We start from the raw sequence: 144,179 nt of genomic DNA, 5'->3' as shown, positions 1-144,179 counted from the left end.
TGAGAATTGGTGATTGACAGGATATGATAATCCTGACCGTCTGGGGGTTTTGAAACTTCAATAATGTTCAAGGATTTTGCGCCTGAATGGGAATGCCAAAAGAGGGGCGGAGGGAATAGTAAATATCACTTAATCAGCTAATATTGATGGGGAATAAGGCTTGACTGACTAAACACATGCACACAAGTGAGAGGAGATGTCGTAACATTAAGGCACAAACTGTTGATCTTAACCCCTCCACATGATAATGTAGACACAGTATATGTTCTACTGGTGGGCTCTGTGTTGAGATTTGCAGTTCTATTGGTTCCTGGTGCCAAACCAACCCATGCACTAATAAGTCCCTTCAACCTTACGGTTGTAACCTGGCTGACCCACGTGACACACTTCTCTGGAGAGGAGGCTGTTTGTCAAATGCAATATTCGCTCAGAAATTGTGCGAAGGGTTTGATTGGCTCACTCAAATGTATTTTCTTCCTTGTTTTTTCCCCCGGTGTAATAGAAGGGGGCGGTGCTCGGGGGCTGTATGTGGCTGTGGGTGTTTGAGTGAGAAAGACAGAGGAGAGCCAACCAGTAAAAGCACATCCCCCTTCATCGACTTTGAGAGTTAGGGGTGTACAGTGTTTCCTCTGACACATTGGTGCGGCTGGCTTCCAAATTAAGCGGGAATTGTGTCAAGAAGCAGTGTGGCTTGGTTGGGTCGTGTTTCAGAAGATGCTTGCCTCTCGACCTTCACCTCTCCTGAGTCCGTACAGGAGTTGCAGCGATGAGACAAGACTAACTACCAATAGGGGAGAAAAAGGGGTAATATATATGATAATCTATTGAGCTCACAAGCAACGAATGAATCTATTATGGTGGGAGATAATACGGTTTTAAGTACCTCAATGGATCGTAAAGGAAATCACACTACAGACTATCACCCTCAAGCATTTAAGGAGATCATAAATATCATGGATACATTAGAACTAGTGGATATATGGAGGCTGAAAATGTTAAGAGGAGAGACACAGGGGAACCCAAGAGCAGACTCAAATGAGGAAACAGGGATGTATGAACCAAAATATTTATTGTTACACAGGGAGATATGAAGTGCAGATCCAGGGAAGCTCAGATGAGTTGCAGAAAAACCAGATGTGGAGACTGAGGTTGGAGTTAGCTTAGTAGAACAGGGTAAACAGGTCCTGAGACTGAGGTTGGAGTTAGCTTAGTAGAACAGGGTAAACAGGTCCTGAGACTGAGGTTGGAGTTAGCTTAGTAGAACAGGGTAAACAGGTCCTGAGACTGAGGTTGGAGTTAGCTTAGTAGAACAGGGTAAACAGGTCCTGAGACTGAGGTTGGAGTTGGCTGAGTAGAACAGGGTAAACAGGTCCTGAGACTGAGGTTGGAGTTAGCTGAGTAGAACAGGGTAAACAGGTCCTGAGACTGAGGTTGGAGTTAGCTGAGTAGAACAGGGTAAACAGGTCCTGAGACTGAGGTTGGAGTTAGCTGAGTAGAACAGGGTAAACAGGTCCTGAGACTGAGGTTGGAGTTAGCTGAGTAGAACAGGGTAAACAGGTCCTGAGACTGAGGTTGGAGTTAGCTGAGTAGAACAGGGTAAACAGGTCCTGAGACTGAGGTTGGAGTTAGCTGAGTAGAACAGGGTAAACAGGTCCTGAGACTGAGTTTGGAGTTAGCTGAGTAGAACAGGGTTAACAGGTCCTGAGACTGAGGTTGTAGTTAGCTGAGTAGAACAGGGTAAACAGGTCCTGAGACTGAGGTTGGAGTTGGCTGAGTAGAACAGGGTAAACAGGTCCTGAGGGGAATCCACAGTAGTGAGTAAAATCCAGAGCAAGGTAGTTGGGTGGTGAGATGTGGAACAGGAGACAGGAGCCAGAGACAGAATGGTAACTGCAATGAGAGGATAAATGGTGTCAGGCAGGGAACCAGGCATAGCAGATTAACAGGATTTTGAATAATCATAAATGGTTAGAATCATGATCTGACTGAGCAGAGATTACGATCTGGTAGAGTGGAAGTGGCAGGGTTGAGTATTTGTAGAGGTCTTGATTATGGAACGAGTTGCAGCTGGTAGGGATCTGCTCTGACTCCACCACACCTGTCTCCAACCACACAATCACAGAGAGAGAGAGAGAGAGAGAGAGAGAGAGAGAGAGTGTACAGGGAGAGTAACTGTAGGTCAAGAAGACACTGGATGAACACCAGAGGGTGTAGCAGGAGCAGATGTGAAAGAAAAACCCTGGCCTAGTAATATGTACATGGAGGAGGCTTAATCAAGCTAGCCGTCTTGATTACTTCCTGGTCTCATTCCTGCTGGCATCAAAAGTATTTTAAAGTATTAATAGGAGACTGAATGCAACTGGAACCACCATCTAATTGGCCTCAATATAACTCTTACAGAATTTGGACGGGGATATTGGACATTTTTATCAAAGCCTATTGTATGGCAATTTGTTTTTAACTAAGACAAAATAAATAATAATTTATTTTTTTCTGCACAAAATAGGTACAGCAGATCCCCTAAATGTATTTTTAGGGGCCATTCAATACAATACTCATCATTAAAACAAAAGCGGTTTAGGAAATAGAGGAAGTAACAGTGTAGGTAGATGGTAATGAAACTACTATAGAGGCACAACATAGATTAGAGGAAAAACAAAAAGAATTGGAGGTACTTAATCAAGAAGGATCAAGTGTAATGTATTACAAAAATAAAGTGAATTGGATGGAAAATCTTGAAAAATTCACAAAACTTTTCTTAAATCTTCAACATGGAATTGTGATAAGTGAAATAATCTGTTTGTAAACAATTGTTTGAAAAAATACTTGTGTCATGCACAAAGTAGATGTCCTAACCAACTTGCCAAAAATATAGTTTGTTAACATGAAACATGTGGAGTGGTTGAAACACGAGTTTTAATGACTCCAACCTAAGTGTATGTAAACTTCCGACTTCAACTGTAATTCACTGTATCACAATTCCAGTGGGTCAGAAGTTAACATACACTAAGTTGACTGTGCCTTTAAACAGCTTGGAAATTTCCAGAAAATTATGTTAACTTCTGACTTCAACTCTATATGACAATTTCTTTAAACAATTTAACATGATGAAAAATCAAAGATACCAGGCCTGGTCTTCATAGCAGATTTTGAAAAGACGTTTGATAAAGTACGACTACAATTTCTATGTAAATGCCTGGATTACTTTAGTTTCGGTGAATCTCTTATACAATGGGTTAAAGTTATGTACAGCAACCCCAGATATAAAATAGTAAATAATGGTGACTTCTCTGAAAGTACCAAGCTTTTAAGTGATGTAAAACAAGGCTGTCCGTTGTCTCCATATTTATTTATTATGGCCATTGAGATGCTCGCTATTAAAATTAGATCAAACAAGAACATTAAAGGGTTAAAAATCCAGGGAAATAAAACAAAATTGTCAATGTATGCCGATGACTCAAGTTTTTTATTAAGTCCGTAATCTGGATCCCTGCACAGTCTCAATCTGGATCCCTGCACAGTCTCAATCTGGATCCATGCACAGTCTCAATCTGGATCCCTGCACAGTCTCAATCTGGATCCCTGCACAGTCTCAATCTGGATCCCTGCACAGTCTCAATCTGGATCCCTGCACAGTCTCAATCTGGATCCCTGCACAGTCTCAATCTGGATCCATGCACAGTCTCAATCTGGATCCATGCACAGTCTCAATCTGGATCCATGCACAGTCTCAATCTGGATCCATGCACAGTCTCAATCTGGATCCATGCACAGTCTCAATCTGGATCCATGCACAGTCTCAATCTGGATCCATGCACAGTCTCAATCTGGATCCCTGCACAGTCTCAATCTGGATCCCTGCACAGTCTCAATCTGGATCCATGCACAGTCTCAATCTGGATCCATGCACAGTCTCAATCTGGATCCATGCACAGTCTCAATCTGGATCCCTGCACAGTCTCAATCTGGATCCCTGCACAGTCTCAATCTGGATCCCTGCACAGTCTCAATCTGGATCCCTGCACAGTCTCAATCTGATCCCTGAAGTAGACATGGATCCCTGCACAGTCTCAATCTGGATCCATGCACAGTCTCAATCTGGATCCATGCACAGTCTCAATCTGGATCCCTGCACAGTCTCAATCTGGATCCCCAGTCCAATCTGGATCCCTGCACAGTCTCAATCTGGATCCATGCACAGTCTCAATCTGGATCCCTGCACAGTCTCAATCTGGATCCATGCACAGTCTCAATCTGGATCCCTGCACAGTCTCAATCTGGATCCCTGCACAGTCTCATTGAAGATCTTGATCAATTTTCTAGCCTGGCTGTTCCACTGGATGTCAAGTGAATTCACGTATTTGATCGTTGGAAAAGACACAGTGTTTCTACCTTAAGTTTACTTAAATGTAAATGTAAATGTAGACATACATGGTATTCACATCTCAAAAAATATAAATTAACGTACCACAATCAATTTCAATGGAAAGATTGGAAACTAGATGCGATTCTGCAACCATGGAGAGCTAAATACATGTCTATTTGTGGAAAACCACATTGATTAACTCTTTGGTCACATCACAGTTTACATACTTACTAATGGCATTGCCTACTCCAGACAAATTGTTTTTTAAATCCTATGAGTGTTACGGTAAATGAGTGAGGAGGTGTGGAGTCAGGCGCAGAGAGCAAAAGATGTGGGAAAAAACACGCTTTAATGTCCCGGAAAAATAACATGAACAAAAGTAGGAAAACAAATGATCAGAAATATTAACGGACAGCGCGAAACCCAAAATACAAACAAAATACACTCAAACATAGAACAGACGAACAAGCCCGCACGAAACAGAAGCGGGCTGAACAAACTATATATAACCCTACCCTAACAACCAAACAAGAAACAGGTGATACCAATCAGACAAAACCAAAGGAACACAGAACAACGGATCGGCGACGACGACCGCCGAGCGCCACCCGAACAAGAAGGGGAGTCACCTTCGGTAATATTTGTGACAATGAGCAAAAATATTTCACTTTATTTGGAATGCTAAGCCAGACAAAATTAAACGTGCCTATTCATATAATGATTATGAGTTTGGGGGGCTAAAATTAATAAATATTAAAGCTTTAAAACTCTCACTAAAAGCTTCACTCATACATAAGTTATACTTAAACCCAAAATGGTTCTCCAGTAGATTATTAAGAAATGTTCATCCTTTGTTGAAAAGTTTCCTTTTTGCCTTTAGACAGATTACAACTGCTCATTTCCGACTAGATGAAAATGTTATTTTATTTAAAGTATTGCCCTTTCTTAAACAAGCCATACAAAGCTGGTTACAATTTCTGTTTTATCCTCCAGAAAATACATTTTTTTATGGTTGAACTCAAATATACTGATTGTTATAAAAACATTCCTTACGGATGCAAAAACACGCTACTATATGTATTAATGATATTATGAATAGAAATGGAGGAGTTATGTCACAAGTGCAGCTATGGAAAATATATGAGAATGTCTGCTCAATCCAAATTTACAACCAACTGATTGCAGCGTTACCACAAAAATGGAGGAGGCAAGTGGAAAAGGGAGAAGGTAGAGAACTTGTTTGTCTGCCATATTTTAAAGATATAAATTAGCTAAACAAAATTGGCATAAATAGAAAAATATACCAGTTTCATTTGAGAACAAAAATGTTGATAGCAGCCCCATACAGGTTGCAAAATAAATGGGAAGAGATTTTCGATGCACCGATTCCATGGCACATGGTTTATGAACTGGTACAAAAAACAACACTTGACTCAACAGTTTGAGTTTTCTGAATTTAAATGATTATACAAAATGAGCACCAACAGAGTGCTATATGGGGCATACAGCTCAGTAGATTTTGCTGCGAATAGACCGAATCACTTGATCATGTATTCTAGTATTGCCCCTATGTAGCTTGTTTCTGATCACAGGTTCATGAATGGTTCAAAAATCAAAACATTAACTTAAAATGAAATGAACAAATAGCAGTTTTGGGTGATTTGGAAAGTCATAGTCAGCCAATAAATAATGTAATAATAGTTGTAGGAAAGGTTTTCATCTTAAGCTCACAATCTGTGGATTCTATAGTATAAGAAAGGTTCATGTGTGTAAAACATCACAGCACAATTGAAAAATATATGGCACATGGAAACCAAATGAGGGTGTTCTATGGTGATAGGTGGGATGGGCTGAGAGGGGCTGAGGGTTGGGATTAAAGAGCTGAGGTCTATGGTGATAGGTGGGATGGGCTGAGAGTGGCTGAGGGTTGGGATTAAAGAGCTGAGGTCTATGGTGATAGGTGGGATGGGCTGAGAGTGGCTGTGGGGTGGGATTAAAGAGCTGAGGTCTATGGTGATAGGTAGGATGGGCTGAGAGGGGCTGAGGGTTGGGATTAAAGGGCTGAGGTCTATGGTGATAGGTGGGATGGGCTGAGAGTGGCTGAGGGGTGGGATTAAAGAGCTGAGGTCTATGGTGATAGGTGGGATGGGCTGAGAGTGGCTGAGGGGTGGGATTAAAGAGCTGAGGTCTATGGTGATAGGTGGGAGGGGCTGAGAGTGGCCGTGGGGTGGGATTAAAGAGCTGAGGTCTATGGTGATAGGTGGGAAGGGCTGAGAGTAGCCGTGGGGTGGGATTAAAGAGTTTATGTTTGGTAATGTATTAGTGTTATGTGACTGCTTTATATAAAACTACCATGTATGTAAAATGTATATGTAAAATGTACATGTAAAATGTATGTAGCAGAAAAGCTGTAAAAAAAACAAAAAAATACATTTGTCATCTGAAGAGGGGTGGTGGTGGATGGGTTAATACAATATATATATATATAAAATAAATAAAAACTCAACTCCCACACAACCAACTCAATTTGCCTCTATGGGAGCCACAGATAATAGAAAACTGGAAAGGCAGAACGTTTTCTATTGGATTATCAAATTAATCTAAACGGCTCACATGATGTGCAGCGGCGTGCAATCCAGGAATCTTCCTAATTGAATTACTGTTTCTTTTTTTGTTTTTGTCATTTCTGTGTTTGTGTTTATCAGTCACCATCTGTTTGCTTGGACTGTTAATACACCAGATTCTGATCGGGCCTTCATTTTTCATGCATTTTTTTCTCCTTCTCATCCACCAGCATTTCTCACCTTCTCTCTCTCCCTCAATTGTCATGGAAATCATTAGAGGCTCCAAAACAAGAAAATAAATAACAAGCGGTTGTTCGTAGACCTGAGCCAAAACCCCCAGATCTGTAGCCTAATTATGAAGGAACAATTACGGACTATGAATATGATATTTATTGGGACATTGCAAATTAACATATGCTCATGAATTCCAACAAAATAATGATGTTTTAAAATCATGAATGTCTATCTGATGTTGGTGTTATCAAACACCCCTGGTTTTCATATGCCCTCACCCCATTTCTACACTCCATGGTTGACGGTCATATTCTCCTTTTTTAGAGCCTGAGTAACAAGAATTTCCAATCTCGGTAATACTCACAATTCAGATCATAACCCTCTCTCCTCCAGTAGTACGGGTCTACTTTAAAATTCATAACTACATTCTGAAGAATAAAAGGACTTTGATGAAATATTTCCAAGAAGCTTACTTGAGCAAAAATACAATTCGATCTGGCATATTTAATAACCCTAACCTGGCTCTTTAGTATATACTGTAATAATAACAATAATAAAATTGAAGAAAAAAAACTCCCAGCCATGCCTTAGCATGAAATGACTACCCATAATTCCTGCCTCTGGGAAAGGGGGGGTGAGTGAAAGAAGTCTTGTTAAAGTTAGCCGAGTCAGCTTGCTCTCTGTGATTCGCTCTGTCCTCCTTTTTCATTTGCCAGGAGCCAGTTTGAATGAGATCAAACAAACATGGTTGATTAAGCTCTGCTGAGTTGTGCTGCACGGGGCTGTTTTAGTCACTCTTCACCATGTAAATGTTTGACGTTGTTATTGAAAGTGGCGTTGATTTGATAGTGAGTCCTTTATGCCGGGATAATGTAATGCATTGTGTGGTACTAGAATCCTGTTTTTTAATATTTACCGAACTGCCATCTTCTATTGGTTCTCAAAAGTCCTGTTTGGATTTGACAACACCTCTGAGGAACAACAGCACAATAAAAGAGTGTGAGGAAAAAAAGATAACATGCTTTCCAGTAGGAAACTGGCAGTATTATTCTCACACCCTCGGTCTCTCCTTTCTCCTATTGTGTTAGTTGCTATCTCTCTCTCTCATGTACACTACCGTTCAAAAGTTTGGGGTCACTTAGAAATGTCCTTGTTTTTGAAAGAAAAGCACATTTTTTGTCCATTAAAATAGCATCAAATTGATCAGAAAGACAGTGTAGACATAGTTAATGTTGTAAATTACTATTGTAGCTGGAAACAGCTTATTTTTAATGGAATATCTACATAGGCGTACAGAGGCCCATTATCAGCAACCATCACTCCTGTGTTCCAATGGCACGTTGTATTAGCTAATCCAAGTTTATCATTTTAAAAGGCTAATTGATCATTAGAAAACCCTTTTGCAATTATGTTAGCACAGTTGAAAATTATTGTCCTAATTAAAGAAGCAATAAAACTGGCTTTTTTAGCCTTCTTTAGTTGAGTATCTGGAGCATCAGCATTTGTGGGTTCAATGACAGGCTCAAAAGGCTGAAACTCATCAGTCTATTCTTGTTTTGAGAAATGAAGGCTATTCCATGTGAGAAATTGCCAAGAAACTGAAGATCTTGTACTCCTCGTAGAACAGCGCAAACTGGCTCTAACCAGAATAGAAAGAGGAGTGGGAGGCCCCGGTGCACAACTGAGCAAGAGGACAAGTGCATTACAGTGTCTAGTTTGAGAAACAGACGCCTCACAAGTCCTCAACTGGAAGCTTCATTAAATGGTACCCGCAGAACACCAGTCTCAACGTCAACAGTGAAGAGGCGACTCTGGGATGCTGGCCTTCTAGGCAGAGTTGCAAAGAAAAAGCCATATCTCAGACTGGCCAATAACAATAAAAGATTAAGATGGGCAAAAGAACACAGACACTGGACAGAGGAACTCTGCCTAGAAGGCCAACATCCCGGAATCGCCTCTTCACTGTTGACGTTGAGACTGATGTTTTATGGGTAATTTCCCACATGGAATAGCCTTCATTTCTCAGAACAAGAATAGACTGATGAGTTTCAGAAGAAAGGCCTTTTTTCTGGACATTTTGAGCCTGTAATCGAACCCACAAATGCTGATGCTCCAGATACTAAACTAGTCTAAAGAAGGCCCGTTTTATTGCTTCTTTAATCAGAACAAAAGTTTTCAGCTGTGCTAACATAATTGCAAAGCCTTTTTCTAATGATCAATTATCCATGAAAACGAGTCCTATATCGACATAATCTAAAAGGCAAGGAAGAAGCCACTGCTCCAAAACCGTGATAAAAAAGCCAGACTACGGTTTGCAACTGCACATGGGGACAAAGATCATACTTTTTGGAGAAATGTCCTCTGGTCTGATGAAACAAGAATAGAACTGTTTGGCCATAATGACCATTGGGGAAAAAGGGGAGGCTTGCAAGCCGAAGAATACCATCCCAACCTCGAAGCCTGGGGGTGATAGCATCATGTTGTGGGGATGCTTTGCAGCAGGAGGGACTGGTGCACTTCACAAAATAGATTACATCATGAGGGAGGAAAATTATGTGGATATATTGAAGCTGGAAGTTAAAGCTTGGTCGCAAATGGGTCTTCCAAATGGACAATGACCCCAAGCATACTTCCAAAGTTGTGGAAAATATCTTAAGGACAACAAAGTCAAGGTATTGGAGTGGCCATCACAAAGTCCTGACCTCTTCCTATAGAAAATGTATGGGCAGAATTGAAAAAGCGTGTGCGAGCAAGGAGGCCTGCAAACCTGACTCAGTTACAACAGCTATGTCAGGAGGAATTGGTCAAAATTCACCCAACTTATTGTGGGAGCTTGTGGAAGGCTACCTGAAACGTTTGACCCAAGTTAAACAATTCAAAGGCAATGCTACCAAATACTAATTGAGTGTATGTAAACTTCTGACCCACTGGGAATGTGGTGAAAGAAATAAAAGCTGAAATAAATCATTCTCTCTACTATTATTCTGACATTTCACATTCTTAGAATAACTGACCTAAAACAGGGAATTTGTACTAGGATTAAATGTCAGGAATTGTGAAAAACTGAGTTTAAATATGTTTGGCCAAAGTGTATGTAAACTACCAACTTCAACTGTATATATACATACACTACTATATATATGTATCCTTGTGTGTGTGTATGTGCGTGTGTGTCCGTGTCTGAGAGAGAGAGAGAGAGAGAGAGAGAGAGAGAGAGAGAGAGAGAGAGAGAGAGAGAGAGAGAGGGAGAGAGGGAGAGAGAGAGAGAGAGAGAGAGAGAGAGAGAGAGAGAGAGAGAGAGAGAGAGAGAGAGAGAGAGAGAGAGAGAGAGAGAGAGAGAGAGAGAGAGAGAGAGAGAGAGAGAGAGAGAGAGAGAGAGAGAGAGAGAGAGAGAGAGAGAGAGAGAGAGAGAGAGAGAGAGAGAGAGAGAGAGAGAGAGAGAGAGAGAGAGAGAGAGAGAGAGAGAGAGAGAGAGAGAGAGAGAGAGAGAGAGAGAGAGAGAGAGAGAGAGAGAGAGAGAGAGAGAGAGAGAGAGAGAGAGAGAGAGAGAGAGAGAGAGAGAGAGAGAGAGAGAGAGAGAGAGAGAGAGAGAGAGAGAGAGAGAGAGAGAGAGAGAGAGAGAGAGAGAGAGAGAGAGAGGGAGAGAGAGAGAGAGAGAGAGAGAGAGAGAGAGAGAGAGAGAGAGAGAGAGAGAGAGAGAGAGAGAGAGAGAGAGAGAGAGAGAGAGAGAGAGAGAGAGAGAGAGAGAGAGAGAGAGAGAGAGAGAGAGAGAGAGAGAGAGAGAGAGAGAGAGAGAGAGAGAGAGAGAGAGAGAGAGAGAGAGAGAGAGAGAGAGAGAGAGAGAGAGAGAGAGAGAGAGAGAGAGAGAGAGAGAGAGAGAGAGAGAGAGAGAGAGAGAGAGAGAGAGAGAGAGAGAGAGAGAGAGAGAGAGAGAGAGAGAGAGAGAGAGAGAGAGAGAGAGAGAGAGAGAGAGAGAGAGAGAGAGAGAGAGAGAGAGAGAGAGAGAGAGAGAGAGAGAGAGAGAGAGAGAGAGAGAGAGAGAGAGAGAGAGAGAGAGAGAGAGAGAGAGAGAGAGAGAGAGAGAGAGAGAGAGAGAGAGCACATTGTGGGACGCAGAGAGAGAGAGAGAGAGAGAGAGAGAGAGAGAGAGAGAGAGAGAGAGGGAGAGAGAGAGAGAGAGAGAGAGAGAGAGAGAGAGAGAGAGAGAGAGAGAGAGAGAGAGAGAGAGAGAGAGAGAGAGAGAGAGAGAGAGAGAGAGAGAGAGAGAGATAGCACATTGTGGGACGCCCTGAGCAGAATCAGAGATCCAATTCTCTTTCTCAGTTCAATTCCTTGTAAGGGTTTTACTTGTATGGGGAACATATGTTTAAATAGCCAAACAAAATAAATAGATAATAAACAAAGGTGAAATAAACAATTAAAATGTTCAGTAACTGTAGATATTTTTTATATTATGTCTATATACAGTGTTGTAATGTTGTGGAAATCGTTAATGTTCAAAAGGGAAAATAAATAAACAAATATAGGTGGTATTCCCTTTATTTACAATGGTGTTTGTTCTTCACCGGTTGCCCTTCTCTCGTGGCAACAGGTCACAAGTCTTGCTGCTGTGATGGCACACTGTGATATTTCACCCAGTAGATATGGGAGTTTATCAAAATTGGATTTGTTTTTCAAATTCATTATGCGTCTGTATAATCTGAGGGAAATATGTGTCTCTAATATGGTCATACATTGGGCAGGAGGTTAGGAAGTCCAGCTCAGTTTCCACCTCATTTTGTGGGCAGTGAGCACATAGCCTGTCTTCTCTTGAGAGCCATGTCTGCCTACGGCGGCCTTTCTCAATAGCAAGGCTATGCTCACTGAGTCTGTACATAGTCAAAGCTTTCCTTAATTTTGGGTCAGTCACAGTGGTCGGGTATTCTGCCGCTGTGTACTCTCTGTGTAGGGCCAAATAGCATTCGAGTTTGCTCAGTTTTTTTGTTAATTCTTTCCAATGTGTCAAGTAATTCTCTTTTTGCTTTTCATGATTTGATTGGGTCTAATTGTGTTGCTGCCCTGTGGCTCTGTGAGGTGTGTTTGTGTTTGTGAACAGAGCCCCAGGACCAGGTTGCTTAGAGGACTCTTCTCCATGTTCATCTCTCTGTAGGTGATGGCTTTGTTATGGAAGGTTTGGGAATCACATCCTTTAAGGTGGTTGTTTTATTTAACTGCTCTTTTCTGGATTTCTAATCATTAGCAGGTATCGTCCTAATTCTGCTCAGCATGCATTATTTGGTGTTTTACATTGTACACAGAGGATATTTTTGCACATGGCTTCTTGCGGTCAATTTGCAGTCTACGCAGCTGAATCTAGTTGATACACAGAGACCCATAGTGGTACATTTCATAAACCAAAAGGGGGCATTACTAGCATTGAAGTTCTCTCTCCCTCTCTCTCATCAAACGCTAATACCCTCTTTGTGTGGCAACATGAATAGACACAGAGACACCTAGTGGTTCTGATCAGCAGAGACACAGAGACCCCTAGTGGTTCTGATCAGTAGAGACACAGAGACCCCTAGTGGTTCTGATCAGTAGAGACACAAAGATGCCTAGTGCAGGGCTCCCCAACTGGTGGCCGGGTCCGAATTTGACCCGAAGACCCCCCCCCCCAAGGTTTTATGAGCAAAAAAAAAAAAATATATATATATATTTATACATTTCTTCATTGTTGGACATAAACGACTGTAAAAACACCAGTAAATCAGAAAGGATTGAAGAAATCTGTTCCCAACTATTTCTACACATAGTAGAGAGACACGTGATCGTATACAAATGTAAGCAAGGTTTGAGATGATTGTGTTTTAGTCAAACAATGTATCTGTTTTGGCTTCTGCTGGCAATTTGCAGTCTACGCAACTGAATCTAGTTGATGATTCCTGCCTTAGTGGTTCTGATCAGTAGAGACGCAGAGACCCACAGTGGTACATTTCATAAACCAAAAGGGGGCATTACTAGCATTGAAGTTTTCTCACTTTATATAGTGTCGTACGTGATCATACTGTATCAATCCAATCATGAACAAATATGTCCATAGAGGTCATTGTATCTCTAATGCACCTGTTGCAGCTGGTCAGCACTACAGTCGTAAAGATTACCAAAATAGATTCCACTGTCGGTATCACTCGTCCCTTGGTAAACATTGCCAATATTCCATCTACTCTCCATTTTCCACTTGAATCCCAAAATGATTAACCTCAGAGCACATTCACCATTGAACCAACGTTACTGAATCATGACACCTTCAGGAGGTCAACAAAGTGGCTAAACGTAAACAAAGAGAGAGTGTGAGAAAACTGTCACTGACTCTGCCTCCTGGGCTTCAGACTGACCCAGTTCTGTCTAAGGTCAGCAAGACTCTCTTAGAACGACATACAATAAATTGATCAAAAGTATGTGGACACTCGATGAACATCTCTTTCCAAAATCATGGGCATTAATATAGAGTTGGTACCCCTTTGCTGCTACAGTATAAAAGGCGAGACAAGATCTTCCACCCCTATCTCAAAAAAAAATCTGTATGGACCACTCTTTAGACAGGCTATTATAGACCGATAGAGAGGTTAGTATAGACAGGATGAGAGGTTAGTATAGACAGGTAGAGAGGTTAGAATAGACAGGATGAGAGGTTAGTATTGACAGGTAGAGAGGTTAGTATAGACAGGTAGAGAGTTAGTATAGGCAGGTAGAGAGGTTCGTATTTAGTATTGACAGGTACAGAGGTTAGTATAGACAGGTAGAGAGGTTAGTATTGACAGGTAGAGAGGTTAGTATTGACAGGTAGAGAGGTTGTATTGACAGGTAGAGAGGTTAGTATTTAGTATTGACAGGTAGAGAGGTTAGTATAGACAGGTAGAGAGGTTAGTATAGACAGGTAGAGAGGTTAGTATTGACAGGTAGAGAGGTTAGTATAGACAGGTAGAGAGGTTAGTATAGACAGGTAGAGAGGTTAGTATAGACAGGTAGAGTGGTTAGTATAGGTAGGTAGACAGATTAGTATAGGCAGGTAGAGAGGTTAGTATAGACAGGTAGAGAGGTTAGTATTGACAGGTAGAGAGGTTAGTATTGACAGGTAGAGAGGTTTGTATTGACAGGTAGAGAGGGCAGGTAGAGAGATGTATTTAGTATTGACAGGTAGAGAGGTTAGTATAGACAGATAGAGAGGTTAGTATTGACAGGTAGAGAGGTTAGTATAGACAGGTAGAGAGGTTAGTATTGACAGGTAGAGAGGTTAGTATAGACAGGTAGAGAGGTTAGTATAGACAGGTAGAGAGGTTAGTATAGACAGGTAGAGTGGTTAGTATAGGTAGGTAGACAGATTAGTATAGGCAGGTAGAGAGGTTAGTATAGACAGGTAGAGAGGTTAGTATTGACAGGTAGAGAGGTTAGTATTGACAGGTAGAGATGTTTGTATTGACAGGTAGAGAGGTTAGTATTTAGTATTGACAGGTAGAGAGGTTAGTATAGACAGATAGAGAGGTTAGTATTGACAGGTAGAGAGGTTAGTATAGACAGGTAGAGAGGTTAGTATTGACAGGTAGAGAGGTTAGTATAGACAGGTAGAGAGGTTAGTATAGACAGGTAGAGAGGTTAGTATAGACAGGTAGAGTGGTTAGTATAGGTAGGTAGACAGATTAGTATAGGCAGGTAGAGAGGTTAGTATAGACAGGTAGAGAGGTTAGTATTGATAGGTAGAGAGGTTAGTATTGACAGGTAGAGAGGTTTGTATTGACAGGTAGAGAGGTTAGTATTTAGTATTGACAGGTACAGAGGTTAGTATAGACAGGTAGAGAGGTTAGTATTGACAGGTAGAGAGGTAAGTATAGACAGGTAGAGAGGTTAGTATAGACAGGTAGAGAGGTTAGTATAGACAGGTAGAGTGGTTAGTATAGGTAGGTAGACAGATTAGTATAGGCAGGTAGAGAGGTTAGTATAGACAGGTAGAGAGGTTAGTATTGACAGGTAGAGAGGTTAGTATAGACAGGTAGAGAGGTTAGTATTTAGTATTGACAGGTAGAGAGGTTAGTATAGACAGGTAGAGAGGTTAGTATTGACAGGTAGAGAGGTTAGAATTGACAGGTAGAGAGGTTTGTATTGACAGGTAGAGAGGTTAGTATTTAGTATTGACAGGTAGAGAGGTTAGTATTGACAGGTAGAGAGGTTGTATTGACAGGTAGAGAGGTTAGTATTTAGTATTGACAGGTAGAGAGGTTAGTATAGACAGGTAGAGAGGTTAGTATAGACAGGTAGAGAGGTTAGTATTGACAGGTAGAGAGGTTAGTATAGACAGGTAGAGAGGTTAGTATAGACAGGTAGAGAGGTTAGTATAGACAGGTAGAGTGGTTAGTATAGGTAGGTAGACAGATTAGTATAGGCAGGTAGAGAGGTTAGTATAGACAGGTAGAGAGGTTAGTATTGACAGGTAGAGAGGTTAGTATTGACAGGTAGAGAGGTTTGTATTGACAGGTAGAGAGGTTAGTATTTAGTATTGACAGGTACAGAGGTTAGTATAGACAGGTAGAGAGGTTAGTATTGACAGGTAGAGAGGTAAGTATAGACAGGTAGAGAGGTTAGTATAGACAGGTAGAGAGGTTAGTATAGACAGGTAGAGTGGTAGTTAGTATAGGTAGGTAGACAGATTAGTATAGGCAGGTAGAGAGGTTAGTATAGACAGGTAGAGAGGTTAGTATTGACAGGTAGAGAGGTTAGTATAGACAGGTAGAGAGGTTAGTATTTAGTATTGACAGGTAGAGAGGTTAGTATAGACAGGTAGAGAGGTTAGTATTGACAGGTAGAGAGGTTAGAATTGACAGGTAGAGAGGTTTGTATTGACAGGTAGAGAGGTTAGTATTTAGTATTGACAGGTAGAGAGGTTAGTATGACAGGTAGAGAGGTTGTATTGACAGGTAGAGAGGTTAGTATTTAGTATTGACAGGTAGAGAGGTTAGTATAGACAGGTAGAGAGGTTAGTATAGACAGGTAGAGAGGTTAGTATTGACAGGTAGAGAGGTTAGTATAGACAGGTAGAGAGGTTAGTATAGACAGGTAGAGAGGTTAGTATAGACAGGTAGAGTGGTTAGTATAGGTAGGTAGACAGATTAGTATAGGCAGGTAGAGAGGTTAGTATAGACAGGTAGAGAGGTTAGTATTGACAGGTAGAGAGGTTAGTATTGACAGGTAGAGAGGTTTGTATTGACAGGTAGAGAGGTTAGTATTTAGTATTGACAGGTACAGAGGTTAGTATAGACAGGTAGAGAGGTTAGTATTGACAGGTAGAGAGGTAAGTATAGACAGGTAGAGAGGTTAGTATAGACAGGTAGAGAGGTTAGTATAGACAGGTAGAGTGGTTAGTATAGGTAGGTAGAGAGGTTAGTATAGACAGGTAGAGAGGTTAGTATTGACAGGTAGAGAGGTTAGTATAGACAGGTAGAGAGGTTCGTATTTAGTATTGACAGGTAGAGAGGTTAGTATAGACAGGTAGAGAGGTTAGTATTGACAGGTAGAGAGGTTAGAATTGACAGGTAGAGAGGTTTGTATTGACAGGTAGAGAGGTTAGTATTTAGTATTGACAGGTAGAGAGGTTAGTATAGACAGGTAGAGAGGTTAGTATAGACAGGTAGAGAGGTTAGTATTGACAGGTAGAGAGGTTTGTATTGACAGGTAGAGAGGTTAGTATAGGCAGGTAGAGATATTAGTATAGGCAGGTAGAGAGGTTAGTATAGACAGGTAGAGAGGTTAGTATTGACAGGTAGAGAGGTTAGTATAGACAGGTAGAGAGGTTAGTATAGACAGGTAGAGAGGTTAGTATAGACAGGTAGAGAGGTTAGTATTGACAGGTAGAGAGGTTAGTATAGACAGGTAGAGAGGTTAGTATAGACAGGTAGAGAGGTTAGTATAGACAGGTAGAGTGGTTAGTATAGGTAGGTAGACAGATTAGTATAGGCAGGTAGAGAGGTTAGTATAGACAGGTAGAGAGGTTAGTATTGACAGGTAGAGAGGTTTGTATTGACAGGTAGAGAGGTTAGTATTTAGTATTGACAGGTACAGAGGTTAGTATAGACAGGTAGAGAGGTTAGTATTGACAGGTAGAGAGGTAAGTATAGACAGGTAGAGAGGTTAGTATAGACAGGTAGAGAGGTTAGTATAGACAGGTAGAGTGGTTAGTATAGGTAGGTAGACAGATTAGTATAGGCAGGTAGAGAGGTTAGTATAGACAGGTAGAGAGGTTAGTATTGACAGGTAGAGAGGTTAGTATAGACAGGTAGAGAGGTTAGTATTTAGTATTGACAGGTAGAGAGGTTAGTATAGACAGGTAGAGAGGTTAGTATAGGCAGGTAGAGAGGTTAGTATAGGCAGGTAGAGAGGTTAGTATAGACAGGTAGAGAGGTTAGTATAGGCAGGTAGAGAGGTTAGTATTTAGTATTGACAGGTAGAGAGGTTAGTATAGACAGATAGAGAGGTTAGTATTGACAGGTAGAGAGGTTTGTATTGACAGGTAGAGAGGTTAGTATTTAGTATTGACAGGTAGAGAGGTTAGTATAGACAGGTAGAGAGGTTAGTATAGACAGGTAGAGAGGTTAGTATTGACAGGTAGAGAGGTTTGTATTGACAGGTAGAGAGGTTAGTATAGGCAGGTAGAGATATTAGTATAGGCAGGTAGAGAGGTTAGTATAGACAGGTAGAGAGGTTAGTATTGACAGGTAAAGAGGTTAGTATAGACAGGTAGAGAGGTTAGTATAGACAGGTAGAGAGGTTAGTATTGACAGGTAGAGAGGTTAGTATAGACAGGTAGAGAGGTTAGTATAGACAGGTAGAGAGGTTAGTATAGACAGGTAGAGAGGTTAGTATAGACAGGTAGAGAGGTTAGTATTGACAGGAAGAGAGGTTAGTATAGACAGGTAGAGAGGTTAGTATAGACAGGTAGAGAGGTTAGTATAGACAGGTAGAGAGGTTAGTATAGACAGGTAGAGTGGTTAGTATAGGTAGGTAGACAGATTAGTATAGGCAGGTAGAGAGGTTAGTATAGACAGGTAGAGAGGTTAGTATTGACAGGTAGAGAGGTTTGTATTGACAGGTAGAGAGGTTAGTATTTAGTATTGACAGGTACAGAGGTTAGTATAGACAGGTAGAGAGGTTAGTATTGACAGGTAGAGAGGTAAGTATAGACAGGTAGAGAGGTTAGTATAGACAGGTAGAGAGGTTAGTATAGACAGGTAGAGTGGTTAGTATAGGTAGGTAGACAGATTAGTATAGGCAGGTAGAGAGGTTAGTATAGACAGGTAGAGAGGTTAGTATTGACAGGTAGAGAGGTTAGTATAGACAGGTAGAGAGGTTCGTATTTAGTATTGACAGGTAGAGAGGTTAGTATAGACAGGTAGAGAGGTTAGTATAGGCAGGTAGAGAGGTTAGTATAGGCAGGTAGAGAGGTTAGTATAGACAGGTAGAGAGGTTAGTATAGGCAGGTAGAGAGGTTAGTATTTAGTATTGACAGGTAGAGAGGTTAGTATAGACAGATAGAGAGGTTAGTATTGACAGGTAGAGAGGTTAGTATAGACAGGTAGAGAGGTTAGTATTGACAGGTAGAGAGGTTAGTATAGACAGGTAGAGAGGTTAGTATAGACAGGTAGAGAGGTTAGTATAGACAGGTAGAGTGGTTAGTATAGGTAGGTAGACAGATTAGTATAGGCAGGTAGAGAGGTTAGTATAGACAGGTAGAGAGGTTAGTATTGACAGGTAGAGAGGTTAGTATTGACAGGTAGAGAGGTTTGTATTGACAGGTAGAGAGGTTAGTATTTAGTATTGACAGGTACAGAGGTTAGTATAGACAGGTAGAGAGGTTAGTATTGACAGGTAGAGAGGTAAGTATAGACAGGTAGAGAGGTTAGTATAGACAGGTAGAGAGGTTAGTATAGACAGGTAGAGTGGTTAGTATAGGTAGGTAGACAGATTAGTATAGGCAGGTAGAGAGGTTAGTATAGACAGGTAGAGAGGTTAGTATTGACAGGTAGAGAGGTTAGTATAGACAGGTAGAGAGGTTAGTATTTAGTATTGACAGGTAGAGAGGTTAGTATAGACAGGTAGAGAGGTTAGTATTGACAGGTAGAGAGGTTAGAATTGACAGGTAGAGAGGTTTGTATTGACAGGTAGAGAGGTTAGAATTGACAGGTAGAGAGGTTTGTATTGACAGGTAGAGAGGTTAGTATTTAGTATTGACAGGTAGAGAGGTTAGTATTGACAGGTAGAGAGGTTGTATTGACAGGTAGAGAGGTTAGTATTTAGTATTGACAGGTAGAGAGGTTAGTATAGACAGGTAGAGAGGTTAGTATAGACAGGTAGAGAGGTTAGTATTGACAGGTAGAGAGGTTAGTATAGACAGGTAGAGAGGTTAGTATAGACAGGTAGAGAGGTTAGTATAGACAGGTAGAGTGGTTAGTATAGGTAGGTAGACAGATTAGTATAGGCAGGTAGAGAGGTTAGTATAGACAGGTAGAGAGGTTAGTATTGACAGGTAGAGAGGTTAGTATTGACAGGTAGAGAGGTTTGTATTGACAGGTAGAGAGGTTAGTATTTAGTATTGACAGGTACAGAGGTTAGTATAGACAGGTAGAGAGGTTAGTATTGACAGGTAGAGAGGTAAGTATAGACAGGTAGAGAGGTTAGTATAGACAGGTTGTTACGGATACAGTTATCCTGTGTGTGTGTGTGTATCCTGTGTGTGTGTTTCTTTTCTCTCCTTCTCCCCTCACAGGTGAAAATCATCACTCCCCAATCAGTCAACAACCAATCATCAATCAGAAGACACACCTCCTCCAATTTCCTGACCTATCACAGTTCCTTCCCCATGGTTTAAAACCCCATTTGTTTGTTCTAGAGCCCAGCTCAGCTCAGCTCAATCTCTCTGTAAATGCCATGTCTGTAGGTCTCTGTGTTTCACTCTCGCTTTGTGTCGTAACCTCTCTTTTGTTTAAGCACCTCATAGCACTTTGTCATCACCTGTGAGTATTGTTTTTGGTTATGGTGTTTGTGTTTGATTGCTGGTGGAAAAGGGGAAACCAAGACAAGTCGCCCATGGGCATACACTACCCGTAGGTGAACTTTGTTAAATACACTAGTTAGAACTGGGCGGACCACCCACTGTATTTTTGGTTAGTTAGTTAGCTGTTGTTAAAGTAGGCTAGTCTAGCTTAGGGGTGTTTTTGAATACTTATTGTTTCTTTCCTTGGGTCCAGCTCAGCCCCTTTTCCTGCTCCCCCCATTACCGTGTGTTTATAAATAAACCTAGAGTTTGACGGTAGATTTCAGTTGTCGTGCTTATTTCGTTCACACTTTTCCTTTGTCACATTAATAATTTGCATGAGTTATGTTACGAGTCTCATTACCATCCCCCCTAGACTGTCGGGCCAAAAGGGATTCGTAACATAAGTGGAGCCTCGTCCGGGATATGTCATAACTGACATCCATGCCGCTCATGTAGATTGTTGTAGTGGTATAGTTCAGTGTTGAGCGTCATAGCTGAAGTAGCATTAGTGTTTGCTATTTCCTTTGGAACTTGTGAAGTAGTGTAAAAATGACTACTTTTGATTTGAAATCTTTTTTGGATAACCCTTCGTGGGAGGTTTTGGACAAATGTCGTAGAGTTGATTTAATGACCTTGGCTGACCATTATTCAGTATCGATTCCGCAGAGTTTAGTTAAGGCGGAGGTGAAACGGATAGTATTAAATGTATTGTTGGAAGAGCAGGTGCTTGTGTTACCGCTGCCTGAGCCTACTACCCCTGTAGCGGATGTTGCTGCTCCTGTAAGACCATTGGTGTCTGATAATGAGGGAGAGGCTAAAACACCAGCCACATTGTCCCATTTTGATCCACTCTCCCCACTGTCAAATGGTGATGCCAGGAGGGATGTCCGTTTAGCACAGTTCCAACTGGAGGTGGAAGAGAGCCCAAATTAGGCGAGACTCTCCAGTTGGAGATGTGTAAAATAGAGGCAGAAAAAGAACGAGAACAACGGCATTTGGAGATGTGTAAAATTGAGGCAGACAGAGAACAAAGGCAGTTGGAGTTCAAAATGCGCCAGATGGAACTTGAGGCAGAGACAGCGAGGCTAGCCTCCGGTCCTACTATGCCTGTTTGTGAGCCGTCCTCACCTGCTGTGTCCTCAAACACGTTTGACATTAGTAGGCAGATTGCCTTAGTACCTTTGTTCAGAGAGTCAGAGGTTGACTCCTATTTTTGTGTATTTGAGCGTATAGCCGTAGCATTGAAATGGCCTGAAGAGGTTTGGTGCCTATTACTTCAGTGTAAATTAACTGGTAAAGCCCAAGAGGTTTTGTCAGCGCTACCTCTGGAGGACAGTTTGAATTATGAAGTGGTCAAAGCTACTGTTCTTCGTGCCTATGAGCTTGTGCCTGAGGCATACCGACAGAGATTTAGGTCTCATAGAAAGTCTTCTAGTAAGACTTATGTGGAATTTGCTAGAGATAAGGGAAATCTGTTTGATAAATGGCATGCTGCTAGTAAGGTAACTGATTTCAACTCTCTCCGGGAGTTAATCTTGTTGGAAGAGTTTAAAAATTGCTTACCCGAACGCATTGTAGTTTACCTAAACGAACAGAAAGTATCCTCCCTGGCAGAAGCGTCTGTGTTGGCAGACGAGTTTGTGTTGACGCACAAGAGTGTGTTTTCGGCTCAAACTGAGAGTAGAGCCACTGAGTTTCCTACCTTTAGTCCTAGTCGGCCAGCAGTAGTATGTCAAGCACGCCAGAAGAATGAGCGTCCATGTTTCTATTGTCATAAAGTAGGACATATGATTAATGATTGCTTCCTGCTTAAACGCAAACAAGGGATGCCTCTTCGTGCCAAGCCACCAACAGGTGTTGCTCTAATTCGTACGGTTGTGAGGTCTGCAACAAAACAGGTGCCTCAGGGTAACTGTAGTTTGAAAGTCTCAGTCCCCGACCGCAGTTATGAACCATTCATTTTCGAGGGTTTGTGTCCCTAACGAATGACGAAGCGTCTCAGCGTCCGGTTAAAATCCTTAGAGATACTGGTGCGGCGCAGTCGTTTATATTGTCTGATGTGTTGCCCTTATCTGATGATACATACTGTGGTTCCAGTGTGTTAGTGCAGGGTATTGAAATGGGTTTTGTCCCAGTGCCATTGCACTTTGTGAAAGTACACTCTGAGTTAATCAGTGGAATATTCAGAGTGGGGTACGCCCTATGTTGCCAGTGAAAGGTGTGACCTTCATAATGGGTAACGATATTGCCGGAGGAAAGGTGGTACCCGTATTGGAAGTATTGGATAAAAGTGACCACTCTCTCTCGAATGAGTTGGCACAGAATTATCCACATGTGTTCCCCGCTTGTGCTGTCACTCATGCTCAGGCACGACAAGAGGGTGATGAGAGAGATTTGTCGAACACTGTTCTGTTCAAAGAGGTTGATCAAGAGGATGGATTGTGTGATACCTCTGAGAAGCATGGACAGGTGCGCCCTGTTAATGCCAAGGTCTTGGCTATAACTGCATTCCCTGCACCTACCACCAGACGAGAGCTACGCCGCTTTTTAGGGATGGTTGGCTACTACCGTAGCTTCTGTAAAAATTTCTCTGCGGTAGTTGCTCCATTGACCGATTTGCTTAGTCCGGCTAGATCATTTGAGTGGTCCCCTGATTGTAAGAGCGCTTTTGAATCAGCGAAAGCACTCTTATGTAGTACACCTGTACTTGCTGCTCCTGATTTTGAACAACCGTTCAAACTTGAGGTAGATGCTAGTGCCAGAGGTGCTGGTGCTGTTCTACTGCAGCAGGACAAGAGTGGAGTGGATCATCCCGTTTGTTATTTTTCACGTAAATTTAATAAATGTCAAACAAACTATGCGACAATAGAACAAGAAGCTCTTGCTTTGTTGTTGGCTCTGCAATACTTTGAAGTATATATTGGTTCCAGTGCCCTACCCGTGATTGTATATACTGACCATAACCCCTTAGTTTTTCTCCACCGAATGTACAACCAGAACCAGCGCCTTATGCGTTGGGCGCTGATTGTACAAAATTATAATTTGGAGATCCGCCACAAAAAGGGTTCTGATAATGTGTTGGCAGATGCTTTGTCTCGTGTGTGAAAATGATTTCTGCATGTTTTGCAAGGTTGTTGCTTTGTTGGGAGTATTAATTGAAATACTGTAGTCGCAACCCCTAGGGTTGCTCTTTTAAGGGTGGGGAGTGTTACGGATACAGTTATCCTGTGTGTGTGTGTATCCTGTGTGTGTGTTTCTTTTCTCTCCTTCTCCCCTCACAGGTGAAAATCATCACTCCCCAATCAGTCAACAACCAATCATCAATCAGAAGACACACCTCCTCCAATTTCCTGACCTATCACAGTTCCTTCCCCATGGTTTAAAAACCCCATTTGTTTGTTCTAGAGCCCAGCTCAGCTCAGCTCAATCTCTCTGTAAATGCCATGTCTGTAGGTCTCTGTGTTTCACTCTCGCTTTGTGTCGTAACCTCTCTTTTGTTTAAGCACCTCATAGCACTTTGTCATCACCTGTGAGTATTGTTTTTGGTTATGGTGTTTGTGTTTGATTGCTGGTGGAAAAGGGGAAACCAAGACAAGTCGCCCATGGGCATACACTACCCGTAGGTGAACTTTGTTAAATACACTAGTTAGAACTGGGCGGACCACCCACTGTATTTTTGGTTAGTTAGTTAGCTGTTGTTAAAGTAGGCTAGTCTAGCTTAGGGGTGTTTTTGAATACTTATTGTTTCTTTCCTTGGGTCCAGCTCAGCCCCTTTTCCTGCTCCCCCCATTACCGTGTGTTTATAAATAAACCTAGAGTTTGACGGTAGATTTCAGTTGTCGTGCTTATTTCGTTCACACTTTTCCTTTGTCACATTAATAATTTGCATGAGTTATGTTACGAGTCTCATTACCATCCCCCCTAGACTGTCGGGCCAAAAGGGATTCGTAACACAGGTAGAGAGGTTAGTATAGACAGGTAGAGTGGTTAGTATAGGTAGGTAGACAGATTAGTATAGGCAGGTAGAGAGGTTAGTATAGACAGGTAGAGAGGTTAGTATTGACAGGTAGAGAGGTTAGTATAGACAGGTAGAGAGGTTAGTATTTAGTATAGACAGGTAGAGAGGTTAGTATAGACAGGTAGAGAGGTTAGTGTAGAGAGGTTAGTATAGACAGGTAGAGAGGTTAGTATAGACAGGTAGAGAGGTTAGTGTAGAGAGGTTAGTATAGACAGGTAGAGAGGTTAGTATAGACAGGTAGAGAGGTTAGTATAGACAGGTAGAGAGGTTAGTATAGACAGGTAGAGAGGTTAGTATTGACAGGTAGAGAGGTTAGTATAGACAGGTAGAGTGGTTAGTATAGGTAGGTAGACAGATTAGTGTAGGCAGGTAGAGAGGTTAGTATAGACAGGTAGAGAGGTTAGTATTGACAGGTAGAGAGGTTAGTATAGACAGGTAGAGAGGTTAGTATAGACAGGTAGAGAGGTTAGTATAGACAGGTAGAGAGGTTAGTATTGACAGGTAGAGAGGTTAGTATTGACAGGTAGAGAGGTTAGTATTGACAGGTAGAGAGGTTAGTATTGACAGGTAGAGAGGTTAGTATTGACAGGTAGAGAGGTTAGTATTGACAGGTAGAGAGGTTAGTATTGACAGGTAGAGAGGTTAGTATAGACAGGTAGAGAGGTTAGTGTAGAGAGGTTAGTATAGACAGGTAGAGTGGTTAGTATAGGTAGGTAGAGAGGTTAGTATAGGCAGGTAGAGAGGTTAGTATAGGCAGGTAGAGAGGTTAGTATAGACAGGTAGAGAGGTTAGTATAGACAGGTAGAGAGGTTAGTATTGACAGGTACAGAGGTTAGTATAGACAGGTAGAGAGGTTAGTATTTAGTATTGACAGGTACAGAGGTTAGTATAGACAGGTAGAGTGGTTAGTATAGGTAGGTAGACAGATTAGTATAGGCAGGTAGAGAGGTTAGTATAGACAGGTAGAGAGGTTAGTATTTAGTATTGACAGGTACAGAGGTTAGTATAGACAGGTAGATAGGTTAGTATAGACAGGTAGATAGGTTAGTATTGACAGGTAGATAGGTTAGTATTGACAGGTAGAGAGGTTAGTATTGACAGGTAGAGAGGTTAGTATAGACAGGTAGAGAGGTTAGTATAGACAGGTAGAGAGGTTAGTGTTGACAGGTAGAGAGGTTAGTGTTGACAGGTAGAGGTTAGTACAGACAGGTAGAGAGGTTAATATTGACAGGTAGAGAGGTTAGTATAGACAAGTAGAGAGTTTAGTATAGACAGGTAGAGAGGTTAGTATAGACAGGTAGAGTGGTTAGTATAGGTAGGTAGACAGATTAGTATAGGCAGGTAGATAGGTTAGTATTGACAGGTAGAGAGGTTAGTATTTAGTATAGACAGGTAGAGAGGTTAGTATAGACCGGTAGAGAGGTTAGTATAGACCGGTAGAGAGGTTAGTATAGACAGGTAGAGAGGTTAGTATAGACAGGTAGAGAGGTTAGTATAGACAGGTAGAGAGGTTAGTATAGACAGGTAGAGAGGTTAGTATAGACAGGTAGAGAGGTTAGTATAGACAGGTAGAGAGGTTAGTATAGACAGGTAGAGAGGTTAGTATAGACAGGTAGAGAGGTTAGTATAGACAGGTAGAGAGGTTAGTATAGACAGGTAGAGAGGTTAGTATAGACAGGTAGAGAGGTTTATATTGACAGGTAGAGAGGTTAGAATTTAGTATTGACAGGTAGAGAGGTTAGTATAGACAGGTAGAGAGGTTAGTATAGACAGGTAGAGAGGTTAGTATAGACAGGTAGAGAGGTTAGTATAGACAGGTAGAGAGGTTAGTATAGACAGGTAGAGAGGTTAGTATTGACAGGTAGAGAGGTTAGTATAGGCAGGTAGACAGATTAGTATAGGCAGGTAGAGAGGTTAGTATAGACAGGTAGAGGTTAGTATTTAGTATTGACAGGTACAGAGGTTAGTATAGACAGGTAGAGTGGTTAGTATAGGTAGGTAGACAGATTAGTATAGGCAGGTAGAGAGGTTAGTATAGACAGGTAGAGGTTAGTATTTAGTATTGACAGGTACAGAGGTTAGTATAGACAGGTAGATAGGTTAGTATTGACAGGTAGAGAGGTTAGTATTGACAGGTAGAGAGGTTAGTATTGACAGGTAGAGAGGTTTATATTGACAGGTAGAGAGGTTTGTATTGACAGGTAGAGAGGTTAGTATTGACAGGTAGAGAGGTTAGTATTGACAGGTAGAGAGGTTAGTATTGACAGGTAGAGAGGTTAGTATTGACAGGTAGAGAGGTTAGCATTGACAGGTAGAGAGGTTAGCATTGACAGGTAGAGAGGTTAGCATTGACAGGTAGAGAGGTTAGCATTGACAGGTAGAGAGGTTAGCATTGACAGGTAGAGAGGTTAGTATAGACAGGTAGAGAGGTTAGTATAGACAGGTAGACAGATTAGTATAGGCAGGTAGACAGGTTAGTATTGACAGGTAGAGAGGTTAGCATTGACAGGTAGAGAGGTTAGTATAGGCAGGTAGAGAGGTTAGTATAGGCAGGTAGAGAGGTTAGTATAGACAGGTAGAGAGGTTAGTATAGGCAGGTAGAGAGGTTAGTATTTAGTATTGACAGGTAGAGAGGTTAGTACAGACAAGTAGAGAGGTTAATATTGACAGGTAGAGAGGTTAGTATTGACAGGTAGAGAGTTTAGTATAGACAAGTAGAGAGTTTAGTATTGACAGGTAGAGAGGTTAGTATAGACAGGTAGAGAGGTTAGTATTGACAGGTAGAGAGGTTAGTATAGACAGGTAGAGAGGTTAGTATTGACAGGTAGAGAGGTTAGTATAGACAGGTAGAGAGGTTAGTATAGGCAGGTAGAGAGGTTAGTATAGACAGGTAGAGAGGTTAGTATAGACAGGTAGAGAGGTTAGTATAGACAGGTAGAGAGGTTAGTATAGACAGGTAGAGTGGTTAGTATAGGTAGGTAGAGAGGTTAGTATTGACAGGTAGAGAGGTTAGTATTGACAGGTAGAGGTTAGTATAGACAGGTAGAGAGGTTAGTATAGACAGGTAGAGAGGTTAGTATAGACAGGTAGAGAGGTTAGTATTTAGTATTGACAGGTAGAGAGGTTAGTACAGACAAGTAGAGAGGTTAATATTGACAGGTAGAGAGGTTAGTATTGACAGGTAGAGAGTTTAGTATAGACAAGTAGAGAGTTTAGTATTGACAGGTAGAGAGGTTAGTATAGACAGGTAGAGAGGTTAGTATTGACAGGTAGAGAGGTTAGTATAGACAGGTAGAGAGGTTAGTATTGACAGGTAGAGAGGTTAGTATAGACAGGTAGAGAGGTTAGTATAGGCAGGTAGAGAGGTTAGTATAGACAGGTAGAGAGGTTAGTATAGACAGGTAGAGAGGTTAGTATAGACAGGTAGAGAGGTTAGTATAGACAGGTAGAGTGGTTAGTATAGGTAGGTAGAGAGGTTAGTATTGACAGGTAGAGAGGTTAGTATTGACAGGTAGAGGTTAGTATAGACAGGTAGAGAGGTTAGTATAGACAGGTAGAGAGGTTAGTATAGACAGGTAGAGAGGTTAGTATAGACAGGTAGAGAGGTTAGTATAGACAGGTAGAGAGGTTAGTATAGACAGGTAGAGAGGTTAGTATAGACAGGTAGAGAGGTTAGTATAGACAGGTAGAGAGGTTAGTATAGACAGGTAGAGAGGTTTATATTGACAGGTAGAGAGGTTAGTATTTAGTATTGACAGGTAGAGAGGTTAGTATAGACAGGTAGAGAGGTTTATATTGACAGGTAGAGAGGTTAGAATTTAGTATTGACAGGTAGAGAGGTTAGTATAGACAGGTAGAGAGGTTAGTATAGACAGGTAGAGAGGTTAGTATAGACAGGTAGAGAGGTTAGTATAGACAGGTAGAGAGGTTAGTATAGACAGGTAGAGAGGTTAGTATAGACAGGTAGAGAGGTTAGTATAGACAGGTAGAGAGGTTTATATTGACAGGTAGAGAGGTTAGTATTTAGTATTGACAGGTAGAGAGGTTAGTATAGACAGGTAGAGAGGTTAGTATAGACAGGTAGAGAGGTTAGTATAGACAGGTAGAGAGGTTAGTATAGACAGGTGTAGAGATTACTATAGACAGGTAGAGGTTAATATTGACAGGTAGAGAGGTTAATATTGACAGGTAGAGAAGTTAGTATAGACAAGTAGAGAGGTTAGTATTGACAGGTAGAGAGGTTAGTATTTAGTATTGACAGATAGAGAGGTTAGTACAGACAGGTAGAGAGGTTAGTACAGACAGGTAGAGAGGTTAGTATTGACAGGAAGAGAGGTTAGTATTTAGTATAGACAGGTAGAGAGGTTAGTACAGACAGGTAGAGAGGTTAGTATTGACAGGTAGAGAGGTTAGTATTGACAGGTAGAGAGGTTAGTATAGACAGGTAGAGAGGTTAGTATAGACAGGTAGAGAGGTTAGTATAGACAAGTAGAGAGGTTAGTATAGACAGGTAGAGAGGTTAGTATAGACAGGTAGAGAGGTTAGTATAGACAGGTAGAGAGGTTAGTATAGACAGGTAGAGAGGTTAGTATAGGCAGGTAGAGAGGTTAGTATTGACAGGTAGAGAGGTTAGTATAGACAGGTAGAGAGGTTAGTATAGACAGGTAGAGAGGTTAGTATAGACAGGTAGAGAGGTTAGTATAGGCAGGTAGAGAGGTTAGTATTGACAGGTAGAGAGGTTAGTATTGACAGGTAGAGAGGTTAGTATTGACAGGTAGAGAGCTTAGTATAGACAAGTAGAGAGGTTAATATTGACAGGTAGAGAGGTTAGTATAGACAAGTAGAGAGGTTAGTATAGACAGGTAGAGAGGTTAATATTGACAGGTAGAGAGGTTAGTATTGACAGGTAGAGAGGTTAGTATTGACAGGTAGAGAGGTTAGTATTGACAAGTATAGCTTCTGCCTGGGCCTTTGAAGCCTAGCAGTGTTTGGCTGGTGGTGGACATTGCTGTACAACTATTAGCCTGACAAGGATAGTGCATGAGTCTGTCCAACTGTCTGTAGCGGCAACAGATTAAACTCTGTACATTATCCTCCCTTATTCAGTTTAAGGTATTTATTCCAATACATTTCTATATTCATCGCATGAAGAGTAGCTAATAAAATCTGCAAATTAAGTGACAAATACATTGGGAGAATCTCTATAGACATAGAAATATATTAATATCAATATATCAATATCCTAATCCTTTGTCTGACTGTATTTTTTTCAAGTACTCCAGACAACGTCTAGCTATAATTGTAAAAAGCCCGATGTGACCTTTGCTGAATACTGATGTGGATTCCACCGCTGCCACCAATTTTCCTCTTCTTCTCACTCTCTTGTAAGTGGCCCCCATTTTTTAATAAAAATATATTTACACAATCTTCCGCGGCCTTCCTTTCAGGTGGCGGATCTAACGGGATGATTGGCAATTTTTCCAGCTAACCGATAGAACACTGAGGCCGCTGCCAATCTCCTAGACTCCCAGTTGCCATGGCAACCTCTCAACCACAGCTAGGGGGGGGCTAATATGGATTCTCCATTCTGATTTAGTCTTATATACAGTATTATTATTCTCTCTCTTTGTTGTGCCATGGAGCTGGTGAAGCCACTGAGACTAGATTTACTGGCATGCGCAGCCTGTCCTTCACTGACATTGTGCCACTACTGTAAAAATCTAAAAGGAGGTGTTATTTGCAATACTGATTTACAATGGCAAGGGTTATTACACTTCATGGATATCCTACTGTTCCCTTAGCAGTAGACTGTAAAGCCATCATGTTCGTCCTAAATGGCAATACATATCTTTACAAATTGACTACTTTAGACCACAGGCCTATAGTGCACTACACATCCTTACATCGTGGACTACATTTGACCAATAGTGCACACTACAAATCCTTACATAGTGCACTACATATCCTTACATCGTGGACTACTTTTGGCCTATAGTACACACTACATATCCTGACATAGTGCACTACACATCCTTACATCGTTGACTACTTTTGGCCTATAGTGCACACTACATATCCTTACATAGTGCACTACATATCCTTACATAGTGCACTACATAGGGAATAGGGTGCCATTTGGAATGCAATCACCACCTTAGCTGTTGTGGCTGGGGCCAATTTGATTTGAGTTAATAAACTGTCAGACTACCCACTGGTTCTGAGACGGCACACGTCTGTTGTATAAGCAAAGCAATTTTGTGAATGTCTTTGACCGTGAAGCACAGTATTGAATTGGAAGAAGACTAAATGACTGGTGAGGAAAGGAATAGAAGAGCCTTGTCCATCCAATGAGAACTCAGTCGATCGGTACTTTGTTTGACGCCACGTCAAATTTTGCCTATGATTTTAAGAGGATTATCCCATACAGTAAAAAGCTCTCAGTTTTGGTGATTTTGAATCAGCATTTTCGCTGTTCGTTTTGGTAAACACACTAGTTTGTGGATTTGATCAGAAACGTGAGATGGCGCCGACAGAGATGGTCACCTCGCTTCTCTGGTCCTTAGGAAACTATGCAGTTATTTCTTTTTTTGTTGTTTCTTACATTGTTAGCCTAGAACATCTCAAGTGTTATTACATACAGCCAGGAAGAACTATTAAATATAAAAGCGATGTCAACTTACCAACATTACAACCAGGAATACGTCTTTCCCGAAGCGGATCCTTTGTTCGGACCTCCACCCTGGACATTGGATCTAATCCCAGAGCCCGACCCAAAACAACGCGGTCGCCGCAGGAGAGGCACACGGAGCAGTCTACTGGTCAGACTCTGAAGGCGAGCACACCATACACCGCTTCCGAGCATATTACTCGCCAATGTCAAATCTCTAGATAACAAGGTCGACGAAATTAGGGCACGGGTTGCCTTCCAGAGAGACATCAGAGATTGTAACATTCTCTGTTTCACGGAAACATGGCTCACTCGGGACATGTTGTCAGAGTCGGTACAGCCACCCGGTTTCTTCATGGATCGCACCGACAGAAACAAACATCTCTCTGGTAAGAAGGGCGGGGGTGTATGCCTCATGATTAACGACTCATGGTGTAATCATAACACCATACAGGAACTCAAGTCCTTTTGTTCACCTGACCTAGAATTCCTTACAAATGCTGACCGCATTATCTTCCAAGAGCAGATACCTTGTCGGCCCTGAAAGAGCTTCACTGGCCTCTATGTAAACCATACATCCTGAGGCCGCATTTATTGTAGCTGGGGATTTTAACAAAGCTAAACTGAGAATGAGACTCCCTAAATTCTATCAGCATATCGAATGCACTACACGAGCTGGTAGCATTCTGGTTCATTGCTACTCTAACTTCCACGATGCATACAAAGCCCTCTCCTGCACTGCCTTAGTAAATCTGACCATGACTCCATTTTGCTGCTCCCAGCCTATAGACAGAAAATAAAACAGGAAACGCCCATGCTCAGGTCTATCCAACGCTAGTCTGACCAATTAGATGTTCCGGATATACGCGGACTCGGTGAGAGAGTTTATTGTCAAGTGCATCGGAGATCTCGTACCCACTGTGACTATTAAAACCTTTTCTAACCAGAAACAGTGGATTGATGACAGTATTCGCACAAAACTGAAAGCACGAACCACCACTTTTAATCATGGCAAGGCGACTGGAAACATGACCGAATACAAACAGTGCAGATATTCCCTCCGCAAGGCAATCAAACAAGCAAAGTGTCAGTATAGTGACAAAGTAGAGTCGCAATTCAACAGCTCAAACACGAGAGGTATGTGGCAGGGTCTACAGTCAATCACTGATTACAAAAAGAAAACCAGCCCCGTCGCGCACATCGACGTCTTGCTCTCAGACAAAATAAACAAATTCTTTGCTCGCTTTGAGGACAATACTGCGCCACTGTCACGGCCCGCTACCAAAGCCTATGGGGTCTCCTTCTCCGTGGCCAACGTGAGTAAAACGTTTAAACGTATTAAACCTCGCAAGGCTGCCAGCCCAGACGGCATCCATAGCCGTGTACTCAGAGCATGCGCAGACCAGCTGGCTGGTGTGTTTACGGACATATTCAGTCAATCCTTATCCCAGTCTGCTGTCCCCACATACTTCAAGATGGCCATCATTATTCCAGTTCCCAAGAAAGCTAAGGTAACTGAACGAAATGACTACCGCCACATTGCACTCACTTCTGTGATCATGAAGTGCATTGAGAGACTAGTCAAGGATCATATCACCTCCACTCACATCGACGGGACAGTAGTGGAGAAAGTGTAAAGTTTTAAGTTCCTCGGCATACACATCACGAACAAACTGAAATGGTCCATCACACAGACAGCGTGGTGAAGGTGCAAGAGCGCCTCTTCAACCTCAGGAGGCTAACATTTTGGGGGGCTTGACACCTAAAACACTCACAAACTTTTACAGATACACAATCGAGAGCATCCTGTCGGGCTGTATCACCGCCTGGAACGGCAACTACACGCCTGGAATGGCAACTACACGCCTGGTAACACAACGTCCTCAACCACAAGGCTCTCCAGAGGGTAGTGCGGTCTGCACAGGGCATCCCGGGGGCAGGCTACCTCCAGGACACCTACAGCACATACAGCTTCTACCTCAACGCTCTCCAGAGGGTAGTGCGGTCTGCACAACGCATCCCGGGGGCAGACTACCTGCCCTCCAGGACACCTACAGCACCTACAGATCCTACCTCAAGGCTCTCCAGAGGGTAGTGCGGCCTGCACAGGGCATCCCGGGGGCAGGCTACCTCCAGGACACCTACAGCACCTACAGCTTCTACCTCAAGGCTCTCCAGAGGGTAGTGCAGCCTGCACAGGGCATCCCGGGGGCAGGCTACCTCCAGGACACCTACAGCACCTACAGCTTCTACCTCAAGGCTCTCCAGAGGGTAGTGCGGTCTGCACAGGGCATCCCGGGGGCAGGCTACCTCCAGGACACCTACAGCACCTACAGCTTCTACCTAAAGACTGTTTAACAGCCATCACTAACATAGAGAGGCTGCTGTAAAACACATACTCAAATATCTGGCCTCTTTAATAAGTGGACTTAATAAAGGTATCACTAGTCACTTTAAATAACGCCACTTCAATAATGTTTACAAATCCTACATTACTCATCTCATATGTATGTATATACTGTATTCTATCCCATCTACTGCATCATCACTCATACATATATTTATATTCTATTCTTATTCAACCCTTTAGATTTACATTTATGTGTATAAGGTAGTTGTTGTGAATTTGTTAGATTACTTGTTAGATATTACTGCATTGTCAGAAATGAAAGCCCAAGCATTTCGCTACACTTGCATTAACATCTGCTAATCATGTGTATGTGACCAATAAACTTAGATTTGATATAGTGTTGATGCGGACAACGGTTCGCATCCCTGATTGCCGCACGTCTCTTAGGAAAAAAGATTGCAGTTACAGTGCAGTGTAACTTGTACTGCAGTTACTGCGTCCAAAAAAACAGTACACTGCAATTACTGCACTTTTGGGGACGGGACCTTCATTACATATGTAGCTTGTCAATCATACTCATATGATTTCAAGGCCACGTTAATTAAGATATTGACTCAGAGACAGACCAAGCCCCGCTCAGGTAATACTTCCCATCCAAGCGTTATCGTTGTACTGTTGTCTATATTGTACTTGTCAGTTGTAATCTTGTTCCCATTCTTTTGAACTCCTCTTTAAGATCTGCTGTTGTAAAGCTCAAAAGAAAAGCCCACTGTGGGCTGCTCACCCAGTGCTTTTAGTTCAAATGTAAATTCCATAAACTTGAATACCCCCTCGGTTTTTAAATCTCGTAGAGGGCTTGGGATGTTGCTCGATAGCATCCAATGTCCATGTATGTAAGTCAGTTTATAACATCCCATCATTGGTTACTCTGAGAGTTTCATTGACATTGGCTGCGGCCTCAGGCCCTATGATGCTAACGGTGGAAAAGTAATTCACATGTCTACTCCTTCTAGTACTAATAGGGATAGACCAAATGGTGCAGTGCTATACAAGCAATATCAACCATCAGGTAGGGCCTGCAACCACCTATTGAACGTAGCTTGTTTGAGTTGGAGACTCCATATTAGAGGTTGACCGATTAATCGCAATGGCCGATAAATTAGGGGCGATTTCTTTTTTTCCCTTTATTTTACTAGGCAAGTCAGTTAATTAAGAACACATTCTTATTTTTATTGACAGCCTAGGAACAGTGGGTTAACTGCCTGTTCAGGGGCAGAACAACAGATGTTTACCTTGTCAGCTCGGGGATTCGATCTTGCAACCTTTCAGTTACTAGTCCAACGCTCTAACCACCTGCCTTACATTGCACTCCACGAGGAGCCTGAGTGGCAGGCTGACTACCTGTTACGCGAGGGCAGCAAGAAACCAAGGTAAGTTGCTAGTAGCATTAAACTTGTCTTATAAAAACCAATCAATCTTAACATAATCACTAGCTAACTACCTCACCAAATGGGTGTTGATTTAACAAGCGCATTTGCGAAAAAAGCAGTGACGTTGCACCAATGCACCAATTGCACCAATGTGTACCTAACCATAAACATCAATGCCTTTCTTTAAAATCAATACACAAGTATATATTTTGAATGCAAATCAATCAGGGTTTAGTCCTGGGCATAGTACAGTACTATTACAGTGCCCACTTTAGTTGTTAATGATCTTGTCAAAGGTTTAGACACTACAATGAAATGTTCTGCTTTGTTTGTGGACCTGTCAAAAGCTTTTGATACATGTTGTTTTATTGAATAAGTTGTCCTCGATAGGCCTGAGCTCTGACTCCTACTTGGTTTCACGATTATCTTAGTGACAGAACTCGGGCCATCATGATTGATGGGGTTAAGTGTACATTTCTTGAAGTACATAAAGGTGTACCAGAGGGGTTGATTTTGGGACCTGTTCTGTTCACTATTTACAACAACACCATTGGTAAATCTGTTAAGAATTGTAAACTTGATCTATACTCGGATGATAGTATTGTGTCTGCTATTGCCCGACTGTTGATCTGACTGTGTCAAAACTACAGTCAGATTTTATAGCAATGCAGGAATCCCTTGCTGATTTAAAACACGTTGTTTTTAAACTCTCGTAAAAAGGTTTCAGATGAACTACATGTTCACTCATTAGATGGTTCTCCAATCGAACGTGCTGTCATGTGTACTACCGCTCCCCTGCTCAACGTCGCTGGTCTACTATCCACCAGTCCTGGCAATCATCATTACCTTGATTACTCTCCCTTTATGTAGCCCTCAGTTATCAGGCAGTATTGGTTTTGTTCATGTTCAGTACGCTACTCCTGTTTTGTTTATCTGCCTTTTCTTATCATTAACCTCTATCGGTGTCCCTAAACCGGAACGGTTGTTGCTAACGTGTGCTAATGTGACTAGAATGTAAAAAAGTAACAGCAAACTTTCCAGGACATAGACATGTCTTATATGGGCAGAAAACTTAAATTATTGTTAATCAAACTGCTCTGTCCAATTTACAGTAGCTATTACAGTGTGAAAATACCATGCAACTGTTTGAGGAGACTGCACAACAACAAAATGCTTTTATCACAGCAACTGGTTAATTACCTTCAGAGGTGAATGTATCAATGTAAACTCAGCAAAAAAAGAAACATCCTCTCACTGTCAACTGCGTTTATTTTCAGCAAACTTAACATGTGTAAATATTTGTATGAACATAACAGGATTCAACAACTGAGACAAACTGAACAGGTTCCACAGACATGTGACTAGCAGAAATGGAATAATGTGTCCCTGAACAAAGGGGGGGTCAAAATCAAAAGTAACAGTATCTGGTGTGGCCACCAGCTGCATTAAGTACTGCAGTGCATCTCCTCCTCATGGACTGCAACAGATTTGCCAGTTCTTGCTATGAGATGTTACCCCACTCTTCCACCAAGGCACCTGCAAGTTCCCGGACATTTCTGAGGGGAATGGCCCTAGCACTCACCCTCCGATCCAACGGGTCCCAGACGTTCTCAATAGGATTGAGATCCGGGCTCTTCGCTGGCCATGGCAGTTCACTGACATTCCTGTCTTGCAGGAAATCACACACAGAACGAGCAGTATGGCTGGTGGCATTGTCATGCTGGAGGGTCATGTCAGGATGTGCCTGCAGGAAGGGTTCCACATGAAGGAGGAGGATGTCTTCCCTGTAACACAGAGCATTGAGATTGCCTGTGATGATAACAAGCTCAGTCTGATGATGCTGGTGACATACCGCCCCAGTTCATGACGGATGCTCCACCTCGATCCCGATCCCGCTGTAACGCTCATTCCTTCGATGATAAACTTGAATCCGACCATCACCCCTGGTGAGACAAAACCGCGACTCGTCAGCGAAGAGCCCTTTTTGCCAGTCCTGTCTGGTCCAGCGATGGTGGGTTTGTACCCATAGGTGACGTTGTTGCTGGTGATGTCTGGTAAGGACCTGCCTTATAACAGGCCTACAAACCCTCAGTTCAGCCTCTCTCAGCCTATTGAGGACAGTATGAGCACTGATGGAGGGATTGTGCATTCCTGGTGTAACTTAGGCAGTTGTTGCCATCCTGTACCTGTCCCGTAGGTGTGATGTTCGGATGTACCGGTCCTGTGCAGGTGTTGTGACACGTGGTCTGCCACTGTGAAGACGATCAGTTGTCCATCCTGTCTCCCTGTAGCGTTGTCTTAGGCGTCTCACAGTACAGACATTGCAATTTATTGCCCTGGCCACATCTGCAGTCCTCATGCCTTCTTGCAGCATGCCTAAGGCACGTTCATGCAGATGAGCAGGGACCCTGGGCATCTTTCCTTTGGTGTTTTTCAGAGTCAGTAGAAAGGACTCTTGCCCACCGTCTGTAAGCTGTTATTGTCTTATTGACTGTTCCACAAATACATGTTCATTAATTGTTTATGGTTCATTGAACAAGCATGGAAACAGTGTTTAAACCCTTTACAATGAAGATCTGTGAAGTTATTTGGATTTTTACAAATTATCTTTGAAAGACAGAATCCTGAAATGGGGCCGTTTCTTTTTTGCTCTTTACTTACATTCAAAAATCTTGCTCTGATTTGTCATCCTGAGGCTCCCGAAGATAAAAGGTAGCATAGTTTTGTTTGATAAAATCCATTTTTATATACAAATGTAGGAACTTGGTTCTACAGTTTGAAACCCTGCTGTCCCGTTGTCCTGTTGGAAGGTGAACCTTCATCCCAGTCTGAGGTCCTAAGTGCTTTGGAGCAGGTTTCCGTCAAGGAACTCTGTACTTTGCTCCGTTCATCTTTCCCCTCAATCCTGACTAATCTCCCATTCCCTGCCTCTGAAAAACATCCCCACAGCATGATGCTGCCACCACCATGCTTCACCATAGGCATTGTGCCAGGATTCCTCCAGACGTGACAGTTGGCATTCAGGCCAAAGTGTTCAATTTCGGTTTCATCAGACTAGAGAATCTTGTTTCTCATGGTCTGAGAGTCCTTTTTGAGCCTTTTGCTGAGGAGTGGCTTCCTGTCTGGCCACTCTACCATAAAGACCTGTTTGGTGGAGTGCTGCAGAGAGGGTTCTCCTTCTGGAAGGTTCTCCCATCTCCCCAGAGGAACTCTGGAGCTCTGTCAGAGCTCTTGGTCACCTCCTTGACCAAGGCCTTTCTCCCTCGGTTGCTCAGTTTGGCCAGGCGACCAGCTCTAGGAAGAGTCTTAGTGGTTCCAAACTTCTTCCATTTAAGAATGATGGAGGCCACTGTGTTCTCGGGGGCCTTGAATCCTATCTCGGAGCTCTACAGACAATTCCTTTGGCCTTATGGTTTGATTTTTGCTCTGACATGCACTGTCAACTGTGGGACCTTATATAGACAGTGTGTGCCTTTCCAAATCATGTCCCATCAATTAAATTTACCACAGGCAGGCCCCAAAGTTGTAGAAACATCAAGGATGATCAATGGAAACAGGATGCGCCTGAAGTCAATTTCCAGTCTCATATCAAAGGGTCTGAATACTTCTGTTAATAAGGTATTTGTGTGTTTTTTGCAAAAATGTTGGAACCGGTTTTCACGTTGTCACATTATGGGGTATTGTGTATAGATTGATGAGGAAATGATTTTATTTAATGCGTTTTAGAATAAGGCTGTAACGTAACAAGATGTGGATGACGTGAAGGGGTCTGAATATGTTCCAGATGCAAATAAATAAATAAATATAAATATATATATATAAATAAATATATAATATATAAATAAAATATATATATATAAATAAATAAATATATATATAAATAAATAAATAAATAAATAAATATATATATATATATGTGTGTGTGTGTGTGTGTATGTATGTATGTATATTTAGGTTTTATTAAACAGTGCTTATTTGAAGAGACCTAGTTCTCAATTTGTCTTCACTGTTAAAATAAAGGTTAAATAAAATAATAAAATCTAAAGATCTACCAATAAAGAACAGTAAAAGTTAACAAAGTTTATTACACTTTTATATACAAACAACCCTGCAAGGCACACCTTTTGTTTAAATAAGAATATACAATACATTTGTATTCGTGAAAGCAAAAAAGTTTTAGTTTTGAAATATATTAATATAAGTTTGTTTAGCATTGTAGAGAGAAGGCCACGAATTGTGGATATCCCATTGACACAAAAGAAATGGGGTCAATTGAACACATTGTCATGTAAAATATAGATGCCATTTTTGTTCATTTTCAGTTGGTTTGCGATGATTTCCGTAAATGCACACACTAACAAAAAGACTAAAGCTGTATGAAAACCGCACCATTACGCCACAACAAGCTGATATCTCTCAAATGCATAGTCGTTAAGACAAATTCAACTAGCTTTGTAAGGACGGTTTCAATATATCATCTCAGTACCTGCTGCATATATTCTGAGAACTCATTGCTGTTTCAATATGAAACACTATCAATGTATTAATTGATAATGTTATACCCAGACCTAAATATATACATACAGTTCCTTCAGAAAGTATTCACACTTTTTCCACATTTTGTTGTGTTACAGCCTGAATTTAAAATGGATTAAATTGAGATTTTGTGTCACTGACCTACATACAATACCCCATAATGTCAAAGCGGAATTGTTTTTAGAAATGTTCACAAATTTGTTGAAAATGAAAAGCTGAAATGTCTTGAGTCAATAAGTATTCAACCCCTTTGTTATGACAAGCCTAAATAAGTTCAGGAGTACAAATGTGCTTAATTAATAGTCACATAATAAGTTGCATGGACTCACTCTGTGTGCAATAATAATGTTTAACATGATTTTTGAATGATGACCTCGTCTCTGTACCCCACACATACAATGTATTATCTGTAAGGTCCCTCTGTCGAGCAGTGCATTTCAAAAACATATTCAACCACAAAGACCAGAGGTTTTCCAATGCTTCGCAAAGAAGGGCACCTATTGGTAGATGGGTAAAAATAAAAAAGCTGAAATTTTACATCCCTTTGAGCATAGTGAAGTTATTAATTACACTTAGGATGGTGTATTAATACACCCAGTCACTACAAAGATACAGGAGTCCTTCCTAACTCAGTTGCCGGAGAGGAAGGAAACCGCTCAGGGATTTTACCATGAGGCCAATGGTGACTTTAAAACAGTTACAGTTTAATGGCTGCTAGAGGATAAAACTGAGGATGGATCAACAACATTAGAGTTACTCCACAATACTAAACTAAATGACAGAGTGAAAAGAAGGAAGCCTGTACAGAATAAAGATATTCCAAAACATGCATCCTGTTCGCAACAAGGCACTAAAGTAATATGGGAAAACACGTGGAAAATACATTATTGTTATGTTCTACATACAAAGTGTTATGTTTGGGGCAAATACAACACCTCACTGAGTACCACTTTTCTTCAAGCATGGTGGTGGCTGAATCATATTATGGGTATGCTTGTCCTCTGCAATGGAGCTACTAAAGCACAGGCAAAATCCTAAAGGAAATCCTGGTTCAGTCTGCTTTCCAACAGACACGGGGAGACAAATTCATCTTTCAGCAGGACAACAACCTAAAAGGCCAAATATAAACTGGAGTTGCTTAACAAGACAACATGGAATGATCCTGAGTGGCCTGGTTAAAGTCAAGACTTGAAAATGGCTGTCTAGCAATGATCAACAACCAACTTGACAGAGCTTGTAGAAATGTAAAAATAATGATGTGCAAATATTGTGCAATCCAGGTGTGCACAGCTCTTAGAGACTTTACCCAGAAAGACTCTGTAATCACTGACAAAGGTGATTCTAACACATCTCATGGGTGTGAATACTTATGTAAATGAGATATTTCTGCATTTCAATACATTTGCAAAAATTTCTAAAAACATGTTTTCACTTTGTCATTACGGGGTTTTGTGTGTAGATGGATGAGAAAAAAAATATTTAATCCATTTTTCATGTAGGCAGGCTGTAACACAACACACTGTGGAACAAGTTAAAAAAAGTTATACTTTATGAAGGCACTGTAGGTTTCTAGGTCCAAACACCTACAGCTATAAGGCTTTGGTAATACCAACGTTAGAACTACTCCATCCCTCTTTCATCAAAATTCAAATGATCTAGAGGGTGAACTTCGTGTCAGAAGTTATATAGTGTCAAAATATGTATATATTGTATCGATACGAAGGCATAGTATTCTTATGCATAAGGTCATTCAAGTTAGTTGGAGAATGGGGTTTTTGTTTAGTAATTTCACTTAACAGTGGCAATAATCCATTTAGGGGTTAAGTTTAAATCAGCTTTATGACATATAGTTTATCTTCATGTTGATATTGGCTATGGGAAACATTTATGAATCTACTAAAGAAATGCAGGGAGACTCAAAAGGCTTTTTGCTGCACTCAAAATGTCTCTGAATCAGCACTTGGAAAACATCCTTAATAGCAGACATAAAATAATGTTTCTCAAAATGGCGGCCAAAACATAAAAGTAACATTTAGGATGATAAAACACAAACCTCTCTGAATAATTCAATCAGTAAACAGTGCAGGTAACATTTGAAAATTCTGTAACAAATTTAGAAGCCGTCATGATTTTTGTAACATCAATGCTGTCTGTTGTTGGCGGTTTAAAACAGAGTGGTGACATGTCCTCTGTAGTGATATCACATCCTCCTAATGTTAGAGTCATGGCTTCGTGTAAATACGCTTCGGTGGTTTGGTGGTTTTTCAGGGTGGGCAGAGGCGTTGCAGGTCAATCTGTTATCATGCTAACAGGCCTAGCCGCTTGACCTTAGCAGAGAGGAAGGAGTGGATGATGAACACCATGGTCTTGGGGCAGGAGTGGAGGTCCAGTTGCTGCAAGGGAGGAAGAGGAAATGAGGAAGAGGGAGGCAGGGGGAAGGAGGAAGGGGGAGGCAGAGGGGAAGGGGGAGGCAGGGGGAAGGAGGAAGAGAGATGAAGGAGGAAGGGAGAGGGAGAGAGGCAGGGGGAAGGAGGAAGAGGGAGGCAGAGGGAAGGAGGAAGAAAGAGGGAAGAGAGAGATGTTAATCACCTTTGACGTTGTTATTGTTGAGTATGTTAGCATAGCAAACAATAACTACTCTGTTAAAACACACAGACAGAGACAGAGAGAGACAGAGAGAGACAGAGACAGAGACAGAGAGAGACAGAGAGAGAGAGAATGTGAGTAAACAAAAGAGAAAGGAGAAAGAGAGACAAACCAACCAACCAACACCAAGCAAAACACTCAGTTAACAATCCAACTCACAATCTCCGCCTCTGGCCCTCCAAAGTCGAGGAAGATCATGTGTACACCGTCATCGGAGGACATGCGCAGACGCTCAAAGGGTTGCTGGAGGAGCACCGTTTTTCTGATGCCCATCTCCTCAGTGAACAGACTAAAGCCCTCGTCGATGTGCACTCCCAGGTTGCACTCCTTCCCGTTCCAGCTGCAGGCTGCCAGAGGCCACAGATATAGGCATTAGGAAGGTTGGTCACTAAGGGCCGGTTTTTCCAGACATAGACTAGGCCTAGTGCTCAGCCAATAAGCATTCTCAATGGAGATTCTCTTGCTTTTTAGTCAAGGACCAGGAGAACCAGGAAACTGCCCCTAAAGGTTCTGATTATAGGTTGCTCTGTGTTTCTGTAACACTCCATTTACAAAACTGAATACTGAAGGTACAGTAGTTGATTGACTGATCTGTTCTATCACAGTGAATATATGAATGCAGTCAGTTGGATTTAATTGATTTAGTAGGTTCAGGCAGTTTAGATGTGGCTGCTTCCCATGAATGCAATGAGTGGCTTTTTATTGTTTTTATGTTGCAACACACCCCAACGCCAGCAGAGGGCAGTACTACCCTATATAAAACAGCCAGACCTGCATACTTGCTGAAGGTCTTTGCTGCTGCTGTCTTGCAGCCATTCAGTTGGAGCTGTAAAATGTCACTTTTCAACAAAATGTCTTTTTTATTTTTATTTAATTTAACTAGGCAAGTCAGTTAAGAACAAATTCTTATTTACAATGACGGCCTAACGGGGAACAGTAGGTTAACTGCCTTGTTCAAGGGCAGAACAACATATATTTACCTGGTCAGCTCAGGGATTCGATCCAGCAACCGTTTCGTTACTGGCCCAACACTAACCACTAGGATACTTGCCGCCCCAAAAAGTACCTGTGCTGCAGCAACGATTCATTGCTATAGTGACACACTCTTGTAGGTGACACCATGCACTAACTTGATTATCAATCAATTCACAATGTTTTTGAAAGTACAGGTTGACTTTTGAATGCCCTGTATGTAGTATTTGTAGCTGATTGTTTTGATTAAGTGGGACCTGGCATATTATTTGACATTAGAGATGGGTTCAATTCCTGTATTGAAACCCTGTCAGAGACCTGAAGACTTATGTTAGAGGCTTCTCATTCCCCAACTGGAACCTTGTCTGAGATCTGAAGACTCGCGTTAACTCCCCCAGTGGGCTAACTGAATCTGCTACTCCTGTATCTATACCTGTGGTGACCTCCTGGATGAGCTCGGCGGCGTTGTGGCATCCGTCCACCAGCATGTGGGTCCAGGCCGAAAGCTCCTTGGCCGAGTCCACCCGGAACAAGTGGGTCTCCACGCCCTGTTTGGTGCCGGTGCGCAGCCCAAAGGAGAGCTCCGAGTCCAGCAGGGGAGAGCTTTTCCCCGGTCCTGAGTGGACCAGTCTGGAGGAGACAGGAAGGAATAGAGGGGAAAGGTGGTAAGAGTTTGGAAGAGAGAAGAGTGTGCAAAGAAGAATCTCAAATATAAAATATATTTAGTTTTAACACTTTATTGGTTAAAACATGATTCCATATGTGTTATTTCATAGTTTTGATGTCTTCACTATTATTCTACAATGTAGAAAACAGTAAATATATAGAAAAACCCTGGAATGAGAAGGTGTGTCTAAACTTTTGACTGGTGCTGTATATTTCTCTGGGCAAGTAAGTAAAGGCCAAATTCAATATTTTATGCCTAAAGGGGTCTTAAATTCTAAATCAAATAGCTATATGATCCATAGTAAGACCATCTTAAAACAATTCCATATGTCAGCTAAGAACCCCATCTGCCCAACGGCTTAAACTTAAAGTTATAGGTCTAAGCCGTGTCTTCTCGTTAATATTTTTATGAAGTATCTGCAAGTTCTGACTGCATTATTTTCACTGGCAAATCAATGGGCGGCAGGGTAGCCTAGTGGTTAGTGGTTAAGAGCATTGGACTAGTAACCGGAAGGTTGCAAGTTTAAATCCCTGAGCTGACAAGGTACAAATATGTCGTTCTGCCCCTGAACAGGCAGTTAACCCACTGTTCCTAGGCCGTCATTGAAAATAAGAATTTGCTCTTAACTGACTTGCCTAGTTAAATAAAGGTAAAATAAAAATATAGCCGCCATTTCCATTGCTCACCCCTTTAAGAGAGCATTAAAGAAGTGTTCACATTGGAAGTTTGAAGTGATTCGAATCTGTTTTCTTTTTCCTGCAGTCTGAACAACCAAATCTATGGAATCTGATATTTGAAGCCACATTTCAAACCATCTTCGTAGGTGGTTTGAAGTTAGAAACAAATCTGATTCCTGGCCGTGTGACTTGTGTCTGAACAGTCATATCTGATTGATTTGCCCTCTAGTGGTTTTTAGACTGATTTTTAACATACAGTATCTTGTTGCTTGCTAGCTACTCTGCTGACAGTTTTACAGGAATATGATTAGCTTGTTAATTGTTAACAAACTAATGAGTGAATGTGTAGAAATCTGAACAGCTACCTAGCTAGCTAGTTGCCTGCCTTGGCCAAAATGACTTGTTTTGAAAGTTGGATCATCTTATCCTTTGAGGCTTTAAACGTTTTCCTACACTATGATTTTGAACATTCAAAGAAACAGATATCCATGACAGGCGTTGTTAGCTTGCTACGTAACTTCTGAGTGATAGGAAGCAGGAGCACTACCACCAATCAGCCTACACCACTGCACACACCCGCTGTTACTATGACAACTAGCATAGCCATGTCAGCAAATGACTTGCTGTTTGGACAGTCAGTATTCCAAAACAGATTGGAAAAACAAAAGTGATTTGAGCATTAAGGCCTGCAGTGTGAACAAGGCTTAAGAGCTTTACGAAAAGGCTGCTTTTGGGGGACTGGGGGTGAAGTTGTATAGGCTAAAAAGCATTTAGTAGCCTAGAAATAGATAATATTAGATATACTGCTCCTTTTCATGGACTAAACTCAGCCATCAATGGAGACAGTTTTGTGAAAATGGCTATATGACTAAATGATTTTGAAAGATATTCAACCGCGTGGTCTAAGTGCCGTGCATCGTTTTTATTGTGTCGATCCTACCTAGTTGTGATGAGCGGGTGGCTCTTGGCTGGGCTGTTGATGCCGTCTTTACTGTCAGGAAGGGTGGGGTACAGCAACAGGTCTCTCTCAGTCAGCAGAGCCAGCACCGGTCTCTCTGGACCCTGGGTCGCCTTGAGGGAGAGGAGGACAAACACACACACACACACACACACTTTTCATGACTCATATCACAACATACAGTGCCTTGCGAAAGTATTCGGCCCCCTTGAACTTTGCGACCTTTTGCCACATTTCAGGCTTCAAACATAAAGACATAAAACTGTATTTTTTTGTGAAGAATCAACAACAAGTGGGACACAATCATGAAGTGGAACAACATTTATTGGATATTTCAAACTTTTTTAACAAATCAAAAACTGAAAAATTGGGCGTGCAAAATTATTCAGACCCCTTAAGTTAATACTTAATACAGCTGTAAGTCGCTTGGGGTATGTCTCTATCAGTTTTGCACATCGAGAGACTGAAATTTTTTCCCATTCCTCCTTGCAAAACAGCTCGAGCTCAGTGAGGTTGGATGGAGAGCATTTGTGAACAGCAGTTTTCAGTTCTTTCCACAGATTCTCGATTGGATTCAGATCTGGACTTTGACTTGGCCATTCTAACACCTGGATATGTTTATTTTTGAACCATTCCATTGTAGATTTTGCTTTATGTTTTGGATCATTGTCTTGTTGGAAGACAAATCTCCGTCCCAGTCTCAGGTCTTTTGCAGACTCCATCATGTTTTCTTCCAGAATGGTCCTGTATTTGGCTCCATCCATCTTCCCATCAATTTTAACCATCTTCCCTGTCCTTGCTGAAGAAAAGCAGGCCCAAACCATGATGCTGCCACCACCATGTTTGACAGTGGGGATGGTGTGTTCAAGGGGGTTGAGCTGTGTTGCTTTTACGCCAAACATAACGTTTTGCATTTTTGCCAAAAAGTTCAATTTTGGTTTCATCTGACCAGAGCACCTTCTTCCACATGTTTGGTGTGTCTCCCAGGTGGCTTGTGGCAAACTTTAAACAACACTTTTTATGGATATCTTTAAGAAATGGCTTTCTTCTTGCCACTCTTCCATAAAGGCCAGATTTGTGCAATATACGACTGATTGTTGTCCTATGGACAGAGTCTCCCACCTCAGCTGTAGATCTCTGCACTTCATCCAGAGTGATCATGGGCCTCTTGGCTGCATCTCTGATCAGTCTTCTCCTTGTATGAGCTGAAAGTTTAGAGGGACGGCCAGGTCTTGGTAGATTTGCAGTGGTCTGATACTCCTTCCATTTCAATATTATCGCTTGCACAGTGCTCCTTGGGATGTTGAAGGCTTGGGAAATCTTTTTGTATCCAAATCCGGCTTTAAACTTCTTCACAACAGTATCTCGGACCTGCCTGGTGTGTTCCTTGTTCTTCATGATGCTCTCTGCACTTTTAACGGACCTCTGAGACTATCACAGTGCAGGTGCATTTATACGGAGACTTGATTACACACAGGTGGATTGTATTTATCATCATTAGTCATTTAGTTCAACATTGGATCATTCAGAGATCCTCACTGAACTTCTGGAGAGTTTGCTGCAGTGAAAGTAAAGGGGCTGAATAATTTTGCACGCCCAATTTTTCAGTTATTGATTTGTTAAAAAAGTTTGAAATATCCAATAAATGTCGTTCCACTTCATGATTGTGTCCCACTTGTTGTTGATTCTTCAAAAAAAATACAGTTTTATATCTTTTATGTTTGAAGCCTGAAATGTGGCAAAAGGTCACAAAGTTCAAGGGGGCCGAATACTTTCTCAAGGCACTGTATGTACACATCCCTATGAATGTAATGCACACACTGTCACATATTTAAATACCTCCTTGACAAAAGGTTAACATCAAATATTAACATAAAATATTAATTTCAAGCGAGGAAAATGTGTAACAATTTCTCCTGAAGCATACCAATGGGTGTCTTGTTAGTGACTATTTGATCAGTAGGTTCACATTTGTCTCTTTTCATTCCAAAGCATGTCTATTTGTCAGAATTCACAGTGGGCAAGGACAATTAAAAACATGAACAGGAATATTTTCTTGGAAAATTCAATGTCTTGTAGGTCTATAATGATCCTGTTCCATCCATCAAAGGGTTTTAGACATTGTTGTCTTTGTTGTTGGGTTTTCAACAATATGCGTTGTACAGTTGAAGTCGGAAGTCTACATACACTTAGGTTGGAGTCATTAAAACTTATTTTTTAACCACTCCATACATTTCTTGTTAACAAACTATAGTTTTGGCAATTTACTTCAGGACATTTACTTTGTGCATGACACAAGTCATTTTTCAACAATTGTTTACAGACAGATTGTTTCACTTAAAATTCACTGTATCACAATTCCAGTTGTCAGAAGTGTACATACACTAAGTTGACTGTGCCTTTAAGCAGCTTGGAAAATTCCAGAAAATGACATCATGGCTTTAGAAGCTTCTGATAGGCTAATTGATATCATTTGAGTCAATTTGAGGTGTACCTGTAGATGTATTTAAGGCCTACCTTCAATCTCAGTGCCTCTTTGGTTGACATCATGGGAAAATCAAAAGAAATCAGCCAAGACCTCAGAAAGAAAATTGTAGACCTCCACAAGTCTGGTTCATCCTTGGGAGCAATATCCAAATGCCTGAAGGTACTATGCTCATCTGTACAAACAATAGTATGCAAGTATAAACACCATGGGACCACGCAGCCGTCATACCGCTCAGGAAGCAGACGTGTTCTGTCTCTGAGAGATGAACATACTTTGGTGCCCAAAAAGTGCAAATCAATCCCAGAACAACAACAAAGGACCTTGTGAAGATTCTGGAGGAAACAGGTACAAAAGTATCTATATCCACAGTAAAACAAGTCCTATATCGACTTAACCGAAAAGGCCGGTCAGCAAGGAAGAAGCCACTGCTCCAAAACCACCATAAAAAAGCCAGACTACGGTTTGCAACTGCACATGGGGACAAAGATCATACTTTTTGGAGAAATGTCCTCTAGTCTGATGAAACAAAAATATAACTGTTTGGCCATAATGACCATAGTTATGTTTGGAGGAAGACAGGGGAGGCTTGCAAGCCGAAGAACACCATACCAACCGTGAAGCACGAGGGTGGCAGCATCATGTTGTGGGGGTGCTTTGCTGCAGGAGGGACTGGTGCACTTCACAAAATAGATGGCATTATGAGGGAGGAAAATTATGTGGATATATTGAAGCAACATCTCAAGAATATTGCTCAAGAAAGTTGAAGCTTGGTCGCAAATGGGTCTTCCAAATGGACAATGGCCCCAAGCATACTTCCAAAGTGGTGGCAAAATGGCTTCAGGACAACAAAGTCAAGGTATTGGAGTGGCCATCACAAAGCCCTAACCTCAATCCCATAGAAAAAGTGTGTGCGAGCAAGGAGGTCTACAAACCTGACTCAGTTATACCAGCTCTGTCAGAAGGAATGGGCCAAAATTCACCCAACATATTGTGGGAAGCTTGTGGAAGGCTAACATAAATGTTTGACCCAAGTTAAACAATTCAAAGGCAATGCTACCAAATACTGATTGAGTGTATGTAAACTTCTGACCCACTTCAACTGTATATGTTTCATTCTTTCCCCTTTTCAAGGCACATACAACTTTCTAATTGGCAGCTCCTCAGCACAAGGCTAGCGCAAACAATCTCCTCAGAAAGTCACTTAACAGACTAAACAGACACTAGACTAGTCGCTAATGCACTTAAACAGAGCACAGTGTTTGAGTCAGACATTGCTCATCTGGCCTTCGCATCACTAAAATGCCAAGATATAAACCAGATTACATTTTCAGTCACAACAGCTGATGTTACAGACAATGTTTATTGGAACGCACTCAGGAGACACATTAGCTGACTAGCCAATAGAGAGGCCCGTCTTAGTTCGGTTTTTACCATTTGTCAAAACTAACAAGTAAAGAAATAATTGTGCCAAGACCTGGGATCAAATACTATTTCAAATAATTTCAAATACTTTATCAGTGCTTGATTGAGCTTGTCTGTTGCGAAAAGTCCTGAAAATACAAAGACCCGTGCACCTGGGACTCCAGGAAGTCTAAAGCAAATGTTCAAAGTTATTATTTGGACCCAGGGCAGGCTGCCATAAATAGAAATACATAAAGCCTAACACAAACTCACATTTGACCTTTGACTCTTTGTACCTGCTCAGTGATCCATCCCATGTGTTTGACCTCCAGGCCCGCCTGCATGGCCCTCAGCTCATCTCTGACTCGGGGCACCAGGGCCGAAACCCCGGCTTGGATGGCGTTATACCAGGACTGGGCCATGGCAGGGTCCTTGGCCCTCAGGAACACCGAGCTCTTTCTGCTGGACGAGATCACCTCAAAGTACCTGTGTGGAGGGGAGAGAGGGAGTGGGAAAGGGGGAGAGAGAGGGGACAGAAAGAGAGAGAGGGAAGGGGTGAAGTGAGAGACATGGAGAAAGAAAAGAGGTAAGGAGAGAAAGGGGAGAGACGCACACAAGAAAACAGTGTTAGCTGTGGTCAGGTCCCTGGAGAATGCACTAAAATCCATTTTGATGACCCTTGAAGTTGGAGGGTCAATTAGCTTGCCTCCTGTGACAAATAAATTTACATCCTATTAAAACTCTCCTCTCCTTTACCTCTGGACAAAGCTGGTTTTAGCAGTAAACCAGTTGGTTATGACATGGATTTTGACAATGTAAGCGCAGCCTATCCAGCTGCGATGCTTCTGTTGTTATTGAGGATGTATTTAAAAACCCTGCATGTTGGCTATATGCCCATCATGCAACGTGTTGTTATTGAGGATGTATGTCAAAACCCTGCATGTTGGCTATATGCCCATCATGCAACGTGTTGTTATTGAGGATGTATGTAACAACCCTGCATGTTGGCTATATGCCCATCATGCAACGTGTTGTTATTGAGGATGTATGTAAAAACCCTGCATGTTGGCTATATGCCCATCATGCAACGTGTTGTTATTGAGGATGTATGTCAAAACCCTGCATGTTGGCTATATGCCCATCATGCAACGTGTTGTTATTGAGGATGTATGTAACAACCCTGCATGTTGGCTATATGCCCATCATGCAACGTGTTGTTATTGAGGATGTATGTCAAAACCCTGCATGTTGGCTATATGCCCATCATGCAACATGTTGTTATTGAGGATGTATGTCAAAACCCTGCATGTTGGCTATATGCCCATCATGCAACGTGTTGTTATTGAGGATGTATGTAAAAACCCTGCATGTTGGCTATATGCCCATCATGCAACGTGTTGTTATTGAGGATGTATGTAAAAACCCTGCATGTTGGCTATATGCCCATCATGCAACATGTTGTTATTGAGGATGTATGTCAAAACCCTGCATGTCGGCTATATGCCCATAATGCAACGTGTTGTTATTGAGGATGTATGTAAAAACCCTGCATGTTGGCTATATGCCCATCATGCAACGTGTTGTTATTGAGGATGTATGTCAAAACCCTGCATGTTGGCTATATGCCCATCATGTAAGGAGAGATGAGATAATCCAGTGACTCATGTTACAAACATTTAAGTTATTTTCCTGTAACAATTTTTCTTCTCCGTTTTATTTGATGAATAAACTACCCTTACCCTACTATAATGAAGGCTGGTTCAACAGCAATGTGTTGTGTGTCTTCTTTATCCTGGCCATGCATTACCCAAGAAGCAAGTCCATAGAAGGATTCTAAATGATCTACCTGTGAAGCTTTTTCCCTCATGCTTTTGCATTATTCACAACTCACATAGGCCTACCTACAGTGCATTACTACATTATTCACAACTCACAGGCCTACCTGCAGTGCATTACTACATTATTCACATAGGCCTACCTACAGTACATTACTACATTATTCACAACTCACAGGCCTACCTGCAGTGCATTACTACATTATTCACATAGGCCTACCTACAGTACATTACTACATTAATCACATAGGCCTACCTACAGTGCATTACTACATTATTCACAACTCATAGGCCTACCTGCAGTGCATTACTACATTATTCACATAGGCCTACCTATAGTGCATTACTACATTATTCACAACTCACTGGCCTACCTGCAGTGCATTACTACATTATTCACATAGGCCTACCTACAGTACATTACTACATTAATCACATAGGCCTACCTACAGTGCATTACTACATTATTCACAACTCACATAGGCCTACCTGCAGTGCATTACTACATTATTCACATAGGCCTACCTACAGTGCATTACTACATTATTCACAACTCGCATAGGCCTACCTGCAGTGCATTACATTATTCACATAGGCCTACCTACAGTGCATATCATTATTCACATAGGCCTACCTACAGTGCATTACTACATTATTCACATAGGCCTACCTACAGTGCATTACTACATTATTCACATAGGCCTACCTACAGTGCATTACTACATTATTCACATAGGCCTACCTGCAGTGCATTACTACATTATTCACAACTCACATAGGCCTACCTGCAGTGCATTACTACATTATTCACATAGGCCTACCTACAGTGCATTACTACATTATTCACAACTCGCATAGGCCTACCTGCAGTGCATTACATTATTCACATAGGCCTACCTACAGTGCATTACATTATTCACATAGGCCTACCTACAGTGCATTACTACATTATTCACATAGGCCTACCTACAGTGCATTACTACATTATTCACATAGGCCTACCTACAGTGCATTACTACATTATTCACATAGGCCTACCTACAGTGCATTACTACATTATTCACATAGGCCTACCTACAGTGCATTACTACATTATTCACATAGGCCTACCTACAGTGCATTACTACATTATTCACATAGGCCTACCTACAGTGCATTACTACATTATTCACATAGGTCTACCTATAGTGCATTACTACATTATTCACATAGGCCTACCTGCAGTGCATTACTACATTATTCACAACTCACATAGGCCTACCTGCAGTGCATTACTACATTATTCACATAGGCCTACCTACAGTGCATTACTACATTATTCACATAGGCCTACCTACAGTGCATTACTACATTATTCACATAGGCCTACCTATAGTGCATTACTACATTATTCACATAGGCCTACCTACAGTGCATTACTACATTATTCACATAGGCCTACCTACAGTGCATTACTACATTATTCACATAGGCCTACCTACAGTGCATTACTACATTATTCACATAGGCCTACCTACAGTCTATTACTACATTATCCACATAGGCCTACCTGCAGTGCATTACTACATTATTCACATAGGCCTACCTGCAGTGCATTACTACATTATTCACATAGGCCTACCTACAGTGCATTACTACATTATTCACATAGGCCTACCTACAGTGCATTACTACATTATTCACATAGGCCTACCTACAGTGCATTACTACATTATTCACATAGGCCTACCTGCAGTGCATTACTACATTATTCACATAGGCCTACCTGCAGTGCATTACTACATTATTCACATAGGCCTACCTGCAGTGCATTACTACATTATTCACATAGGCCTACCTGCAGTGCATTACTACATTATTCACATAGGCCTACCTGCAGTGCATTACTACATTATTCACATAGGCCTACCTACAGTGCATTACTACATTATTCACATAGGCCTACCTACAGTGCATTACTACATTATTCATAGGCCTACCTACAGTGCATTACTACATACATAGGCCTACCTACAGTGCATTACTACATTATTCACATAGGCCTACCTACAGTCTATTACTACATTATCCACATAGGCCTACCTGCAGTGCATTACTACATTATTCACATAGGCCTACCTGCAGTGCATTACTACATTATTCACATAGGCCTACCTGCAGTGCATTACTACATTATTCACATAGGCCTACCTACAGTGCATTACTACATTATTCACATAGGCCTACCTGCAGTGCATTACTACATTATTCACATAGGCCTACCTGCAGTGCATTACTACATTATTCACAACTCACATAGGCCTACCTGCAGTGCATTACTACATTATTCACATAGGCCTACCTGCAGTGCATTACTACATTATTCACAACTCACATAGGCCTACCTGCAGTGCATTACTACATTATTCACATAGGCCTACCTACAGTGCATTACTACATTATTCACATAGGCCTACCTGCAGTGCATTACTACATTATTCACATAGGCCTACCTACAGTGCATTACTACATTATTCACATTGGCCTACCTACAGTGTATTACTACATTATCCACATAGGCCTACCTGCAGTGCATTACTACATTATTCACATAGGCCTACCTGCAGTGCATTACTACATTATTCACATAGGCCTACCTACAGTGCATTACTACATTATTCACATAGGCCTACCTACAGTGCATTACTACATTATTCACATAGGCCTACCTACAGTGCATTACTACATTATTCACATAGGCCTACCTACAGTGCATTACTACATTATTCACATAGGCCTACCTACAGTGCATTACTACATTATTCACATAGGCCTACCTGCAGTGCATTACTACATTATTCACATAGGCCTACCTGCAGTGCATTACTACATTATTCACATAGGCCTACCTGCAGTGCATTACTACATTATTCACATAGGCCTACCTGCAGTGCATTACTACATTATTCACATAGGCCTACCTGCAGTGCATTACTACATTATTCACATAGGCCTACCTGCAGTGCATTACTACATTATTCACAACTCACATAGGCCTACCTGCAGTGCATTACTACATTATTCACATAGGCCTACCTACAGTGCATTACTACATTATTCACATAGGCCTACCTGCAGTGCATTACTACATTATTCACAACTCACATAGGCCTACCTGCAGTGCATTACTACATTATTCACATAGGCCTACCTACAGTGCATTACTACATTATTCACATAGGCCTACCTACAGTGCATTACTACATTATTCACAACTCACATAGGCCTACCTGCAGTGCATTACTACATTATTCACATAGGCCTACCTACAGTGCATTACTACATTATTCACAACTCACATAGGCCTACCTGCAGTGCATTACTACATTATTCACATAGGCCTACCTACAGTGCATTACTACATTATTCACATAGGCCTACCTACAGTGCATTACTACATTATTCACAACTCACATAGGCCTACCTGCAGTGCATTACTACATTATTCACATAGGCCTACCTACAGTGCATTACTACATTATTCACATAGGCCTACCTGCAGTGCATTACTACATTATTCACATAGGCCTACCTACAGTGCATTACTACATTTTTCACATTGGCCTACCTACAGTGCATTACTACATTATTCACAACTCACATAGGCCTACCTGCAGTGCATTACTACATTATTCACAACTCACATAGGCCTACCTGCAGTGCATTACTACATTATTCACATAGGCCTACCTACAGTGCATTACTACATTATTCACATAGGCCTACCTACAGTGCATTACTACATTATTCACAACTCACATAGGCCTACCTGCAGTGCATTACTACATTATTCACATAGGCCTACCTACAGTGCATTACTACATTATTCACATAGGCCTACCTACAGTGCATTACTACATTATTCACATAGGCCTACCTGCAGTGCATTACTACATTATTCACATAGGCCTACCTACAGTGCATTACTACATTATTCACATTGGCCTACCTACAGTGCATTACTACATTATTCACATAGGCCTACCTACAGTGCATTACTACATTATTCACAACTCACATAGGCCTACCTACAGTGCATTACTACATTATTCACAACTCACATAGGCCTACCTACAGTGCATTACTACATTATTCACAACTCACATAGGCCTACCTATAGTGCATTACTACATTTGGCTTCTATCCCTCTCCATTTCCAAAAGAGCGCCAAAGACACACTCCTCCAAACATAGGCTTTTCAAAACGTTCAGTCCTATAACGCTATATTATAGGCCTAGGCTATATCTTGCTTGTTGAGAACGTGCACACATATGATACAATTTACAGGAGTGTAGTATTTTTTATTTGAGGAGAACTGCGATTATTTAAAGACCTATACTTATATACGGCAATTACAGAAAACTCTGGATTTAAAAACAAATGTTGCTATCACTTATTACTCTTACCTATGCTATTTAATAAACTGTCGTATGAATCCACAATGGCCTGTCGTATGAATCCACAATGGCCTGTCGTATGAATCCACAATGGCCTGTCGTATGAATCCACAATGGCCTGTCGTATGAATCCACAATGGACTGTCGTATGAATCCACAATGGACTGTCGTATGAATCCACAATGGACTGTCGTATGAATCCACAATGGTCTGTCGTATGAATCCACAATGGACTGTCGTATGAATCCACAATGGACTAGGACGAGGATATTCCGTGCTCCCAGACAAAATGGAATTGATGACAACGCAAAGACTGTCAATTATAGGGATGGGAATTGCCAGGGACCTCGCGATATGATATCACAATACTTTGGTGCCGATACGATATGTATTAAATTGCCATTTTAATCATTTAGCAGACGTTCTTATCCAGAGGGACTTACAGAAGCAATGAGGGTTAAGTGCCTTGCTCAAGGGCACATCAACAGATTTTTGGGGGGGAGCAAGGAACACAAGCATTTCACTACACCGGCAATAACATCTGCTATATATGGGGACGCAACCAATAAAATTAGATTAGATTTTGATTCGAACCAGCGACATTTCGGTTACTGGCCCAACGCTCTTAACTGATACAATATGTATTGCAAGTACAGCCAACTAGCGCAAAAATAATATTGTTTTATTGTCAAACCGATACAATATATTAGTCCAAAATAATATTGTTATATTGTCAAACTGATACAATATATTAGTCCAAAATAATATCCCGATATGTAACTGTATCAATTTTTCCCCCCATCACAAGTCAATAACCTACAGAACTTGAGACGAACGCATGCAGTATCACTCCTACAACTTGCCTACTCATCAAAACCCAGTCATTTCGCGCCAGCGATTGCGCTCATAATAACGGTTGTAAAAATAGCAAAAATATTTGACACACCCCCAGACCTATAGCACTACAGCCAGTGCTTAGGTTTACCATGGCGTTGGGTCTGTTCACATAGAGCGCTATTAAAGCTCATTGTGGAGTGTGCAAGGTAACCCAATACCAGTGTGCTGTAGATTCTCAAGTTTTCACCTGGAACAAGCCATAAGGGGAGAGATATGAAGAGAGATGAAGCAGGACCCATACACACTATTGCTCCTGTCGTGTCTTTGGCTATACCGGATTAAGTGACATGCTATTCTATAAAATCATTTATCCGTAATTAATATTACCTGATTGAGCTAATCATGTAAATGTAATTAACTAGAGATTCGGGGCACCACTAAATAATATTTATAGAGCTGTTATCTTCCGAATAAACTATTAAAGACCTAGTAATATTTTACATAAATAGCAGTCAATATTAATCGTCATCTTAATTCAGTCTCATCTGAAAGTTGTAAATTCTTGGTTATCTGCACGAACCCTGGCTAAACAAGTTGAATCAGCAATACAAAATTGGGTTTAATTATTTATTTACTAAATACCTAACTAATCACACAGAATTACACATAATTAAATCATAACTTAATTACAAATTACGTCATGAAGGAAAATGTCCCTAGTGGGCGGAACAGATATGACAGCTGGTTACACAAAAGAAAAGGGCTGAGTTTGAGTGAAAGAGCGGGAAGACTGAGGAACAAAGGGCAAAGCTGTGCTATCTTAAATACAGAATCTTATGCATTCTAAATTACCGCCCATTTGGAAAAGGAAAATGCAATAAATATTTACTCTGAGCTGCGCTTCGGTAGATTGGTGGTAGATGGAAGCCGTGTTGCCCAACCGAGTCCTTTGAAGAATGTCTCTGCTGGTAAATTGGATACGTTGTAGTAACGTCGTTGTCTGATAGACGGGATACTCTGTCTGTTCCTTCCTAACCTGCGTTTTCAGCTGCTGTTGCTAACTCAACGGCTAGGAGGTATCACTTCTGTAGTGAATAAGAGTTAAAAGTTCATACCATTCGCAACCAAAGCTCACGCTGATGTTGGCTTCGTTCTGTAGTTATTATCTGAACCCTTCTGACATCGGACCGTCGTCCTCACATCCTTGGAACAGGAGGCTATATTGTTGTCAATCCTTTATATAGGAAGGGAGAGGAGGGCGTGTTTGAAAAGTTTTAGAGCCCATGTCCCTTCACAGGGGCGGGCCACTGATTGAGCAGAGCCCTACCTTATGAAAACCCAAATCTCACATTTTAGAAGCTAAAATCACATTTCATCCCATCACAAATAATTTCATATTCAAACATTTAAATTGAACAACAATTCCATGTGAATACGATAACTCTGATGTGTAGACTTTCCACTGTAGAGTTTATGTCATCTTATCATTGATGAGAATGTCTCAGATGACAATCGAACTGACACCATATTCATTAAGTACCACCACATATGTTCAATTGGTCGGATTACCAGAATATAGTTCATTTCCCCCCCACCTTACATTTACATACATTTAACATTTAAGTCATTTAGCAGACGCTCTTATCCAGAGCGACTTCTGATGTTCCCAGAATCTCTATGTTAACCAAGGGTTTTTCAAATGTAATATCAGTAGGGTAGAGAGAGGAAAAAGGGGGGGAAAGAGGTATTTATGACTGTCATAAACCTACCCCCAGGCCAACGTCATGACACTCCACTACATGGCCTTACTTAGGATTAGCATAACAACGTTTGGATCCAAGAGAGGACTTTGTCTGGCCATAGGCTACGAAAAGTCTAACCAGAGGGACAGCTGGAGCTCAAAGAGCCTCAGAGTAGGAGTGCTGATTTAGGATCAGTTTTGTATTTTAGATCATGTTGATTAAGATTACATGGACAGACCATAGATCAGTTCTCCTACTTGAAGATGCTTTGTGGGTACAGGTCCAGACCTTTGTGGGTACAGGCCCAAACCTTTTGTGGGTACAGGCCCAAACCTTTTGTGGGTACAGGCCCAAACCTTTTGTGGGTACAGGCCCAAACCTTTTGTGGGTACAGGCCCAAACCTTTTGTGGGTACAGGCCCAAACCTTTTGTGGGTACAGGCCCAAACCTTTTGTGGGTACAGGCCCAAACCTTGGTGAGAAAAAGGAGTGTTACTTTGTATCATGTAAATATTCACATGTAGAGTGGTCGTTATATTCAAGGAGCATTGATTTAGATTCCAAAAGGAGTGCCTTGTGAGTCATCTGACTTCATGAACATCTTACTGAATTCAAGATACAAGCTATCGTACCCAGTTTTTCCCTCTCTCCGTCCGTCTCCCTCTCTCTGTCTCTGTCTCTCCGTCCGCCTCTCCGTCCGTCTCCCGCTCTCTCTCTCTCTTTTTTTCCTCTCTCTCTGTCTCGCTCTCCCTCTGACCATGTAACTCAGTTCCCCATTGAACTGGGCTCCACCCACAGTACCTGTTCTCTGTGTCCGGGGGGCACTGCTTCCTGGTCACCTGGCACATTTTCAGGGGGATGGTCCTGGCCTCCTTCAGCTCGGTAGGGGGGGCGTCTGCGCCCTTCTGTGGCGTGGCATGGGGGGAGTCCCAGGGTAGGGGTGCACCGGGCAAGGTGTTCTTAAAGAAGGCTGACATCTCCTTGATGTATTTCACTGAGATAGGAAACAAGAGATGGGGAGAGTTGTATTAAGGAGGATTCATATTGAGAGGGAGAAGGAAGGTATGTAAGGTATCATATCAGATGAATTGGAAGCAGTGAGAGTAAGAACAACTATTCCGACTTTGATACTATAAGGGTCGGGTTCCTAGACACAGATTAAGCCTGTAGACCAACACTAAAAATCTCCATTGAGAATCATTTTTAATTCAGAACTATGCCTGATTCGTGTCCGGCAAACCACCCCTCAATGTTTAGCGAATGGAGTGTGCATTAGAAGGTTAATTAGTCAAATGAACTTGGAGTTTGGAGTTTAGCCTGGGATCTTATCAATGTTGTGAACTTCATAAGTATTCTCTTTCACTGCTGTGACTAATGAAGTCACTGAGTCAAATCCGGATCCTCTGCTCACCACGGATTCCTTCTCTCTTACCTGGCCCCCTATTCCTACACCTGGCCCCCTATTCCTACACCTGGCCCCCTATTCCTACACCTGGCCCCCTATTCCTACACCTGGCCCCCTATTCCTACACCTGGCCCCCTATTCCTACACATGGCCCCCTATTCCTACACATGGCCCCCTATACACATGGCCCCCTATTCCTACACATGGCCCCCTATTCCTACACATGGCCCCCTATTCCTACACATGGCCCCCTATTCCTACACATGGCCTCCTATTCCTACACATGGCCTCCTATTCCTACACATGGCCTCCTATTCCTACACATGGCCTCCTATTCCTACACATGGCCTCCTATTCCTACACATGGCCTCCTATTCCTACACATGGCCTCCTATTCCTACACATGGCCTCCTATTCCTACACATGGCCTCCTATTCCTACACATGGCCTCCTATTCCTACACATGGCCTCCTATTCCTACACATGGCCTCCTATTCCTACACATGGCCTCCTATTCCTACACATGGCCTCCTATTCCTACACATGGATTTTATAACACATTTCATGCAATTCCACACATTTTGCCATAGAGCGCAGAGAAATTTTTGATATCGGATATCGGAGTGAAACTAACAACAAACAGTGGACCATGATTACTAAGTTTAGATAGCTGGCGGCTAGACTAACACCAATCTAAAAAAGGTTTGCTGACATGGGCTAATTGACTGACTTTCAGTGACTGACATGATGCACAACCAAATGTAGAATTTGGACCTTGTGTATTCTTCTATTCTAACACTCAATAGTAATTTGAGACTGACTGAGTTAAAAAAAAATATATACAAATTGATCTGATGGCTTTCAAAAGGGAGGCCGCGGGCCGTCAGTTGCCCATCCCTGCCCCGGTCTGTCAGTCAGGGAGTCAGTCGGCAAGTCAGTCAGCGTCAGTGTCAGTGAGTCAGTCAGCGAGTCAGTCAGCAAGTCAGTCAGCGTCAGCGTCAGTGAGTCAGTCAGCGTCAGCGTCAGTGAGTCAGTCAGCGTCAGCGTCAGTGAGTCAGTCAGTGAGTCAGTCAGCAAGTCAGTCAGCGTCAGTGAGTCAGTCAGCGTCAGCGAGTCAGTCAGCGTCAGTGAGTCAGTCAGCGTCAGCGAGTCAGTCAGCGTCAGCGAGTCAGTCAGCGTCAGCGAGTCAGTCAGCGTCAGCGTCAGCGAGTCAGTCAGCGTCAGCAGTCAGCGTCAGCGAGTCAGTCAGCGTCAGCGAGTCAGTCAGCGTCAGCGAGTCAGTCAGCGTCAGTGAGTCAGTCAGCGTCAGCGAGTCAGTCAGCGTTTGCGAGTCAGTCAGCGTCAGCGAGTCAGTCAGTCAGCGTCAGCGAGTCAGTCAGTCAGCGTCAGCGAGTCAGTCAGTCAGCGTCAGCGAGTCAGTCAGTCAGCGTCAGCGAGTCAGTCAGTCAGCGTCAGTGAGTCAGTGTCAGCGAGTCAGTCAGTCAGCGAGTCAGTGAGTGTGAGTCAGTCAGCCAGTGTTGATGAGTCAGTGAGTCAGTCAGCGAGTCAGTCAGTGAGTCAGTCAGTCAGTGATTCAGTGTCAGCGAGTCAGTCAGTGAGTCAGTCAGTCAGTGACTCAGTGTCAGCTAGTCAGCCAGTGAGTGAATCAGTCAGTCAGTCAATGAAAGTGAGTCAGTGAGTGAATGAGTCAGTGTCAGTATGTCAGTGTGTCAGTCAGTGAGTCAGTCAGTGTCAGTGAGTCAGTCAGTGTCAGTGAGTCAGTCAGCATGTCAGTGAGTCAGTCAGCATGTCAGTGAGTCAGTCAGCATGTCAGTGAGTCAGTCAGCATGTCAGTGAGTCAGTCAGCGTCAGTGAGTCAGTCAGTGTGTCAGTGAGTCAGTCAGTGTGTCAGTGAGTCAGTCAGTGTCAGTGAGTCAGTCAGCATGTCAGTGAGTCAGTCAGCATGTCAGTGAGTCAGTCAGCATGTCAGTGAGTCAGTCAGCGTCAGTGAGTCAGTCAGCATGTCAGTGAGTCAGTCAGCGTCAGTGAGTCAGTCAGTGTCAGTGAGTCAGTCAGTGTGTCAGTGAGTCAGTCAGTGTCAGTGAGTCAGTCAGTGTGTCAGTGAGAGTGAGTCAGTCAGCCAGTGTTGATGAGTCAGTGAGTCAGTCAGTGTCAGTGAGTCAGTCAGTGTGTCAGTGAGTCAGTCAGTGTGTCAGTGAGTCAGTCAGTGTCAGTGAGTCAGTCAGCATGTCAGTGAGTCAGTCAGCATGTCAGTGCGTCAGTCAGCATGTCAGTGAGTCAGTCAGCATGTCAGTGAGTCAGTCAGTGTGTCAGTGAGTCAGTCAGTGTGTCAGTGAGTCAGTCAGTGTCAGTGAGTCAGTCAGTGTGTCAGTGAGAGTGAGTCAGTCAGCCAGTGTTGATGAGTCAGTGAGTCAGTCAGCGAGTCAGCTAGTCAGCCAGTGAGTCAGTCAGTAAAAGTGAGTCAGTGAGTCAGTCAGTGTGTCAGTCAGTGTGTCAGTCAGTGAGTCAGTCAGTGAGTCAGTCAGTGAGTCAGTCAGTGAGTCAGTCACTCACCCAGAACCCAGTCAGCATTATTCTCACTCACCTCACCTCACCTCACCCACTCACTGATGTTTGTCCATTAAGATTTGGTATAGGGTTAAAACACGTGACTCTCGGAGCCGGAGACTCCTAGTAAAACCAAGCCTACTGGATGGTAATAGCGCTCACCGTAGCCCCTAGTGGCTGTTTGTCTCCCGACGTCCTACTTCGCAGTGGATATTGCACGACCTGGCTGGTGTCTCTGTGGTCTCAAACACGCTGGTTTAACACCCCAAACACTTGCAAAAGTCCAAACATGGTTGACTGGGCAACACTTTCACACAACAAACTCTGACCTACACATACGCACATATACGCACACACACACAAGCACCTGATAGCCCTCCACTGTTTCAAACCTCAGTGACTCCTGGATACTTTGCTTCTACAGTTGAAGTCGGAAGTTTACATACACTTAGGTTGGAGTCATTGAAACTTGTTTTTCAATCAATTTTTCCAACAATTGTTTAATGACAGATTATTTAACTTATAATTCACTGTATCACAATTGCAGTGGGTCAGAAGTGTACTTAAACTAAGTTGACTGTGCCTTTAAACAGCTTGGAAAATTCCAGAAAATGATGTCATGGCTTTAGAAGCTTCTGATAAGCTAATTGACATAATTTGAGTCAATTGGAGGTGTACCTGTGGATGTATTTCAGGGCCTACCTTCAAACTTAATTTGCTTGACATCATGGGGAAATCAAAAGAAATCCGCCAAGACCTCAGAAAAATAATGGAGACCTCCACAAGTCTGGTGTTCATCCTTGGGAGCAATTTCCAAACGCCTGAAGGTACCACGTTCATCTGTACAAACAATAGTACACAGGTATGAACACCATGGGACCATGCAGCAGTCATACCACTCAGGAAGGAGACACGTTCTGTCTCCTAGAGATGAACGTACTTTGGTGCGAAAAGTATGCAAATCAATCCCAGAACAACAGCAAGGGACCTTGTGAAGATGCTGGAGGAAAAACAGCCATAAAAAAACAGACTACGGTTTGCAACTGCAAATGGGGACAAAGATCATACTTTTTGGAGAAATGTCCTCTGGTCTGAAACAAAAATAGAACTGTTTGGTAGAGGTCGATCGATTAATCAGAATGGCCGATTAATTAGGGCTGATTTCAAGTTTTCATAACAATCGGAAACCTTTATTGAATCTTTATTTAACGAGGCAAGTCAGTTAACAACACATTCTTATTTTCAATGACGGCCTAGGAACAGTAGGTTAACTGCCTTGTTCAGGGGCAGAACGACAGATTCAATCTTGGTATTCAATCTTGCAACCTTACGGTTAACTAGTCCAACGCTCTAACCACCTGCCTCACGAGGAGACCGCCTGTTACGCGAATGCAGTAAGAAGCCCAGGTAAGTTTTCGCTAGCATTAAACTTAATCAATCATAATCACTAGTTATAACTACACATGGTTGATGATATTACTAGTTTATCTAGAGTGTCCTGCGTTGCATATAATCGATGCAGTGCGCATTCGCAAAAAAGGACTGTCGTTGCTCCAACGTGTACCTAACCATAAACACCAATGCCTTTCTTGAAATCAATACACAGAAGTATATATTTTTAAACCTGCATATTTAGCTAAAAGAAATCCAGGTTAGCAGGCAATATTAACCAGGTGAAATTGTGTCACTTCTCTTGCGTTCATTGCACGCAGAGTCAGGGTATATGCAACAGTTTGGGCTGCCTGGCTCATTGCGAACTAATTTGCCAGAATTTTACGTAATTATGACAAAACATTGAAGGTTGTACAATGAAACAGGAATATTTAGACTGATGGATGCCACCCATTAAATAAAATACGGAACGGTTCCGTATTTCACTGAACGAATAAACGTCTTGTTTTCGATATGATCGTTTCCGGATTCGACCATATTAATGACCTAAGGCTTTCATTTCTGTGTGTTAATATGTTATAATTAAGTCTATGATTTGATAGAGCAGTCTGACTGGGTGATGGTAGGCACCAGCAGGCTCATTAGCATTCATTCAAACAGCACTTTGGTGCGTTTTGCCAGCAGTTCTGCTATTTATGACTTCAAGCCTAGATTAGGCTGGTGTAACGATGTGATGTGAAATGGCTAGCTAGTTAGCGGGGTGCACGCTAATATCGTTTCAAATGTCACTCGCTCTGAGACTTGGAGAAGTTGTTCCCCTTTCTCTGCATAGTTTTTCCCCTTGAGGCTAAATTGATTTTATTGATGTATTATATTAAGTTAAAATAAGTGTTCGTTCAGTATTGTTGTAGTTGTCATTATTACAAATACATAAAAAAAACAAAAAAAAAAAAAAAACGGCCGATTAATCGGTAGCGGCCTTTTTTGTCCTCCAATAATCGGTATTGGCGTTGAAAAATCATAAAATCGGTCGACCTCTACTGTTTGGCCATAATGACCATCGTTATGTTTGGAGGAAAAAGGGGGAGGCTTCCAAGCTAAAGAACAGATAGATAATAAACAGCGAGTAGTAACAGTGTAAAAACAAAATCAAAGGTGGGGGGGTGGCATTTAATTAATTGTTCAGCATGGCTTGGTGGTAGAAGCGGTTAAGGAGCCTTTTGGACTCTGGTTTGGACTCTGGTTTAGACCAGAGGACGCTACGGAGGAACCAGAGGAGCTCCATTCTGGTTTAGACCAGAGGACGCTACGGAAAGACCAGAGGAGCTCCATTCTGGTTTAGACCAGAGGACGCTACGGAAAGACCAGAGGAGCTCCATTCTGGTTTAGACCAGAGGACGCTACGGAGGAACCAGAGGAGCTCCATTCTGGTTTAGACCAGAGGACGCTATGGAAAAACCAGAGGAGCTCCATTCTGGTTTAGACCAGAGGACGCTACGGAGGAACCAGAGGAGCTCCATTCTGGTTTAGACCAGAGGCCGTTACGGAGGAACCAGAGTAGCACCACTCGGGTATCACTGTGGGGGCGGGGGGGGTGAAGTTGTACTCTCAGGGGACAACAGGGGATTCCTCTTTCCCCCAAAATAGACCCCCTAGTCCAGGGATGGGTAATTTGGATGGGGGTGGGGGCCACAGAAAAATCTGACCTCATCATGAGGGGTCTGCGTACTCCCCACTCACCAACACATTGGGAGCAACAAAAAAATTGCAACCCCCCTCTTGACAGTCAAGACACATTTTAGCTGACATGGCTAATTGAGTGACTATCAGTGACTGACAGGACCAGAGAAAACTGCTGATGCACTACCACATTTTGAGATTGCACATTTTTATTCTACTATTCTAGCTTGCAGCAGTAAGTTGAGACCTGAACTGAGTTGAAAATTGATCCGAGGGCCTTCAGATGGGAAAACATGAAGCAGACTTAACCTTCAAAAACCTACTGTACGTAAATATTGTGTGCTATAGCCTGGAAAATTAATACATGTGTCCTGATGACAACATATTGACGCTTGTTTCCAACATAGCTGTTTTCTTAAAGAGTTAAATCCACTTTGTGTTTTGTTTGTGAATGGACTTGGATGATAAATGAACAGGTACGTAGAGTTACATAAGTTTAGATGATTTCCCAAAAAACTAGGAGCATTTTCTAGATGAATAATATGAGCTATTTTCATTTAAACCGAGCAGGACAAATGGAAAGGGAAGGGAGGAGGCCATTGCTGAATAGCTTGGCGCTGTAGAGAGTGAAAGCATCCTGGGGTGGAACATATGACTAAGCTCGATTCAACCAAAGGCAAAAGATATTTAACAGAATCCAAAAGTTTCCATGAATACCAGTTGAGGGCACATAAATAGCAGGGTTAAAATTAGCTGAGACTGTACTGTTATTACTTTAGCTTATCTGGCAGGCCAAACAAGTAGTTTTGTGTGTGTGTGTGTGTGTGTGTGTGTGTGTGTGTGGTGTGTGTGTGTGTGTGTGTTTCTTTGCTCCAATTGCAGAATCCCCCGCTAAGCTTTTCTTCGGGACTCTTCACATTCTACCCCTAAATCCAGACCATGTATTTCCTCCCCAATTCAGTTCAACACGGTTCACTTAACAGGAGGCGTTTTTTAAAAAGGCACGACAAATCACCTAATGGGCCAAAACACAGCCCAGCAGTCGCCACTTAAATTGCCGAAAAACTGAAAAAGATGGGGTAAACGAAACCGCATCTCCCAAATCCCCCTTTTGGCGTTATTAATGGGGAAGATGCTATTCTCAAAGGGGGAGAAACTATAGGGGTAAACCATGTCACGCACACTTTGTGTGTCCATGTCACAATGTGTGTCCACTGGCGACTGGGGGGTGAAGACTGGTATCGTCAGTGGTCATTAGTTTCACGTCCTAACTTGGCAAACACAACTCTCCGTTGCCAAGTCAAAGACAAAAATCCTCTGTGATCGAGCCCCCCTGCTTCCTTGTTGCCGTGGGAGCGACTGGAATTTCATTTCATTAGCTACATTGGGACATTTGAAGCATGCTGTATGCCCCAGTAGCCACTGGAATGTCCCTTTACCTCCCTCGCAAAATGTTCCTGGCAGACAAAACATAATACAGTCCCTACACCCTAATACAGCCCAGGAATATACCAGAGACACAGTGCTATACCCGAGACAGTACTATACCAGACACACAGTACTATACAAGACACACAATACTATACCAGACACACAGTGCTATACCAGACACACAGTGCTATACCAGACACACGGCGCTATACCAGACACACAGTACTATGCCAGACACACAGTACTATGCCAGACACACGGTACTATGCCAGACACACGGTACTATGCCAGACACACAGTACTATGCCAGACACACAGTGCTATACCAGACACACAGTACTATGCCAGACACACGGCGCTATGCCAGACACACGGCGCTATACCAGACACACGGCGCTATACCAGACACACGGCACTATACCAGACACACAGTACTATACCAGACACACAGTACTATACCAGACACGCGGCTCTATACCAGAGACAGTACTATACCAGACACGCGGCGCTATACCAGAGACAGTACTATACCAGAGACAGTACTATACCAGAGACAGTACTATACCATACAGAGACAGTACTATACCAGAGACAGTACTATACCAGAGACAGTACTATACCATACAGAGACAGTACTATACCAGAGACAGTACTATACCAGATACGCGGCGCTATACCAGAGACAGCACTATACCAGACACACAGTGCTATACCAGACACACAGTACTATGCCAGACACACAGTGCTATGCCAGACACACAGTACTATACCAGACACACGGTGCTATACCAGACACACGGCGCTATACCAGACACACGGCGCTATACCAGACACACGGCGCTATACCAGACACACGGCGCTATACCAGACACACGGCACTATACCAGACACACAGTACTATACCAGACACACAGTACTATACCAGACACACAGTACTATACCAGACACGCGGCTCTATACCAGAGACAGTACTATACCAGAGACAGTACTATACCAGAGACCGTACTATACCATACAGAGACAGTACTATACCAGAGACAGTACTATACCAGAGACAGTACTATACCAGATACGCGGCGCTATACCAGAGACAGCACTATACCAGACACACAGTACTATACCAGACACACAGTGCTATGCCAGACACACAGTGCTATACCAGACACACAGTACTATGCCAGACACACAGTAATATGCCAGACACACAGTACTATACCAGACACACGGTGCTATACCAGACACACGGCGCTATACCAGACACACAGTACTATGCCAGACACACAGTACTATGCCAGACACACAGTACTATGCCAGACACACGGTACTATGCCAGACACACAGTGCTATACCAGACACACGGCGCTATACCAGACACACAGTACTATGCCAGACACACAGTACTATGCCAGACACACGGTGCTATGCCAGACACACGGTGCTATGCCAGACACACGGCGCTATACCAGACACACAGCACTATGCCAGACACACAGTACTATACCAGACACACAGTGCTATACCAGACACACAGTACTATGCCAGACACACAGTACTATGCCAGACACACAGTGCTATACCAGACACACAGTACAAATGCCAGACACACAGTACTATGCCAGACACACAGTGCTATACCAGACACACAGTACTATGCCAGACACACAGTACTATGCCAGACACACAGTGCTATACCAGACACACAGTACTATGCCAGACACACAGTACTATGCCAGACACACGGCACTATACCAGACACACGGCACTATACCAGACACACGGCACTATACCAGACACACGGCACTATACCAGACACACAGTACTATACCAGACACGCGGCTCTATACCAGAGACAGTACTATACCAGACACGCGGCGCTATACCAGAGACAGTACTATACCAGATACGCGGCGCTATACCAGAGACAGCACTATACCATACAGAGACAGTACTATACCAGAGACAGTACTATACCATACAGAGACAGTACTATACCAGAGACAGCACTATACCATACAGAGACAGTACTATACCATACAGAGACAGTACTATACCAGAGACAGTACTATACCAGAGACAGTACTATACCAGAGACAGTACTATACCAGAGACAGCACTATACCATACAGAGACAGTACTATACCAGAGACAGTACTATACCAGAGACAGCACTATACCATACAGAGACAGTACTATACCAGAGACAGTACTATACCAGAGACAGCACTATACCATACAGAGACAGTACTATACCAGAGACAGCACTTTTTACAGAGACAGTACAAATCAGAGACCTAACCAGAGACAGTAATACAGAGACAGTACTATACCAGAGACAGTACTATACCAGAGACAGCACTATACCATACAGAGACAGTACTATACCAGAGACAGTACTATACCAGAGACAGTACTATACCATACAGAGACAGTACTATACCATACAGAGACAGTACTATACCATACAGAGACAGTACTATACCAGAGACAGTACTATACCAGAGACAGTACTATACCATACAGAGACAGTACTATACCATACAGAGACAGTACTATACCATACAGAGACAGTCCATACCAGAGACAGTACTATACCATACAGAGACAGTACTATACCATACAGAGACAGTACTATACCAGAGACAGTACTATACCAGAGACAGTACTATACCAGAGACAGTACTATACTCTCCGTTGCCATAGTCAACAGTACTATACCAAACAGTACTATGATCAGAGACCACCCAGAGACAACACTTGTTGCCATGGACAGTACTATACCAGAGACAGTACTATACCAGAGACAGTACTATACCAGAGGTACTATTTGACAGCAGTACTATACCAGAGACCCTATACCAGAGACAGCACTATACCATACAGAGACAGTACTTACCAGAGACAGTACTATACCAGAGACAGTACTATACCAGAGACAGTACTATACCATACAGAGACAGTACTATACCAGAGACAGTACTATACCAGAGACAGTACTATACCAGATACGCGGCGCTATACCAGAGACAGCACTATACCAGAGACAGTACTATACCAGAGACAGTACTATACCAGAGACAGTACTATACCAGAGACAGCACTATACCAGAGACAGCACTATACCAGAGACAGCACTATACCAGAGACAGCACTATACCAGAGACAGCACTATACCATACAGAGACAGTACTATACCAGAGACAGCACTATACCAGAGACAGTACTATACCAGAGACAGCACTATACCATACAGAGACAGTACTATACCAGAGACAGCACTATACCAGAGACAGTACTATACCAGAGACAGCACTATACCATACAGAGACAGTACTATACCAGAGACAGCACTATACCAGATACGCGGCACTATACCAGAGACAGTACTATACCAGAGACAGCACTATACCATACAGAGACAGTACTATACCAGAGACAGTACTATACCAGAGACAGTACTATACCAGAGACAGTACTATACCAGAGACAGTACTATACCAGAGACAGCACTATACCATACAGAGACAGTACTATACCATACAGAGACAGTACTATACCAGAGACAGTACTATACCAGAGACAGTACTATACCAGAGACAGTACTATACCAGAGACAGTACTATACCAGAGACAGTACTATACCATACAGAGACAGTACTATACCATACAGAGACAGTACTATACCATACAGAGACAGTACTATACCAGAGACAGTACTATACCAGATACGCGGCGCTATACCAGAGACAGCACTATACCAGACACACAGTACTATACCAGACACACAGTACTATGCCAGACACACAGTACTATGCCAGACACACAGTGCTATACCAGACACACAGTACTATGCCAGACACACAGTACTATGCCAGACACACAGTACTATGCCAGACACACAGTACTATGCCAGACACACAGTGCTATGCCAGACACACAGTGCTATGCCAGACACACAGTGCTATACCAGACACACAGTACTATACCAGACACACAGTACTATGCCAGACACACAGTACTATGCCAGACACACAGTACTATGCCAGACACACAGTGCTATGCCAGACACACAGTGCTATGCCAGACACACAGTGCTATACCAGACACACAGTGCTATACCAGACACACAGTGCTATACCAGACACACAGTGCTATACCAGACACACAGTGCTATACCAGACACACAGTGCTATACCAGACACACAGTGCTATACCAGACACACGGTGCTATACCAGACACACGGTGCTATACCAGACACACGGTGCTATACCAGACACACGGTGCTATACCAGACACACGGCGCTATACCAGACACAGCGCTATACCAGACACACAGTGCTATACCAGACACACAGTACTATACCAGACACACAGTACTATACCAGACACACAGCACTACTAGCATTTGTTCTATTTTCTATGTGGTTATGTGTGTGTAAACAATGTGTCATAGTTGAAGTCAAGACACAATGTTGGGTTATTATTACACAGACTTCCATTGTTCCAGCAATAGAGTATTTATTCTCCTTTTTAACATGTGCAATGAAGTCAAAGCCACATGTGATGTGGAGTGAGTGTGTATTCCTGAACTTAATGAGGTAAGATTGATAAGAGGCAGGCCTGTAATGTGGGTCAGACTATGTGGACTGACTCACTTGGCTAGAATGGGTAAGTCCCACCGCCGGAAGTGATTTAGATGGAAGTGGGCCAATCATCCACACAGTCCATCTCACTACAATCATGGGCAAGAGGCTTGTTTTAAATGGCATCCAAATCCTTATGTAGTGCACTACTTTTGACCAGGACTCATAGGGGTAGATAGTCAACAAACAGGTCACTGACCATCTCGAATCCCACCGTACCTTCTCCGCTGTGCAATCTGGTTTCCGAGCCGGTCACGGGTGCACCTCAGCCACACTCAAGGTACTAAACGATATCATAACCGCCATCGATAAAAGACAGTACTGTGCAGCCGTCTTCATCGACCTTGCCAAGGCTTTCGACCTGTCAATCACCATATTCTTATTGGCAGACTCAGTAGCCTCGGTTTTTCGGATGACTGCCTTGCCTGGTTCACCTATTACTTTGCAGACAGAGTTCAGTGTGTCAAATCGGAGGGCATGCTGTCCGGTCCTCTGGCAGTCTCTATGGGGGTGCCACAGGGTTCAATTCTTGGGCCGACTCTTTTCTCTGTATATATCAATGATGTTGCTCTTGCTGCGGGCGATTCCCTGATCCACCTCTACGCAGACGACACGATTCTATATACTTCCGGCCCGTCCTTGGACACTGTGCTTTCTAACCTCCAAACGAGCTTCAATGCCATACAACACTCCTTCCGTGGCCTCCAACTGCTCTTTAACGCTAGTAACACCAAATGCATGCTTTTCAACCGATCGCTGGCTGCACCCGCATGCCCGACTAGCATCACCACCCTGGATGGTTCCGACCTTGAATATGTGGACATCTATAAGTACCTAGGTGTCTGGCTAGACTGTAAACTCTCTTTCCAGACTCATATCAAACATCTCCAATCGAAAATCAAATCAAGAGTCGGCTTTCTATTCCGCAACAAAGCCTCCTTCACTCACGCCTCCAAACTTACCCTAGTAAAACTGACTATCCTACCGATCCTCGACTTCGGCGATGTCATCTACAAAATTGCTTCCAACACTCTACTCAGCAAACTGGATGCAGTTTATCACAGTGCCATCCGTTTTGTCACTAAAGCACCTTATACCACCCACCACTGCGACTTGTATGCTCTAGTCGGCTGGCCCTCGCTACATATTCGTCGCCAGACCCACTGGCTCCAGGTCATCTACAAGTCCATGCTAGGTAAAGCTCCGCCTTATCTCAGTTCACTGGTCACGATGGCAACACCCATCCGTAGCATGCGCTCCAGCAGGTGTATCTCACTGATCATCCCTAAAGCCAACACCTCATTTGGCCGCCTTTCGTTCCAGTACTCTGCTGCCTGTGACTGGAACGAATTTGCAAAAATCCCTGAAGTTGGAGACTTTTATCTCCCTCACCAACTTCAAACATCTGCTATCTGAGCAGCTAACCGATCGCTGCGCTGTACATAGTCCATTGGTAAATAGCCCACCCATTTTCACCTACCTCATCCCCATACTGTTTTTATTTATTTACTTTTCTGCTCTTTTGCACACCAATATCTCTACCTGTATATGACCATCTGATCATTTATAACTCCAGTGTTAATCTGCAAAATTGTAATTATTCGCCTACCTCCTCATGCCTTTGCACACAATGTATATAGACTCCCCTTTTTTTCTACTGTGTTATTGACTTGTTAATTGTTTACTCCATGTGCAACTCTGTGTTGTCTGTTCACACTGCTATGCTTTATCTTGGCCAGGTCGCAGTTGCAAATGAGAACTTGTTCTCAACTAGCCTACCTGGTTAAATAAAGGTGAAATAAAATAAAAAAAATTTTTAAAAAGGGTGCCATTTGGGATGCAAACAGGGAGTCATTCTTCATAACTAATTCAGATATATGACATAACTTAACTTGATTGCTTTGCATAAAATGTCAAGAGGTAATTATATACATTTTCACCAAAGTAGAGAAAGTGAAATGAATTCAGCAGCAGAGGGCAAAATGAAGAACTCGACCAAGTTCCACTTAATCTTCCACTTTTCGAAAAGGATCTGCTGATTCTGTCAGCCTTCCACTTTCCATTGTAGCAGTTATTTATTATTATTTATTTATTTATTTATTTTACCACAGAGAACCATATCAATATTTGCCTATTGCAAGTGGCCATTGCAAGGTGTAACTTCCCGGCAAAGGAATTAAATAGTTAATTTTACTCTATTTTGATATTCAGAACTAGACACTGCTCTTTGCAGTCAAAGGTGATGTGAAAGGCAATGTAAATACTATCAATCTATGTAAACTACCCCTGGCACAATGTAAATACTATCAATCTATGTAAACTACCCCCCCCCCCTGGCACAATGTAAAAACTATCAATCTATGTAAACTACCCCCTGGCATAATGTAAATACTATCAATCTATGTAAACTACCCCCCTGGCACAATGTAAATACTATCAATCTATGTAAACTACCACCCCTGGCACAATGTAAATACTATCAATCTATGTAAACTACCCCCCCCTGGCACAATGTAAATACTATCAATCTATGTAAACTACCCCCCTGGCACAATGTAAATACTATCAATCTATGTAAACTACCCCCCTGGCACAATGTAAATACTATCAATCTATGTAAACTACCCCCCTGGCACAATGTAAATACTATCAATCTATGTAAACTACCCCCCCTGGCATAATGTAAATACTATCAATCTATGTAAACTACCACCCCTGGCACAATGTAAATACTATCAATCTATGTAAACTACCACCCCTGGCACAATGTAAATACTATCAATCTATGTAAACTACCCCCCCCCCCTGGCACAATGTAAAAACTATCAATCTATGTAAACTACCCCCCCTGGCATAATGTAAATACTATCAATCTATGTAAACTACCACCCCTGGCACAATGTAAATACTATCAATCTATGTAAACTACCACCCCTGGCACAATGTAAATACTATCAATCTATAAACTACAATCTCAATGTAAATGGCACAATGTAAATACTATCAATCTATGTAAACTACCCCCCCCCCCCCTGGCACAATGTAAATACTATCAATCTATGTAGAGCCCCCCCCTGGCACAATGTAAATACTATTAATCTATGTAAACCCCCCCTGGTGCCAGAGGTGGTTCTTGTTGCGCCCATAGCAGGTTGCTGTGGCGACATGGCTACAGCAATGGGCCTCTTTACACTACACTACTTTCAGGACAAACTAGGTCCAGGAGAGATACACTACACAAGTACTGTAACGAGCAGGGATGCAAACTGCTGAGGGCCCAAAAAGGTGACACTTTTTTTGCCCTGAACCATGCAAAAAGTCCCTGCTTAGGTGGAAATGCAGGTTTTAACTAATTAAACAACAAAGAATATGATCTACATGATCAGTCTTTTGTGCAAAATAAAAAGCGATTAATGTGATGGAAAATGTAAACAATCCAATGTTATTTGTTACCTAGACTTTACTGCAAATGACACTCAAGTCTTGAGGAAAAACAATACATTAATACTACAGTTACCATGACAGCCTTTATAATAGAACGCTTGTGACCACTCACATCTAAATATTGCACTTGGGGAAAAAACTTTTTAAAGTAGAAATAGAATGAAACAAACAGGCATTCTATTTTTGCTCTATTATAGTGGCTACCATATTAGACATCGATCAAGTGCACAAGGCTACATGTGTGCAAAAATAACATTCACTGAGTAAAAAAAAAAGTATAATTCCCCCTCACTCACACGTGTTACTGTCAAGTTCAACACAACAAAAACAGTATCTTCGGGCTACACTGCACATTATTATGTTGTACACTTTCTGCCTGTGGACATATTTTCTTCAATGTGCCAGCAGCAGTGAGAAAGAGGGAACGTGTGTGGTGTTCCTTTCACCTCTATAGGGACATCCAGCGTAAGCCAGGACCAGCTACACTTCATCCCTGAATACACTTGTTTAACAAGCAACGCCTCACTTTCACCTAATTCTCTCATTCTCAAAATTAACCACATACTGTAGAAGGAAAACATTTGTTAACAAATAGTGGTTAGTTCGTTAGCTAGTTAACATTACACAGAGATTGCCAGGGTCCAGTAAGCAACTAACACATTATAACTTGAGTAACATGCATGTCAGATGAACTCATTGATACCATTTTTATGTCTCTGTGTGCAGTTTGGAGATAATTGAAGTTAGCTTATCGTAATTTCTGATTGTCTCCAGGTACAGTAGCCAACTCCTCTCAAAGGCAGGGAAATAGACCTTCTAAGTTCTCCAAAGCTGGGTGGTTAGCACTTTGTACTCTATTGTTTACAAGTACAGTACCAGTCAAAAGTTTTAGAACGCCTACTCATTCAAGGGATTTTCTTTACTTTTACTATTTTCTACATTGTTAAATACTAGTGAAGACATCAAAACTATGAAACACATATGGAATCATGTAGTAACCAAAATTGTTTTAGATTCTCTCAACCAGCTTCATGATATAGTCTCCTGGAATGCATTTAAATTAACAGGTGTGCCTTGTTAAATGTTAATTTGTGGAATTTCTTTCCTTCCCTCTTGATACTCCCCATCCCGGATCCGGGATCGTGAATAAAGCCTCAGGCTCATTAGCATAACGCAACGTTAACGATTTCTGAAAATCGCAAATAAAATGAAAATAATGCGCCTGCTCTCAAGCTTAGCCTTTTCTTAACAACACTGTCATCTCAGATTTTCAAAATATGCTTTTGAACCATAGCAATTCACTAATTTGTGTAAGAGTATGCAAAGCTAGCTTAGCATTTTGAGTAACATTTAGCATGCAACATTTTCACAAAAACCAGATAACCAAATAAATAAAATAATTTACCTTTGAAGAGCTTCAGATGTTTTCAATGAGGAGACTCTCAGTTACATAGCAAATGTTCAGTTTTTCCTGAAAGAATCTTTGTGTAGGAGAAATCGCTCCATTTTGTACATCACATTTGGCTACGAACCGAAAATTCAGTCACCAACAACGTCAAACTTTTTCCGAATTAATTCCATAATATCGACCGAAACATGGCAAACGTTGTTTGGAATCAATCCTCAAGGTGTTTTTTCACATATCTCTTCATTGATATATCGTTCGTGGAAGCCTGCTTTCTTTTCTAAATTCCATGGAAAAATACTTGCAGCTGAGGTTTGCGCACCAATTTCGGCGCAGGACACCGGGAGGACACCTGGTAAATGTGGTCTCTTATGGTCAATCTTCCAATGATATGCCTACAAATACGTCACAATGCTGCAGACACCTTGGGGAAACGACAGAAAGGGCAGGCTCATTCCTCTCGCATTCACAGCCATATAAGGAGACAATGGAAAACGGAGCCTCAAAAATCCTGCTGATTTCCTGGATGCCGTTTCATCTTGGTTTTGCCTGTAGCTCACGTTCTAGGGCACGCACAGAGAATATCTTTGCAGTTCTGGAAACGTCAGAGTGTTTTCTTTCCAAAGCATCTTTTTGTGACAAAATATCTTGTTTAAAACAGGAACGTTTTTCATCCAAAAATGAAATAGCGCCCCCAGAGTTTCAAGAGGTTAATGCATTTGAGCCAAACAGTTTTGATTTGAACACTGTTTTGGTTACTACATGATTCCATATGTGTTATTTCATAGTTTATGTCTTCACTATTATTCTACAATGCAGAAAACAGTCAAAATAAAGAAAAACCATGGAATGAGAAGGTGTGTCCAAACTTTTGACTGGTACTGTATATGTAACTGCAATATTTAGATTATATTTGTTTGGTTTTAAATGCAGTCATTTTGTTTTTTTGCAATTTTCTCAGATGTACATTAATCCGCTGTGCACAACCTCTCAAGTCAACACAGTGGCCAGCTGCGACAATGTGACAGCATAAGGAAGTTGATGTTTTTTTTAAATTATGATTATCAGTCAAATTAATACATTTATCAAATATTGGTTTCTAAGTATAACTTTGTACGACTATAAATTACCAACCACCCAGCTTTGAAGTAGTTAAAGGGCCTAGTTCCCTGTGTTTGAGAGGAGCTGGCTACTCTATATGGAGACTTTTAGCAATTGCTCTAAGCTAACGATATGCTAACTTCAATTATCTCCAAACTGCACGCAGAGACATAAAAATGGTATCCATGAGTTGACTGTGGGTAAATTAAAAAACAACCTGAATCTCAAAATCTCCCAATATCCCTTTAATTACCTTAATACCAGTAGATAGCATTAAAGATTAAAGGCTTTTAAAATATCCACACATTTGTGAATCATTGCATTAATCAAGTGTGCAACACTATGTGCAATATGTTTAAGATGAGAAGCACCTGTAAAGTTTCAATTGCTAACCTTTCTGTCTATAAACCTGTTTGTCTATAAACTATAGGTATTTACAGTATGCTAATAGCTGAAGCAGGAATTAGGCTTTGGCCACACCACATCCAAGGCTACTGTAAACAGAAAAGTTGCAAATCTGATGTTGAAGAGAGATAGATCTCACTAGACATATTTTACTAATGTAAATCCAGCAACAGTCTCTATATATAAATACAGGCTGACCTGTGGTCCATTTCACCCACTAATGGTAAAGGTTAGCATTGGCGGGCGGGAAGCTGATCCTAGATCTGTACCTATGGGAGCCTGAATTTAAAATTGTTAGTAGCTACTATCTTGTCTCATCGCTACAACTCCCGTACGGGCTCGGGAGAGACGAAGGTTGAAAATCATGCGTCCTCCGATACACAACCCAACCAAGCCGCACTGCTTCTTAACACAGCGCGCATTCCAACCCGGAAGTGAGCCGCACCAATGTGTCGGAGGAAACACCGTGCACCAGGCAACCTTGGTTAGCGCGCACTGCGCCCGGCCTGCCACAGGAGTCGCTGGTGTGCGATGAGACAAGGACATCCCTACCGGCCAAGCCCTCCCTAACCCGGACGACGCTAAGCCAATTGTGCGTCGCCCCACGGACCTCCCTGTCGCGACCGGTTATGACAGAGCCTGGGAACCTAGAGTCTCTGGTGGCACAGCTGGCGCTGCAGTACAGCGCCCTTAACCACTGCGCCACCCGGGAGGCCGGAATTATGTTTTTCAATTAAAACATTTTTTCAGCTGTAATAACTGCCAAAGATGCATCTACAAAGTATTGAATACTTATGTAAATTACATAGAGTACTTATGTATTTCATTCTCAATAAATTAGCAAAAATGTAGATGGGCGAAAAAAATGGGGGAGATTTTTATTTATTTAATCCATTTTGAATTCATGCCGTAAAAGAATGTTGAATAAGCCAAGGGGTGTGAATACTTTCTGAAGGCACTCTACATGGTATATTTATAAATAACTATTTCACAAAATGTTTACATTCTGTCAAAGACCACATGTTCAACTTTATAACAAACTTCATGTTTTCCCATTCAACTTCATGTTTTCCCATCTCAAGAGTTAAGGAGTTATTGTGGGGAACTAGGCCTCTGTTAAGATGTCCACGTGCTTCCCATCTGAAACACTTTGTGCATATATTATGACAACATTTTGTGATGTTTTTGCTCATTTTGGTCTTCGGCAAGGATTTTCTTCCGTCTGTTTGCGAACATTTTTTTCTACAGCAAGCTGATGTTCAGAAGCCAAAGTCTATGCCTCTTTGTCGTTGTCATTCAACTAGAGTCAAATTGCTTTCGTGCAAATTTTTTCTTAGTTAGATGCAAAATTGCACAACTAAGATCTCCTCAGCAAAAACATTAAAATTAATGACAGATTTCTTTAATTCTGACTATTTTGTGGAAGCGTATACTGGCTACGGCATTTCAAAATGGATAAACAGTACTATTGCCAATTTTTTCTCGTTTTTCAAGCGAAAGTATAGAGCCGAACCGAAGCATGCGGCAGGTTTTAGGGGGTAGGTTAGGGGCACTGATCTTGAGGGGGTTTTGCCTAGTTGGAGGTGGGTGTGGGGGTTCAGGGGCCCTGGAAGAGAAAGGGTCAGGGAGGAGTTGTGATTTAATTGAAACGTTCTCTTTTGTGGTACTAATCCACCCATGAGCCTGACCAGAATGTGCACACAGGCCAGAATGTTTTTGGGAATAGGACACACATATTTTCCTCCGGGCCGGTGGTTCAGTCAATGGAAAACACAAACTGTAGTTGAAAGCCCGAGCCATCCCAACCCCAATAAGGTTTTGGAGATAGTTATTTTTGTCAGTGGCACAACATTAGTAGAATTATGCAATATATTTCTACAAATTATTTTTCATAAGAATTACTTTAACTCTCTGAAGCAGGTTAAGGGAAAGAATACAGTTTCATGTTTTAGCTTGTTTTTGGTGTTTTATTCCGGGGGAAAAGGTGGTGCAAAGTGCAAACGCTGAGTAAATCTGCGTGTATCTCATTCAGCATTGACTTCTAAGTTTCAACTTTAGCCAACTCCTGGCCGTGTTGTAACAATACAAAAGTATAGCCAAAACAGACTCCAAACTAAGCCTCTGCTACATATGGCCTATATGAATAGATGCTCATTACAAAATGACATTCTGGTGTATACTCTAAGTGGACCAAAGCCCTGTTGACCAAGACAGCTTATACTTTGTGTAAGAGTCTCAGCGAAAATAGACAAATTCCAATTTCATTTATGGACTGAGTTGAAATGGCATTGACCCTCACCTTGCAAATAGCAACCAACCAACCAAACGTCAGACTAAAAGGTGGCTAAGAGAAAAGTCTTGATCACTTTACAGCAAAGTAAGTCACGTGGGGCAAATACATTATCAAGAGACGAGTCGAGACTTGAGACCCTGGAAGTTGGCGCTAAATGGAATGTGGTGCTAATAAAGAGCCAGTTATAAGGTAGAGGTTTGTTTATACTGAAAGTCATAATTATATTGTCATGGATGTTTTAATAAGGCGATAGATATGCGCTTTGGCACTTTGTTCTTTGTTGTAGCCATTATATTTTTCTATGCTGAGGATTGTGTTGAGTAACTTAATATTAATTTGAAATACGGTGGTGTAGAAATATAGACGCTGAATGGCTCCCGAGAAGGTTATTATTGATCATAACATATGTCTAGTCATAGTTGTGAAAAGTGGTATGAAATGTAATGTCATGTAATATGTTTTATTTGATATAACTGCCTTAATGTTGCTGGACCCCAGGAAGAGGAGCTGGAATGGGGATCCCAGCGTAACGTTTGGCAGTGAGAGAGCGCGAGCCACATTATCAAGTGTCAAAATCTTGAAAATAGAACCAGAGCAGTGTAAGAAATGAATAGGAGCATCTCACGGTCAGCAGAAATTACACGTCTAATGTAGCAGACCTGTTAGGCGAACTGACATTGTTCACAGGCCTTTTAAATTCACCAAGTTTGAATCAAAAGAGCCTTTGTAGCTAGGTTTCCATCCAATTTGTGATAGATTTCCATGTGAATATTCTAAAAATCTGCATAAAACAATATGCACACTTTCACACAGAGATGTTTTTCTATCAAACTGACTTTTTGCAGATGAAAGACCATGTGTGATGAAGTAGTGTACATAAAATAACTTAAGTTAAATTCTCATGTACTAAATGAAAAGTTAAATGGGTTTCCGTTGCATTTTCAACTCTACTGATGATTTCGTCTCAAAAAAATGTTATGTTATATAGTGAATGTACCCACTCTGGTCTTGGCAATATGTGCTCTAGCTAAAAGCTCGCAGATACAGTGCGGGTAGGCCACCAACATTGAGATTATTAGGGTAGGCTACCGACATTGAGATTATTAGGGTAGGCTACCTACATTGAGATGATTAGGGTAGGCTACCAACATTGAGATTATTATGGATAAGAGTGATATTATTTGTATTTGTCAAATGGCAGGCAAGCATCGATCATGTCACCAGAATAAGACCCTCAATATTTATTTGAAAGGAGCATCAAGCTCATCACCTTGCACATTCACCACCCTATGAAGTTCATCATAATCTATTTCATCTCTAGCCTTAATTAACTCCATGCTTTCCGTAGTGAGGAGGACCACACAACATACCATTGCGTGACTCAGAGTTTAGGCTACATCGATATGAAGGTTATTATATCAATATTTGCACATAAAGGCGTTTCCATCGCCATTACTCGCATAATACATTTTACAGACACAAAAAGATCCCACCCATGTTGAACAAACAATTTATCTGTTGGCATTGTACCGGCATTTCATGTTTCCATCAGCCCGGTCGTGACTTTTTTCATGTGTCAGGTAATTAACTCATCCTCCTGAAATAGTTGGATGGAAATGTGGTTTGTGTTGTCATGGGTTGTTTTATGTGTACGCTGTTGAAAGACAGTTGGACATTCAAGTATTCAAGTATTAACAGCTTGGGTGCTACTAGGCATAGGTGGTCTGGACCGTCGGATCTATAGGGCACCATCATAGGGCTAGTTCAGCGAAAAAAGCATGATGGTGCCTCAAAGGTCAGTTCCAATGAATTCCTGTGGGGTGATACTGTAACGGGATCATCCGCTATTTTGTTGGCACAATGTTTTGTTACTTTGATGTGGACCATTGATAACCTCCATTTCCTTTCAGTCGGACACTCTTTATAACGTACTATGGGAAGTCAATGACCAATCCTATTCACCTTAAGCAAACTGAAATCATGCACAACAAGCCAACGGATGCCGAGCCCGCCCTCGGGAAGCTCCGCCTTCCTGGCTAAAATACCCTTGCATCCATTTCCTAAATTCTTCACTTTTCAGCTCACCTGAAAGAACGTATCATGCAATTTCCAAACTTTGCTAGCACGTGAAGGCTGCGTGATTCGGCTCCAATTTAGATATCTCTTACTGGGGAGAGAGTACTCATATCCATCTACTGTAGCTGTTGTGAGTTTGGTCTTGGTATCGGTTTTTGTGTTTGCTAAAAGCTACTTTCTACTCTACTTGTGTAGCCAACCGTTCATTGCTTGAGTAAGCTGGCCAGTGGTAAGAGTACGTTAGAAAAAGGCTAACCAGCCGAGTTTGAACCTCTGTCCATGCCCTAGGGCATGTGGTTTCACAATGAAAATTAAAGATACTCACGAGTGCTGTCCTGTTGCCTTGGGGTGGAAACACACTCAGGAGGCCTTGGCTCAGACCAGTTAGTGTGACCATTGTCTGACTTTGTGAGGATGATTGGTGGTGGGAGTTGATAGGGGTATCATGCCAGACAAGTGAGACTCATTCCAGTTTCTCTGGCAGTGTTCAAAGTCCGGATTCCAGGGATGATATACAATCCCCTCTTAAGAGATTTCAGAGTGTGAATCGGATGACATCAGCCAGGGGCAGCCTGAAGCTCCGGCTTTGGATTCGGTAGGTGAGACTGAACAGCAGAGTTCCTCCAGGTTTGGGGGGAAGATATTTACCTCCTGTCCCTGCAGCGGTGAAGCGTCACTTACCCCTGTTTAAAAATGTTACTGATGTAGCGAGTTACTTAACTACTGTTCCTTGCCACAGTAGCTATGTCATAGCTACGTTTCCTTTCAGTCGGTCACTCGGTGTAACATACTAGTGCCAAGGTCACCGAACCCGGTGTGGGCCAGGTATCAGAACGCACAGTTCCTTCCCCACGTTCAGACACACGGTTGTCAATATTGGTGGAAATGAAAACAAGTTGGACAACAAAAATGGTGGTGCTCTACCCCTTTGTACTGTATGGGAGACTGGCAGCGTACTCGGTCCAGTGACGGGCATGTGTAGTTGACAAAAATGGAGATGAGGGGATACGGTCTGCAGTTTGCTGTGCGTCCTCCTCCTTGCTACCCGGGGTCCTAGCGCCTGTCTTAAAACAGGCTGGTCATTCAGAGTCAAGACAAGTAGAGCTCCACACTGCCACGCTGGTTTCCCAGATTCAAATCTCTGGGGTTCGTAGTAAATCACAAGAAAATGTTACAGTATTTGACTCCTGCTCAGTGCATTCAGTTTCTGGGTCTTGTTCTGAACTCAGTTCTGAATCATGTGCTTTGTCCCAACAGAGGAGGGTCGCAATCTAGTTCTGTCTGGCACAGTTTCAGCAAGGGCACTCTGTGCCTTTTCGCTTGTGCCTGCGGTTATTGGGTCTGATGGCCTCTATGAGCTGTGGTTCTGGGACTTCTGTTGATGCGTCTGTTTCAGCTCTGGCTGATTGCTACGTGGTGGAAAAAAGTACCCAATTCTCATACTTGAGTAAAAGTAAAGCTACCTTACTAGAAAATGACTCAAGTAAAAGTGAAAGTTACTACTTGAGTAAAAGTCTAAAAGTATTTGGTTTGAAATATACTTAAGTATCAAAAGTAAAATGTAATTGCGAAAATATAAAGTATCAAAAGTAAAAGAGTAAACCATTTCAAATTCCTAATATTAAGCAAACCAGACGGCATCATTTTGTTTATTTTAATTTACAGATAGCCAGGGGCATGATCCAACACTATACAATCGGCACATGCGCACTCTACGAGAGGGTTGTATACATATAAGTGGCATGCGTTTGAGTTTTGGTGGCAGGTTGGAGTTTCTCCTTTTCAGAGCTCTTTGGTGGACATTTTGATGTTCTATGCAAGTGGTTTTGGAGTACGGGTTTTCTTTTTCCACATTTCGGCGTGTTCTGTAGGGGTGACGGCTCTACCCCAGGGTCTCATCCTATGGTGGTGCAGTTCCTGAAAGGCGTGCGTCAGCTCCGAACAGTGTCTAAGCCTATGGCATCAACCTTGGACCTGGGCGATTTGTTGAAGCCTCCATTTGGACCATTGGAGTCTGTGGACCTGAGGGTCCTTTCCTATAAGACTGCCCTGCTCATGGTCTTGGTGTCTGCCAAGCATGTTGGGGTGTTTCACACGCTATCAGTGCACCCTTCCTGTGTGGAGTTCGTGCCTGGCGACTCCAACGTAAAGTTACGTTCTAATGCAGTTTGCTCCCAAGGTTATGCCTATGTTTTACAGGTCCCTGGCTTTCAAAGTGTTCCCTTTCTCATGGCCTGTGTCCGGTTCACGCTTTACGCGCTTATATGGATAATAACAAGAATGTTCATGTTTATGACCAGCTTTTTGTCTGTTTCGCTAATCCAGCTTGGGGTAGTCTTTCATATTTGGATTGTGGAGGCTATTTCCCGGGCATATGACAGCAAATGACAACGGTTGCCTTATTCGGGTTACCACAGTTCCCCCCCCGTGGGATTGAGCCTTGGGCTGCTTTGGTATCCGGCAGTGCACAGATTGCGCATTTATCCAGGTTACCACAGTGTCAGTGTGGGTTTGAGCCGAGGGCTGCCGTGGTTCGTCGCTGATTTGGTGCGCGAGTGCACATTATCAAGTCACAGCAGGTGCCCTGTTGTTTTGGACTTGCAGTTCCTTGTGTGATTCCTGTCATTCCCGAAGCATTAGGTCTCTGTGAGCCTTTTTTGAATCGGTAGGGTCTATGTACGTAGGGCTCCGTGGTTGATGATAGGCAGCATTTCTCTGGGTTACCACAGTTACCTGTGGGTTAGAGCCTTGGGTTGCCATGGTTCATCGACTCTGGTTGATGGTAAAGTGCACACGTGCACTGCATAGCAAGTCAAGGCAGGTGATCTGTTGTTTTGGACCGGTGATTCCTTGTACGAATTCTGACATTTCAGGCTCGCAAGGTAAGCATTGTTCATGGAGCCGTATGTTCTAAGGATTTGGGGTGCAGTTACATTGTGCACAGCAAAGTTGCAACAGGTTCTGGTTCCCGATATGGGGCTCTAACAGTTCAGTCCTCATGAGGCTCTGACAGTTCAGCCTTCTCGGGTAAGTATTGGGGAAAGGGTGGCTTCTGTAACCCCTTTTTGGAATTGGTAGAACCTGTGTGTGCTTGTGCTGCCATGGGCCTCCTGGTTTGGTACGCTCTGTGCTAGATGGGCGTGATTGTCTGTCCCATAGTATGTTATACCGAGTTACCTACTGAAACGGAACATATGGTTCTGATATAACTACTGTTCCCTGAAGAAGGGAACCAGGTGTAATATATTTTGGCCCGGCGCCGTCAGGGGGTTTGGGTTCGCTCAAGAGCGGTACTGAAATTGAGGAAATGGATACGAGCACCGGTATTATAGCCAGGAAGGCGGGGCTTACGAGGGCGGACTTGGCATCCATTGAGCCGTTGGGCGTAATTTTAGTTTGCTTTAGGTGAATAGGATTGGTCGTTGACTCCCGATAGTATGTTATACCTCAGTCCCTTCTTCAGGGAACTTCTTCAGTAATCAATGTGGTGTTTCCAGAGGGGAAGAGGTGAAACTAGAGGGTTTATTTCGATGAAAATAAGACCACGAAGTCAGGAATTTTTCAATCTAGGTCAATGAGTGCTGAATTTGGTAAACAAATGTTGTTTTTTATTGCTAATTTGCTATGTGAGGCTTATTTGATCGAACATACGTTTCGTAATGTTTAGATTGTTATGAATGCACTGATAAAAGTGGACACACATGGCATTTCACACACGTATCTGCCCCTCTCATTGGCTAGAATGGTCCCACCTGATCTCGCCTCCTCCTGCCTGCCTTCCATCTTTGAGGACATTTGTTTCCATTGTTAGAGCGGTCACTCAACTGTCTTGCCAATATAATATAATCTTTGGCATTGCTTACCAGGGAGGTTGATGATTCCCTGGTTAACATTTCATTTGATATTTTTAACCCTTTTAGAAACAGCTCTGAAGATGGTTTTAGCAACTCTCAACCAAATTCATGTCTATGTATTCTTGCTGTTGGACCAGCCAGTTACTAAGCTTACAGTAAAGCTCCAAGCCTTGCTAAGTTGCTAGGCTAACATGTTACCAAGGCTAGTCCTGCCGCACGAGAGCTTTAGGGTCAGGTTAGCTCCGGCTGCTACCTCACACATTGCTGACTGGGAAAATGATGCGTGGGCACAAAACTGGCACCCAACTGCCAATTAATCAAAATGCACTGCCTCACTGGCAACCTAAAAAGGGAGAAAAAGAAGTAGGACATCTGCTTGTGCCAAGACAAGGAGGCTCAATTACTTTAGGAAAAAAAAATATTGTCTGTAGCTCATGTCATAAGTCCTGGGGAGTTACGCCTTTTCTTACTTCGGCCATGGGAAAGAACAGGAATTGTGGGATGAGAGGAATTTACCACTGATCCAGCAGTACTTCCCGGTTTCCTAGCCTTTCCCAATTCCAAGGCCTTGTACTCTTTTGTTTGGCTGATCTCCAGATCAGCAGGGAAGGCTGGTATTGGAATGTTCTGGGAAGGGGAAGTGAGATGTGGACATAGTTGCTCGCCATCACCAGTTGCTTCAGTGACGGACGTCTGGCTGTGGCTCCAGCTGGAGAACTCTGGGAAGCGTGGCCTGCGGCTGCAGAACTCTGGGAAGAACATGGAGAACCAGGGGGGATTCTATTGGCACATTATTCGTTGGACCAAACACACTCGGCCAGGACATATTAGCATCATTGTCATGTAGACTCAGAAATACATGCACAGACACACACAAATAGAGGGATTTTCAAGTACCTGATTAGTTTGAGGAGCGCAGAGTTGAGGTTGTAATAGCTCCAGAGCTACTTGTCATTGCCTTGTCAGTGTAATGCTGAAATGGTCTACATTTCACTGCCTGCCCTACACTGTCCTCAGAGCCCTATTAGCTAAGGGGTGTTAGTTCTTACTTGAAATGCTGACAAGAAACCCTGGAGCCAATACTTATCACAGGCAGCAATGAACGCCTTTAATATCCTATTTAATATCCAACAGGCAGTTAACCCACTGTTCCTAGGCAGTCATTGAAAATAAGAATTTGTTCTTAACGGACTTGCCTAGTTAAATAAAGGTTAAAAAAAATAAAAATACAAAATATAAAAAAGTCCGGCCTCAGACATTCCTGAGTACTGACACATTTTCATGACATTCAGAAAGGATTCCCACCCCTTGACTTAGTCCACATTTTATTGTTACAGCCTGAATTTAAATAGATTCCATTTGGATTTGTTTGTCACTGGCCTACACACAATACCCCATAATGTCAAAGTGGAATTATGGTTTTAGATTTTTGTTTACAAATGAAGAGCTGAAATGTTTTAAGTCAATAAGTATTCAACCCCTTTGTTATGACCAGCCTAAGTACGTTTAGGAGTAAAAATGTGCTTAACAAATCACAAAGTAAGTTTTATGGACTCACTCCGTGTGCAATAATAGTGTTTAACATGATTTCTGAATGACTACCTCATCTCAGTACCCCACACATATAGACAATTGTAAGGTCCCTCAGTTGAGCAGTGAATTTGAAATACATATTCAACCACAAAAGACCAGGGAGATTTTCCAATGCCTTGCAAAGAGGGGCACCTATGGGTAGATGGGGAAAAAATAAAACGAATCCGCTCAGGGATTTCACCATGAGGCCAATGGTGACTTTAAAACAGTTTAATGGCCGTGATGGGAGAAAACTGAGGATGGACTAAGAACACTGTAATTACTCCATAATAGTAGCCTAATTGACAGAGTGAAAAGAAGGAAGCCTGTACAGAATACAAATACTACAAAACATGTATCCTGTTTGCAACACGGCACTAAAGTAATACTGCAAATAAATTAACTGTATGTCCAGAATACAAAGTGGTATGTTTGTGGAAAATCCAGTACAACACATTACTGAGTCCCACTCTCAATATTTTCAATCATAGCGGTGGCTGCATCATGTTATGGGTATGCTTGTAATCGTTAAGGTCTGGGGAGTTTTTCAGGATTAAAAATAAACAGAATGGAGCTAAGCACAGGCAAAATCCTAGAGGAAAACCTGGTTTAGTCTGCTTTCCACCAGACACTGGGAGATGATTTAACCTTTCAGCAGGACAATAACCTAAAAACACAAGGCCAAATCTAGACTGGAGTTGCTTACCAAGAAGAAAGTAAAAGTTCCCGAGTGGCCGAGTTACAGTTTTGACTAACACTTCCGGTCATACCTTTTAGAAACACCTAGTCATTCAAGGCTTTTCTTTATTTGTACTATTTTCTACATTGTAGAATAATAGTGAAGATATCAAAACTATGAAATAACACATATGGAATCATGTAGTAACCAAAAAAAGTGTTCAACAAATCAAAATAAATTTTAGATTCTTCAAAATATCCACCCATTGCCTTGATCACAGCTTTGCACACTCTTGGCATTCTCTCAACCAGCTTCACCTGGAATTCCTTTCCTACTGTCTTGAAGGAGTTCCCACATATGCTGAGCACTTGTTGGCTGCATTTCCTTCTCTACGGTCCGAGGTCCGAGGTCAGGGGTTTGTGGATGCCAGGTAATCTGATGCAGCACTCCACCACTCTCCATCTTGGTAAAATAGCCCTTACACAACCTGGAGGTGTGTTGGGTCATTGTCCTGTTGTAAAACAAATGATAGTACCACTAAGCCCAAACCAGATGGGATGGCAATATCGCTGCAGAATGCTGTGGTAGCCATGCTGGTTAAGTGTTACTTGAATTCTAAATAAATCACACAGACAGTGTCACTAGCAAAGCAACCCCACACCATTGCACCTCCTCCTCCATGCTTTACGGTGGAACATACACATGCGGAAAACATCCGTTCACCCACACCGGTGGTTGGAACCAAAAATCTCCAATTTGGACTCCAGACCAAAAGGACAAATTTACACCGGTGTAATATCCATTGCTCGTGTTTCTTGGCCCAAGCAAGTCTCTTCTTGCTATTGGTGTCCTTTAGTAGTGGTTTCTTTACAGCAATTTGACAATGAAGGCCTGATTCACACAGTCTCCTCTGAATAGTTGATGCCGAGATGTGTCTGTTACTTTAACTCTGTGAAGCATTTATTTGGGCCCCAATTTCTGAGGCTGGTAACTCTAATGAACTTATCCTCTGCATCAGAGGAAACTCTGGGTCTTCCTTTCCTGTGGCGGTCCTCATTAGAGCCAGTTTAATCATAGCGCTTGATGGTTTTTGCCACTGCACTTGAAGAAACTTTCCAAGCTCTTGACATTTTCCGTATTGACTGAACTTCATGCCTTAAAGTAATGATAAGACTGTCGTTTCTCTTTGCTTATTTGAGCTGTTCTTGCCATAATTGAAAATCTATGGCAAGACTTGAAAATGGTTGTCTAGCAATGATCAATAACCCATTTGACAGAGCTTGAAGAATTTTACAAGAATGATCAGCAAAGGTTGCACAATCCAGGTGTGGAAAGCTCCAGCTGTAATCGCTGCCAAAGGTGCTTCTACAAAGTATTGACTCAGGGGTGTGAATAACTATGTAAATAAGATATTTCTGTATTACATTTTTTATATATTTGCAAACATTTCTAAAAACATGTTTCACTTATGGGATATTGTGTGTAGATGGGTGAGATAAAAAAATCTATTGAATCCATTTTGAATTCAGGCTGCAAGACAACAAAATGTGGAATACGTCAAGGGTATGAATACTTTCTGAAGGCACTTTGTGTATAAATGTTCAATTGTATAGACTTTTTACGGCACTGAAACAGTTAAAGTCAGGAACTGATCCCCTGTAGAAAAAACCTATAACTAAAGAGGTTGCTTAGCTCACAAAGAAGAGAAATGCAGTTGTAAGTTTGATCTTGGAATGATGCACTTCAATTTGATGTTCATCAATAGTCATAATACATCTACTGTAACATTAAGAAGCAACAAGAGATTGACATGCTTTTACATACACCACAACCAGAAAATGCTTTAAAACACGGAGGAACCGGTAAAAGGCTAGTCCAATCAGTAATGCTTATTTTCATTGTCCGTTTCAAAACGATTGGCTACAGTGTTCGCTACTGAACATTGACCTGATTGTCTCAGTAGTGTGTATTCAACAACGATCCAACATAAGACCACAAAAAGTTGTCTCTGGCAATAAGAGTCTGGCGACCAGGCTACAATGTAACTACTCTAAACCCTGCTGCATCAGTGCACTATAGGGCCCTTAGCTCTGTGTGCAGGCAGGCAGGCTGGGCCACTCTGTCAGTCGTGACCAGTGTTCCTCGTTAAATGTCTTGGCAATGGGCACCAGCACATTTCAGCCACGGATTTACTGCCGTTGGCCAGAGACTGGTCCAGTAAAATTCAACCAAAAGTTAGCCTGACATGAAGAAAATACCCTTGCTTATATTTGAGGAACGGTTCCACACTTTCTCTCGCTACAATGTAACCTTCCCCATCTGTTGGTCTCTACTGAATACATGTAAGACTGTGTCCCACATGGCATTCTATTGCCGACATAAGACACTACTTTTGACCAGAATAGGGTACAGTTAAGGAGGCAGCCCTATTCTCTCATTAGCACATACAGTAGAGTGTCCTTTTCAGACGGTAGACCATGTAGATACCACATACAGTAGAGTGTCCTTTTCAGACGGTAGACCATGTAGATACCACATACAGTAGAGTGTCCTTTTCAGACAGTAGACCATGTAGATACCACATACAGTAGAGTGTCCTTTTCAGACGGTAGACCATGTAGATACCACATACAGTAGAGTGTCCTTTTCAGACGGTAGACCATGTAGATACCACATACAGTAGAGTGTCCTTTTCAGACGGTAGACCATGTAGATACCACATACAGTAGAGTGTCCTTTTCAGACGGTAGACCATGTAGATACCACATACAGTAGAGTGTCCTTTTCAGACGGTAGACCATGTAGATACCACATACAGTAGAGTGTCCTTTTCAGACGGTAGACCATGTAGATACCACATACAGTAGAGTGTCCTTTTCAGACGGTAGACCATGTAGATACCACATACAGTAGAGTGTCCTTTTCAGACGGTAGACCATGTAGATACCACATACAGTAGAGTGTCCTTTTCAGACGGTAGACCATGTAGATACCACATACAGTAGTGTCCTTTTCAGACGGTAGACCATGTAGATACCACATACAGTAGAGTGTCCTTTTCAGACGGTAGACCATGTAGATACCACATACAGTAGAGTGTCCTTTTCAGACGGTAGACCATGTAGATACCACATACAGTAGAGTGTCCTTTTCAGACGGTAGACCATGTAGATACCACATACAGTACAGAGTGTCCTTTTCAGACGGTAGACCATGTAGATACCACATACAGTAGAGTGTCCTTTTCAGACGGTAGACCATGTAGATACCACATACAGTAGAGTGTCCTTTTCAGACGGTAGACCATGTAGATACCACATACAGTAGAGTGTCCTTTTCAGACGGTAGACCATGTAGATACCACATACAGATACCACATACAGAGTGTCCTTTTCAGACGGTAGACCATGTAGATACCACATACAGTAGAGTGTCCTTTTCAGACGGTAGACCATGTAGATACCACATACAGTAGAGTGTCCTTTTCAGACGGTAGACCATGTAGATACCACATACAGTAGAGTGTCCTTTTCAGACGGTAGACCATGTAGATACCACATACAGTAGAGTGTCCTTTTCAGACGGTAGACCATGGAGATACCACATACAGTAGAGTGTCCTTTTCAGACGGTAGACCATGTAGATACCACATACAGTAGAGTGTCCTTTTCAGACGGTAGACCATGTAGATACCACATACAGTAGAGTGTCCTTTTCAGACGGTAGACCATGGAGATACCACATACAGTAGAGTGTCCTTTTCAGACGGTAGACCATGTAGATACCACATACAGTAGAGTGTCCTTTTCAGACGGTAGACCATGTAGATTCCACATACAGCAGAGTGTCCATTTCAGACGGTAGACCATGTAGATACCACATACAGTAGAGTGTCCTTTTCAGACAGTAGACCATGTAGATACCACATACAGTAGAGTGTCCTTTTCAGACGGTAGACCATGTAGATACCACATACAGCAGTGTCCTTTTCAGACGGTAGACCATGTAGATACCACATACAGCAGTGTCCTTTTCAGACGGTAGACCATGTAGATACCACATATAGTGGAGCAAAAGGTTCCTGGTCTGGTGGGGTTTAGGAAGAGCTACTTCCTGCTCATCACCTTTCCCTAGAGACCTTCCATTCTGCCCCACACCACAGCACATGGTGCACTGCCGGTACTCTTCCCCCCCCAAGACACATCAAATACTGCACATACCGTATGTACACAGTGTGCATGTAAGCTGCATGTATGCTGCAAGCAGAATGTATGCATGGACACAAACACATGCTTGTGCACACACTCGCACAGGCGCACACACACACACAGTTTCTCTCTCCTGTCCATGTCATGGTGTCACCTCTACTCCAACCAGCCACCCTCTGTGACACCCTGTTAGGCTTGGTTGCCCTGGGAGCATGCTGCCATCCCCCCCCCTGGTTCCCTCTCACTGTGTGGGAATGCTGCATGGTTGGCCAGGGGCAGTGATGAGTGCAGTCTCAGGGCAGAATCCAAATGAGGTCCAGGCTGAGATGTGTCAGCGGCCGTGTTGCCTTAACCAGGTCGAAGTTGGTCCAGTGCTTTTTGTTAGAGTACCTCTCCTCCAAGCCAGAGGTTAGAGGAATGAACAGGACAAACTGCTATTATACAGTATTAAAGTAAAGTATACTATATAACAGTATGAATTATTCTCTATATTGTATTATGTTATATATACACGTCCAATATACAGTACCAGTCAAAAGTTTGCACAAACCTACTCATTCACTGGTTTTTCTTTATTTTTTACTGTTTTCTACATTGTAGAATAATAGTGAAGACATCAAAACTATGAAATAACACATATGGAATCATTTAGTAACCAAAAAAGAGATTCTTCAAAGTAGTAACACTTTGCTTTGATGACAGCTTTGTACACTCTTGGTATTCTCTCAACCACCTTCATGAGGTAGTCACCTGGAATGCATTTCAATTAACAAGTGTGCCTTGTTAAAAGTTAATTTGTGGAATTCTTAATGCGTTTGTGCCAATCAGTTGTGTTGTGACAAGGTAGGGGTGGTATACAGAAGATAGCCCTATTTGGTAAAATATCAAGTCCATATTATGTCAAGAACAGCTCAAATAAGCAAAGAGAAACAACATGCCATCATTACTTTAAGACATGAAGGTCAGTCAATATGGAACATTTCAAGAACTTTGAAAGTTTTCTCAAGTGCAGTCGCAAAGAAACCACTTCTAAAGGACAACAATGAGAAGAAGAGCCAAGAAACATGAGCAATGGACATTAGAGAGGTGGAAATTTGTCCTTTGGTCTGATGAGTCCAAATTTTAGATTTTTGGTTCCAACCGCCGTGTCTTTGTGAGACGCAGAGTAGGTGAACGGATGATCTCTGCTTGTGTGGTTCCCACCGTGAAGCATGGAAGAAGAAGTGTGATGGTGCTTTGCTGGTGACACGGACAGTGATTTATTTACAATTCAAGGCACACTTAACCAACATGGCTCCCACAGTATTCTGCAGCTATACGCCATCCCATCTGGTTTGCGCTTAGTGGGACTATCATTTGTTTTTCAACAGGACAATGACCCTAAACACACCTCCAGGCTGTGTAAGGGCTATTTTAACAAGAAGGAGAGTGATGGATTGTTGCATCAGATGACCTGGCCTACACAATCACCCGACCTCAACCCAATTAAAATGGTTTGGGATGAGTTTAACTGCAGATTGAAGGAAAAGCAGCCAACAAATGCTTAGCATATGTGGGAACTCCTTCAAGACAGTTGGAAAAGCTGGTTGAGAGAAAGCTTTGCACACACTTGGCAGTCATCAAGGCAAAGGGTGGCTACTTTGAAGAATCTAAAATATATTTTGAATTCTTTAACACTTTTTTAGTTACTACATGATTCCATATGTGTTATTTATTTCAAATGATGTTTTCACCATTATTCTACAATGTAGAAAATAGTAAAAAAATAAAATAAAGAAAAAGCCTTGAATGAGTAGGTGTGTCCAAACTTTTGACTGGTACAGACACATTATGTAAAGTATGACCATATCAGGTGCAGCCCACCTTCTCTATCTTGTTCACTCTCTCTCTCTGTCACACACGCACACACACACAGTAAGCTCAGATAAGAAATGAAAGCCTGCTGCAGTTTTACGATTTAAGCGGTGATGTTTTTCTGTTATATGTATCTGACCTTCTCAGGTGTTTGTGTCACCCAGTTGGAGATTGATTATTCCATTGGAGGGATGCCAGGAATACCGAAGAGCCTTTCCCTCTACACTCCTTAAATATGTTCATGTCCATTATGCCCTACACTATCATTCAATATTATTATCACCATAAAGTGCAATAATCTAAAGTAACATACCACAGGCTCGAGGGATATCTGTTATAACTTAAAGGGATAGTTCCCCCAAATTACAAAATGACTTATTGGTTTCATTAACCTGAAAGCAGTCAATGGACAAAGTATGACATGCTTTGCTTTAGTTCCCTGGCACTGTTTCCTAATGCTAAGATTTTTGCATTTGTGGCAACAATCCCATTCAAGTCATTTTGGGTGAATTAGGCCTGGCTCGCAGCTGGCGTTACAATTCATCCCAAAGGTTTTCAATGGGGTTGAGGTCAGGGCTTTGTGCAGGCCAGTCAAGATCTTCCACACAAATCTCAACAAACCTATTCTGTACGGACCTTGCACGGGGGCATTGTCATGCTGAAACAGGAATTGTCTAGAATGTCTATGTATGTGTTAAAATTTCCCATCACTAGAACTAAGGAGCCAAGTCCGAACCATGAAATACAGCCCCAAACCATTATTCCTCATCCACCAAACTTTACAGTTGGCACTATGCATTCAAACAGGTAGCATTCTCCTGGCATCCACCAAACCCAGATTCTTCCTTCAGACTGCCAGATGGTGAAGTGTAATTCATCACTCCAGAGAACGTGTTTCCACTGCTCCAGAGTCCAATGGCGGCAAACTTTACACCACTCCAGCCAAAGTTTGGTATTGCACATGGTGATCTTAGGCTTGTGTTCGGCTGCACAGCCATGGAAACCAATTTCATGAAGCTCCCGATGAACAGTTATTGTGCTGATGTTGCTTTCAGAGGCAGTTTGGAACTCTGTAGTGAGTGTTGTAACCAAGGACAGAAACTTTTACACGCTACGCACTTCAGCACTCGACGGTCCCGTTCTGTGAACTTGCGTGGCCTATCACTTCAAGGCTGAGCCTTTGTTGCTCATATCTGATCACATACTTTTGGCCATGTAGTGTGTCTTGAATTGGCTACCTAGTTATTTGTCTAATCTCATATTTTATAGGCCTATCTGCTGCTGCAATGTCCGAATGTCTCTCTCTTTAAGCCGTCAGCATGCTTCAGTTCAGATGGCCCCTAGCTAGAAGCTAGAACTCGGCTAAGCAAACCAAATGAGTGCTCTCGCACACTCCCTTAAAGGACTACGACTAATAAGAAGGGGTTTCCACATACTACTGTATATACAATGTACATTTGATGACTGACAGGGGCGCTGTTTTGAAACCACACGCCTCCATCTTGCCACTCCCCCACCATTGTAACAAATACTTTGTAAGCTATAGAGTAGCATTTATAAACATCTACATTTGCTTTTCCCACATGTATTCTATTACAGACACATTAATGCATAATTGTAAATTGTATTAAACACACACACACACACACACACACACACACAGAGTATTCGGAAAGTATTCAGAACCCTTGACTTTTTCCACATTTTGTTACGTTACAGCCCAATTCTAAAATTGAATTTAAAAAATAGAACTCAATTTACACACAATACCTCACAATGACAAAAAAAAAACAACGTTTTTTGTTTGTTTGTTTACATTTAAAAAAATAAAAAACAGAAATACCTTATTTACATAAGTATCCAGTCCCTTTGCACTGAGACTAGAAAATTGAGCTCAGGTCCATCTTATTTCCATTGATCATCCTTGATATGTTTCTAACACTTGATTGGAGTCCACCTGTGGTAAATTCAATTGATTGGACATGATTTGGAAAGGCACACACCTGTCTATATAAGGTCACACAATTGACAGTGCAAAAACCAAGACATGAGGTCGAAGGAATTGTCCGTAGAGCTCAGAGACCGGATTGTGTCGAGGCACAGATCTGAGGAAGGGTACCAAAACATTTCTGCAGAATTGAAGTTCCCGAAGAACACAGTGGCCTCCATCATTCTTAAATGGAAGAAGTTTAGAACCACCAAGACTCTTCCAAGAGCTGGTCTCCCGGCCAAACTGAGCAATCGTGGGAGAAGGTCCTTTGTCAGGGAGGTGACCAAGAGCCCAATGGTTACTCTGACAGAGCTCCAGAGTTACTCTGTGGAGGTGGGAGAACCTTCCAGAAGGACAACCATCTCTGCAGCCCTCCACCAATCAGGCCATTATGGTAGAGTGGCCAGACGGAAGACACTCAGTAAAAGGCACGTCACAGCCTTTTAAAGACTCTCAGACCATCTTTGGCCTGAATGCAAAGTGCCACGTCTAGAGGACTGTGAAGCATGATGGTGGCAACATGATGTTGTGGGGATGTTTTTCAGCGGCATGGACTGGGAGACTAGTCAGGACCGAGGGAAAGATGAATAGAGCCAAACATATATATTTTTTCAATTATAGAATGAGGCAAAACATAACAAAATGTGGAAAAGGTCAAGGCGTCTCAGTAATTTCACTGTGTGTCTGAAATACAGTTGAAGTCGGAAGTTTAAAAAAAACAGTTTTAATGACTCCAACTTAAGTGTTTCAACCACTCCACAAATATCTTGTTAACAAACTATAGTTTTGGCAAGTCTGTTAGGACATCTACTTTGTGCATGACAAGTAATTTTTCCAAAAATAGTTTACAGACAGATTATTTCACTGTATCACAATTCCAGTGGATCAAAAGTTTAAATACACTAAGTTGACTGTGCCTTTAAACAACTTGGAAAATTTGAGAAAATTATGTCATGGCTTTAGAAGCTTCTGATAGGCAAATTGACATAATTTGAGTCAATTGGAGGTGTACCTGTGACTGTATTTCAATGCCTACCTTCAATCTCAGTGCCTCTTTGCTTGACATCATGGGAAAATCAAAAGAAATCAGCCAAGACCTCAGAAAAAAAATTGTAGACCTCCACAAGTCTGGTTCATCCTTGGGAGCAATTTCCAAACGCCTGAAGGTACCACGTTGATCTGTACAAACAATAGTATGCAAGTATAAACACCATGGGACCACACAGCTGTCATACCGCTCAGGAAGGAGATGCGCTCGGTCTCCTAGAGATGAACATACTTAGGTGTGAAAAGTGCAAATCAATCCCAGAACAACAGTAAAGGACCCTGTGACGATGCTGAAGGAAACAGGTACAAACGTATCTATATCCACGGTAAAATGAGTCCTATATGGACATAACCTGAAAGGCCTCTCAGCAAGGAAGAAGCCACTGCTCCAAAAATGCCTTAAAGCCAGACTACGGTTTGCAACTGCACATGGGGACAAAGATGGTACTTTTTGGAGAAATGTCCTCTGGTCTGATGAAACAAAAATAGAACTGTTTGGCCATAATGACCATAGTCATGTTTGGAGGAAAAAGAGGGAGGCTTGCAAGCCAAAAAACACCATCCCATCCGTGAAGCACGGGGGTGGCAGCATCATGTTGTGGGGTGCTTGCACAGGGGTGGCACATCATCATGAAAATTATAAAATTAATTTGACATCAGGGGTGCTTGCAAATGGGTCTTCCAAATGGAAGGACTGTTGCAAAATTCACATCATCATGAGGTCTACAAATTGAAAATGCCAAAATTAACATCTCAAGACATCAGTCAATTTAAAGGCAATGCTACTAAATACAAATTTGTATGTTGACCCAAATGGACAATGACCCTACAAGCATACTTCCAAAGTTGATCCTAACTGACCTAAAACAAAATGGCTTAAGGACAACAAAGTTTATTTATACACACACATATATATTAGAAAGTACTAATGTTATTGTCCCCACCACAATCAAAAAATACTTTACATGTAACAAAATCAAAAACTGTAGAATTCCATTCATTCCTATGGAAGACACACACACACACTAAAACACACACACACACACACATTTCTATAAAATACTGTAGGAAGACTGCTTTTCTGAGGAGTGCCAACATGGCTGACTGGTGGATTCAAAGCGTCTCAATACATAACATCAAGGGTTTATATACATCATTGGCTGCACTCTCGTCTTTCTCGTTGAATGACAGCAAACACTTCATTGAAGAATCCCGTCCATATTTCCCACCCCTACTGTTAACCAATAACCGATGAAGGGGCCTAGACTTTGTCTACCGAACTTCCACTTGCCTCAAGAAAAATGTTGTGTGTGCAATGGAAGACAACACATATCAAGATATAAAATGCAATCAATTTTCAATAGAAAATAAAGAAAAATACTCACACATCTTCAACTAAGTTGCTAAGACAGGAGCACAGAGACAGTGTGAGACTACTTCTCTTTTCCAAGTTCTGGAAGTCATAAGGTTATCACAGGTGTCACTATGGACAAAGTAGTGAATACAATGCCATGTTGCCTTGAGATCAGACAACCAAACTACCTCAGGCTTAGCGCAGTTGTTTATAAACTGTTGGAGCAACTCCTAGACACAACAGAAGCCTCTCAATAACCTCCCCCTCAGCAAAGTCCCAAAGCCTCTCGACTTGTTTCCTGCCAAATCCGCTCCTCAGGATGAGTAACCCATGAAATGATTTCTGACATTATGGATCACAGGTCTGTTGGATGAGCTGCCTGATCCTTTTCTGCTCCGGTGTTGACAGGGCAGAGGGATTTAGAGGGATTTCCCTTGCCTAGCTGACTGTGGAGTGCTGTGGAGTTGTGTGCCAGCAAGCTAACCCGCCTCACATTAATAAACTTGTGTATCCGTCTACTGTATGCATGTCTCAGAGGGCCATCTGGACAGTACTGGAGAAGTTGGTGGCCAACAGCCTAACTTAATGCTACAGAAATTCACTGTGGATATTGTGCTTCCTTTCTAGTGCACAGCATATGTCCCTTGTGATGCAATCGAACACCTGTGATGCAATCAATGGACAACATTCAAGCTTTCTATTGATCTCAGTTAAAGACCTCATCTCCAATTCAACACTGTCCGTTTCCCTTCACCTGCTGCTGGAGCTGCCTGGCCTGGCTGACAGACAGAGAGCAGTGAACCTACATGACCACCTCCAGGACTTTCTCCACTTTGATCCCCTGCAGTGCCGACCGGCAGCCCAGAAGTTCTCATTTTAGCTAGTTTCAATGGGGCGTTTGATGGGTTCTGATGGGATTTGCTGCAGCCATTATTTTTGGTTAAATAGGATCGACTCTGAAACAGATGTAGGATTTTAATTTGAGCCATTTTGCTGCTGCAGGAAATTAATCCTGCAGCAAACAGAAAATGTGAATTATTATGTGGATTATAATTCATGGACATTTTTCTAGGGGTTGATAAATATGACATTTACAAACTTCAGAAGCCTTTTAAAACCTCAAATACACTACAAAATGTAACACTACAAGTCATCCTGCAACAAACAGGGTGATCAAATGAAGATCCTACATCTGTAACCCCCCCTCTGCAGCCCCGGCTCTATCTCAGTGTGCTAAGAGGCTTTTCCTCGAGGTGAGACATTTCTATTTCTTGGCAGTTGTTCGCTACTTCTATCCAAAGTTACTTACTGTTCACTTACTCACAGTTCATCTTGCTTCTAATCCACTGAAGGAGAAGCAATCTACCTCATGGCATGCAATGCTGGGTTTGAACCTCTACACCAGCGACCTTTTGGTCGATAATCGACTTGCTAGAACATTTCTTGGAACCCTGGCCTGGCAGAAATGTCCTGGTGGTGCTTACCCTCTAGGATGACCTCCTTGCCCGTCTTCTTTAGAGCCTGCACGGCATCATCGTGTGTGGCCTCCCGGAGGTCAGAGCCGTTGACCGAAAGGATGGCGTCACCCACGTACAGGGCCTCTGTCTGGTCAGCAGCCAACCCTTTGAAGATCTTCGAGATGAGAATAGGCATTTTATTCTCTTTCCCACCTGCAAAGTAAAGCATATGGCATCGGTTCAGTTCATCTTAAAGGAACCCGCTACGCTTCTCATACAAAGTATAAACCAGATGGTTACCAGTCTAAATGTGTGCCCCTCTCTTAATGGAGAAGGGATGTGAATATGAAATATGGTGGTCTACAGGAATACCGTACATATGCTTTTTCCTAGGGCTTAAAGGTGACATGAAAAGGTTTTTTCATGTTTTTCCAGACCTTTCATTATACAACAGCTAAATACATCATCAAATGATCTGCAATAATATGTTGGTAAGGTTAGATTTTGTATCCTTGATATAACAGAGGGAACCAGTCAACATGCTTCTTTGGAATGCTTGGAAATGATGTCATTTGAGGGCATTGTGAAAATTCCATAATTTGATTTTAGTGCACAAATTCACATCTCTGAGCTCACATGCTCGATATTGTACAGTGGAGAACACAATCAGAACTCTATTTCCCGTTTTACATTTGATCCAGCTATTCCAGTCAGGAAAAAAACCCGGTGCCGGGATTTCAAAGTAGTTTTCATGTTTCACTTGTGCTCTACGGTGACAGTAGGCGGTCTGTCAGATTTATTCTGCAGAACAGGAAGATAAGACGCTGTTCTCCTTCTAGATACCTATAATAAATCGCTTGAAACCACACTACTGTTTACAGGGATCTTTATTTATGGACAGTTCAAAGTGGTATGAATATTTGTGATTGAGAAAATGCTTTTCATATGTACCGAACCATCCAATGATGAGATTTATAAGATTTATGAGATTTATAAATAAATTATCTGGGCTCCCAAAAAGCACAGAGATATATAATAAATATATATATAATATAAAATAAGTAATTCTTTGCATTTTATTGCATGGCATAAGTATTTGATCACCTACCAACCAGTAAGAATTCCAGATCTCACAGACCTGTTAGTTTTTCTTTAAGAAGCCCTCCTGTTCTCCACTCATTACCTGTATTAACTACACCTGTTTGAACTCGTTACCTGTATAAAAGACCTGTCCACACACTCAAACAGACTACAACCTCTCCACAATGGCCAAGACCAGAGAGCTGTTTAAGGACATCAGTGATAAAATTGTAGACCTGCACAAGGCTGGAATGGGCTACAGGACCATAGGCAAGCAGCTTGGTTAGTAGGCAACAACTGTTGGCGCAATTATTAGAAAATGGAAGAAGTTCAAGATGACGGTCAATCACCATTGGTCTGGGGCTCCATGCAAGATCTCACCTCGTGGGGCATCAATGATCATGAGGAAGGTGAGGGATCAGCCCATAACTACACGGCAGGACCTGGTCAATGACCTGAAGTGAGCTGGGACCACAGTCTTAAATAAAACCATTAGTAACACACTACGCCGTCATGGATTAAAATCCTGCAGCGCACGCAAGGTCCCCCTGCTCAAGCCAGCGCATGTCCAGGCCCGTCGGAAGTTTGCCAATGACCATCTGGATGATCCAGAGGAGGAATGGGAGAAGGTCATGTGGTCTGATGAGACAAAAATAGAGCTTTTTGGTCTAAACTACACTCGCCTTGTTTGGAGGAAGAAGAAGGATGAGTACAACCCCAAGAACATCATCCCAACCGTGAAGCATGGAGGTGGAAACATCATTCTTCTGGGATGCTTTTCTGCAAAGGGGACAGGACGACTGCACCGTATTGAGGAGATCTTGGCCAACAACCTCCTTCCCTCAGTAAGAGCGGCAGGGTAGCCTAGTGGATAGAGTGTTGGACTAGTAACCGAAAGGTTGCAAGTTCAAATCCCTGAGCTGATAAGGTACAAATCTGTCGTTCTGCCCCTCAACAGGCAGTTAACCCACTGTTCCTAGGCCGTCATTGAAAATAAGAATTTGTTCTTAACTGACTTGCCTAGTTAAATAAGAGGTAAAATGTAAAAAAAAAAGAGCATTGTGGCTGGGTCTTCCAGCATGACAATGACCTGAAACACACAGCCAGGGCAACTAAGGAGTGGCTCCGTAAGAAGCGTCTCAAGGTTCTGGAGTGGCCTAGCCAGTCTCCAGACTTGAAAATCTTTGGAGGGAGCTGAAAGTCCGTATTGCCCAGCGACAGCCCCGAAACCTGAAGGATCTGGAAAAGGTCTGTATGGAGGAGAATGCCAAAATCCCTGCTGCAGTGTGTGCAAACCTGGTCAAGAACTACAGGAAACGTATGATCTCTGTAATTGCAAACAAAAGGTTTCTGTACCAAAAATTATGTTCTGCTTTTCTGATGTATCAAATACTTATGTCATGCAATAAAATGCAAATTAATTAAAAATCATACAATGTGATTTTCGGGATTTTTGTTTTAGATTCTGTCTCTCACAGTTGAAGTGTACCTATGATAAAAATTACAGACCTCTACCTGCAAAATTGGCAGTGTATCAAATACTTGTTCTCCCCACTGTACATACTAACAATATATACTGTGCCCTCCTGAAATATTGGCACCATAGATAAATACAGTATGAACAAAAAAGGCTGTGAAAAAATGTAATCTTTCAAATTGTTAAAATAAATGATTGGCAACCTAGAAATTCTTATGAACAAAATGTAATTGAAATTCTGATTAATATTTTACTATTTAAAGTTCATCTGAGTATTAGGAAATCTTAAGTGGTAATCCATGACTTCCTGTTTCACTGTGGTATAAATATGAGGTGGCACACTAAACTCCCTTAGTCATCCATCAACATGGGAAAGGCCTGAGAACACACAAGTGAAAGGAGACAAAATGTTGTTGACCTTCACAAATCAGGTAATGGCTATATAGAGATAGCAACACGCCTGAAAATACCCATCTCCACTATGAGGGCAATAATTAGTACATTTAAAACAACTGGAGCTGTGATGAAGCAGGAGTATTTTGCCTCCACGCACAATGAGAAGGATGGTTCAAGTGGCAAAAAAATCTCCAAAGATCACAGTTGGAGAATTGTATAAGTTGATTACATCTTGGGGTCACCAAGTCTCCAAAACTACTGACCCTATAATCTAGCTTTTGCATTGGCCATCCCAGTCCCCTGACCTAAACCCCATTGAAAATGTGCAGGGTAAGCTTAAGAGGAGTCCACAAGTGAGTATATTTATTTATTTATTTCACCTTTATTTAACCAGGTAAGCCAGTTGAGAACAAGTTCTCATTTACTGCGACCTGGCCAACATAAAGCAAAGCAGTGTGTAACAAACAACACAGAGTTACACATGGAATAAACAAACATACAGTCCATAATACAATAGAAAAAGTCTATATACAGTGTGTGGGAATGAGGTAGGATAAGGGAGGTAAGGCAATAAATAGGCCATAGTGGCAGAATAATTACAATATAGCAATTAAATAATAGAGTGATAGATGTGCAGAAGATGATTGTGCAAGTAAAGATACTGGGGTGCAAAGGAGCAACATAAATAACAGTATGGGGATGAGGTAGTTGGATGGGCTATTTACAGATGGGCTATGAACAGGTGCAGTGATCTGTGAGCTGCTCTGACGCCTGGTGCTTAAAGTTAGTGAGGGAGGGAGATATGAGTCTTCAGCTTCAGTGATTTTTGCAGTTCGTTCCAGTCATTGGCAACAGAGAACTGGAACGAAAGGTGGCCAAAAGAGGAATTGGCTTTGGGGGTGACCTGTGAAATAGTGCTGGCATGGTGACCAGTGAGCTGAGAAGGCAGGGCTTTACCAAGCAAAGACTTACAGATGACCTGGAGCCAGTGGGTTTGGCGATGAATATGAAGTGAGGGCCAGCCAACAAGAGCATTCAAGTCGCAGTGGTGGGTAGTATATGGGGCATTGGTGAAAAAACAGCTGGCACTGTAATAGACTACATTCAGTTTGCTGAGAAGAGTGTTGGAGGCTATTTTGTAAATCGCCGAAGTCAAGGATCGGGCAGATAGTCAGTTTTACGAGGGTGTTTGGCAGCATGAGTGAAGGATGCTTTGTTGCGAAATAGGAAGCCGATTCTAGATTTAATTTTGGATTGGAGATGCTTAATGTGACTCTGGAAGGAGAGTTTACAGTCTAACCAGACACCTAGGTATTTGTAGTTGTCCACATATGCTAAGTTAGAACTGTCCAGAGTAGTGATGCTGGACGGCCGGGCAAGTGTGGGCAGCGATCGGTTGAAGAGCATGCATTTAGTTTTACTTGCATTTAAGAGCAGTTGGAGGCCACGGAAGGAGAATTGTATGGCATTGAAGCTTGTCTGAAGGTTAGTTAACACTGTGTCCAAAGGAGGGCCAGAAGTATACAGAATGGTGTCATCTGCGTAGAGGTGGATCAGAGAATCACCAGCAGCAAGAGCGACATCATTGATGTATACAGAGAAGAGAGTCGGCCCGAGAATTGAACCCTGTGACACCCCCATAGAGACTGCCAGAGGTCCGGACAACAGGCACACCGATTTGACACACTGAACTCTATCAGAGAAGTAGTTGGTGAACCAGGCGAGGCAGTCACTTGAGAAAGCAAGGCTGTTGAGTCTGCCGATAAGAATGTGGTGATTAACAAAATCGAAAGCCTTAGCCAGGTCGATGAATACAGCTGCACAGTATTGTCTCTTATCGATGGCAGTTATGATACCGTTTACGACCTTGAGCGTGGCTGAGGTGCACCCATGACCAGCTCAGAAACCAGATTGCATAGCCGAGAAGGTACGGTGGGATTCGAAATGGTCGGTGATCTGTTTGTTAACTTGGCTTTCGAAGACCTTATAAAAGGCAGGGTAGGATAGATATACAGTTGAAGTCGTAAGTTTACATACACTTAGGTCAAATCAAATCAAGTTGACTGTGCCTTTAAACAGCTTGGAAAATTCCAGAAAATGATGTCATGGCTTTAGAAGCTTCTGATAGGCAAATTGACATAATTTGAGTCAATTTGAGGTGTACCTGTGGATGTATTTCAAGGCCTACCTTCAAACTCAGTGCCTCTTTGCTTGACATCATGGGAAAATCAAAAGAAATCAGCCAAGACCTCAGAAAAAAAATGGTAGACCTCCACAAGACTGGTTCATCCTTGGGAGCAATATCCAAATGCCTGAAGGTACCACGCTCATCTGTACAAACAATAGTACGCAAGTATAAACACCATGGGTCCACGCAGCCGTCATACCGCTCAGGAAGGAGACTGTCGTTCTGTCTCCTAGAGATGAACATACTTTGGTGCGAAAACTGCAAATCAATCCCAGAACTTCTGCAAGGGTCCTTATGAAGTTGCTGGAGGAAGCAGGTACAAAAATATCTATATCCACAGTATAACGAGTCCTATAAATCGTCATAACCTGAAAGCCGCTCAGCTCCAAACCCGACATAAAATGTCAGACTACGGTTTGCAACTGCACATGGGGACAAAGATTGTACTTTTTGAGAAATGTCCTCTGGTCTGATGAAACAAAAATAGAACTGTTTGGCCATAATGACCATCGTCATGTTTGGAGGAGAAAGGGGGAGGCTTGCAAGCCGAAGAACACCATCCCAACCGTGAATCACGGGGTGGCAGCATCATGTTGTGGGGATGCTTTGCTGCAGGAGAGACTGGTGCACTTCACAAAATAGATGACATTATGAAGAGTAATATGTGTATATATTGAAGCATCATCGCAAGACATCAGTCAGGAAGTTAAAGCTTGGTCGCAAATGGGTCCTCCAAATGGACAATGACCCCAAGCATACCTCCAATGTTGTGGCAAAATGGCTTAAGGACAACAAAGTCAAGGTATTGGAGTGGCCATCACAAAGCCCTGACCTCAATCCTATAGAAAATGTGTGGGCAGAACTTAAAGAGTGTGCGAACAAGGAGGCCTACAAACCGGACTCAGTTACACCAGCTCTGTCAGGAGGAATATGCCAAAATTCACCCAACTTATTGTGTATGTAAACCTCTGACCCACTGGGAATGTGATGAAAGAAATACAAGTTGAAATAAATAATTCTCTCTCCTATTATTCTGACATTTCACATTCTTAAAATGAAGTGGCGATCCTAACTGACCTAAGACAGGGAATTTTTACTAGGATTAAATGTCAGGAATTGTGAAAAACTGAGTTTAAATGTATTTGACTAAGGTGTATGTAAACTTCCGACTTCAACTGTTGGTCTTTAGCAGTTTGGGTCTAGAGTGTCTCCCCCTTTGAAGAGGGGGATGACCGTGGCAGCTTTCCAATCTTTGGGGATCTCAGATGATATGAAATAGAGGTTGAACAGGCTAGTAATAGGGGTTGCAACAATTTCAGCAGTACCAAGGACTTTGAAGGATCTAGAGGTTCTCTATGGAGGATGGTCTCAAATCTCTTTATATATGTTCTCCCACCTCATCAAACATTATAGGAGACGACTCAGAGCTGTTATCTTGGCAGAAGGGGGGGGCGCACAAAGTACAAAACGCAGGAGTGCCAATAATTGTGACATGCGTGTTTTTTAACTAAATAATTATTTATTAATGACAATTGTATTTTATTTGAACAATTGTAACTTAAAATGTTAAAGTCATGTGATATTTGGAGTGTCAGATCAAGCTGACAAACAATGACATTTTTCACAGCCTTTTTTGTTAATATTTACCTAGGGTGCCAATAATTCAGGTGGGCACTTCAGAAACTATTCACACCCCTTGACTTATTCCACATTTTGTTGTGTTACAGTCTGAATTTAAAATTGATTAAATAGAGATTTTTTGGTCACTGGCCTGTACCCAATACCCCATAATGTCAAAGGGGAATTATGTTTTTCTAAATGTTTACAAATTAATTAAAAATGAAAAGCTGAAATGTCTTGAGTCAAGTATTCAACCCCTTTGTTATGCCAAGCCTAAATAAGTTCAGGAGAAAAACATGTGCTTAACAAGTCACATAAGTTGCATTGACTCACTCTGTGTGCAATAAGTGTTTAACATGATTTTTGAATGACTACCTCATCTCAATTATCTGTGAGGTCCCTCAGTCAAGCAGTGAATTTCAAACACAGATTCAACCACAAAGACCAGGGAGGTTTTCCAATGCCTCGCAAAGAAGGGCACCTATTGGTAGATGGGTAAAAATAAAATTAACAGACATTGAATATCCCTTTGAGCATGGGGAAGTTATTAATTACACTTTGGATGATGTGCCAATACACAAAGTCACTACAAAAGATACAGGCGTTCTTCCTAACTCAGTTGCCAGAGAGGAACAAACATATTGAGTTGACATGTATTCAATTTTGAGTTTGCATCCCAATATTACACTTTGTATACATCACATAAGACTGAAATATAACAAAACTGTTTGACATAGAAATACCACAATTTCATCAGGTTTTCTAAATAATCTTTATTAATTATTACATTCAGAAAAATATGAATAACATTCCACCCACAAGGCCAAAGAGGGCGCTTTTGCTCATTGACTGCTTGAAAATCTATGGCAAGATCTGAAAATGATTGTCTAGCGATGATCAACAAGCAATTTAACAGAGATTGAAGAGTTTTGAAAATAATAAATGGCCAAATGTTGCACAATCCAGGTGTGGAAAGCTCTTAGGGACATATCCAGAAAAACTGTGATCGCTGCTGAAGGAGTATTGACTCAGGGGTGGGAATATTTATGTAAATTAGATATAATACATTTGCAAACATTTCTAAAACATGTTTTCACTTTATCATTATGGGGTATTGTGTGTAGATGGGTGGGCAAAAAATATATTTCATCCATTTTGAATTCAGGCTGTAACATAAAATGTGGATTTAGTCAAGGGGTTTGAATACTTTCTGAAGGCAAAGCCGTGCTCAAGCAGTTCTTTCGAAAAGCTGAGCAAGGGATAAGTTTCCCATTAAGACTGCAGTTTTAGAACATACGAAGACACCAGTCATCCACTTTGCCCCGCTGCAGTCTCTACTCTCTAACAGGATAATGAAGCTCAGTTCATAGACTGATGAATCTGCTACTTCCACGGGGCCCTTTCTTGGTAAATATTGTCAATAATGTCAAGGCCAGTTAGGTCTCGTCCTTAAAGCCGGCTGAGAAATGTACAGAAAGAGGATTAAATCAAATTAATTCCGAATATATATCTGTCACAGGTTGGCTCATACGTGGCGATTCCACAGATTTACATTGTGCATCCTCTTTCTGAGACTAGAGCCAGGTGCCTTCAATAAAAAATGCTGGGGTTGATACACCGCGCCCATGCATCTCAATCCCAGTGGTATCGGCACAGACGGCGAGTCCCTCCGCTGTCAACATGATCTATGCCTTTTATGTCTGTCTCGGTCTAGCGGTGCACGCTAGAGTGACATTTGATGTTTGTTTGTTCGGTGATTGAGGTGCAGAAATAATGCCCACCAAGTTGAGATTCTGCCCTCTGATGAATTGTGTGAGAGGCATTTGAGGCGAGAGACAGCGAGAAAAAAATATCCTCAGTGATTCAACTGATAAAAACTGAAATTGCTGAAAAATGTATCCAGACTGTAATATCACCAGGTGATCAAATAGAAATCACCAAGGAACAAACTCCAAATAGACTTTTAGATTAGATCATGAACCAATCATAAGCTTCTGGGGCAATATTTCATTGGACTACATTCTTGGCAATCAAGTTGAATGTGAAATTCTAAACAAAGAAATCACACTGAATATTGTGCAATACTTAAATAGCAAGCATTCATACCCCAAGGAGTTTATTGAATGTGATTTTCACCAAAGAAATATAATCAGATGTTATTGTTCTGATTTTAACATAATTTCCACGCTATTTATTTGACCATGCGTCATATTAGTTATAAGGGAAAAGAATCACACTTAAAAGAACATCTTAAATGTTTTTTGAATTACAACTCACATTTATACTATTGATTCTTGTTTCAAACACCTGGAGCAGGACCTGATGTGTTTGATGTTTGGAATTCAGCCTTTGTTAGGAATTCGGCTCCTGAGGACTACATTAACATAGATCTTTGTAATGCTGAGGCCTACATTAACATAGATCTTTTGTAATGCTGAGGCCTACATTAACATAGATCTTTTGTAATGCTGAGGCCTACATTAACATAGATCTTTTGTAATGCTGAGGCCTACATTAACATAGATCTTTTGTAATGCTGAGGCCTACATTAACATAGATCTTTGTAATGCTGAGGCCTACATTAACATAGATCTTTTGTAATGCTGAGGCCTACATTAACATAGATCTTTGTAATGCTGAGGCCTACATTAACATAGATCTTTTGTAAAGCTGAGGCCTACATTAACATAGATCTTTGTAATGCATAGATCTTTTGTAATGCTGAGGCCTACATTAACATAGATCTTTTGTAATGCTGAGGCCTACATTAACATAGATCTTTTGTAATGCTGAGGCCTACATTAACATAGATCTTTGTAATGCTGAGGCCTACATTAACATAGATCTTTGTAATGCTGAGGCCTACATTAACATAGATCTTTGTAATGCTGAGGCCTACATTAACACAGATCTTTGTAAGGCCTAACACAGACATTAACATAGATCTTTTGTAATGCTGAGGTCTACATTAACATAGATCTTTTGTAATGCTGAGGCCTACATTAACATAGATCTTTTGTAATGCTGAGGCCTACATTAACATAGATCTTTTGTAATGCTGAGGCCTACATTAACATAGATCTTTTGTAATGCTGAGGCCTACATTAACATAGATCTTTTGTAATGCTGAGGCCTACATTAACATAGATATTTTGTAATGCTGAGGCCTACATTAACATAGATAGATTTTGTAATGCTGAGGTCTACATTAACATAGATCTTTGTAATGCTGAGGCCTACATTAACATAGATCTTTGTAATGCTGAGGCCTACATTAACATAGATCTTTGTAATGCTGAGGCCTACATTAACATAGATCTTTGTAATAAAGCCTACTAACACAGATCTTTGGTCTACATTAACATAGATCTTTGAGGTCTACATTAACATGATCTTTTGAGGTCTACATTAACATAGATCTTTGTAATGCTGAGGCCAACATTAACATAGATCTTTGTAGTGCTGAGGCCTACATTAACATAGATCTTTTGTAAAGCTGAGGTCTACATTAACATAGATCTTTCGTAATGCTGAGGCCTACATTAACATAGATCTTTCGTAAAGCTTGCATGTGAGAGTCTAGAGGACAATAAGTGTCTCTGAATATTTTATGCAGACTTGAGCCACCTCTTAACCGTATAAGTCTCAAAGGTCCAAGGGCCCACACCGTGAATCTTAAAATAATATCTTAAGCTTTTTCATTGAGCATTTGTACCAGAGAAACTATAGCCAATTATCACGTAAGCTTCTTTCACTGTATTACACAAAACACTCTGGACCTCTTACCCTGCCCCCAGGACAGTGCAAATACAAGCCATTGGATGCCAATAATCCCCCCAGGACCTGGTCAGTACACTTTCACCCATATAATACGTAACTGGCTGGGACGGCTGGACGGACACGCTAACATACTACAGTATCATCTGCATAGTACCGTATAAACCACCAGACGAGTGCTCTTCAGAATGTCCCTTAAGTCAGCTGTAGAGTCTTGTCCCTGCATCTGGGCAAACTACAACCTTTCAGGAGGACATCACTTCTTTGTTCCCACAGTGTGAATAGACGGTTTGACTAACAATTCAATGAGGAACGCAAAACACTTTATTGATTCTGACTAAATTATCTAAGGAGATTTATAATTGACATGTTTCACTTTGTCTGCCCTGAGGGATACAACCAATGAGTATTTAAAAATATATATACACTGCTCAAAAAAATAAAGGGAACACTAAAATAACACATCCTAGATCTGAATGAATGAAATATTCTTGTTAAATACTTTTTTCTTTACATAGTTGAATGTGCTGACAACAAAATCACAAAAATGATCAATGGAAATCAAATTTATCAACCCATGGAGGTCTGGATTTGGATTAAAGTGGAAAACCACACTACAGGCTGATCCAACTTTGATGTAATGTCCTTAAAACAAGTCAAAATGAGGCTCAGTAGTGTGTGTGGCCTCCACGTGCCTGTATGACCTCCCTACAACGCCTGGGCATGCTCCTGATGAGGTGGCGGATGGTCTCCTGGGGGATCTCCACCCAGACCTGGACTAAAGCATCGGCTAACTCCTGGACAGTCTGTGGTGCAACGTGGCGTTGGTGGATGGAACGAGACATGATGTCCCAGATGTGCTCAATTGGATTCAGGTCTGGGGAACGGGCGGGCCAGTCCATAGCATCAATGCCTTCCTTTTGCAGGAATTGCTGACACACTCCAGCCACATGAGGTCTAGCATTGTCTTGCATTAGGAGGAACCCAGGGCCAACCGCATCAACATATGGTCTCACAAGGGGTCTGAGGCTCTCATCTCGGTACCTAATGGCAGTCAGGCTACCTCTGGTGAGCACATGGAGGGCTGTGCGGCCCCCCAAAGAAATGCCACTCTACACCATGACTGACCCACCGCCAAACCGGTTATTCTGGAGGATGTTGCAGGCAGCAGAACGTTCTCCACGGCGTCTCCCGACTCTGTCACGTCTGTCACATGTGCTCAGTTCACACTGAGCACTCTTTGTATCACGCCTGCTTCCACTCTCCCTCTCTGGTGCCCTCTGCCTATCTTTACGCACACCACCAAGACTCTTCCTAGACCTGGCCACCTGGCCAAACTGAGCAATTGGGGGAGAAGAGCCTTGGTCAGGGAGGTGACCAAGAACCCAATGGTCACTGTGACAGAGCTCCAAAGTTCCTCTGTGGAGATGGGGGAACCTTCAGAAGTATCACCATCTCTGCAGCATTCCACCAATCAGGCCTTTATGGTAGAGTGGCCAGACGGGAAGCCACTCCTCAGCAAAAGGCATATGACAGCTCGCCTGGTGTTTGCCAAGAGATTCTCTGGTCTGATGAAACCAAGATTGAACTACTTGGCCTGAATGCCAAACGTTGCGTCTGGAGGAAACCTGGCACCATCCCTAAGGTGAAGCATGGTTGTGGCAGCATCATGCTATGGGAGACTGGGAGACTAGTCAGAATCCAGGGAAAGATTAACGGAGCAAAGTATAGAGAGAGCCTTGATGAAAACCTGCTCCAGAGTGCTCAGGACCTCAGACTGGGGGTGAAGGTTCACCTTTCAACAGGACAATGACCCTAAGCACACAGCCAAGACAACGTAGAAGAGGTTTCGGGACAAATCTCAATGTCCTTGAGTGGCCCAGCCAGAGCCCGACTTAACATCTTTGGAGAGACCTGAAAATAGCTGTGCAGTGACGCTACCCATCCAACCTGACAGAGTTTGAGAGGATCTGCAGAGAAGAATGGGAGAAACTCACCAAATACAGGTGGCCAATCTTGTAGTGCCATACCCAAGAAGATTTGAGGCTGTAATCGCTGCCAAAGGTACTTCAACAAAGTACTGAGTAAAGGGTCTCAAAACCCATGGAAATGTGACATTTCAGTTGTTTTTTTTAACACATTTGCAGACATTTCTAAAGACCAGGTTTTGCTTTGTCTTTATTGGGTATTGTATGTAGGTTGATGAGGGGGAAAAATGATTTAATCCAGTTTAGAATAAGGCAGTAACATAACAAATGTGGAAAGGTCAAGGGGTCTGAATACTTTGTGAATGCACTGTACAGGGCATACTAGTACCAGATAAATGTGCAGAGGTACGAAGTATTTGAGGTATGTACAGTTGAAGTCGGAAGTTTACATAACTTGTTTTTTCAACCACTCCACAAATTTCTCGTTAACAAACTATAGTTTTGGCAGTTAGGACATCTACTTTGTGCATGACACAAGTAAGTTTTCCAACAATTGTTTACAGACAGATTATTTCACTGTATCACAATTCCAGTGGGTCAGAGGTTTACATACACTAAGTTGCCTGTGCCTTTAACAGCTTGGAACATTCCAGAAATGATGCTGTGGCTTTAGAAGCTCCTGATAGACTAATTGACATCATTTGAGTCAATTTGAGGTGTACCTGTAGATGTATTTCAAGGCCTACCTTCAAACTCAGTGCCTCTTTGCTTGACATCATGGGAAAATCAAAAGAAATCACCCAAGACCTCAGAAAAAAAATTGTAGAGCTCCACAAGACTGGTTCATCCTTGGGAGCAATTTCCAAACGCCTGAAGGTACCACGTTCATCTGTACAAACAATAGTACGCAAGTATAAACCCCATGGGACAAAGCAGCTGTCATACCACTCAGGAAGGAGACGCGCTCTGTATCTTAGAGATGAACGTACTTTGGTGCGAAAAGTGCAAATCAATCCCAGAACAACAGCAAAGGACTTTGTGAAGATGCTGGGGAAACAGGTACAAAAGTATCTATATCCACAGTAAAATTAGTCCTATTTATGTATTTAACCATTATTTAAGCAGGAAGGGCTCATTGAGATTTAAAATCTATTTTTTAAGAGCGTCCTGGCCAAGATAGGCAGCACCAAGTCATTACAAAAATTACAGACAAACAACATGAAAAACTACAAGTAATCTAGTCAACACCATAGAATTCACAAGAGTATAACAAAATCAAAAACAGCAAATTAAAAACATTGACAGGTCAGGGAATCAGTCTCAAGATCATTCATCAGTGATTTAAAAATACCAATCGGGACAGGTTCTTCCAGTTTAAAACTATTTTGTAAAGCGTTCCAAGACGATGGCGCAGAGTACATAAAAGCCCTTTTACCAAATTTAGTTTGGACATTTGGAACAGTTAGCAGGATAAAGTCCAGCGAACGAAGAGAGAACCCACCACATCTCTGAACAATAAAAATGCACAAATAAAAAGGTAGTAAACCCTAAATGGCTTTGTAAATAAAAGTATACCAGTGACTGAGCCTACGAGTGACTAGAGAAGGCCAGCCAACCCTGGTATACAAAGTGCAGTGGTGCGTAATGGTTTTGCAGTTTAAAATAAATCTCAAAGTGCCATGGTAAAGAGTGTCAATTGATCTCAAAACACTGAGCGGAAGCATTCATATATAAAATCTCCCCATAGTCTAGTAAAGGTATAAATGTAGCTGATACTGGCCTCCTTCTGGCTTCAAAAGAATAACAGGCCTTATTCCTAAAATAAAATCACAATTTCAGATTCAATTTTTTTGTAAGTTGTTGAATATGCAATTTAAAAGAGAGGCCGTCATCAATTAAAATGACAAGATATTTATATGAGGTTACAACCTCAATCTCCTTGCCCTGACAGGTAGTTATAGGTGAAAGGTTCAGGGGTATATTTCTTGCTTTAGAAAACACCATTAGTTTAGTTGTCAGTATTGAGGATAAGCTTCAATTGACACAAGGTATGTTGAACAGTATAAAAAGCAGTTTACAAGTTCTGGAAAGCTTTTGTAAGAGACGAGGCACAACAGTAAATAACAGTATCATCAGCATAAAAATGAAGTTGCGCATTTTGGAAATTTTTGTGTAAATCATTTATATACATTGTAAATATACACCATTAAAAGACAGCCAATTTAACAGACATAAGCCCATCAAATTGAGTGCACTGAGTTCTATCAGACAGATAGTTAGCGAACCATGCAACTGCATGCTCTGAAAGACCTACACTCTCTCCCTTAGTATAGCATGATCAACTGTATCAAGTCTTAGCGAGATCAATAAAAAGTGAGACACAGTGCCGTTTTTAGTCAAGGGCTTCAATGGTATCATTTAAAACCTTCATGGCTGCTGTAATTGTGCTATGCTTCTTCCTGAAGCCCGATTGGTACATTGATAAAAATAGAGTTAGTAAATAAAAACTCTTTTAGCTGTTCACTCACAAGGGTTTCAAGTATTTTCACCAGGGGTGACAGCTTTGAGATTGGCCTATAATTATTTAAAATAGTTTGATCTCCCCCTTTTAAAAATTGGTAGGACAAATGCTGATTTCCCGATGTTCAGAAATTCATTACATTCCAGGGTTAGATTGAACAGATATGTAAGTGGTCCTATATTGACATCACCTGAAAGGCCACTCAGCAAGGAAGAAGCCACTGCTCCAAAACTGCCATAAAAAAAGCCAGACTACGGTTAGCAACTGCACATGTGGACAAAGATTGTACTTTTTGGAGAAATGTCCTCTCACCCAATGTATTGTGGGAAGCTTGTGGAAGGCTACCCGAGACATTTGACCCAAGTTAAACAATTTAAAGGCAATGCTACTGTGCCTTCAGAAAGTATTCACACCGCTTGACTTTTTCCACATTTTGTTGTGTTACTAAGTGGGATTAAAATTGATTTAATTGTCGTTTTTTTTGTGAATTATCTACACAAAATACTCTGTCAAAGTGGAAGAAAAATTCTAACATGTTTTTTTTATTAATAAAAATAAACCACTAATATACAGTATCTTGATTACAGAAGTATTCAACCCCCTGAATCAATACATGTTAAAATCACCTTCGGCAGTGATTACAGCTGTGACTCTTTCTGGGTAAGTCTCTAGAGCTTTCCACACCTGGATTGTACAATATATTCCCATTATTCTTTAAACAGATTCCTCAAGCTCTGTCAAGATGGTTGTTGATTATTATTAGAAAGACATTTTCAAGTCTTTTGAGCAGTGTCAATTTAGTGTCTATATATAGTCTAGTGAGTGTGTGTAGGGAGTGCAGATCATTCCGGTACCATTAATTGACTACTTAGCAGTCTGGCTATTTAGCTGTCTTATGGCTTAGGGGTAGAAGCTGTCTCTGAGCCTGTTGGTCTAAGAGCCAATGCTCTGGTACCGTTTGTGAGACGGTAGCAGAGCGAACAGTCTATGGATTGGATGGCTGGAGTTTTTGGTAATTTTTTGTCTCTTCCTCTGACACCACCTGATAGAGGTCCTGGATGACAGTAGTAGTTTAAAGAATAATAATTTTAAAAAATATATAAAATAAACTGTGGTGCAAATGAATGTTATAAAGGTTTCATTCTATTTACAGTTATCGCATCAATTCAGGTAATTTATCGCAATATGGATTTCTGCACATATCGCCCATCTCCCAGCCATAGCGTCTCTCCATGATAAGCATTATTCACAACAGCCATGATAAACACAGCCATTGATGTTTGATGACGGTGCCTTATTTTATATGATAGAAGTTTATACAATTTTAAAAACATTACAATACATTCGCAGATTTCACAACACACTGTGTGCCCTCAGGCCCCTACCACATATCTACAGTACTAAATCCATGTGTATGTGTGTGTATAGTGCATATGTTAGTGTGTGTCATTGACTAGACTGAGATGTATTTTACTAACCAACTCTGCTGCTGTTTTAAACATCAAAAGGAATGCGAGGCTATAGGCCACCACACCATGTTGGAAGATCTGAGTGACAGCTGAGGCTATAGGCCACCACACCATGTTGGGAGATCTGAGTGACAGCTGAGGCTATAGGCCACCACACCATGTTGGGAGATCTGAGTGACAGCTGAGGCTATAGCCCACCACACCATGTTAAGAGATCTGAGTGACAGCTGAGGCTATAGGCCACCACACCATGTTGAGACATCTGAGTGACAGCTGAGGCTATAGCCCACCACACCATGTTGAGACATCTGAGTGACAGCTGAGGCTATAGCCCACCACACCATGTTGAGACATCTGAGTGACAGCTGAGGCTATAGGCCACCACACCATGTTGGGAGATCTGAGTGACAGCTGAGGCTATAGGCCACCACACCATGTTGGGAGATCTGAGTGACAGCTGAGGCTGTAGCCCACCACACCATGTTAAGAGATCTGAGTGACAGCTGAGGCTATAGGCCACCACACCATGTTGAGACATGCCCACCACACCATGGAGAGATCTGAGTGACAGCTGAGGCTATAGCCCACCACACCATGTTGAGATATCTGAGTGACAGCTGAGGCTATAGCCCACCACACCATGTTGAGAGATCTGAGGCTATAGCCCACCACACCATGTTGAGAGATCTGAGTGACAGCTGAGGCTATAGCCCACCACACCATGTTTGGAGATCTGAGACACCATGTTGGGAGATCTGAGTGACAGCTGAGGCTATAGGCCACCACACCATGTTGGGAGATCTGAGTGACAGCTGAGGCTATAGCCCACCACACCATGTTGAGAGATCTGAGGCTATAGCCCACCACACCATGTTGAGAGATCTGAGTGACAGCTGAGGCTATAGCCCACCACACCATGTTGGGAGATCTGAGACACCATGTTGGGAGATCTGAGTGACAGCTGAGGCTATAGGCCACCACACCATGTTGGGAGATCTGAGTGACAGCTGAGGCTATAGCCCACCACACCATGTTGAGAGATCTGAGGCTATAGGCCACCACCATGTTGGGAGATGAGTGACAGTTGCCACCACACCATGTTGGGAGACTGAGTGACATGTTAGGCCACCACACCAGAGAGTGACAGCTGAGGCTATGCCACCACACCAGCTGAGGCTATAGGCCACCACACCATGTTGGGAGATCTGAGTGACAGCTGAGGCTATAGCCCACCACACCATGTTGGGAGGAGGCTATAGGCCACCACACCATGTTGGGAGATCTGTGACAGCTGAGGCTATAGCCACCACACCATGTTGGGAGACCATGTTGGAAGATCTGAGGCTATAGGCCACCACACCATGTTGGGAGAGATGACAGCTGAGGCTATAGGCCACCACACCATGTTGGGAGATCTGAGTGACAGCTGAGGCTATAGGCCACCACACCATGTTGGAAGATCTGAGTGACAGCTGAGGCTATAGGCCACCACACCATGTTGGGAGATCTGAGTGACAGCTGAGGCTATAGCCCACCACACCATGTTGGGAGATCTGAGTGACAGCTGAGGCTATAGGCCACCACACCATGTTGGAAGATCTGAGTGACAGCTGAGGCTATAGGCCACCACACCATGTTGGGAGATCTGAGTGACAGCTGCCTGTTCTTACAGGTGGGCAGAAGCTTGTGGAGGAAAATAGTTTATCAGCCTGGGTGCTACTACACATAACTGAGCACAGGAATGTTATTCTCTAGATCAAGTGATTTTGAAGGGGTTGAACTCCCCTCACCCCCTTCACACACACACACACACACACACACACACACACACACACACACACACACACACACACACACACACACACACAAGCTCAAACAAGAGTAGAGTAGTATTCTTAGAAATACTGTATTTTCTGCTTGAGACCTCAAAAGTCTTGCTCTTCCTACAAGCATGTTTCATCAATGTATCTGATTGCATGTGCACGCTACAGTTTAAAAAATATATCTATACACAAATATTTTATTAACTTTTATTGAATCAGGGGAGCCCAATTGAGAGCAGGATCTCATTTCCAATGGTGCCCTGGGCAGTGTACAATAGATGATCCAGTAGCCTACATGAAAAGGGTGTGTCTCAAAGGTTTTTATTTATTTGCTTTTCGATGATGCAGTAAGCAGGAAGATCATTGCCTCCCAATCACAAGTTTGAGCCATAACTTTGATTGAGGAATAATCCAAAAAGACAATGGACTATTCGGAGACATTTTGATGTTGGTAATAATAACTTGTAAACACAGTATTTGAAAGAAAAATCATGTAATACATAGATTTTATAATTCAATACGACATATGGACCTTAGCCTACTTGTTTGATGTAGTAGACTGCCATATCATCTTAAATGTCAGCTTTTGGTATGGATTTCAGACTCTGGCTCCAAATTCCCACAGGAGGACATTAGACATTTCACTCCCATGACATCATGGAACTGTTTCACAGTGCTGCTTGCATAACATCAGCTTTTATTTCTATATGGAGAGTTTACTATATGCCATTATTGCATGGCAGATCGACTAGCGTTCACTAAAAGTTACCATGCATCCTTACCAACTTCGAACGTTCCTGGTAGACGAGCTTTACCCTGTCATATAACGTGTTTACAGAGAGAATCAGGTCATCAAAATAAAATGCTTGCAACGTTGCACGGGTTATTGGGATACTTTCATGAGGAACTGATATGGCTGGTCTTGATGAGAATAGTTTGTGGTGTGTTCTTTCAATAGGTTTCCGCTGTTAGAACTTTGATAAATAGGCGTAGTCTATCTAGTGCAATACATACAGCACGAAAACCTTCAACCCAATGACTGACCTTTGAAGTCTTCGGTGAGGGATAATTTTAGTAGGCTACTTTCAGCATTTACTTTTAGGTCATTCTAATCCAAGTGTCGGGTAGTTTACATAGTTACATGTAGGAAAGGGACCAAATACACGTTTTAGAGTGTTGTTTATTAGCGCCATGTTGGACTTACCTTTAATACTAATTCCAAGTCCTCCCACATCTTGCTTTGTAACTCTCACCGTGCGCTTAACGTTGGTGATAGTTTCTGGGACGGGAAAGGAGCTGAGGTTGGCTGGGTCTCCATTAATGTCACCGGCGGGAGTTGGGTTGGGTTTCACTGGTTCTTCGGCGACCTCTCCGGGGCTCACGGTTAAAGTCTCCTCCGTAAGTGTGGCTAATACACGGATCCAACGGTCCACGGTAACTCGAAGTTCCAACAGTCCAGTTTTCTGTGCCTTCATCGCGGCAGCCATGTTCAACACATTCCTGGAATAACTCTATAGACGGGTTGGCAGTCGTGTAAAGAGATAGGGGTAAGGCAGGAGACCCAGCCCCCTTCTCCAACTCCCTCTCCTGTTCCAAGATGTTTTGCAATATCATACTCGAAAGTTAATTGAGCACAATTCTTTTCATTAATGAACAAAGTTGGAGCAGTGGGGCCAACATTTTTTTTTGACGATGCAAATAGTTAATTGGTCCTGGACTTTCATATTTCTTCATAAAAAACACAAAGTGTTAGAAATCATTCTATTGACAGACATCCCGATTTAACATGAGTCAAAGGCTGCAGTAGCCTACCAAATCAAACTACTCCTAAGGATGTTTTTGATGGGTCAAATATTTGAATCTTATATTTTAATATTATTGACCATGGTTTAGGTTTGATGTTTTCTCTGATAAAAACATATTGATATTGTAGCGAATTCGGGGTAGCCACAACCGGGACTCGGACACCAGTCCAGCAATTGTAGCTCCCGAGTGGGGCAGGTGTCGGTAAGGCACTGCATCTCAGTGCAAGAGGCATCACTATAAACCCTGGTTCAATTCCATGCTGTTTCACAGCCGGCCGTGATTGGGAGTCCCATAGTCGTTAGGGTTTGGCCGGGATAGGCCGTCATTGTAAATAAAACTGTGTTCTTAACTGACTTGACTAGTGAAATAAAAATTGTCAGCCAACACCTTAACCATTATGCCCAAACCATTTGATGAGGTTGCTAGGTTATATAATATCCCCTTCCTTCAGGAGAGTGTGTCCTCATGCTTCTCTTTACCGAGTCGCTCAACATGCCCCTCCGATGGCCTCAGGTGCCATCCCACTTCTGACACCAGTGTAGGGAATTCAGGGGGGGTAGTCCCAAACGGAACTCAAACCCAGGTCCAGCAACTGTCAAACCAACACCTTAACCAGCCACTAGGTTTTGGGTTAAGGTCACCACAATTTTTTTTGTATTTTTTTTTTATATAACTAGGCAAGTCAGTTAAGAACAAATTCTTATTTACAATAACGGCCTACACCGGCCAAACCCTGTTGACACTGGGCCAATTGTGCACCACCCTATGGAACTCCGAATCACGGGCCGGTTGTGATACAGGCTTGATTCAAACCAGGGTGTCTGTAGTGACGCCTCAAGCACTGAAATGCAGTGACTTAGACCGCTGTGCCACTCGGGAGCCACAATATCATGTTGTAACTTGTTCTTTACACTTGTATGAAACATACACGATTTGTATGATGTTGCATTGTATCTAATGGTGGTAGATCTAAATATCCCATTATCTTTAGCCAAAATGTATTACAATACAATCCCTCTTTAGTGATGATATTGAATTCTACCAGAGGGAAACTTTATATGATTCATTTACATAATAGCCCTAATAGTCCACGACAGTTTTGCACCTCAAAAGGTTAAAGGAAAGACATGATATGTATCCATTTTGTTTTAGTATATAAAAAACACATTCAATGAAGAAGGTGAAACATAGGCCTACTTTATTAAAGTGCTGAGAAATAGCAACTCAGTCCATTTTGAGATTAACATTGCCAGTGTAATAGAATCATCAATAACCTATAAACTGTTTTATAGGAGACAACCATCCCAACCATCTCACTAGGCCAGAAACAGTACGATTTTCACTATTAGACCACTATGGGCCCTGATCAACAGTAGTGCACTATATAGGGAATAGGGTGCCATTTGGGATACATCCCAACCATCTCACTAGGCCAGAAACAGTACGATTTTCACTATTAGACCACTATGGGCCCTGATCAACAGTAGTGCACTATATAGGGAATAGGGTGCCATTTGGGATACAAGCTATATTGACCTCTTCTTGGGCTCTTAGCATATGGCCCTTCCTCTAAAGAAGTTAACACCATGCTGTAGGCGAGGATGTAGTATGGGGCTCTGAAACTTAATCAATAACAACCCTATCTGCCAATTACTCCGAAGAGCCTGAGGCAGACAAAATGTGAATTCCTGAGGGGTAAGGGGAGTGTGCTCTTAGTACAGAGAACAGAGTGTCCATACCAAATGGCACCCTATTCCCTGCACTTTTGGCCAGGGCCCTATAGGTTTCTTGTTGCTCTGGTCAAAAGTAGTGCATTATACATGCAGGTTGACGTTTATTGTCACGAGTCTTGTGCTGGAGGCAGAACTGAGCGATTTCCCCTTAGGTAGGCCAGCTGCAAAGTCAAAATTGACAATATTGTTCAAATTCATGAAAACAAAAATGTGCTTTTTAGTCTTAATTTAAGGTTTGGGTTATAGGCATTAGTCTTAGCAGTGAGGTTGAGTTTATGGTTCTGATTGTATGTATGACTTAGTGGCTGTGCCAGCTAGTGACTACTCTGCAGAGCTTCCTCCAGAACAAGATTCACGACGAAAAACGCTAACCTGCGCACCACATACGGAATAGGGTTTCAATTTGGAACACAACAAGACAGTCGCGAGAAAGGAGTTTGTCTGTCAAGCTCTAGTCTTCCTTTTAGCCACGATACACATCGTGAGGAAAGTTTCCCGTAAAATAACTCCAATAGAACATCTGTCAGTGCAAAACACTTAGAAGCGTATTCTGTATATGGTTTCACCTACACATTTTTGGAAGGCTAATAATTTATAATTTGTGCTCACTGGCCCATAGCTCGTGATCTGTGGGAAATAGAAAATAAAAAGTAAGAAAGACACTGGGAAATACTTTGATGGAGTTCAATAGCTTTTTAGATCCTATTTCATGTTTTTTTTCAAGCCTTTGCCACCCTCTGGTGGTTGAACCTACCTATCGCGTGTGTCTCCACGTCAGTCTATGGTATCTTGACATAGGAGACTTGTATTTGCTCATCCTGTGATGTCAGTAATGCGACACATAATGAATATACAGAACGAGTCAAATGTAAAGGTGAATGGGGAGGTTCCACCATGGTATTTTTAAATCAGTAAAGGGAATTGAACAAGTGCACACTTTGGGAGGAAGAAGAGAAAATTCAGAAGTAGCCAGGAAAAGCCAAATGTAGCCATGTGGGCTGACCTCTGACCTCAGCTACAACTACAATACTTTACATTTAAATAGATGTTGATGTTTTTTTAATGCAATACTGAAATGGGGAGACAGATTAAAGAATATGTGGATAAGGGTGGCCCCACCGCTAGGTGGTTTATGTAGTCTGGAGTCGACAAAACTTGGGCCCATATTCATAATAGATAGTTGATTATGAACGCCAATCTAGGAGCAGTTTTGCCTTTCACACACACACACACACACACACACACACACACACACACACACACACACACACACACACACACACACACACACACACACACACACACACACACACACACAAAGCATGAAATCAAAGCACAGATATATACAGTTGAAGTCGGAAATTTACATACACTTAGGTTGGAGTCATTAAAACTTGTTTTTCAATCACTCCACACATTTCTTGTTAACAAACTATAGTTTGGGCAAGTCGGTTAGGGCATCTACTTTGTGCATGACACAAGTAAGTTTTTCAACAATTGTTTACAGACAGAATATTTCACTTATAATTCACTGTATCACAATTCCAGTGGGTCAGAAGTTTACATACACTAAGTTGACTGTGCCTTTAAACAGCTTGGAAAATTACAGAAAATTATGTTTTGGCTTTAGAAGCTTCTGATAGGCTAATTGACATAAGTTGAGTCAATTGGAGGGTTACCTGTAGATGTATTTCAAGGCCTACCTTCAAACTCAAGGTCTCTTTGCTTGACATCATGGGAAAATCAAATGAAATCAGCCAAGACCTCAGAAAAAAATTGTAGACCTCCACAAGTCTGGTTCATCCTTTGGAGCAATTTCCAAATGCCTGAAGGTACCACGTTCATCTGTACAAACAATAGTGTGCAAGTATAAACACCATGGGACCACGCAGCCATCATACCGCTCAGGAAGGAGACGCGTTCTGTCTCCTAGAGATTAACATACTTTGGTGTGAAAAGTGCAAATCAATCACAGAACAACAACAAAGGACCTTGTGAAGATGCTGGAGGAAACAGGTACAAAATTATCTATATCCACAGTAAAACGAGTCCTATATCGACATAACCTGAAAGGCTGCCCAGCAAGGAAGCAGCCACTGCTCCAAAACTGCCATAAAAAAGCCAGACGACGGTTTGCAACTGCACATGGGGACAAATATTGTACTTTTTGGAGAAATGTCCTCTGGTCTGCGGAAACAAAAATATAACTGTTTGGCCATAATGACTATTGTTATGTTTGGAGGAAAAAGGGGGATGCTTCCAAGCCGAAGAACACCATTCCAACAGTGAAGCACGAGGGAGACAGCATCGTGTTGTGGGGCTGCTTTTCTGCAGGACTGGTGCACTTCAAAATAGATGGCAGCATGAGGAAGGAAAATTATGTGGATATATTGAAAGAATATCTTGAGACATTAGTCAGGAAGTTAAGGCTTGGTCGCAAATGGTTCTTTCAAATGGACAATGGCCCCAAGCATACTTCCTAAGTTGTGGCAAAATGGCTATAGGACCACATAGTCAAGGTATTGGAGTGGCCATCACAAAGCCCTGACCTCAATCCTGTAGAAAATATGTGGGCAGAATTGAAAAGGCGTGGGTGAGCAAGGAGACCTACAAACCTGACTCAGTTACACCAGCTCTGTCAGGAGGAATGGTACAAAATTCACCCAACTTATTGTGGGAAGCTTGTGGAAGGTTACCCGAAATGTTTGACCCAAGTTAAACAATTTAAAGGCAACTACCAAATACTATTTGAGTGTATGTAAACTTCTGACCCAATGGGAATGTGATGAAAGAAATAAAAGCTGAAATCAATCATTATTTATATTATTATTCTGACATTTCACTTTCTTAAAATAAAGTGGTGATCCTAATTGACCTAAAACAGGCCATTTTTACTCTGATTAAATGTCAGGAATTGTGAAAAAAACGTGTTTAAATGTATTTGGCTAAGGTGTATGTAAACCTCTGACTTCAACTGTACACTTAATCTCCAAAGGTAATTTAAATTAATCTGTTAGACGTGTAGATAGCTCGATCTTAAAACAGACTGACTGACCGACTGACCGACCGACCGACCGACCAACCAACCCGAACCCATAACCACACATAACCCTCCAAAGTCTCAGTACTAGGGGCATCACTATAGACACCCTGGTTGGAATCCAGGCTGTATCCCCACTGGCTGTGATTGGGAGTCCCATAGGGCAGTGCACAATTGGCCCAGTGTCATCCAGGTTTGGCCAGTGTAGGCCGTCATTGTAAATAAGAATTTGTTCTTAACTGACTTGCCTAGGTAAATGTATGAAGCCTTTTTGAGTTGTAGTTTTTTATAAAGTGAGACCCCACAATAATCTTCCCAGTTCTGACAATACAATTTACTGCTGCAGATCTGATATGTGTTAAAACACTGTGAAAATGATTTGTTATTTGAAAGACCTTGTGCGATGTCATCTCTCGTGGAAAGACTACAAGTCTGACCAAATTACGCAAGATTTTAGTTCTGGGTTAACCAGCATTATGTGCAGGTGAAAATAGATTGACTAACAGTTACAGACAAGTACAGTAGAACATAAACTCAGCAAAGAAAGAAATGTCCTCTCACCGTCAACTGCGTTTATGTTCAGCAAACTTAACATCTGTAAATATTTCTATGAACATAACAGGATTCAACAACTGAGACATAAACTGAACAAGTTCCACAGACATGTGACTGCCAGAAATGGAATAATGTGTTCCTGAACAAAGGGGGGGTCGAAATCAAAAGTAACAGTCAGTATCTGGTGTGGCCACCAGCTGCATTAAGTACTGCAGTGCATTTCCTCCTCATGGACTGCACCAGATTTGCCAGATCTTGCTGTGAGATGTTACCTTTTTCAATTCAATTCAAATTTATTTATAGAGCCCTTCGTACATCAGCTGATATCTCAAAGTGCTGTACAGAAACCAGCCTAAAACCCCAAACAGCAGGCAATGCAGGTGTAAAAGCATGGTGGCTAGGAAAAACTCCCTAGAAAGGCCAAAACCTAGGAAGAAACCTAGAGAGGAACCAGGCTATGTGGGGTGGCCAGTCCTCTTCTGGCTGTGCCGGGTGGAGATTATAACAGAACATGGCCAAGATGTTCAAATGTTCATAAATGACCGGCATGGTCCAATAATAATAAGGCAGAACAGTTGAAATTGGAGCAGCAGCACAGCCAGGTGGACTGGGGACAGCAAGGAGTCATCATGTCAGGTAGTCCTGAGGCATGGTCCTAGGGCTCAGGTCCTCCGAGAGAGAGAAAGAAAGAGAGAATTAGAGAGAGCACACTTAAATTCACACAGGACACCGGATAGGACAGGAGAAGTACTCCAGATATAACAAACTGACCATAGCCCCCCGACACATAAACTACTGTAGCATAAATACTGGAGGCTGAGACAGGAGGGGTCAGGAGACACTGTGGCCCCATCCGAGGACACCCCCGGACAACCCAAGGGGGTTCGCCAACCCAGACAGGAAGATCACATCAGTGACTCAACCCACTCAAGTGACGCACCCCTCCCAGGGACGGTATGAAAGAGCCCCAGTAAGCCAGTGACTCAGCCCCTGTAATAGGGTTAGAGGCAGAGAATCCCAGTGGAAAGAGGGGAACCGGCCAGGCAGAGACAGCAAGGGCGGTTCGTTGCTCCAGAGCCTTTCCATTCACCTTCCCACTCCTGGGCCAGACTACACTCAATCATATGACCCACTGAAGAGATGAGTCTTCAGTAAAGACTTAAAGGGTGAGACCGAGTTTGTGTCTCTTACATGGGTAGGCAGACGAATCCATAAAAATTGAGCTCTATTGGAGAAAGCCCTGCCTCCAGCTGTTTGCTTAGAAATTCTAGGGACAATTAGGAGGCCTGCGTCTTGTGACCGTAGCGTACGTGTAGGTATGTACGGCAGGACCAAATCAGAGAGATAGGTAGGAGCAAGCCCATGTAATGCTTTGTTGGTTAGCAGTAAAACCTTGAAATCAGCCCTTGCCTTGACAGGAAGCCAGTGTAGGGAGACTAGCACTGGAGTAATATGATCTATTTTGTTTAGTTCGAGTCAGGATTCTAGCAGCCGTATTTAGCACTAACTGAAGTTTATTTAGTGCTTTATCCGGGTAGCCGGAAAGTAGAGCATTTCAGTAGTCTAACCTAGAAGTGACAAAAGCATGGATACATTTTTCTGCATCATTTTTGGACAGAAAGTTTCTGATTTTTGCAATGTTACGTAGATGGAAAAAAGCTGTCCTTGAAATGGTCTTGATATGTTCTTCAAAAGAGAGATCAGGGTCCAGAGTAAAGCTGCGGTCCTTCACAGTTTTATTTGAGACGACTGTACAACCATTAAGATTAATTGTCAGATTCAACAGAAGATCTCTTTGTTTCTTGGGACCTAGAACAAGCATCTCTGTTTTGTCCGAGTTTAAAAGTAGAAAGTTTGCAGCCATCCACTTCCTTATGTCTGAAACACATGCTTCTAGCGAGGGCAATTTTGGGGCTTCACCATGTTTCATTGAAATGTACAGCTGTGTGTCATCCGCATAGCAGTGAAAGTTAACATTATGTTTTCAAATGACATCCCCAAGAGGTAAAATATATAGTGAAAACAATAGTGGTCCTAAAACGGAACCTTGAGGAACACCGAAATTTACAGTTTATTTGTCAGAGGACAAACCATTCACAGAGACAAACTGATATCTTTCCAACAGATAAGATCTAAACCAGGCCAGAACTTGTCTGTGTAGACCAATTTGGGTTTCCAATCTCTCCAAAAGAATGTGGTGATCGATGGTATCAAAAGCAGCACTAAGGTCTAGGAGCACGAGGACAGATGCAGAGCCTCGGTTCTGATGCCATTAAAAGGTCATTTACCACCTTCACAAGTGCAGTCTCGGTGCTATGACGGGGTCTAAAACCAGACTGAAGCATTTTGTATACATTGTTTGTCTTCAGGAAGGCAGTGAGTTGCTGCGCAACAGCCTTTTCTAAAAATTTTGAGAGGAATGGAAGATTCGATATGGGCCGATAGTTTTTTATATTTTCTGGGTCACGGTTTGGCTTTTTCAAGAGAGGCTTTATTACTGCCACTTTTAGTGAGTTTGGTACACATCTGTAGGATAGAGAGCATTTTATTATGTTCAACATAGGAGGGCCAAGCACAGGAAGCAGCTCTTTCAGTAGTTTAGTTGGAATAGGGTCCAGTATGCAGCTTGAAGGTTTAGAGGCCATGATTATTTATGGAGATATAGTACTAAAACACTTGAGCGTTTCTCTTGATCTTAGGTCCTGGCAGAGTTGTGCAGACTCAGGACAACTGAGCTTTGAAGGAATACGCAGTTTTAAAGAGGAGTCCGTAATTTGCTTTCTAATAATCATGATCTTTTCCTCAAAGAAGTTTGTGAATTTATCACTGCTGAAGTGAAAGCACTCTTGGGGAATGCTGCTTTTTAGTTAGCTTTGCGACAGTATCAAAAATGAATTTCGGATTGTTCTTATTGTTCTTATTTTCCCCAAATAAGTTAGAAAAATTGTATGATCGAGCAGCAGTAAGGGCTCTTCGGTACTGCACGGTACTCACTCTTCCGACAAGGTACCTGCAAGTTCCCGGACATTTCTGGAGGGGAATGGCCCGAGCACTCAGCCTCCAATCCAACAGGTCCCAGACTTGCTCAATGGGATTGAGATCCGGGCTCTTCACTGGCCATGGCAGAACACTGACATTCCTGTCTTGCAGGAAATCACACACAGAACGAGCTGTATGGCTGGTGGCATTGTCAGGCTGGAGAGTCATGTAAGGATGAGCCTGCAGGAAGGGTTCCACATGAGGGAGGAGGATGTCTTCCCTGTAATGCACAGCGTTGGGATTGCCTGCAATGAAAACAAGCTCAGTCCGATGATGCTGTGACACACCGCCCCAGACCATGATGGACCCTCCACCTCCAAATCGATCCCGCTCCAGATTACAGGCCTCGATGTAACGCTCATTCTTTCGACGATAAAAACAAATCCAACAACCAACAACCATGTTTTTTTTTTTCAGAGTCAGCATAAGGCGCTCATCGATTCTAAGTGATCTGTTTACCTCTGCTCCCGTGCTGGCCCATCCAGATCCCTCTTTGGCGTTCATAGTGGAGCTGGACGCTTCCGAGACTGGGATAGGAGCCGTGCTCTCTTAGCGCTCGGGTACGCCACCGAAGCTCCGCCCCTGTGCTTTCTTCTCGAAGAAACTCAGCCTGACGGAGCGGAACTATGATTTGGGGGACCTGGTGCTGTTGGCTGTGGTTAAAGCTTTGAAGGCGTGGAGACATTGGCTTGAGGGGGCTAAACACCCTTTCCTCATCTGGACTGACCACCGCAACCTGGAGTACATCCGGGCAGCGAGGAGACTGAATCCTCGTCAGGCAAGGTGGGCCATGTTCTTTACCCGTTTTGTGTTAACCCTGTCCTACAGACCAGGTTCCCAAAATGTGAAAGCAGACGCACTGTCCTGGCTGTATGACACAGAGGAGCGGCCCATGGATCAGACTCCTGTACTCCCGGCCTCCTGCCTGGTAGCGCCGGTCGTGTGGGAGCTGGACCCGGACATTGAGCAGGCGTTACGTATAGAGCCCGCTCCCCTTCAGTGTCCCGTCGGGCATCTGTACGTTCCATCTGCTGTCCGTGACCAGTTGATCTATTGGGCCCACACGCCACCCTCCTCTGGTCATCCGGGGATCGGTCGGACGGTGTGCTGTCTGAGTGGGAAAAACTGGTAGCCTACCTTGGCAAAGGACGTGAGGGTTTATGTTTCCTCCTGCTCGGTGTGCGCCCAGTGTAAGGCTCCTAGACACCTGCCCAGAGGTGTCTACATCCCTTACCCGTTCCACAACAGCCTTGGTCACACCTGTCGGTGGATTTTCTGACCGATCTTCCTCCCTCACAGGGAAACACCATGATCCTGGTAATTGTGGATTGTTTCTCGAAGTCCTATTGTCTCCTCCCTTTGCCCGGTCTCCCTATGGCCCTACAGACTGCGGAGGCCTTGGTTACACACGTCTTCCGGCACTACAGGGTGCCTGAGGATATAGTGTCTGATTGTGATCCCCAGTTCACGTCGATGGTCTGGAAGGAGTTCATGGAACGTCTGGGGGTCTCGGTCAGCCTTACCTCAGGTTTTCACCCTGAGAGTAACAGGCAGGAAGAGAGAGTCAACCAGGATGTGGGCAGGTTTCTGCAGTCTTATTGCCAGGACCGGACGGGGGAGTGGGCGGCGTTCATGACCTGGGCCGAGATGGCGCGGAACTCACTCTGCCACTCCTCCACTAACCTCTCCCCCTTTCCGTGCGTATTGGGGTACCAGCCTGTTCTGGCACCGTGGCATCAGAGTCAAACCGAGGCTCCTGCGGTGGACGACTGGTTCAGGCGCGCAGAGGAGACATGGGAAGCCGCCCATGTCCACCTCCAGCGGTTTGCAGGGCCATTCAAAGTCTTGAGGAGAGTGAACGAGGTGTGTTACAGGTTACAGCTTCCCCCCGATTACCGCTTTAACCCCTCGTTCCATGTGTCTCTCCTCAGGCCAGTGGTGGTTGGTCCACTCCAGGAGTCTGAGGTAAGGAAGGTTCCTCCGCCCCCTCTGGACATCGAGAGGGTGTCCTGGCGTACTCCGTTCATCCCATCCTGGATTCGAGGCGTCGGGCCTTCTGTACCTCGTGGAGTGGGAGGGGTACAGTCCGGAGGAGAGGTGGTGAGTTCCGGTGGCGGACGTGTGGCCGATTGCCCTACGCCTCGCCCTCTGGGTCTTCCCCGAGGCCGGTGTCATCGCGTGGCTCCAGGAAGGGTACTGTAATTTTGGTGAAACTTATGGTTGTATTCTTGATGGTATTTTGCGTTTGTCACTTTTGCCGGTTGGCTTGAGTTTTAGCTGTTTGCTCTTGGCAAAAAAAGTCGCCTGATCACCTATCTCTGCTCTCCTGCACTTGACTCGAATGACCAGCAGCAAAAACCCTGACAGCATCAAATGATCTATCTAAGTGGACAATGCTGTTTGATTTGAGTAGCACATACAACAATGGAATTATGACATTCTTTGACCATATAACCTGCTCTTCATGCATCTGTCATACTGCTGCTTCTTCGTAATGTGTATGGCAGTTGGCCACCCCAAGCCATTCTATAGGATCCAATCTAATATTCCTAAAAGCTGCAATGAATGGAATACCTGCAGGGTTCATAAGACTCGTAGACACAACAAAGTGTGTAGATAAAAACACACACTTGAGTGTTAACTGTATTGATCCATACAAACACACACACACATCAGTTGACTATGATTTTGTGTGTGTGTGTGTGTGTTGCATTGGTGATGGTAGTAGTAGTGAGGTGGTGGTGGTGGTAGAGGACAGTTGGGGATGGTCTGCTGATTCATTTCAAATCCCCCTCCACCCTCTCCAGATATGCCATATGGGCCAGTGTGTCCATTTGAGCGGACGGCTGGCAGCCTGGCCTGCTACCCCCATCCCCAGCAGCCTGTCAGGGAGGGTGGTGGATGAAGGGGGCTTCTGCCTGCCTGATTCATACAGGGTCACACAGACCCAATCTCAGATTAATACCGTCCCTATGCTGTATATAGTGCTTACATTACATTACTTTTTTAGTCTTTAAAAAAATTGAACCTAAGAACAATTTTGTTTTTTAAAGGACAGCCTACCCTATGGGATTCCCAATCATGGACAGGTGTGATACAGCCTGAATTTGAACCAGGGACTGTAGTGATACCTCTTGCACTGAGATGCAGTGTCTTAGACCGCTGCGCCATTCAGGAGCCCTTTACAGTACATTGCAGTACCTTATGTTACTTTACAGTACTTTACATTAGTTTACATTATTTTACATTGCTTTACAATGCTTTACAGTACTGTAACGTACTTTACATTTCAATTAGTTGTAACAAATTGGGGTGGGCAGGTTAGGGCGACTCACCCCATCCACTTACCAATATGTACTTCCCCACCCGTTTGACTCGAGTCGTGAGTGAGACTTTGGGTGAGAACGAGGGTGTCAAGTGACAGCGCGAGGTCAGGGCGGCTGCACCTTCTGCTGTATAACTCTGTCCTCTATTGTCCCCGCGGTGTTTGGTTGATCTCATTATTTCCTCTGTCTTTTTCTTCCTGAATAATGTAAAGGTGTATATATATGCATGAGGACAGAGGGAGGAGCTACTTAATGGGCTATCTCTCGATCTGTCTGGACCTTGGATTTTGTAATCCCTATTGTCTGTCTGTCTGGGGGTCCCTCTCCCCCTACTAATGATATGGATGCCCTCTGCACTTTCTCATACTGATGGGGTACTTGCGGGATTTGGTGTGTGTGTCCACATGCATGTTTAAGGGTAGGGATGTTTGTGTGTATGTCAAGACTGATGGTGTGTGTGTGAGCGTGCGCATGTTGAGGGTGATGTCAGTGCTGGTGTATGTGTGTGTGTGTGTTGAAGGTCGTGGGGGGCTTTACTCTAGAGAATGAACACAGCGTCTGCCGCGTGACCCCTCTTACACTGACTGTTTCCTGAGCTCAGCTGATAAGCGTGCCGCCGTGTGGCCCCAACAAGCACAGGGAAAAGAAAGAGGTGGAGGAAGACCAGTAAAAGACAAGTGGACAGCAGGCTCAGGGTCACTGAATGACGACCACATTAACTATTACAATGGCCTCCCAAACCCCCTAAACCATGGCCTTGGCCCTAACCCCACCTGGCCCAGAATCGGCCCTGGGTCGGCCCGGGTTAAGAGTCACCAGGCCAGGGCTGGCCAGTCAGTCAGCTGTCAGTAGGAGCAGGAAGTGTGGCAGGGTGAACAGTTATTTTTCAGGGCGTGCGATCTGCCAGGTCACCCACAGCTCAGTGGCAGGCTGCAACAGACCTGCTGGTGTGTGATTAAGGGAACGGTGACAAAGATGCAGAGGCCAGCTGTCACACACAGGGCAATAATGACGGGCAAATCCCGGCCGTCTGACTCTGCTCTCTTAGCTTCAGTCTTGGACTCTAACCAGCTTTTGTTAACGTGTCACAAACTTGTTTTACTAGGGGTTTTAGGTACTGTTTAGTTACTCTACTGAAACTTGTTTTACTAGGGGTTTTAGGTACTGTTTATTTACTCTACTGAAACTTGTTTTACTATGGGTTTTAGGTACTGTTTATTTACTCTACTGAAACTTGTTTTTTTAGGGGTTTTTGGTACTGTTTAGTTACTCTACTGAAACTTGTTTTACTAGGGGTTTTAGGTACTGTTTAGTTACTCTACTGAAACTTGTTTTATTAGGGGTTTTTGGTACTGTTTAGTTACTCTACTGAAACTTGTTTTACTAGGGGTTTTAGGTACTGTTTAGTTACTCTACTGAAACTTGTTTTACTAGGGGTTTTAGGTAATGTTTAGTTACTCTACTGAAACGTGTTTTACTAGGGGTTTTAGGTACTGTTTAGTTACTCTACTGAAACTTGTTTTACTAGGGGTTTTAGGTACTGTTTAGTTACTCTACTGAAACTTGTTTTTCAATTCAATTCAAGGGCTTTATTGGCATGGGACACATGTGTTAACATTGCCAAAGCAAGTGAGGTAGATAATATATAAAGTGAAATAAACAATAAAAATTAACAGTAAACATTACACATACAGAAGTTTCAAAACAATAAAGACATTACAAATGTCATATAATATATATATATATATACAGTGTTTTAACAATGTACAATTGGTAAAGGACACAAGATAAAATAAATAAGCATAAATATCGGTTGTATTTACAATTGTGTGTGTTCTTCACTGGTTGCCCTTTTCTCGTGGCAACAGGTCACAAATCTTGCTGCTGTGATGGCACACTGTGGAATTTCACCCAGTAGATATGGGAGTTTTTCAAAATTGAATTTGTTTTCGAATTCTTTGTGGATCTGTGTAATCTGAGGGAAATATGTCTCTCTAATATGGCCATACATTGGGCAGGAGGTTAGGAAGTGCAGCTCAGTTTCCACCTCATTTTGTGGGCAGTGAGCACATAGCCTGTCTTCTCTTGAGAGCCATGTCTGCCTACGGTGGCCTTTCTCAATAGCAAGGCTAAGCTCACTGAGTCTGTACATAGTCAAAGCTTTCCTTAATTTTGGGTCAGTCACAGTGGTCAGGTATTCTGCCGCTGTGTACTCTCTGTGTAGGGCCAAATAGCATTCTAGTTTGCTCTGTTTTTTTTGTTAATTCTTTCCAATGTGTCAAGTAATTCTGTTTTTGTTTTCTTATGATTTGGTTGGGTCTAATTGTGCTGCTGTCCTGGTGCTCTGTAGGGTGTGTTTGTGTTTGTGAACAAAGCCCCAGAACCAGCTTGCTTAGGGGACTCTTCTCCAGGTTCATCTCTCTGTAGGTGGTGGCTTTGTTGTGGAAGGTTTGGGAATCGGTCTTTCTCTTTCTCTCTCTCTCCCTCGCTTTCTCTCTTCCGCTCTCTCACTCTCTCTCTCTCCATCTTTCTCCCTCTTTTTCCCTCCCTCTCTACCTCTCTCTTCCTCTCTCTCCCTCTCTTTCTCCATCTCTTTCTCAAAGCAATTCAATAAACTTTATTGACATGGAAAGTTAAATCACTTACATTGTCCAAGTAAACTTTCTGTATAATAAATATGGTTGAATAAGACCATAATATCTCCCGCCCCCTCTCTCTCTCCTGCTCCAAACACACTCTCTAAGAGATCAGTTATATGTAGTAGAAAGAGCAGATCCAAAGATGACATCCTCTCTCCCTCTCTCCCCCTCTCTCCTTATTCTCTCTCCCTCTCTCCCCCTCTCTCCTTATACAAGCCATACTCTGATAGGTGAAGGATCCTGTGGGGTTGATGGACTGCAGCCTGCAGTACGTCCCCGGTTAGGGTTGATGGACTGCAGCCTGCAGGAGGTTACCTGTTAGGGTTGATGGACTGCAGCCTGCAGGAGGTTACCTGTTAGGGTTGATGGACTGCAGCCTGCAGTAGGTTCCCAGTTAGGGTTGATGGACTGCAGCCTGCAGTACGTCCCCGGTTAGGGTTGATGGGCTACAGCCTGCAGTAGGTTCCCGGTTAGGGTTGATGGACTGCAGCCTGCAGTAGTAGGTCCCTGGTTAGGGTTGATGGACTGCAGCCTGCAGTAGTAGGTCCCTGGTTAGGGTTGATGGGCTGCAGCCTGCAGTAGGTCCCCGGTTGGGGTTGATGGACTGCAGCCTGCAGTAGTAGGTCTCTGGTTAGGGTTGATGGACTGCAGCCTGCAGTAGTAGGTCCCTGGTTAGGGTTGATGGACTGCAGCCTGCAGTAGTAGGTCCCTGGTTAGGGTTGATGGACTGCAGCCTGCAGTAGTAGGTCCCTGGTTAGGGTTGATGGACTGCAGCCTGCAGTAGTAGGTCCCTGGTTAGGGTTGATGGACTGCAGCCTGCAGTAGTAGGTCCCTGGTTAGGGTTGATGGACTGCAGCCTGCAGTAGTAGGTCCCTGGTTAGGGTTGATGGGCTGCAGCCTGCAGTAGTAGGTCCCTGGTTAGGGTTGATGGACTGCAGCCTGCAGTAGTAGGTCCCTGGTTAGGGTTGATGGACTGCAGCCTGCAGTAGTAGGTCCCTGGTTAGGGTTGATGGACTGCAGCCTGCAGTAGTAGGTCCCTGGTTAGGGTTGATGGGCTGCAGCCTGCAGTAGGTCCCCGGTTGGGGTTGATGGACTGCAGCCTGCAGTAGGTCCCCGGTTGGGGTTGATGGACTGCAGCCTGCAGTAGGTCCCCGGTTGGGGTTGATGGACTGCAGCCTGCAGTAGTAGGTCCCTGGTTAGGGTTGATGGACTGCAGCCTGCAGTAGTAGGTCCCTGGTTAGGGTTGATGGACTGCAGCCTGCAGTAGGTTCCCGGTTAGGGTTGATGGACTGCAGCCTGCAGTAGTAGGTCCCTGGTTAGGGTTGATGGACTGCAGCCTGCAGTAGTAGGTCCCTGGTTAGGGTTGATGGGCTGCAGCCTGCAGTAGGTCCCCGGTTGGGGTTGATGGACTGCAGCCTGCAGTAGGTCCCCGTCCAACTGAAACTTGTTTTACTATGGGTTTTAATTGTTTATTGCTCTACAGGGTTTTTTCAATTTTAGGGCTTTTGATGGACTGCAGCCTGCAGGAGGTTACCTGTTAGGGTTGATGGACTGCAGCCTGCAGTAGGTCCCCGGTTGGGGTTGATGGACTGCAGCCTGCAGTAGGTCCCCGGTTGGGGTTGATGGACTGCAGCCTGCAGTAGGTCCCCGGTTGGGGTTGATGGACTGCAGCCTGCAGTAGTAGGTCCCTGGTTAGGGTTGATGGACTGCAGCCTGCAGTAGTAGGTCCCTGGTTAGGGTTGATGGGCTACAGCCTGCAGTAGGTTCCCGGTTAGGGTTGATGGACTGCAGCCTGCAGTAGTAGGTCCCTGGTTAGGGTTGATGGACTGCAGCCTGCAGTAGTAGGTCCCTGGTTAGGGTTGATGGGCTGCAGCCTGCAGTAGTAGGTCCCTGGTTAGGGTTGATGGACTGCAGCCTGTAGGTCCCTGGTTAGGGTTGATGGACTGCAGCCTGCAGTAGTCGGTCCCTGGTTAGGGTTGATGGACTGCAGCCTGCAGTAGTAGGTCCCTGGTTAGGGTTGATGGACTGCAGCCTGCAGTAGTAGGTCCCTGGTTAGGGTTGATGGACTGCAGCCTGCAGTAGTAGGTCCCTGGTTAGGGTTGATGGACTGCAGCCTGCAGTAGTGTCTATTTCGAGAGCCAGGTCACGGGCGCTTTCCCTGTTAGGGTTGATTAGGGTTGATGGGCTGCAGCCTGCAGTAGGTCCCCGGTTAGGGTTGATGGACTGCAGCCTGCAGTAGGTCCCCGGTTAGGGTTGATGGACTGCAGCCTGCAGTAGGTCCCCGGTTGGGGTTGATGGACTGCAGCCTGCAGTAGGTCCCCGGTTAGGGTTGATGGACTGCAGCCTGCAGTAGGTCCCCGGTTAGGGTTGATGGGCTACAGCCTGCAGTAGGTTCCCGGTTAGGGTTGATGGACTGCAGCCTGCAGTAGTAGGTCCCTGGTTAGGGTTGATGGACTGCAGCCTGCAGTAGTAGGTCCCTGGTTAGGGTTGATGGACTGCAGCCTGCAGTAGTAGGTCCCTGGTTAGGGTTGATGGACTGCAGCCTGCAGTTAGGTCCCTGTTAGGGTTGATGGACTGCAGCCTGCAGTAGTAGGTCCCTGGTTAGGGTTGATGGACTGCAGCCTGCAGTAGTAGGTCCCTGGTTAGGGTTGATGGACTGCAGCCTGCAGTAGTAGGTCCCTGGTTAGGGTTGATGGACTGCAGCCTGCAGTAGTAGGTCCCTGGTTAGGGTTGATGGGCTGCAGCCTGCAGTAGGTCCCCGGTTGGGGTTGATGGACTGCAGCCTGCAGTAGGTCCCCGGTTAGGGTTGATGGACTGCAGCCTGCAGTAGGTCCCCGGTTGGGGTTGATGGGCTGCAGCCTGCAGTAGGTCCCTGGTTGGGGTTGATGGGCTGCAGCCTGCAGTAGGTCCCCGGTTAGGGTTGATGGGCTACAGCCTGCAGTTGTCACACCCTGATCTGTTTCACCTGTCCTTGTTATTGTCTCCACCCCCTCCAGCTGTCGTTTGTTTTCCCCAGTGTATTTATCCCTGTGGTTCCTGTCTCTCTGTGTCAGTTCGTCTTGTATGTCCAAGTCAACCAGCGGTTTTTCCCGTTCTCTTGCTTTTGCTATTTCTCCTTTTTCTAGTCCTCCTGGTTTTGACCCTTGCCTGTTTCTGGACTCTGTACCCGCCTGCCTGACCATTCTGCCTGCCTTGACCTTGAGCCTGCCTGCCATCTCCTGGACTCTGATCTGGTTTTGACCTTTTGCCTGTCCATGACCATTCTCTTGCCTACTCATTTTTGGATTATTAAACATCTAAGACTCCAACCATCTGCCTCCTGTGTCTGCATCTGGGTCTCGCCTTGTGTTATGATAGCAGTAGGTCCCTGGTTAGGGTTGATGGGTTACAGCCTGCAGTAGGTCCCTGGTTGGGATTGATGGGCTACAGCCTGCAGTAGATCCCTGGTTGGGATTGATGGACTGCAGCCTGCACTAGGTCCCTGGTTGGGGTTGATGGGTTACAGCCTGCAGTAGGTCCCTGGTTGGGGTTGATGGGCTACAGCCTGCAGTAGGTCCCTCATTGGGATTGATGGGCTACAGCCTGCAGTAGGTCCCCGGTGGGGACCACAAACAGTAGGTAATGGCCGGGCCACGGTGGGTGTTAATTTGTTATTGTAACTCAGCAGCTGTGCGGCATGCTCCGAGAGCAGGTGGCAGCCTCCGCAGGGGTGGTGGATGGGGGAGGAGAAGAGGGGGAGGGAGACAGGAGCATGTGGCATGTGTGTGTGTGTGTGGGGGGGGGGGGGTAGCTCTCAGCAAGCAAATGATATATCCTGTTTCCATGAGAAACAACATATGAGGGCCTGGATGGGTTCCAATACTAATCATTCCTTGCCTTCAATAGGTTGTTGTGTTGCGGAGAGGCAAGAAAGCAACACCACTGTATAGATGGCACAAGGATGAATCAAATAAATAGATGTGGATGTGCTCTAGACCTACCTCTCTCTCTCTCTCAAATATAAATTATTATTATATTATCAAATAGAACATTCTTGATTAGCATCTATGCCAAAAATAGCCTACAACATGACAAAAATAGAACATTGAATCAATCTAAACATTACTTGAATATTCTCAACAAAGATAAAATGTTCAGAAGAAATTACTGTCTGCTCCTTCTTGTGACTTCCGTAGGATATGGCCAAATGCATTGCAGACTAGTGGTAGCCCAAAACATAATATGTATCTTGATTTAAAAGACATTTTGTCAACACACCGTTGACATGCAAACAATTAGTGGTCTGTTGGGCGGAAGGCAGCGTAGAGGTTAGGAGAGTTGTAACCGAAAGGTCGCTGGTTAAAACCCAGAGCAGACTAATAATTATTATTGTCGTATTTCCCATAATCTAATTTAGCGTCCGTAAAATATATTTCCCTGCTGTTAACGACGGTGTAACAACGCAGCAGAGTTTTGGCTTTTTCTCGAAAGGATTACAATTTGGCCCGCCCACTCAAATATTCAGTGCAATGTTGCTACAGTAGCAGCCTATGCCCCTGATACCTGATGCTGCAGTGTTACGGATCACTGTGTCTATTATCTTGATAGAAAAACAAGTCAGTGGCTGATATCAGTTGACTCGATAAGCGTAATATTTTGGTTATAGTAGGCTGTATCTTGAAACGTGCACACTGCCATTCAAAGTGCGAAGAGCAATGGTCGGGATCACGGGCGCTTTGCAATGTAAGTAACTAACCTATCTATGTTTTAGTGCTGTAAAATACATGTTAAACGTTTTTTTGTGACTATTTCGAGAATTATTATTATTTTGACATTATCCTATGGCTATTTGTTTGGATGAGATGCGCTGCTATAAATAAAAGGGACAGCGTCAAATAGCTACTGGTCGCGCGCGCTCAGGAAAGGACTCAACAATGCGGAAACTGTTTGCTTGGAAGGCTAGTCGATTTTCCCCATAATATATCCACAACAGTAGACGTGTCTTTTGTCCTGGGTATTTTGTTGTCTAGTGTAATGTTATGACGTTTAGTAGGCAGACATTTTTTATTTGACCTCAATAATTTGACAGAGTGCAAACATTCAATGGGACATTCACACATAGCCCAAGCAGGCCTACATCAAGAAAATATAATTATGTTCACAGTCAATTAAAATGTGTCTCATTATAAATACTTTTTTTTGCATTACCTTTGTTAACGTTTAGATTATTATATTAGTAACCTAACTGTAGGCTATAATAACATGCATGTAATGATGTTGTGAGCTTTGCCCTCGTATAGCTGGTAATATCCTGATATTATGCTGCGAAGGCCGTCACTCTAAATGTGCCTTTTCACTGGATGATTTGGAATTAGTCCACCAGGCAAAGTTTTGCACCATCTGGAGCTTACAGCTTTTCAAGACAATAACACCAGGCGGTCTAAAGACTGCCAATAGAGAACTCCCACTTGTCTACTTAGCCTGTGGGACAAAGACACAGTCAGGCAATGTAAGTGGGGTCGCCAGACCGAGCCACAGCCTCAAGGCACAACTGTATTTGTGTGTTTGACCCGGGAGAAATAATTCGTCTCCCTTTTGTCCCAATGTCGGAATAACAAACGATGGCTCGACAAAGACGAGACAGTAGTCCTAATGATGAAACATAGTTTGTTACAGTAACCAGCAGAGAGCAGCAGAGCTCCTCTGGCATGCATGATGGAACTGTAATCGTGATTGATCTTCCGTTTTATGGTTCTTAATGTTCTTGGATTTTGGTCCAAAATGTTGACCTGAACGAATATATGTTGAAATACAGCTAGTTTGAATGTAGTTGTTTTTTCAATGGTATAACTTGAATAGTTTTACAGTATAGAGAAGGGAGTGTGGCGCATCGGTTGTCTTGCTAGGAGATAGTGTGCAAGAAGATAGTTGTGCGATGACAGAAGTGCCAAAGAGAACACAACATCGCTCACGTTCTTTCTCAATCACTGTTTTGTCCCTTGATTCAATTAAATCCACTTGAAAACATGTGGGCAAGTTGGACACAACTACAAATTTCCCCATTTTCCATGTTTTTTTCTCTATTTTTTTGTGATTCCATTCCCCTGACTTTTTAAAGGGAAATAAATAAATTACAAAAGGGTCCTGCAGGTTTGCATTAGGCTCCTAATTGGTTTTGGCTTGAGTGGCTCCTCCGGGTTGCCAGATCTGGCGCCTTTATGTTGTGTTGTCATGTGGGAGAATTTCCCTGGCTCTGTGGAGAGAGAGGTGCCTGTAGCTGGGAGTGAGTCAGCCCAGCATCCTCATCTCCTCTCATGTACGTCTCTTTCTCGTCTCTGAGTGGGTCTTTTCCAACAGTAACACCTGTTAATGCTTTACTGGGCCCCATGGCGCTGCTCTCATCCAGCTCCGTAGTCAGGCCCATCAGATTGGAAGTTTGCTCTATGCCTGGCCCCCATTAATAACTATCAGAGGATGAATCTGAGTTTGATTCAGAAATGCAGATGATTTGAGTGAAGTGGAGCAGTGTGGAATTGATTTTTTTTTTTTAGGTGAACTAAGTTTTACTCATCACTGATTGGTGATTACATTTTGTGTGCACAGGCAGATCATACATAGTCATTTATAAAGTGTGGTTATGAATGGAAACAACTTGAGCAGACTTTCATGCTTGGTGTGGAGTTAGATCGGGGTGCCTCGCTTTTCCGTGACCTCATCAATTAGAGCCACAATAAAAAGAATCGCAAAAATATTCTGTTCCCAAGTCTTCTATTCATTAATGAGGGTCATAAACTACTAAAATACCTACTCCAAAAGTCTAAATGAAAACCAACCTTTTACTCTAATAAATCAGTCTATTCCCTTTGGTGAGAGGAAATCACAAACATCCATCTCTCCTATCCATTTAGAAGTCTACCCTAAATCTCCTCCACAAGGGTTAACACGAGTCAGAACCCAGCAACCCAGAGTTTGTGTGTTAGAATCTCTTCATGGATAACTTTAGCATTTTCACTACTTTGCAACTACTTAGTATGTTATTTAACCCTTCCCCTATTCTTAACCCTTTAACCTAACTGCTAAACCTTTTAACTACTTAGCTAGCATGTTAACTAGTCCTAAACTTAACCCGTAACCTAACACTAACCTTAACTCCTAGCCTCGCTAAAGTTAGCTAGCTAGCCTATCTAACGTTAGCCACAACAAATTGGAGTTTGTGTAATGTACACGAATGCATTATGAAGGGAGAAAATTGTGTAATGAAAATGGTGTAATACACACAAAAAGTGAACTTTTTCGTGTGCCTGTCACAAATTTTGAATAAGCAATTTGTGTCTATTTCACAATAAGATGTGATAGTGTGTTGCGAGCCACTGACTCAATAACTCTCCCTTGACAGGCCCTGTCATGTAGGAGTGTTTTTGTGAGCGAGTCGCCGTCCGTCCCTATTATTTCAGCCTGTGAGGCAACCTGAAACGAAGGAGAGAGAGGGAGAAGGACAGAAAAGTGACAGAGAGAGACGGAGGGAGGAAGAGAAAAAGGGAGAGGAACTGATTAACTGTCAGGAGAATGTGAGGCTAATTGACGCCAGGTTCGCACAGCTGTTTCTTGTTGCTGCGCACTGCACGGACCGGGTGGGAGGATTGGATCCAGATGTGGGCCCTGCTCTTCGGATCGCCCGCCAATAACAATCCTCTGGAATGCCAGTCTACAGGAGACAAAACCTATTAGTGGGCCTGGGGCGTGCTGCGCTCCGTTCCTCTCTCCATCTCAACCCCTTTTTTTGTGGACGGTCAAGACTAGGACTTCTTAGAGGCTCTTTGTTTGTTGAGTTGACTACAGGGCTCAGTATGCAGAGCTGTCATTTTGTTTGACTAACTAGCCTCATAATGTTGCTACTGTGTCATTGTATCAGCATTACACGTTGATATCATATGACACATTTAAGGCTTGAAACCAGCTATGGGGTTCAAAATGTGTTTAGCATATTTCAGAGGGCTTTTGAAAGTCCCCCAAAATGGATCAATACCTTTGTGTCCTGCTGTGAAAAGTGTTTCTTTCAAAACAGTCATTGAAAATGCATGTATCCTTTCTACCCCTCTGTGTTGGCGGGCATTCGACTGGTGGGACGTGGGGGCCTTATTGTCTGCGGGAATTTATTAAGTCTCCTACTTTAAGCAGAGGACATTGACAGAGAACAAAAGTACTAATCACCCAGTAGTAAATTAGAGCGGTCACAGTGGATAAGACAAGTGAAAGCACCGTATCACCACATTATGCTTTTTTAATACCCGTTCTTCCCTGCTCCAGTCCAGACAAAGCCTCGTTAGGATTGGTTCCCCCTATTCTCCACAGCTTTCGGGATATTCTACCCCTCTCACCCTCTTTCTTTCGCACTCTCTCTCCTGGTCAATGGGGATGGGGAGTCCAGCTGCAGTGGGCTTGTCAGCACCCAGAGGAGAGTTCAAATCTATGCCTGTATGAGTTTCCCATTGAAGACTGATAGCACAATATGGACGGGCTTTCAAATGAGAAACTCAGTTGTCAGTTATTTTGGGAGCCCCCTCCCCAAAAAAAGACTTCTCAGAATTTCCCTCCAAACCTTTCAAGAGTTAGGACATCTTTCAAATGCAAACCTTCTTTCGCAAGGCATTCTTTACATTGTCATAACTGTTTACATTCTTTACATTGGAATTGGAGACATTTCCTGTTTGAAATTTCATCTTGGTTTCGCCTGCAGCATCAGTTCTGTGGCACTCACAGATAATATCTTTGCCATTTTGGAAACGTCAGAGTGTTTTCTTTCCAAAGCTGTCAATTATATGCATAGTCTAGCATTTTTTCGTGACAAAATATCTTGTTTAAAACGGGAACGTTTTTTTATCCCAAAATTAAAAGAGCGCCCCCTATATCGAAGAAGTTAATTAAGGTCTCTAATTAGTAAGGAGCTCCCCTCACCTGATTGTCTAGGTCTTAATTGAAAGGAAAAACCAGCAGACACTAGGTCCTCCATGGAAGGAGTTTGACACTCCTGCTTTAGCGATAACATTTTTTCTGGCTAACCAGCGGACCTAAATCACAGATGATGGACGGTTCAGACAAAGTCTTCCCATGTGTCTGTTGTACAAGCGCTTTATGCCTCCTGATGCTACCTCATCAAACTGCACCCCATTTATCACAGCTATGTTTCCAGTCCTGCTGAGCTTCAGCGTCACCCATGGAAGGGGGTCTGTTCAGGATCTGTAGTCATAAAGTTCTGATCTTGGATCAGTTTTGCCTTTTAAAATCATCGGCTGAGTACAATTATTAGCGTCAGGGGGAACCTGATCCTAGATCAGCACTTAGAAATACTTTATGAAAAGGGGCCCAGTTGTAGTGAAATGAAACCCTGTTGTCATTCCGTTATTCCCCTATCTCCAACTTTCCAGACACTATTCAACGATGCTTGCTCTTTTTTGTTGGAATGTGATCTTATCAGCAGACCTGTACCATGATGTTCATGTGTCTTTCCTTTGGTGGTATCTTTTGCTTGTTGGCTTTGTGTCTTGTGACATCAGAGGATCAGTGGTGTTATTATGCCCTTAGTTTGAAATAACCATCAAGGAGAGGGCCAACCCTAACGCTATTATGTCCTTAGTTTGAAATAACCATCAAGGAGAGGGCCAACCCTAACACTATTATGTCCTTAGTTTGAAATAACCATCAAGGAGAGGGCCAACCCTAACACTATTATGCCCTTAGTTTGAAATAACCATCAAGGAGAGGGCCAACCCTAACACTATTATGCCCTTAGTTTGAAATAACCATCAAGGAGAGGGCCAACCCTAACACTATTATGCCCTTAGTTTGAAATAACCATCAAGGAGAGGGCCAACCCTAACACTATTATGCCCTTAGTTTGAAATAACCATCAAGGAGAGGGCCAACCCTAACACTATTATGTCCTTAGTTTGAAATAACCATCAAGGAGAGGGCCAACCCTAACACTATTATGCCCTTAGTTTGAAATAACCATCAAGGAGAGGGCCAACCCTAACACTATTATGCCCTTAGTTTGAAATAACCATC

At 42.7% G+C, this 144,179-nt stretch overlaps 1 protein-coding gene and 1 pseudogene across 1 annotated transcript; one reads left to right on the top strand and one right to left on the bottom strand.

The window, feature by feature from the left end:
- Nucleotides 1-38,754: 38,754 nt before the first annotated feature.
- LOC135541391 (alpha-1-syntrophin-like) lies at nt 38,755-119,552 on the bottom strand. Its single transcript, XM_064967597.1, has 8 exons — nt 119,202-119,552; nt 99,746-99,931; nt 58,685-58,877; nt 49,331-49,520; nt 45,128-45,258; nt 43,277-43,473; nt 42,031-42,218; nt 38,755-41,618 (listed from the first exon to the last, which is right to left on the bottom strand). The coding sequence occupies exons 1-8, from the start codon at nt 119,482-119,484 to the stop codon at nt 41,526-41,528; spliced, it is 1,461 nt and encodes a 486-aa protein (XP_064823669.1). The 5' UTR covers nt 119,485-119,552; the 3' UTR covers nt 38,755-41,525.
- Nucleotides 119,553-138,400: 18,848 nt separating this feature from the next.
- The window catches only part of LOC135541390 (protein CBFA2T2-like), a 98,586-nt pseudogene continuing 92,807 nt past the window's right edge, over nt 138,401-144,179 (top strand).

Source organism: Oncorhynchus masou, chromosome 6 (assembly GCF_036934945.1).
Source record: "Oncorhynchus masou masou isolate Uvic2021 chromosome 6, UVic_Omas_1.1, whole genome shotgun sequence".
NCBI classification, from domain to species: domain Eukaryota; kingdom Metazoa; phylum Chordata; class Actinopteri; order Salmoniformes; family Salmonidae; genus Oncorhynchus; species Oncorhynchus masou.
The sequence above is the reverse complement of the archived record's forward strand: the minus strand, read 5'-3'. Positions and strand labels throughout refer to the sequence as shown.

Excerpts from the sequence above, each read along its gene's own strand:
- LOC135541391 (XM_064967597.1), bottom strand. The coding sequence starts at position 119,484 with ATGGCTGCCGCGATGAAGGCACAGAAAACTGGACTGTTGGAACTTCGA. Across the intron at positions 58,878-99,745 it reads CAAGGAGGTCATCCTAGAGG|TGAAATACATCAAGGAGATG; the intron begins GTAAGCACCACC and ends TTCCTATCTCAG. Across the intron at positions 49,521-58,684 it reads CCCCCGGACACAGAGAACAG|GTACTTTGAGGTGATCTCGT; the intron begins GTACTGTGGGTG and ends CCCTCCACACAG.